The sequence below is a fragment of the Zootoca vivipara genome, chromosome 11, assembly GCF_965207765.1.
Source record: "Zootoca vivipara chromosome 11, rZooViv2.hap1.1, whole genome shotgun sequence".
Classification (NCBI taxonomy): domain Eukaryota; kingdom Metazoa; phylum Chordata; class Lepidosauria; order Squamata; family Lacertidae; genus Zootoca; species Zootoca vivipara.
In genome coordinates, this window is record NC_142594.1 from 11,290,243 (window position 1) to 11,413,200 (window position 122,958).

General features: G+C 44.2%; 3 protein-coding genes across 5 annotated transcripts; 2 read left to right on the forward strand and 1 right to left on the reverse strand.

Moving 5' to 3' along the window:
• Positions 1–36,257: 36,257 nt before the first annotated feature.
• Positions 36,258–55,317, reverse strand: KIAA1143 (KIAA1143 ortholog). Its single transcript, XM_035129703.3, has 3 exons — positions 55,086–55,317; positions 48,561–48,714; positions 36,258–37,205 (listed from the first exon to the last, which is right to left on the reverse strand). Exons 1-3 carry the CDS (start codon positions 55,191–55,193, stop codon positions 37,000–37,002), a joined length of 468 nt encoding a protein of 155 aa, XP_034985594.2. The 5' UTR covers positions 55,194–55,317; the 3' UTR covers positions 36,258–36,999.
• Positions 55,304–105,524, forward strand: KIF15 (kinesin family member 15). 2 transcript variants are annotated; one of them, XM_035130123.3, is made up of 35 exons: positions 55,304–55,487; positions 60,059–60,083; positions 60,462–60,639; positions 62,384–62,460; positions 62,880–62,917; positions 64,187–64,284; positions 65,117–65,296; positions 66,038–66,247; positions 66,909–67,034; positions 68,111–68,233; positions 69,388–69,511; positions 72,002–72,093; positions 72,404–72,613; positions 74,325–74,502; positions 75,311–75,443; positions 75,744–75,885; positions 76,440–76,634; positions 77,865–77,972; positions 78,284–78,389; positions 79,279–79,444; positions 81,662–81,812; positions 82,498–82,583; positions 84,440–84,515; positions 84,635–84,721; positions 85,799–85,903; positions 86,587–86,709; positions 88,739–88,885; positions 91,911–92,015; positions 92,385–92,540; positions 92,832–92,941; positions 94,737–94,809; positions 95,685–95,722; positions 103,478–103,643; positions 104,236–104,367; positions 104,619–105,524. In XM_035130123.3, the coding sequence occupies exons 1-35, from the start codon at positions 55,469–55,471 to the stop codon at positions 104,688–104,690; spliced, it is 4,155 nt and encodes a 1,384-aa protein (XP_034986014.2). In that variant the 5' UTR covers positions 55,304–55,468; the 3' UTR covers positions 104,691–105,524. The 2 variants fall into 2 exon arrangements, with proteins under 2 accessions (XP_034986014.2, XP_088510259.1); XM_088654133.1 differs by lacking the exons at positions 103,478–103,643; positions 104,236–104,367; positions 104,619–105,524 and adding an exon at positions 98,385–101,925.
• A 531-nt stretch (positions 105,525–106,055) lies between these two features.
• TMEM42 (transmembrane protein 42) lies at positions 106,056–120,793 on the forward strand. 2 transcript variants are annotated; one of them, XM_035129978.3, is made up of 3 exons: positions 106,056–106,284; positions 111,672–111,818; positions 119,977–120,793. In XM_035129978.3, the coding sequence occupies exons 1-3, from the start codon at positions 106,126–106,128 to the stop codon at positions 120,118–120,120; spliced, it is 450 nt and encodes a 149-aa protein (XP_034985869.1). In that variant the 5' UTR covers positions 106,056–106,125; the 3' UTR covers positions 120,121–120,793. The 2 variants fall into 2 exon arrangements, with proteins under 2 accessions (XP_034985869.1, XP_034985870.1); XM_035129979.3 differs by lacking the exon at positions 119,977–120,793 and adding an exon at positions 113,317–113,799.
• The last annotated feature ends 2,165 nt before the right edge of the window (positions 120,794–122,958 follow it).

Here is a 122,958-nt window from a genome sequence, read left to right on the forward strand (position 1 = left end):
CATGGCAGACGTCCATGTGGAAAATGTCACCTGTCGGTAGAAAGTGTGATTGAAATTCTACTCAATATTGATCCAGAGCAGATTCCAATGCAGAGTAAAAACTGAAACACGTTGCAGGGTTCCTCCCCAATAGACAGACCAGAAGCAATTGTATTTCATCCAGCAGAATTTTACTGCTACTGAAGGCAAATGAGCATCATGGTCACAAATCCAATACATTCAGGATTGGCGCTGTCCATAAGAAAATCCTGTTGCAGCAGACTTAACTTAAACTTACAACAACTTATAATAAGTCTAAACCTTGACACTAAGCATACTATGTACAGAACACCACACCAGAAGGAAGAGAGATAGAAAGAGAAATGTTGTACAACGTTATTCTGTAACATACCTTTCTTTCTTTCTTTTTCTATTCTTTATTCCTACCCCCCTTTCTTTTATCCCCTTTTTTTTTCTTTTTCATCTTACTTTTACATTCCCTCTATGGAGTAATCCTTTCCTTTTCTTTCCTTTCTTCCCTTTCTTTCTTTTTTTCTCTTCTTCACGAAAACTGATGTATGGTAATTCTGAACAATTGTCTACAACATATCTTGTTGGTATGTATTTTTTTTTAGATTATGTATGTTTTCAATTGAATATGTATATACTTTTATTTGAATTTATTAATAAAGGGTTTTTAATATATATATTTTTTAAAGAAAGAAAGAGAAAGTGAAACCCAGGCTCCTTCTGGTCTCACTTTTATAGTCAGCATGTCCTTACAGAAGAGATAAGAGAACCAGTTTAAGCCAGCCAGCTGTACTCTGCTTCTCTGAAGGAATAACCCAAACACCATGAACCTTCTGCTTGTTTCTTTCACAGAGAGAAGCTTCCAGAACCCTCTTGAATTAAGTAGAAGAGGAAAGATGTCTACACATCAGATCAATACTTTCTGCACTAAAAAATGCAAACCGACAGAAAGTTTGAAAACTGCGAGTCTTGATACCTGGGGTCTCAGGTGGAGGCTTCCCCCCTGTCCTGCTACTTTACAACTTTGAAATAGAAATCATTCCCTAATCCTTGATAGGTCATAATGATTGAGGATTTCCAACTTCCACGTCTACTTTTGTGTCAGTAGTTTTGTTTATTCAGAACATTACATCACACCCCTGTTTTTGAGGTGTTGGGAGTAGTTCCTCTAGTGGAGGACGCACCATGCTCCCTTTGGGGTAATTTGTCCACCGTTGGTCCCCATCCTGCACTCAGCTCTCACCTGTGGCTCCTAGAAGCTGTCAGCATGCGACAGTAGCCACATCCCAGGAAACGACAAACAACAGACAACACGGTAATACTACAGGAATGAATAGAAATAGCAAAGACTGTGAAAACACTAAATCATATATATGCAACCGGAAGGAATGCATAGCTGCCAAGTACCCCGTTTTCCCCGGGAAACCCCCATTTTTACTTACCTTTTCCCGGTGGTCCCCCGTATCACTTTGTCTCCCGTTTTTCTCCGTTCTTTTCTCCTGCCGGCAGCCATTTTTTTTGCTTTCTGATTTGCCCTTCTATTGGCACAAAAAAGGCTAAGGAATAAAACCTACACCAGGCACCCCCAAACTTCGGCCCTCCAGATGTTTGTGACTACAATTCCCATCATCCCTGACCACTGGTCCTGTTAGCTAGGGATCATGGGAGTTGTAGGCCAAAACATCTGGAGGGCCGCAGTTTGGGGATGCCTGCTCTACACAAATCCAGAGTGGAATCCCAAAGGCGGTTGGATGGTGCCTTGTAAGGGCAACTCCTGCACCCAAGTTGGTGCCAAATGTATTGCTCTGCTTTCCTTTGTACCACATCAGCAAAGCCAAGAAGGGGGTGTCTTGTCATCTGTCAATCTCCATACACATTGCCTAGGCTGTGCCCCAGGGAGGTGCTGCAACTGCAATGGTTTGACTTCACCCTGGAGGCACACTCCATTGTCTCTCGAGACGGACGAATGCCAACAACATTCTGATCTGTTTGCAGAGAGATTATATGGCATAGCCTCAAGGGCTGTACTGCACTTTCCCGTGCATTTTCCTGGCACATTCCGTATTATGAAAAGTCCAGGTCTCTTGTGCGAGTGGGAGAAGCAGGTTGGTTGTGCTCTAAATCAATTTCAACGGTGCAGCCCCGAATGTGCTGGCGTGTTGAATCCCACCTGAATATAGACACTATCTGGAAATGCCTTGTGGTTGCAGCTGGAGAGGGAAGCATCAATGCAGCAGAGTCATTTTGTTGTTCATCTCTATATCCGTTCTTTGACATGTATTTTTATGGGCTTCAACATATTTTATCAAGTGCGTTGCAGGTGCTATAGGTCCACATAAATTGAAGAATGCAGGAGCACAAGTCACACTATTTTGGTGAATTATTAAAAGCAAAAATAGGAATAGGAAGCAACATTTTGACTACTGGAGTACAATTGCAATATATATCAATGAAGCATTAAGCACAACTGCTATATTAAAACACTACACTAGACTGCAACGCATAACCAAATGAACAACTGCAGCTTTTTCTACCAAACGAACCATTCGAAATCCACATAATAATAATAATAATAATAATAATAATAATAATAATAATAATAATTTATTTATACCCCGCCCATCTGGCTGGGTTTCCCCAGTCACTCTGGGCGGCTTCCAACAGAAAAATGAAATAAAATACTCTATTAAACATTAAAAGCCTCCCTAAACAGGGCTGCCTTCAGATGTCTTCTAAAAATATGGTAGCTGTTTTTCTCTTTGACATCTGATGGGAGGGTGTTCCACAGGGCGGGCGCCACCACCGAGAAGGTCCTCTGTCTGGTTCCCTGCAATTTGGTTTCTCGCAACGAGGGAACCGCCAGAAGGCCCTCGATACTGGACCTCAGTGTCCGGGCAGAACAATGGTATTAAGTTATTAAGAAATGCAATCGACAGGAATTCTGATTATTCAGAGAAATCTGCATTTTATACAAGCATCCAATATAGCCTTGAATCCTAGGAGGATTAGCTAGAGCATGGGTAGGCAAACTAAGGCCCAGGGGCTGGATCTGGCCCAATTTTCTTCTAAATCTGGCCTGCAGGCGGTCTGGGAATCAGCATATTTTCACATGAGTAGAATGTGTCCTTTTATTTAAAATGCATCTCTGTGTTATTTGTGGGGCATAGGAATTTGTTCATTTCCCCCCAAAAAATATAGTCCGGCCCCCCACAAGGTCTGAAGGATAGTGGACCGGCCTCCTGCTGGAAAAGTTTGCTGACTCCTGAGCTAGAATCACAGCATTTCCCCTGTTGTACAGCTTGGAAACCCTTTCACCAAAAGAAATGGATTCAATAAAAGGTTTCCTCTTACCAATTTTGTATCTTTCCTTCGCCACTTAAAGGCCAGCAAAGCAACAGGCCTATCTTGACACAACAATGACATGCTAGTTCCTTAACAAAGGAACATATAGGAATGGACACTGAGAAATCTCATGTAGCCAGAGGCACATAAAATTGCTTCCGACTGAGTGTAAAGAGCTTAGGAACCAAACCAGAATAATGGGTCCAGTTTGATTTCAGCAGGGCACAATATGAGTTGCAATCCCAGCCCATTAAATTCAATGGGAGTTTTTGATATTAATGATTGCGTACCCATTTCTTGAGGGCCTCGGGGAAATGTTGTGAAAACCCTCTGCTAAAACATTGTGGAGGAATTCAAGGTGTTTGGTTAAGGCTATTGTATCCATCTATATGTCCTATTTCATTTGCACCCAGGCTCTTTAGAAACTGGTCACCTGAGCATTGCATAAAAGATTTTGCTTGCCTGCGACACATCATTCAACAGCAAGGGTCATGCCTTAACAGACATTCCTTGTGATCTGCAATGATGTTGTGCAGTGTCACAAATTATGCTTGTTTACAACTTCCCTTCAATGTATCCACCCCACCCCCACCAGCAAATATCCAGAAGAAGATGGTGGGGTGCTTGAGATAAGCAAAAATGTCTCACATCATCCAGATCCTATATTGCAGGGGTGGCCAACTCCCAAGAGACTGCGATCTACTCACAGAGTTAAAAACTGGCAGTGATCTACCCCCTTTTTGGGAGTTCAGGTCAAGGGTGTGGAGATTTTTTTTTTTAGGAAGAAGGAAGGCCCATGGGGGGGGGGGGTTGGGCCAAAGTTGTTGAGTTTTTCCAGGGAGGAGGTAAAATTTTGAGCTTTTTTAAGGGGAGCCACAGTTGTTCAGCTTCTTTGGGAGGAGCCAGTGATCTACCACAGACGTCCAGTGATCTACTGGTAGATCACGATCTACCTGTTGGACATGCCCGCTATATTGCCTTAGGACCTGCCAACAAATTATGCCGAATTCTGATGAGTAAAAGTGTCATCGAGCCATCACTGGTTCCATGTGTGCAATCAGACAGGAGTGCCAATTTGACCCCGCGACCATGGGGGCCAGGGCCGTGGGGGCCATGCAGTGTGCATGGCCCTGGCACCGAAATTTGTGGGTGCCTGGCCCCTTCATGGGGAATTTTGTGGGTGCTCAGGCACCTAGGTCCCAGAGAGTTAGCACCTCTGCAATCAGATAAGGCAAAGGGTTGAGGAGGAAGCCCCTCAAGGAATGGATTGGCAAAGGGAAAACAGTGGTCAGACGTGGGTGGGATCACCATTTCTCTCTCTCTTTCTTTATTATCTACTAGCTGACCCGGCCACACGTTGCTGTGGTTCTTTCCTGTGATCCCCACCCACCCTGTCCCGATCCATGACGCATCCTGTCCCTCCTCCCTCCACCCCGGCTCATCCCTGTGTTTCGGTAGGATACCCTTCCCTCTGTTGTCCCTGGGGAGTGTTGGCCCCTCCCCCCTGTATCTCCATACCTTGGCCCCCACAGTTTCACGATTTTTACATTTTTATATATATAGATAAACCCATCTGACCAGGTTCCACCAGCCACTCTGGGCGACTTCCAACATATATAAAAGCATAATAACATATTAAACATTTTAAAATTTCCCTTTACAGGGTTGCCTTCAGATGTCATCTAAAGGTTGTAGAGTTGCTTATCTCCTTGGGGGGTCGCATAACTCCATGCCCTCCAACATTTCTCCGATGAAAATAGGGACGTCCTAAGGAAAAGCGGGACATTCTGAGATCAAATCAGAAACTGGGATGGCTTCTGTAAATCTGGGACTGTCCTTGGACTGCCTGATAGCCACCTCCAATAGTTTCTATCAAAGTAGGCAGTATTCAACTAAACAGATCTACTAGCTCAAGGATTTCTGTTTGTATAATGGGAGTTCCCTTCCGTCTCCTCTTTCTGTGCATCCCCTACATTTTCCAAAACTGCAGTGGAGGAGCGAGGGAACCCCCATAACAGATTTAGAGGGCCATGAGGGAAACATGGAGGGAGGGAGGGTAAGTTCTGTCGCTCAACCCAAGGTCTTTTTGTTAGTGGGTTTATTTAGTCGGGTACCACCCAAGGCATCTTAAAATGTATAAAATAACAAGGCAACTCAGATTGTCATTGTACACTAAAGCCGCAAGCAACATTTATCATATCCATCATTTGGAAAGAAAATAATAAATTCCTCCATCTCTGAATTGTCCTGTACAGCTGTCAACTGCTAACAGGAGAAGACTCCAATTAGCTTTTTTAAAAAAATGTTGATAGGAAGTAAGTCACATACACATACCTGATTTCTTCTCCTCCCCCTCCCCCCCCCACGCACCAGCAGCATTTAATTTACTAGTAACAGCTGCGATTGTCTGAAGATACAGCGAGAAAAGCTTAAGAAAATCATTCTGTGCCTTGTACAGACACTGTGAATTCCAGGAATATTAGGGGATTATTTTTTTAAGACGTCTCCTTGTTGTAGGTGAGTCTCAAAATAAAAATAAGAAAGCAAACTTAAGAGGATTTCCATGCAGCATATTTGTTATTCATTTTGTTGTTGCCACAGCATGTGGGATTTGCGTACATTTAAGACATCGACTTAACGGTGTACCCGTCACTTTCCCCCCGCCGTTGCCTGTTGATGGTATGCCAAAGTGAAGCTGCGGAATCAAAGATGGTTTAGAGGAAAGTCTGTTTGGAATATAGGCTAGACATCCATGAGCCAAAACGAAGAGGAGAGACTGTCACATGCTGCTTTTAATGGAGGGGGTACCTTCTAACAGGAGAAATCCGCACAGAACTTGAAAATCCACCACATATAATTACAACTCTCCGAATTGCCACTGCACACTTCTGTTAGAGATGGCCCACAGCGCTGTCATTGTATGGAATGGCTGCACATCACGGGCTGGCCATCCCAAATGCCATCCCAGCTTCTGACTGGATCCCGAGATGTCCTGTTTTGGCTCCTGCTTCATAAAACAGCATATTTGGGGAGGTAATCTATGATGTATGCAGTGGTCTGTGTTCACTTGAGTTCGCGTCTGGACTAGGATTTTGAGGCCCGTGTTTTGATTCGATACATAATATCCAATCACTTAGCATTGTCAGGGTTAGGGCTACTGGCACTGGCTCTGGGTTACGATTCGCAGCTTGGGGGTTTAGGCAGCCAATCACGTTGAGAGTGGGAGTGGCCTAGGCCTTCAGAAATATATATACAGTGGTGCCTCGACTTACGAATTTAATCCGTTCCGAAGGCACCTTCGTAGGTAGAAAAATTCGTAAGTCGAAAAACGCCATTGGAAACGCGATTTCCCATAGGAATGCATAGGAAACGGAAAAATTCATAAGTCGAAGCAACCCTATCTAAAAATTCGTAAATTGAAAAATCCCTATCTAAAACCGCTGGGGTTTCCTTTCGGATGTCGAAAGTCGTAAGTAAAAAAATTCGGTTGTCGAGTTGTTTGTAAGTCGAGGTACCACTGTATATGAGTAGAAACTCACATACACTTCATAATCCCTTGCCACACAACAACTTGGCAGACTGAGCCTCTTGGGTTTGCTGATTGGAAGGCTGGCGGTTCGGATCACCATGACGGGGTGAGCTCCCGTTGCTCTGTCCCAGCTCCTGCCAACCTAGCAGTTTGAAAGCACACCAGTGCAAGTAGATAAATAGGTACTGCTGTGGTGGGAAGGTAAACGGCGTTTCCATGCAGTCTGGTTTCCGTCACAGTGTCCCGTTGTGCCAGAAGCGGTTTGGTCATGCTGGCCACATGACTCGGAAAGCTGTCTGTGGACAAATGCCAGCTCCCTCAGCCTGAAAAGCAAGGTGAGCGGCGCAACCGCATGGTTGCCTTTGACTGGACTTAATTGTCCAGGGGTCTTTTACCTTTACCTTTTACTTCTCCACAACAATGTACATGAGCAAAATTTTGAGGGCTTAATGCCTGAACCCGTTCCATATTTGCCATATAATCACTACCACATATAAAATGCTGCCTCTTCCTTCTGGCCCTGTTTCAGCCATTACAATTGGCCGAGTGCCTCCTCTTGATGTATGTTCAGGCGGCAAGGTTGTGTCAAGGAATTCTGTTTGGTTTCTTCACAGTTATTGACCTTTCCCTGGGGGAGTGTGAGCGTTTTCTGGAAACGTTGACAAATGATCTTCTTTGAGCTGACATATAATTGGCACGATTTGGTGGGTATTATGCAGTGACCTCAATATGTTTTAGTCTACTAGAATCCTTGACTAGGGATGGTGAAAAGTGTATTTCAAAATATCTGGAGGGCACCGTGTTGGGGAAGGCTGGTATATTTTGTGTGGTTTATGGGAGGTGTGAGCATTTTCACTGGACACTTTCATGCCTCATTCAAGATGTGGCTTTTTGTTTGCATCTGAATATCACACTGAAAGCAAACATCTTTACAGCATAGGCATCCTTATTCTTCTTACATGCCAAAATGACTTGTAATCGAGCAGTGTACGAGCTCCTACCCAACGGGCTTTTGATCAAATGGCAAATAAATATTTCCATTCACTTTTCATTCACAAAATGAATGTGGGATCAGCAACAAAATATTGCAGTGTCCAGAGTACTACTGTTCAAGATTCCAGCTACATTCCATTTCCTCTTCCTGCTCCATTTTTTTTCTACCGCCCACCCCAGCAGTCAGTCAGCCTTCCATAGTCACTAAGGGTTCTGTGGTTACCCAGGTGGGACATGTGTCCTTTTTTGTGTTCCTGCAAATGTTTGGGTCCCTCCAAGCTTGCTGAAAACTCCCTCTGGTCCATGGGTGGTGCCTATTGCGTGGCGAAGCCCCGGACCCCGCAGTTCCCTTAGATAATAAACACATGGACACAAATGTTTAGGTTAATGCGATAAAATAGGCCACAACTTTATTGGTTACAGGTGTGAGCGGTTTGGCTTAGGCATTGGGTGAAACCGGACTATATCCTGACTCCTGCAGGGAGTCCCATAAGGGTAAACCACCGGTAGGGGGGGCCCTATGATGTCAGGAGTATGGGCAGGAATCAGGCTCTGGGGCCTGTAGTGCTTTGCAGGACTGGGGCCTGCCTCAGCTTGTGCTGGAGAAGCAAGGAGTGGCCACTCAGGTGAAGACCTCAGCTTGTGCTGGAGAGGCAAGGAGTGGTCACTCAGGTGAGGCCACTTGATCCCTCACTGCACCTGGTGGCAGGAGCTGGGAGGGATAAAAGCTCAGCATTTCCCTTCAGCTCTTTGCCACAGCAACGCTATCCCTGCCTGGTTGCCTCTGGCCTCTTGCTCCTTGTACCTTTGCCTTGTCGACACCTTGATCCTCGACCCTTGGACCCTTGCCTTGCCGACGCCTTGCTTCTCGACTCCCAGACCTTCGCCTCTGCCTTGCTTCTCGACCCTGCGACTGCCTGCTGCTGGACCATCAGCCCTGCACCTGTTCCTGCTTCTACAACACCAACTTGCCTCTGGTCCTGACGTCCTCAGTCAGGGCTTCAACCGCCCGCCGACCGGACCGTGACATATGATATACATCAAATCGGGGGACCCCCAGGGTCCCCAATGGGGTCGTGGCATGGCCCTAGCCCACGCCCAGGCTTTGGCCAAGATACACACCCCTGTATCCCTTTAACGAGATACCATTATCAAGGAGGGGCAGGCGGAGGCTACAACCTCCCCTTCTATAAACAAGGCTTACCCTTATAAAATCAATATATATATATATATATATTTTAAAGAGGCTTACCCAATGGCTAACCTTACAAAGTTGTGACGATTGCTACAAGGCAGGCAAAAGCCCAATGGCTGCTGCCAATTTGCCAAGTGGAAAAATTCCTACCTGGCCCCAACAATATGGCAGCTGTCATAGTCCATAGCAAGGCCGCAGCCAAGCAACGCATAAAAAAGAGGGTGGGTGGGTGGGTGGGCTGGAAGATCCGGTGAGGAGGCGAAAGGATGTTGCCCCCCCCCCGGGCATGCCGCAGTTTAAATAGCAAATGGCCACACCCCTGGCTATCTCAATTGGTCGGCCGGGGAGCGTGGCGCGACCGGGAGTCCCTATGACGTGGGCGGCATCCCTCCACCCACAGCTGGGTCACTGGGAGGTCCCGGGTGCCCTCCCGCAATGCAGCCCCCCAGGGAAGGGGAAGAGGACTTATTATTAGTAGCAGTAGCAGTATTAGCAAAAACTGAGTTCCTCATCTCGACATGATTTATAGAAGCACAAAGCCCTCTTTGGATTCAACCAATTGTTATCACCATCCATGGACGTTTACATTGCGATACAGGCAGAAACAGAAGATCTCGTCTTCATTCTCCTTTCTGATACTAGGATTCCCCAAAGAGATGCAAGAGAAGGGAGAGGCAAAAGTACCAAACAGAACGTTTCAGACCTTTGAAAACCACCAAGTGATAGATTGCTAAATATTTTGCTCCTGCCATAGCTCCTCATCATCGAGTTGGCCCAAAAGACACGGGACGATGACTGAGGATGTTTATGGGTGGGCAATATAATAGATGGCCTCCGACCGCAGCTGAAGGGCATGTCGTGAAGTAAAGTAAAAGTGATCTGCATGCAGGATGTAATTACAGCAGTAATATAATAACATTCCGTGAAACGTTATTAAAGGGGTTGCTTTGCTCTGGACATGCACGCATAACCCCTATTAACGTTAATCGAAGTTTTGCAAGGGAATCAGCAACAGAATTAATTACAACCAAACGACTCTGTTGGGTCACATGGAACGATTTGTTTCTGTGAGACACTGTTGCCTTGAGAAGGAAGCAGCTGCGGGGAAAACAGCAGAGAAAGAAAGAAAGTACCGAATTAAAATCTCGCTCTGAGTAATTAGGTTGTGACAACTGGTTCTGCGTGGGAAAATGAGGTGTGCTGGCTCACATTTTCCAGAAAAGATGGGAGTTCAGCAAGAAATGAGCTAGAAAAGATTTTTTTGGCTTTCCGTAAAAACAAATAACATTTTTAATGGGCAAATTCTTCATTAAGCCATTATTTAGGCTGTATAGGATCAGCAGTTGTTCATATATAGCCAGCTGGAATTATATTATTATTATTATTATTATTATTATTATTATTATTATTATTATTATTACCCCACCCATCTGGCTGGGTTGCCACTCTGGGCAGCTTCCAACATATATAAAAACATAATAAAAAATTAAACATTAAAAAACTTCCATTATACAGAGCTGCCTTCAGATGTCTTCTAAAGGCTGTATAATACTTATCTCCTTGGCTCAGGGGTAGCATAACTTCATACCCTTCAACATTCCTCTAATGAAAATAGGGACATCCTAAGGAAAAGCAGGATATTTTGGGATCAAATCAGGAACTTCTGTAAATCTGGGACTGTCCCTGGAAAATCGGGATATTAGGAAGGTCTGCAGCTCTCACAGTATTATAAAGAAGAATTAAATTTTGGGAAATGTATCTTTCCCTGTCAATCTTAGGGAACGACATCTCTGGTTACCATTTTGTTATTCCAGCTACAACTTACACTCCACCACACACCCCATATTTAATGTGCAGCCAGCAAAGCAAAATTCGGGAGCATGCCTGCAACCCACATTATAATCTCCACCTCACCAGTCCAGAATGGTAAAAATTTTCCCTTTCTGATGTGTGTCTAGCAGGTTTTTCTGTAAGTATGAAAATCAAATATCCTTTTATCAAATGCCTGGTGGTTAGCTATTTAGCTTGGTAATTTTACAAATATTGATTAATTGATCTGAACTCCGCGGGTTTTTTTGATATATACTGTACATCACCTTTTATTAGACCTTTGCCTTTCGCAATACTAGGAGCACTCCTGCCAAGGCTCTAAACTCGTGTTGATGTTGCTTAATGTGATCTCTGGTGGGCTCTGTGGTGCTCAGTCATGATAATTAAGGATAGGTCTATACCCAAAACATAACCTACAAGGTGTGACCGGAAAGTAGGGTGAATCACCCCTGTATGCGATAATGGGAACTGCCGGATTCGCGGAGACACGTGGGAGGCGTTCATCTGTATCTCAGGTAACATATGCACCTGTGTCTCGGCATTTGTTGACAGGCCTACATTCATGCGGCAGCGTTTAGTAGCTGTTAATAATGCAGTGCATTGCGATTGAAAATGCAGCAGAGAGTCAATATGAAATTATGTTTCAAATTGGCTAAATTGGCATCGGGGAAACCCATGAAATGCCCACAATTGTGTACGGAGATGAAGCTGTAACTCGAAATACAGTGTTTTTTCCATGAAGGGCAGCGAAGCATCAAAGATGACCCTCAGTCTGGCAGACCGTTGACAAGCAGAATGGCGGCAAACGTCAACAGAGTTTGTGAATTAGTGATGCGGGATCGGCGTTTATCTGTCCGAATGATGGCGGAAGAATTGCATATTCCACGTGAAATCATTACTGAGGTTACCGAGTTGTTCCAACCTCCATATTCTTCCGATCTGGCCCTACCTGATTTCTTTCTTATTCCAAAACTGAAATCTGCACTGAAAGGGCACGGATTTCCCAACATTTCACAGGTCTAAGCTGCTGCGACAAGGGAACTGAAAGCAGTGTGAAAAGAGGACTTCTCCAGAAGTTTCCACCAGTTCTACGGATGTTGTCAATGGTGCTGTCAGAAGTATGGGCAGGAGTCAGGCTCTGGGGCCTGTAGTGCTTTGCAGGACTGGGGCCTGCCTCAGCTTGTGCTGGAGAAGCAAGGAGTGGCCACTCAGGTGAAGACCTCAGCTTATGCTGGAGAGGCAAGGAGTGGTCACTCAGGTGAGGCCACTTGATACCTCACTGCACCTGGTGGCAGGAGCTGGGAGGGATAAAAGCTCAGCACTTCCCTTCAGCTCTTTGCCACAGCAACACTATCCCTGCCTGGTTGCCTCTGGCCTCTTGCTCCTTGGACCCTTGCTGACGCCTTGATCCTTGACCCTTGGACCTTTGCCTTGCCGACGCCTTGGTCCTTGACTCCCAGACCTTCGCCTTTGCCTTGCTCCTTGACCCTGCGACTGCCTGCTGCTGGACCCTCAACCCTGTACCTGTTCCTGCTTCTACACCTCCATCTTGCCTCTGGTCCTGACGTCCCCAGCCAGGGCTTCAACCACCCGCCGACCGGACTGTGACAGGTGCATTGTATCAGAGGGGGCCTAATTTGAAGTCCTGTACGGTATGTATATTCGAATATTTCTCGCTGTCCGATTTCTGTGACCATTCACCGAACCTTCCGGTCATCCCTTGTATATAATAATCAAAGGGGTTTACTTCGGATACTTATGCATTCTAAAGAAGTTCTCCTATGTTTTGGGCTTGTACAAAGGCACCATCACTCCAACAGTGAACTCAGGAAGTGATTGCCAACACCGGACCCAAAGCAGGCTCACTGAGAAACAAAGAAGTATCAGCATCCTTGGAGGAAACATACACTTGGCAGGAGGGGGCGGAATTCTAAGCAAAACTTCTTTTGAGGTAGTGAGTCCACTCTAGACCAGGCATCCCCAAACTGCGGCCCTCCAGATGTTTTGGCCTACAACTCCCATGATCCCTAGCTAACAGGACCAGTGGTCGGGGAAGATGGGAATTGTAGTCCAAAACATCTGGAGGGCCGAAGTTTGGGGATGCCTGCTCTAGACCCAATGGAGAGTAATAACTATGGAACGGCCACCAAGACCCCTTTCTTGACAAAGATGGTGGAGCGGGTGGTTGAGGTGCAATATAAGACAGTATAAGACTGGATAAGACTGGTTATTATAGAATCATAGAATTGTAGAGTTGGAAGGGGCCCCAAGGGTTATCTAGTCCAACCCCCTGCAATGCAGGAATCTCAGCTAAAGTATCTATCCAACATCTGCTTAAAAACGTCCAAGGAAGGAGAGTCCACCACCACCTTCTAGGGGAGACATTTCCACTGTCAAACAGCTCTTGCTGTCAGAAAGTTTTTCCTGATGTCTAGTCGGAATTATGTACAGTGGTATCTTGGTTCTCAAACTTAATCCGTTCCAGAAGTCCGTTCCAAAACCAAAGCGTTCCAAAAACAAAGCGTGCTTTCCCATAGAAAGTAATACAAAACGAATTAATCCGTTCAAGACTTTTAAAAACAACCCCTAAAACAGCAGTTTAACATGAATTTTACTATCTAACGAGACCATTGAACCATAAAATGAAAGCAATAATCAATGTACTCTACTATAAAATAAATAAGATAGTATTGTAGATGATAAAAATTAAAATTATTATTTTTTCTTCCCTGCATTGTTTGGATCGGGGGCTTTTATCCATTTTCACAGACACACAATCAATCAATCAATCACTCAGTAGCTGAACTGGGTTCCACACAGTCACAAAAACAAATTAACCAAAAAGCCACAAAAACAAAAACACAAAAGCACCAAACTTAATCTGTTCTAGAAGTCCGGAAATGTTCGAAAACCAAGGTGCAGCTTCTGATTGGGGCAGGCGTCCTGGAAACAATAGCCGACAAACATCGACAAACGCATCGGACGTTTGCCTTACAAAAATCTTTTGAAAACCGGAACACTTGGAGTTTGAGAACCAAAGCGTTTGAGAACCAAGGCATTTGAGAACCAAGGTACTACTGTACACTACAATCTGGGTTCAGACACAGTTTGGGCACCAAATCAGCCCTGATCACACCAATCTTTATTGTGTGAGACAGGGGAGTGTGCCCCTTTTTGCTTGACCTCTCAGCGGCTTTTGAGATCATTGACCATGGCATCCTCACCCATGGGATGGGTGTCAGAGGTACTGTGCCATGTCGGTTCTGTGATTGCCTTCAGGGCCATGTTTAGAGAGAGACACTGGGGGAGTGCTCCTCAGCTCCCCAGCAGTTGTCATTTTGAGAAACCATTGACAAATAATGACACTTTGGGGAATTCTCTTTAAAAGTGATATAAAACGTGTTAACAATATAAGAAAGTGAAAATGGCTCTGTAGGTTGACATTTTCGTGGAATTACTCAATTCAGTTTGGAGGTATTTTGAGCAAGCCTGGCATAATTAGGTTTGGTTCCTCACGATGTCTGCGAAGCTGGCACAAAAGCTTCACTCACAGAGCAAGACATGTACTATTCAGTATGGCTTAATTTTATTCCGTATACATTGGGACCAGGGAAGTTCTGGAAAGTCCCAGTGCAATAGGCACTCTTGAGGAATTGCTAGCAGAGCTAGTTCGTTACTCCAGATCCAGGGTGCCAACTTGAATAAAATATTGGAAGGTCCCAGGTAAGCCCCGCCTTGCATAAATGATCACATGACACACTGCATTCACACCATTTGAATGGCAATGCCCATCAACTTTGGGGGACCCAGCCGCCTCAAATATTTTATTGAGGGGACTGAAGACCCCCTCGGCGCCTAGGAGTTGGCTCCTAAGCTCCAGGTGTTGTGCTGGAAGATGGGTCCTAGAAGTCAGAAAGGACGCGGGTGGCACTGTGGTCTAAAACCACTGAGCCTCTTGGGCTTGCCGATTGGAAGGTTGGTGGTTTGAATCCGCACGATGGGGTGAGCTCCCATTGTTCTGGCCCAGCTCCTGCCAACCTAGCACTTCGAAAGCACGGCAGTACAAGTAGATAAATAGGTACTGCTGTGGCGGGAAGGGAAATGGCATTTCCGTGCGGTCTGGTTTCCGTCCCGGTGTTCTGTTGTGCCAGAAGCCGTTTAGTCATGCTGTCCACATGGCCCGGAAAGCTGTCTGCAGCCAAACGCTGGCTCATTCGGCCTGAAAGCAAGTTGAGCGCCGCAACCCCATAGTCGCCTTTGACTGGACTTAACCATCCAGGGGTCCTTTACCTTTTTTGCCTTTACCTAGAAGTCAGATGTGGTAAATACGACCTTGTGGAGCTAGGTTTTGTTCCATACGTTAACCTTTTGCTTTCTCATTTCAGAGCTTCCATTTCACCCATATATATTCAACTGAAATTATTTTAAAACATAACATAAAGACTTTTGGCCCAGCCATTGCTGGCATCCTTACTCTCTGTGTTTAATCTACCACAGGCCCTCAATTATCTGAGGAGCATCAAGCTGTTGAGCTCAGGTCCAGTTATAATATTACGTTCTAATATTACAGGGTGCCTATTCCATGACAGAAGAGCAGTGGCTGAGCGACCAGAAAGCAGCGGCGTCCAGCTTTTTGGGAAGCTGCCCAATTGTTGGGGAATGACAAAGCACAACACACTTGGTTTCCTTCTCTCACATTCATCTTTGTCTCCTTACAGAGGGAGAACAGATACCTTTAACCCCTCTACACAAGCCACCCATATGGTCCGAAACTTGCTGTAACATATGTCGGCACTGAGAACAATCTGACGCGAAGCAGCCATCCTCGGAATGCCTTTATTTATTTTTTGTGACAAAACCAAACAGAGGGAAATAATAATGATATTAATATTAATAATAGTAATCTGCATTAAAAGTGACGTTTTTTATCTCGCCGTCCCCAGCGCTTTGTGCCATGCGCCTCTCAAATTTAATAAAAACCCAGACGGCAGGTGCCACAATAGATATGTGCTTGGGAGGGCGGAGAGTGGAATTAGGTAGCCTGCAACTCTTAGGCTGGAAAAGCAAATGAAAAACACACTGCGCTTCTAGAAGCCGCTTTCTTGTCAGGCCCCCTGCTAAGATGAAAGGTCAGGAAACGAAAGCGAGGGGAGGGGGAGGGAAGGTATTTGACTGGGAAGACAAGCGAAAATTTAATACAAGCCAATACCGGCGCTGATAGTCTGGAGTGATTATATTCTTTGAATGCCAAGATGTTAGACGCTTTCATAAAAGAAGTCCAGATATAATCCATTTAAAAACAAATAGAGCCCAGATAGATTTCCCTCGCTGCAGAGGAGAAGTTTGGGAAGCTTTGCAGTGGAGTGTGTTATTTGAGTGGAAACGGAGGGTGGGGGCGCAAGAGGACTCCATGCTCCGATATGACGTATCACTGCCCCCTGCAGTTTCTCAGTTTCATAGCAAGAAGGAAGAAGGAGAAGGGGGAAAGGATCGCTGGACAAAGCAGCCGGGGCTCTTAGAATCGTATTGCAAGGGACCGCGAGGGCCATCCAGTCCAACCCCCCTGCAATGCAGGAATCGATGTGGGGCTCAAAACGAAACGACCCTGAGATTTAGAGTCTCATGCTCTACCATCTTGCCGTGATAATTATATCAGGTCAAATAAATAAATGGGATGTGGTCTAAACCACTGGGCCTCTTGGGCTTGCCGATCGGAAGGTCGGCAATTCGAATCCACACGACGGGGTGAATTGGGACACGAGAGAAGTTCTGGGAAGTCCCAGTGCAATAGGCACTCTTGAGGAATTGCTAGCAGAGCCGGTTCCTTACTCCAGATCCGGGGTGCCAACTTGAATAGAATATTGGGAGGGCCCAGGTAAGCCCCACCCTGCATAATTGATCACATGACACAGTGCATGCACACCATTTGAATAGCAATGCCCATCAACTTTGGGGGACCCAGCCCCCTCATTTTTTTATTGCGGGGGCTGAAGATTCCTCAGCCCCTAGGTGTTGGCTCCTATTGCTTCAGATGTTGTGATGGGTCCTAGAAGTCAGAAGGGACGCAGGTGGCACTGTGGTCTAAACCACTGAGCCTCTTGGGCTTGCCAATCGGAAGGTCGGCGGTTTGAATCCCCGCGACGGAGTGAGCTCCTGTTGCTCTGTCCCAGCTCCTGCCAACCTACCGGTAGCAGTTCAAAAGCACCCCAGCGCAAGTAGATAAATAGGTACTGCTGCGACGGGAAGATAAATGGCTTTTCTGTGCACTCTGGCTTCCATCACTATTCCGTTGCACCATTTAGTCATGCTGTCCACATGACCCTGAAGAAGAAGAAGAAGAAGAAGAAGAAGAAGAAGAAGAAGAAGAAGAAGAAGAAGAGGAGGAGGAGGAGGAGTTTGGATTGGATATACCGCTTTATCACTACCCTAAGGAGTCTCAAAGCGGCTAACAATCTCCTTTTCCCCTCCTCCCCCACAACAAACACTGTGAGGTGAGTGGGGCTGAGAGTCTTCAGAGAAGTGTGACTAGCCCAAGGTCACCCAGCAGCTGCATGTGGAGGAGCGGAGACGCGAACCCAGTCCCCCAGATTACGAGTCTACCGCTCTTAACCACTACACCACACTGGCTCTCTGAAAGCTATCTGCGGACAAACACAGCTCCCTCAGCCTGAAAGCGAAATGAGCACCACAACCCCATAGTCGCCTTTGACTGCACTTAACCATCCAGGGGTCCTTGACCTTTACCTCCAAATACTTTATTCCAAAGTGCATTTTTAGGGCAATACTTTGGTTTGGCCAACCAAAACATCGCAAAATAGTGCACAAGATTTCTGGAGCGACTGCGGGGAGGGTGTGGGGAGCAGGACTGGTGTAGGACTGTTAAATATAATTGATGTAATTTACACAGAACTGAAAAATGTATGTGTTTGAATGAAGGTTTAAAATGGAAACCGGCTAAATGTGCATTACTAAAGTTGGGGTTTTCCCCCAGTTGCTTTCTAAAGGACTCTAAGCTCTTTAATGGGTTGATGAATAACTTGTTATGCCAAGCTATGAGCATTGCTGCCAAGTTATCCCTTTTTTTAAGGGATTTTCCCTTATGCTGAATAGGCTTCCTCGCGAGAAAAGGGAAAACTTGGCAGCTATGGCTATGAGGGGAGAGAGAGCAAATTTAAGATTGGGTTAAAGGAAGGAAGCATTCAGGTAGGTCTATGCGTCAATTATCTGATTATATTTAAAGGAGAAATAGGGCCATTAGGAGAGTAGGATCAAAATACAATCCTCTCTTTCCAACTCAATTGCACCTCATGCTAGAGTGGAACTGTGACACATTCAGGTGCTAACACCTAAGTCGTAGCCAAGGCACAAAACAAATCAAAGATGGATTTTAGGCTTAAAATCACGCAGAACCCTGATCCTTGTGCGGCAAGTGTGAAAATGTGTCTGGCAAAATTACCTTCCCTCTGAACGCATTGTGTGCGCGCGCTCGCACCATTTTGTTTTTAGGTTGTGACATCTGCTAGGCCCTTTTGCATGAAGGCAAACAAGCAATCCAGCCTCTAGTCTAAGCATCCCAGCAGGGGAGCAGGCAGGGGAATCCTAGGAGACAGTGTGGGAGGATTCCTTTCCTTTCTTACACAGCAGGATAGTTGCTAAAGCACTTTGTGCCGATTGCAGCTGTGGGGGGCCTCTGGCAAACACTCGGGGGTGCAGATTGCGCAGTGCTCGATGCTTCATTTCCTATTTTCTTGCCAATCATTGCTGCCGTGCTCCAGACACGCTTCCCGGTGTCTCCTGCTGACTTTAAGGATGATCCGGCAGAATCTGCGATTGGAAAAAACAACACCAGGCAGGTGTGTTCCTGCGCTCATTTGCAGATACATCTGTGCGATTGGCACTTACACAAGGAGCATGCTTTTAAGTATGGAAAGGTGACACACAAATAAAATGATGACGATGATGGCATGTGAATTATCACATGTGCAGAAGGAAAAAATATGCAATTCTTAGAATGTATGGTGCAAATGTCCTTTTCCCCGCTCTGGGTAAGAGCCGGAAAACTAAATCTTGTCAAGTCTTCCAGTGGCTGCTGGTCATTTACACCAGTGATTCCCAACCTTGGGTCTCCAGCTGTTTTTGGACTACGATTCCCATCATCCCTGACCTAGTCTTGCTAGCTAGGGATGATGGGAGTTGTAGTCCAAAAACAGCTGGAGACCCAAGGTTGGGAGACACTGATTTACACAAGTCTATAATGTACTTGGACATTCTTCTAGGCCACCCTGCACCTTGCTCAGAAGGAAGAAAAATTTTAAAACCACAGAACCAAAGAGACAGATCAAGGGAAGTAATGGTACCTGGAATTCTGTGTCCAATTTTGAGTGACCACAATTTAAGAAGGATGTTGACAACTTGGAATGTGTGCAAAGGAGGGCAACCAAAATGGTTAAGGGTCTGGAAACTAAACCTTATGAGGAACGGTTGAAGGAGCTGGGTATGTTTAGCCTGGAAAGGAGGAGACTGAGAGGAGATATGATAGCCGTCTTCAAATATCTCAAGAACTGTCACATGGAAGAGGGAACAAGCTTGTTTCCTCCTGCTCTGGAGGGTAGGACTCGAAGCAGTGGCTTCAAGTTACAAGAAGGAAGATTCCAGCTAAACATCAGTAAGGATTTTCTTACAGTAAGAGCTGTTTGACAATGGAACAGTCTCCCTCGGGGGGGGGGTTGTGGCCTCTCCTTCCTTGGAGGTCTTTAAGCAGATGTTGGGTGGCCATCTGCCATGGATGCTTTAGCTGAGATTCCTGCATTGCAAGGGGTTGGACTAGATGACCCTTGGAATCCCTTCTAACTCTACAATTCAATGATTTTATGAAATTCCAATGGCAGATCAGAAAGAACAGGAGCTCTTTTAAATAAAAAAAACCCTCTACCATTGCTTGGCACAATACGCTTTCATCCTGTGCTCTCATCTCAAAACTTATTCCCCTTATGTGCCGTTCACATATAAATTACTCTTAATTTACAAGGCCTTATGGTGGGATTCAAAAGGTAAAGGGACCCCTGGCAGCTAAGTCTAGTCGCAAACGACTCTGGGGTTGCGGCGCTCATCTTGTTTTATTGGCCGAGGGAGCTGACGTTTGTCCTCAGTTTTTTCGGGTCATGTGGCCAGCATGACTAAGCCGCTTCTGGCGAAACCAGAGCAGCACACAGAAACAGCCGTTTACCTTCCCGCCGGAGCGATACCTATTTATCTACTTGCACTTTGGGGCGTACTTTCGAACTGCTAGTTTGGCAGGAGTAGTGCGACTTTAATCGGTGCCCTTCATTTGTAGCTGCATATGCACAACCCCTTCTTCGTGTTCGCCCAATCTGTGGCCCTCTCTCTCTCTTTTCCCCCCAGCTGTGCCATTTTAGGCTGATCATGGCCTGGTGACCACGAGACATCTTTTTTTTCTTTTTCTTTCAGCCATTCCCTTTGATACGGGCTTCCCGCTGTGCTCCTCTGCTGCTTACTCAGAAAGCAGACACACAGTTGCTCGCTGGTCTGGGTGACTCCCGATCGCATTACCCACCCCCCCCCACCCCACCCTGTTGTCCTTTAGTACACTAGCTGCTTTCAGAGCAAGAGGCCCGAATGTAAGAGATCACTGTTTGGGTATTTAGGAACCTCAACAGGACGGCCTGCATTCAAGGCCTCCTCCCGGAATCTTGACCTGATGGCACAGACGCACTCAGACACCACCTGCTCTTTGGGAATCCGACTGTCCCGCCTGCAGCCAACAGGTGATCTTTGCTGCAGAATTCTCCCCCCCACCCACCCACAAGTGTGCAACTCGCTCCCTTCAGATCTCCATCTCACTTCCGACTTCTTCACCTTTCAATCGCAGCCCTTCCTCTCCGGATGCTTTTAGAAGGGTCGCAATCAGTGCCGGATTTACGTATAAGCTAAATAAGCTATAGTTTAGGACCCCACTCTCTCGAGGCCCCCCCCCAAAAAAAAATTAAAGGGGAAAAAACACCAGGATGTACATTTCCAAAAATAAAAATAAAATAAAACCTACATACTGCAACAGGGTTTTGTGTTGTGTGGGCTCCTATTTGTTATGTGCAAATGGCTTTAGATACCTATTAGGTCCATAAATTACCATACAGCATATATTCAACACAAAAAACAGCGACAATTTGCTGTTGACAAAGGACAGCTGGACATATAAAGGGCCCCATTACCCTGTTCCCCCTATTTTAAGACGTAGTCATAAAATAAGCCATAGCAGGATTTTTACGCAGTCAAGGAATATAAGCCATCCCCCAAAAATAAGACATAGTGATAGGAGCAGCAGAAATACCGGCCGCGGCAGGAGGAGGAGGAGGAAAAAAATAAGACATCCCCTGAAAATAAGCCATAGTGTGTGTGTGTGTGTGTGTGTGTGTGTGTGTGTGTTTTAGGAAAAATAAATATAAGACGGTGTCTTATTTTCTGAGAAATACGGTACCTTCAGTAGCTTAGGGCCTCATCAAACCTAAATTCGGCCCTGGTCGCAACCAGGGTGGATTTGATTTAAATCAAATTGATTTAAATCATGATTTAAATCACTAGTCAGTCAGACTCGATTTCATTCCCCCCCCCCCCGAAAGACTCATTCTTGCTAGTATAATCTTAATAATTTACAACCAGACAAAGGTTTCATTTTTGGCATAATAAATTTTCAGAGTTGTTTTTACAGTTATATCCAGTGGTTTTTTCTTCTTCTTAAAAAGTGTTTAAGGGTATTCTCATTTTGACTCAAGAAAACCACCATTTTATAGTGCAAATTGGGGAAAATAAATACAGCAAATGGACAAAAGTACAAAGAGTCACAAAAAGTTTCTGCTTCCCCCACCCCTGAAAAAAAGCACTGGTTATATCAAAAATTACTGATTCGGTTATACCATTAGAAATATATAGACCGATAATTATGAAATTATTGTGAGGTTTAATAAGTTAACTGTTTATATTTGGATAACTTTTCTACTGTACTTTATCGGAAGGAGAAAAAGAATCATTTCCTTAATAACAATTTATTTAACTAAAACAAGAACATTATAGCATATGTATCCACGTTTGTTAACTGATGTGGTTAAACAATTAAAAACAACAACTTAGACTGAGGTTTAGCACACATGAAGAACTTAAAACAAATCCTTCTTTCCTGATGAATAGCCTTTGGACTATAATGTACTGGTAACTTAAATAGAAAACTATCTTTAGAAAGATTTTTCTTCCAAAAGCCTTTTTATTTTAAAAAAATAAGGCTTGGGCAAGAGGCCTGGGTGGGGCTGGAAGGGAGCTAGCTCCCTTATCTCCCTCCCTGATCTCTTGCAATCAGCTGCTGAGCAGGTCCTTTCAACACTCTCTTTCCCTCTTGTTAGCCTTTAGCTCTTTCTAAAAAAAAAAAAAAGCACGATCTGCCTTTCACCCCTGGGCAATTCAGCTCCAGGGACCACACATTCGCTCTATAAGACACACAGACACATAGCTGCCAAGTTATCCCCTTTTTTAAGGGATTTCCCCTTATGCTGAATAGGCTTCCTCGCGAGAAAAGGGAAAACTTGGCAGCTATGCACAGACAATTCCTCTTACTTTTTAGGAGGAAAAAAGTGCGTCTTATGGAGCGAAAAATATGGTGTGCTGTCTCCCTCTTCTCTGGGAATTGCAGGGGGGGTCTCCACCATTCCTCCACAGTCCAGTCCCTGACACATGGTCCCTTCCAACTCTACAATTCTGTGGTTCTGTGAAATCCATAGCATGTGGTTCATATTTTCGGTCTCAACTCCATGAGAATTTGTTCCAGTTTGCTCTGCGCATAGCTTTCATAACGCATTCTCATTTACATATGACACAGCAAGATTTCATTGGGTAGATTTTGATGTTTGTTCTGGGCTGTTTTCACATTTAACTCTAATGCTAGTTTGTCCTTGCTAAGTGATAAAAGCCCCTTTGGAAGACAGTGCCGTACAGCTCCATACATATTTCCACACAGCTGTTGGCAAAGGGAAGACGATGGAGTTATGTTAGCAGTTTATAAGAAGTGAGCACTTGTGAAATTAGACTGACGGGTTTATAAGAATGAGCAAGTCATACGTAAAATGAGAGAAGTCTGCTCTCCCATCTACTGTTTCCTTGGCTTGGTTGTTTACCACAATAAATCAACCTGATATGTGTAATTGTGCCAGTTGCTGTTGTGTATCATTGATCAATTTTCAATGAGTTAGCTCCAAGCAAACATTTATTCCCGAAATCCAGAAGCTCTTGGCATACACGTGATGGAAACACAGAGAAAACAGTGCTGCCTTTTTTCTTCGCATTGTCCTGGAAGTTGACCAGTGTACGAAAAGGAGATATGCCTCCACACCTAGATATGAGCTGTAAGGTAAAGGTAAAGGGACCCCTGACCATTAGGTCCAGTCGTGACCGACTCTGGGGTTGTAGCGCTCATCTCGCATTATTGGCCGAGGGAGCCGGCGTATAGCTTCCAGGTCATGTGGCCAGCATGACAAAGCCACTTCTGGCAAACCTGAGCAGCACACGGAAACGCCATTTACCTTCCCGCTATACCTTCCCACTGTAGCGGTACCTATTTATCTACTTGCATTTTGACGTGCTTTCGAACTGCTAGGTTGGCAGGAGCTGGGACCGAGCAACGGGAGCTCACCCCGTCACAGGGATTCGAACCGCCGACCTTCTGATCAGCAAGCCCTAGGCTCAGTGGTTTTAACTACAGCGCCACCTGGGTCCCTTCAGATATGAGCTGTACAAATGAGGAAAAAGATATGAGCTGTACAAATGAGGAAAACCATCATGGCAGAAACGGGGTCAGCCTCACCTCAGCCATTGGACAAAGAAGAAGAAAGTTTGTTTCCCACAGCATTTTGCAGTTAGGCTGCAAAAAGGAAATGGAAGCATGTTCTGGGGTGTGTGTGTGTGTGTGTGTTTACCTGTGGTTTGTAAGTCACCTTGAGAATCATTTGACTGAAAGCCAAGATACAGATCTTCTAAATAAATAAATGCATCCACTGAAAGAGTGGAGGCAGCTGTGTGAGATGTTGCTTCTCCCAGCCCAGCATCCCTATTAGCCGGCATTCAGAAAATATCAGGAAGTGGCTAAAAGCTTTCTGAGTGCCAGGACCATTGCAGCTGAGCAGGCTGCCGTCAGATGTCTTCTAAAAGTTGTAGAGTTCCTTGCCTCCTTGGCTCGGGGGGGGGGGGGTTGAATAACTCCATACCCTCCAACATTTCTCCGATGAGAACAAGGATGTCCTAAGGAAAAGCGGGACGTTCCGGGATCAAATCAGAAACCGAAACGGCTTCTGTAAATCTGGGACTGTCCCTGGAAAATAGGGACACTTGGAGGGCCTTCTAGTCCATGCAGGATCAAGCTCCTAACCACAGGCCCAGGGATCCTGTATTGTGCTCAGGTTCACCCTTTTTCGCAGTAGGACAGGATATTACACAAGCAAGGCACAATTCAATCTATATGCATCAATGTATACAGTGGTACCTCGGGTTAAGAACTGAATTCATCCTGGAGGTCCGTTCTTAACCTGAAACTGTTCTTAACCTGAGGTACCACTTTAGCTAATGAGGTCTGCCGCCACACGATTTCTGTTGTCACCCTGAAGCAAAGTTCTTAACCCGAGGTACTATTTCTGGGTTAGCGGAGTCTGTAACCTGAAGCATCTGTTACCTGAAGCGTCTGTAACCCGAGGTACCACTGTACTTCTTTTTAAAGTCATGGGGTTCTCAGTTATGCACTTGTAGACTATGTTCCTGCACATATCCCCGCCTCCCATTTAACTCTCACAAAGCCTGTGTGAAGTAGGTTGAGAAAGAGTGACAGGCCCAAGGTCTTTGTGCTTGGTATTATTATTAGTATTATTATTATTAATTGAATTTATGAATTTATATGCCACCCTATACCCGGGAGTCTCAGGGCAGTTCGCAGTAGGTAGGGATTTGAACCTGAGTCTCACCAGCCATAGTCCTATTTTTCTCACCTCCAACATTTTTTCTCCCCTCAGCTATACACCATTTGTGCCCCCCATGTAATCATAGGAGCCAACACCCCCTATGTAATCATAGGGGTCCCTTCGCAGCCCGCCCCCCATTAAAAAATGAGGGATCTAGCCCCCCTCCAAGTTGATGGGCACTGTCATTCAAATGGTGTGCCTTGTGATCAATTATGTGGGGTGGGGCTTACCTGACCCCCCAGTATTTTATTCAAGTTGGCACCCCTGCATGTAATATTCATAAATAGCCGCCGCGCAGGAACTGTGGGTGTTCTGTTGTTTTTCTTGGCAGCCAACTGATAAGCAACCACTTCTCCTCCATTTTTTATAGTCACTAATGCAGTGTCAAAATGAAAACTATGCGCCGGTTCTTTATTTTCCATGGAGTTTTGCCATTATAAACTGATGTGCTACTCATTTTAGCATGCTGTTGACAATATGCGGGTTTCTAATGTCACATATCCAAATCTAAATATTGCTTTCCCTTTGGGAAGGGAAGAGGGAAGACTTTGGGAGGAGCTGGGTCATGTGAGTGTTGCCTGACAACGCCAATGGCATACCATGCTGTAGAATGGAAACTATCTATGAGATCACAATGCTGTGCGGTGGTAGCTTAGAAAGCCCCTCACTAAATAATCATATGGAGGGTTGGAAAGCTTTCCTGTGCATACCTGCCAAGTTGCTGTCAGAGAAATAAGGGACCGGTCCGGAAATAGCAGACCGGAAGTAGCGCTGTCGCCATTTTGGAACTGGGCGGAGCATGCTCAGAAGTGACTTTTGATGCTGCTTTGCCCAGTTCCAAAATGGCCGCCGTGCCAGAAGTCGCACTGCAGCCATTTTGGAACTGGGCAGAGCAGCATCAAAAGTCGCTTCTGAGCATGCTCTGCCCAATTCCAAAATGGCCGCCACGCCAGAATAAACCGGGGGGAAACAAAAAAAAATCCGTTTTTTCAGCTAGGAACAGCTGGAAAAACGGGGATTTCCCGGGGAAAACGGAAGACTTGGCAGCTATGTTCCTGTGACTTTCCACTCTAGAGAGCGTCGTGGTTTAGTGATATATTATAATCTGCTAGCAAATTGTGCTTTTGTGAGTCCAAAATCTCATGGGTAGAAATGTGGGATAATACAGCATTTTCCTAATGTGGGTGGGTAGGGGACAGCCCAGAACAAAATGTTCTGCCTATGAGCTGTGCGTTGCACATCTCAGCATTTAACGCCTCTTCTCATCCTGACTGGTACCTCCTGAGAGCTATATTTCCAATTTAGATTAGTTTAACTTGCCATAATTAAATTCGTTTAATTCAGACACATGTAATTCTCCTTGATTTTGTTTGCTCTGACTTTATGGAAATGAAATAAATCAGATTAGGGGAAACAGGGGCCCATATTGCATTCTGCTACATGGGGTACAGCAACTGTGTTCACACAAAACACTAGACCATAGTTTAGTGCACCTTAGTTTCTGCGACTCCCTCTGTCCTGGGATAGCCTATCGATGGTTGTATTGTTTTGTAATAAAAACTTGCCTTCTTGGTTAAATTAAAATGTCTCAGCTCCATTTTCCCTTCTGGGATCCTTATGAGGACGTTCTACTATCCAGGCCAAATAACTTACATTACCTGTGTTGTGCTCCCATTAATTCACCAGATGTGCTAGTTTTGAGGGCAGCTCTACCGGGATGATACCAGTCTGCCTGTGGCTGAAAGGGCCATGGGCCACAGAGGAAAAGGTCCACCTTGTACCATACTAAATTCCCCCTTCCACTATCATGCACTGATCTTGAAGGGTTTAATCCCTGGACATGGAAACAGGTTTGTGTTTAGAGCAGTGGGGTGGTAAAAGCTTTCTGGGAAATGATATATAATGAGTTGAAAAAAATGTTTAAGGTAACTTTTGTTTAAAAAAAACCAGAGGATTTTTTGTTAGGCATTGGGACCCAGGTGGCGCTGTGGGCTAAACCACTGAGCCTAGGGCTTGCTGATCAAAAGGTCGGCGGTTCGAATCCCTGTGACGGGGTGAGCTCCCGTTGCTTGGTCCCAGCTCCTGCCAACCTAGCAGTTCGAAAGCACGTCAAAATGCAAGTAGATAAATAGGAACCGCTACAGTGGGAAGGTAAACGGCGTTTCCGTGTGCTGCTCTGGTTTGCCAGAAGCGGCTTTGTCATGCTGGCCACATGACCTGGAAGCTATACGCCGGCTCCCTCGGCCAATAATGCGAGATGAGCGCGCATCCCCAGAGTCAGTCACGACTGGACCTAATGGTCAGGGGTCCCTTTACCTTTACCTTTTACCCCACCCATTTGGCTGTGTTTCCCCCGCCACTCTGGGCGGCTTCCAGAAGAATATTAAAATACAATTATTCATCAAATCTTAAAAGCTTCCCTAAACAGGGCTGCCTTCAGATGTCTTCTAAAAAACAGATAGTTGTTTATTTCTTTGACATTTGATGGGAGGGCGTTCCATAGGGTGGGTGCCACTACCGAGAAGGCCCTCTGCCTGGTTCCCTGTAACTTCGCTTCTCGCAACAAGGGAACCGCCAGAAGGCCCTCGGAGTTGGACCTCAGTGTCCTGGTTCCCTATAACTTCGCTTCTCGCAGTGAGAGAAGTCTGTTTGCGTATGCAATGACCGCAGCAAGGGTGCTTCTTGCTCAGAGATGGAAAGAGGAAGAAGTACCGACCAGAGAAGAGTGGCAGACCAAGCTGATGGAATATGCAGAAATGGCAAGACTGGCAGGAAAGATCAGAAATCAGGAAGACCAAGTATTCTTAAAAGACTGGAATAACTTTTAAACATATTTGTGAGGCCACTGCAAACAGTTGAAATCATTGGCAGGAATACAATGACACTTGTAAAGTAACATGGATTTTGGATACTATGATTATATAACAGATAAGATTACAGTAAAAGATGCAGGAATAAAATTTAGAAATGGAACCCCATGTGAGGAAGGAAGAAGGTCTCCAGGTTTGAAAGAACCTATTTTAAATGTGTGAAAATGTTATCTTTGTGGTGTATAACTTTTATGTAAAACTAATTAAAAAAATTATTAAAAATAAATAAATAGAGCGCTGTTCTTCAACATTGGGTCCCCAGATATTAAAGTTTGACTACCGCCACCATCATCCTCAAAGATTGGTTAAGCTAGCTGCTACCAAGAGTTGTAGTTCAACAACATCTAGCGACCCAACAGAAGCGGATTTAGGGGGGTGCGACCGATTTGGTCACACTGGACCATAGCTGCCAAGTACCCCGTTTTCCCCGGGAAACCCCGTTTTTACTTACCTTTTCCCGGTGGTCCCCCGTATCACTTCGTCTCCCATTTTTCTCCGTTATTTTCTCCTGCCGGCGGCCATTTTTTTCCTTCTGATTTGCCCTTCTATGGGCACAAAAAATGGCCGCCGGCGGCTTCAAAAGTCGCATCTACGCATGACCGGAACTTCCGGTGTCGGCGGCGGCCATTTTTGGTGCCCATAGATGGGCGGGGAGACACCGGAAGTTGCGTCGACGCACTTCCGATCATGCGTAGAAGCTACTTTTGAAGCCGGCGGCGGCTATTTTTTGTGCCCATAGAAGGGCAAAGCGACACCGGAAGTTACGTCGACGCAACTTCCGGTATCACATGGCTGCCGGTCCCGGATTTTGCAGTCTGGGACTTGGAAGGTAAGCACTGGACGCAGAGCCTCAGGGGCATAGCAACTATGAGTCAGAATGCAGCAAGAAAGGTTGCTAAAATTTGAAACCACAAGGTCCATTATTGGACCCACAAACGCTCCAAGTGTCCCTATTTTCCAGGGACAGCCCCGGATTTACTGACGCCATCCAGGTTTCTGATTTGATATTGGAATGTCCTGCTTTTCCTTAGGATGTCCCTATTTTCATCAGAGAAAAATTGGAGGGTATGGAGTTATGCGAGTCCCAGGTCAAGGAGGTAACTACCTTTAGAAGACATCTGAAGGCAGCCAGGTATAGGGAAGTTCTGCAATGTTTTTATATATGCTGGAAGCCAGTCAGAGTGGGTGGGGCAACCCAGTCAAATGGGCGGGTTATAAATAAAAAAAAATTCTTGTTGCTGTTGTTGAATAAGACATCCCTATTTTTTATCGGAGAAATGTTGGAGGGCATGGACTCAGTGGTGAAAAACACTGGTGTAGAGATTTGTGTCTTAAGCGAATGCGAAAGCACCACGTAAATTGAAACAAGGAAGTGGCAGCTATCTCTCTGGACACCCTGAGCCAGCTCTCATTGATTTGGCATGGCTGAGTCTCCACAGCAATTCCATCTGGACCAGGTTTTCCCAAATGTGGCTCTCCAGCTGTTTTTAAACTACAACTCCCATCACCCCTAGCTAGCAGAACCAGTGGTGAGGAATGATGGGGATTGTAGTCGAAAAAAAAGATGGAGACCCAAGTTTGGGAAACACTGACCTAGATCAGTATCTAAAGTCCTCGATCTACACAATTACAACTGGGGGGTGGGGAGGGAAGTTCCCTCTGATACTAGAGATGTTAATAACTCTGTTGCTACAGACCAGCCTTCCTCAACCTGGCACCCTTCAGATGTTTGGGACTATGAGTCCCATCGTCCCTGACGTCTGTACTAGTTTGGGCTACAGTCCAAAACCATCAGAGTGCACCAGAAAGGCTACTAGAAGCTGTCCTGGTAGTAAATAGAGCCCTCTTGTGATTGCCTACATGAGGTTTGAGAAACAGCAGGTTCGAGAGGTTCAAGAAACAGCAGGTAATTCTATACCATGAAGTGACTCTTAAGAAATATATCCCATTGCTGTAGAGTTGGGAATAGGCCAATGACACAAGGAAAACTGCTCTGCCTTTTCATTATATGTGTGTCTGGGGCCTATGTGTGGAATCAATGAAGGCTATGCATTTCTGCGAGAAGAGAGGGAGAAGCAGGTAACATGATCCGCACTGAAGTTATTAACTGGCTCCATTTCAAAATACTCAGTGAGGCTGCATTATCATCTCTCTTGCGCTGTGCCAAAGGCATGCCTAGTGTCCTTGAGAGTGAAATTGTCCCCACGTAGCTGAGTGAAGCATTACTTTGTTAATACATTGTGACACAAGGAAAATAATCAGCCGAAACAACTGCCAACGCTGGTTCACTGCAAATCATAACAGGATTATCCATTAAAAGAGACCCTGTCGGTATAGCATGTTTTTCATTAAACATTCTGTTTAAGCGTTCAAAATCGCAGCTCGGGACCGGTGTTTTCTGTTCAAGGCACTATCGGTACATACAGCGTACGGCGTTTGGGCTTAACGCCCACCATCCATTCTGTGGCTCCGAAAGCAAAGCTGTGCAGTGAACCATGTAGTAGCCAAGGGCACCAGCTTGGTAAGTCGTCAAAATAATTATAATATGAGAGCCCCTTTCACTGCTCTTGCAGACCAGGCCCCAAGAACAGCATGATCCCTTCCAAGTTGAGGTCTTCTTTCCTTCCAGTTATAGAGTAAGACAGAACAGTGCAACTCCAGGTTCTCCAAGTGTCCCTATTTTCCAGGGACAGCCCCGGATTTACAGATGCCGTCTAGGGTTACCAGACTCAATAGAGGACAGGACTTCTGTGCCTTTAATTGACCTGCTCTCTTTTGAGTCTGGAAACCTTAAAGAGAAACCAGCAGACCCTTTGCTTGGAAATTAAACAAAGTCCTGTCCTCTATTGAGTCTGGCAACCCTATTGCCGTCCCAGTTTCTGGAATGTCCTGCTTTTCCTTAGGTCAGGACATCCCTATTTTCATCAAACAAATGTTGGAGGGTATGGAGTAATGCGACCCCCGAGCTAAGGAGATAAGAAACTATACAACCTTTAGAAGCCATCTGAAGGCAGCCCTGTATGGGGAAGTTTTTTTAATGTGTGTTTCATATATGTTGGAAGCCGCCCAGAGTGCCTGGGGCAACCCAGTCAGATAGGTGGGGTATAAATAATAAAACCATCATCAACATGGAATAGGATGTCCCTATTTTCATTGGAAAAATGTTGGAAGGTACACAGCTCATGCAGAATTTATGGCAGCATTGATGATGTAATAACAAGGCATTCGTAGTTAATTTAAAATTTGCATGGGGTGGTAGATGTGGCTGAGTTCCTAGGTGCATTGTGGATGCAGTTTAATTTACTGCATTTTTACCCCCATTTCTAATTACTGTCCCCCAAAGCAGATTACACCAAGAATGGGGCGCGGGTGGCACTGTGGTCTAAACATAAGGTTGGCAATTTGAATCCCCGTGACGGGGTGAGCTCCCGTTGCTCTGTCTCAGCTCCTGCCAACCTAGCAGTTCGAAAGCATGCCAGTGCAAGTAGATAAATAGGTACCGCTGTGGCAGGAAGGTAAATGGCGATTCCGTGCACTCTGGCTTCCATCACGGTGTCCCGTTGCACCACAAGCGGCTTAGTCATGCTGGTCACATGACCCGGAAAGCTGTCTGCGGACAAACACCGGCTCCCTCGGCCTGAAGGCGAGGTGAGCACCACAACCCCAGTCACCTTTGACTGGACTTAACCTTCCAGGAATCCTTGACTTTTTAAAAACCTTTTTACACCAAGAAAAGAAAATCCTCAGGGTTACAAACAAAGGTGCTGAAACTCACCTGGGAAAGTAGTGCCAGAACAAAAGTGGTGTGCTACCAGCATTTATATCAAGTTCAGGCCTGGCTGATCTTCTCTTGCTGACAATTTGGTTCCATATAATGGCTTTTCCACTGTGTGTGTGGTAAGTGAGAAAGCTGTGAACCGATGCACAGAGGGCAGCGGCCCCTCACTATGATCATATGAATCAGGCATTAAAAGTCCCGCAATGGAAAGTGTTGCTCCCAAAGCCACACTGTGGCTTAGCTGGGGCTGTGTGAGCATGTTGACCCCTGGAGAGGTGCTTGCACCTACTTTGCTCCTTCCTGGTCAATCAATCCATCTTTATTGCCGTCCTTTTAGCAGTGTAGCGTGGTAGCTAGGCTATGGTTTGTCTTGAGAGTGTCATCCAAACTTGGGATCATGGTTCAAGGCCTCTCCTCGTCAACCACAATCTGAAAACAATGGCAAAAGGAAAAGGAGCGAAGCAAGTGCAAGCTCTTCTCTAGGAGATGGCACATTTGTGCAGTCCCAATAAGCCATAGTTTGGTAATAATAATAATAATAATAATAATAATAATAATAATAATAATAATAATAATTTATTATTTACACCCCGCTCATCTGGCTGGGTTTCCCCAGCTACTCTGGGCAGCTCCCAACAGAATATTAAAAACACAATACAGCATCAAACATTAAAAACTTCCCTAAACAGGGCTGCCTTCAGGTGTCTTTTAAAATCAGATAGTTGTTTATTTCCTTCACATCTGATGGGAGGGCGTCCACAGAGCAGGGGCCACTACCAAGAAGGCCCTCTGCCTGGTTCCCTGTAACTTGGCTTCTCGTAGCGAGGGAACCGCCAGAAGACCCTTGGAGCTGGACCCCAGTGTCTGGGCTGAACGATGGGGGTGGAGACACTCCTTCAGGTATACTGGGCCAAGGCTGTTTGGGGCTTTAAAGGTCAGCACCAACACTTTGAATTGTGCTCGGAAACGTACTGGGAGCCAATGTAGGTCTTTCAGGACCGGTGTTATATGGTCTTGGCGGCCACTCCCAGTCACCAGTCTCGCTGATTCATTCTGGATTAGATGTAGTTTCCGGGTCACCTTCAAAGGTAGCCCCACGTAGAGAGCATTTCAGAAGTCTAAGCGGGAGATAACTAGAGCATGCACCACTCTGGTGAGACAGTCCGCCGGCAGGTAGGGTCTCAGCCTGTGTACCAGATGGAGCTGGTAGACAGCTGCCCTGGACACAGAATTAACCTGCGCCTCCATGGGCAGCTGTGAGTCCAAAATGACTCCCAAGCTGCACACCTGGTCCTTCAGGGGCACAGTTACCCCATTCAGGACCAGGGAGTCCTCCACACCTGCTCGCCCCGTCCCCCCAAAACAGTACTGCGGCATATGAACCAAACCACTGTCACAGCCACTTTGGATCTAACTTCTCCATGTTGAATAGAATTTCTCTGATGATGGGGCAGTAAGGAGGGGAGGAGGCAAGTGATGATGTTCTGTGAGTAATTCTTCGTTAATTCTCAGAGCCCTGAAAAGTCTCTGACAGCTTCTTCACTTACAGCCCTTGAGCCTGTTGTCACTTTTTTTTAGCTTGGGGAGGCATGTTTGCATATGATTTCTGAACCAGGGTTTGCCAAATACACCTGTTTAAGAATCCCAGAAGCTTAGCCCTTTGAGAGCCATCATCCTTCTTCCAACAACTGTTATTTCTCCCTGCACCCTGGACCTTTCCCCCCGCTTCCCCCAGCCCAACTCACTCACAGGGCTCTAGGTAGGGCTGGGCAATATTTGGTTTTCAACATCATAATATATCACAGCTAAACATTGCAATACAGTCATACCTTGGAAGTTGAACAGCTTAGTTCCTGAACGTTTTGGCTCCCGAACGTCACAAACCCGGAAGTGACTGTTCCGGTTTGCAAACTATTTTGGGAAGCCAAACGCCCGACGGGGCTTCTGTGGCTTCCGATTGGCTGCAGGAACTTCCTGCAGCCAATTAGAAGCTGTGCTTTGTTTTTCAAACGTTTTGGAAGTCGTTTTGGAACGGACTTCCAGAACAGATTCTGTTTGACTTCCAAGGTACGACTTAATTCAATGTCTGAATTAAGGATGGAGTTATATGTAGAGGCATTGGCTGGCTTCACAGTTTTTCCTGCATCGTGATTTTTGCATAACACACACACACACACACATCATGATTCACAATATATTGCCAGGTCAAATATTATGAAACCGATGATCACAATATGGACTTCAAACCAGTTTGGGACGATATATACCGTATATTGCCCAGTCCTGGCTCTAGGCAGGTTTTGCTGAAAACTATGCCTGTGGAGGACAGGTTAGAATTCAGAACCGACTGGGAGGTTTGCCCCACTCTGAGTGCTTTTTTTGTCCCTGCTGAACTGTGTGCAGAGGAAAAGCCACCAAGCCAATGATGGACCTGTTGAAGGCAGATTGTACATGGGGCAGCACAGTGAAGAAAACAGTAGGCAAGTGGCCTGCATGCTCTCTTCACTGAACCCTAGTAGCACTCTCAAGAAGGACGGGTCTTAAATACAATTGCTTACTGTGCTCCTAACAACCGTTTCTGCCTATGCAGAATCAGCTGGATGGTTTCCCTCCCTCGCCAGCCCCCTTCCTGCTTTCAAGGTCAATTTAATTCTCTTTGATCTTTTGGGCATCATTCACCACCTTGATAAACACAGCGCTGGAATTACCTTTCAGCTAATGTGAGTTGCTTTGCCGACTGTGTGGGAAAAAATGCACAGGGAGCATTTCTGTGTAGAAAACAGAGTCCAGAGGATTTCTGGCGCACTTCCAGTTCCTTGGAGAGTACATTTATTCATTGGTTAAGCAGGCAAACAGCTATACACTACGGTGATCAGCATAAACAATATTTGATACAGTCACATCCCAGAAACACAGAATTCTCATTGCCCTTTCTCTTCCTCTGCAAGTGCACATTAGTTTTCTGTTTAGTTTAGCAACAGATGGAAGTCCACAATCTAGCATATACCCCACCCACACACTGTGCATACCTTTTTAGGCTTACTATAGCGGTATGGAGTCTATGGATGTTCTTGGAACCCAATTACCATCAGCCCCAGTCAGTATAGCCAATGGTCTGGGATGGTGGGAGTTGTAGTTCAGCAACTTCAGTGTGTGCTTTTGTGTTATGGGTGAGTTTCATCCCACTCCAAATAACCCCACCCACTTCTTCAGCCTGAATCTAAACTGTTTCCTCTCTGATAGAACTCCTCCATCCTTAAAGTTCTTCCCTCCTTTCAGCATGCCATCTTCCATCTCTCTCAAATCCAGGCCCAGTCTCTTACCACGACCTGCAGGCCAAACCTTCTTTCAGACCAAAGCTTCTGCTCCATCAACTGTCCCTTATTACTGTACCCTTATTACTTCCAACCCTGCTGAAAAGGGGAAATGGCAGTGGAACCAACCAGGAAGTGTGTGTATGGTATATGTAAGCTCCATTTTAGCCAAATCCAAGGGCAGTTCATATAAACTATTAATTAATTAATTAATTGTCTGCATTAGCTGTTTCTGTAATTGTGGTACAGTGGTACCTCGGGTTCTCAAATGTAATCCTTTCCGGAAGACCATTCAAGTTTTGAAACGTTCGAAAAACCGAAGCGCAAAGGGCTGGCTGCAAGTTCAATTGGAAAAATTGAAAAACGCATTCAACTTCCGATACGCGTTCGAAAACGGAAGCAATGACTTCCAGGTTTCCGGCGATCGAAAGCCGAAACGTTCGGCTCCCAAGACGCTCGAAAACCAAGGTACCACTGTATCTTGGGAAAGCTGCATTTCAGGGAGATGCATTCCAATGCACAAACTGATCTGCAGAAAGATGGAGCTACTCTTTGGTTCATAAACTATCCAAAAAATCAGTCCCTAATTCTGTCCAGAGGACACCTGGGCACAGAGGGTCTCCTCTTCACCATGCTCTATTCTACCAAGGGTGTGAGGATGTGTCACATGGCGATGTTATGTGTTGCTGTAGCCCTGGGATATCAGGAGGGGAAGTAAAGGCAGTTGCTACCATCAGCCATTCAGCTGTTGCAGTTGTTTGATGTATCGCCACAGTGGTCATGGCTAGACAGGCACCAATGACGATAATTCTGCCCCTCCTCTCTTATGAATCTAGGAACTTCCAGTGGTATGTGGGGCCGACTACATGCAGATATATGCACCCACAAATCCCATATGGGGAGATGCCTTTCATAGATATTTTTCTGAATATCATAGTCGCCATAAGCCTGCTGAATGTCCTTATCTCTGTAACTGGGTGGTTCTCTGGATTAGTGAAATAAATTGAGGAAGACGTTGTGTTGCCTCTCCACATGGGTCATTTGCACATGCTGAGTAGCTTCACAGTCTGCTCCAAGGGGAAAGGATGCTATGCTTAACTGCTGTCACTAAGACACATGGGGAAGGAGGAAGTGAAACTCAATGGCAGAACCATAGCTTGTACTCTTAGTTATCAGAGATGATGTGAGGTCATATAAGAAAGAAGTGGGCTGTACGTAAGCATCTGTCCTGAATGCCTTAGAAACAGGATATCCTTTCTTAAGACTCAGAGTGAGACTGGATAATCCATTCATTGGGGTCTTTTCAGTCTCCATATCTTTGGAGCCTCTGCTACATTCTAGATTAAAGGATAATCATTTATAATTTGGGGAAAATACTGCTAAGAAAGTTTATAGGCTGGGGATAAACAGTTTTATTTTCTCAAGAACAGTGGGTAAAAAAAACTGAATCACAGAAAATAATTTCACACAGCCATTTAATCGTGGCATTAAAATATCAGCTATACTAAAAACAGCTGTTGCACCCAGCAACATCGGACCAACTCCTTGATGAAGCTTTACATTGTTAATCCTGCTACATGTTTTGTAGCAACACACAATCCATTCCTGGTTACAGAACACACTGAACTTCCAAATATTTTTCCACTAAAGGACACTCTGCGGCAGGGTTTCTTCTTTTGAAATCAATATGCCCAGTGTGATCAGAATCCCAGCAATTCTTTCGGTCCTTTGAGATACGACAGACAGCTTTGGCAAAGCAACATTATACATTTTTAGTCCACAGTAAACAGACCTTACATTCCTCTGATTGGGTAATCAGGTGTAATTGAGTAAATATGCACATACAGATGCCATCTTTTGACACTAAATTCTTGTTGAAATAAAGTAAGGGGAATGGTTGGCAGATAAATCTCTCCGAATATTTATATGTGCACCAATAAAGATTCCATTATGTGGAATATCAAACTTGTACAGATTTCATTTTTTCCATAGTTTTGTTCAAAGATCTTTCATGACTATAGATGTACATTCAAATAAAATTAAAAGTCCCATTCCGTGTCTGTTTCCATGGTGTGCTCAGCTCAACTTTCTGCCTGTGAGGAAAAACTGTATGTCTATCCAAATCTGCTCCTAATCATCACTCTCGTCTTCATCAAACGAAAGCAAGCTGCTATTTTTTACTTGCTTGGTTGTATTTTGGGAGGTTGGAGAAATCCTCTTCGTCTCTTTTCTCTTCTTACTTGATGTGGCCGTCAAACCGGAGTATTTCTCTTCTGATGAACGCTTGGGAGGTTTCCTAAACATAATCTTTCCATCTCCAGATTCAGCTTCTTCATCTAGGGTAAGAATGCAAATAGTCCTTTATGTGCACACTCTCACATCTCCACTTTCCCACCTTCTGAGTTTCAAAAGAGTATGATAATCCTACCGGATATCTCAAGTAGCCTGGGAAAAGGCTGCAGTAGTACAGAAGCTTATTCTGCAGTATCTTCAGACAAAGGCTGAGACACACCATGATCTGAAACTCTAGAGAGCCACTGCAGACTATATTAAAATGAAGCAATGGTCTAAGCCAGGCACGTCCAACAGGTAGATCGTGATCTACTGGTAGATCACTGGACATCTGTGGTAGATCACTGGTAGATCACTGGCTCCCCCCAAAGAAGCTCAACAACTTTGGTTCCCCTAAAGAAAAGCTCAACACTTTTGCCCTGCACCCTCTAAAATGTGGCTTTCCTCCTCCCTAAAAAGCTCAACAACCTTGACCTGAACCCCAAAAGGGGGGGTAGGTAGATCACTGCCAGTTTTTAACTCTGTGAGTAGATCGCAGTCTCTTGGGAGTTGGCCAGCCCTGGTCTAAGCCATTATAAGGTACCCTTCCGTTTCTCTCAATATTAATTTGTCTAAATACCACCCCACCATCCCAATTCTGTCTTAGTTTCACTATATGTGGTGAAAGTCATAACAAGATCAGGTTGGCCCAGTGATGTGCTGCCACTGTAATATGTTGATCTGAGCTACTGCAATTAAATTTCTCAAAATTTCATATATGAAAGCCCAGGATCACCTGACTTCAAAATTAGCAAGAGTGGAGAAATTTGATGCAACTATTTGAAGGAAACTGGCAAATGTTACAAAGAATCTTCATAACTAATGCAGTAGGTAAGCACACAGTCAACTTAAATAGTATTCATAAATGAAAATTAAAAAAATAAAACGACCCTAAAGTTGAAAGTTTCCTTATTTTTTTCCAGGTATTATCAGTATGGACGGTATCTAACCAAGCTTAACTACTGTGAGTAAGAGCAGACCCAGTGACATTAAGGACTGCCTCTTGCCCGATTTAATGTCAGACTCTGACCTGGAAGGCTAGAGTTCAAATCCCCAATTTGGCCATGAATTTCACTGGGTGACCTTGGGCCAGTTACTGTGTCTCAGCCTAGCCTACCCCACAGGGTTGTTGTGGGGTTAAAAGTGGAGGGGGAAAACAATGTACGCCACCTTGAGCTTGTTGGAGAAAAGGGTGGGGTATACATGCAATTAATAAATAAAATAATATTGTTACCACAGAGCAGGAAGGGAATCTTGAGTATGTAAAGGAAGGACAGAATAGAGCCCATTCACAACAGAGAAATCATGGTCTGGTCAACACATTTAAACTACAGTGGTACCTCTACTTACGAATTTAATGCATTCCGAACGCACATTTGTAAGTCAAATCCCATTGGAATGCATTGGGAGAAAAAAATTGTAAGTAGAAGCAACCCTATCTAAAAATTTGTAGGTAGAAAAAATCCTATCTAAACCGCATCCAAGATGGCGGACGGAGCTCCATTCGTAAGTAGAAATATTCATAAGTAGAGTTATTCGTAAGTAGAGGTACCACTATATGTCATTGTGCATGTATAAGGAGTTATAACCTACCAAACCCCACAGCACAGCGTAGGTGAATCCCGCAATGAAATAAATGGTGGTTGCATAAGAGGCATTGACTGATGGATTGCAACCACGGTACATAAAGGGCATCATAATGCAGTATGTGAATGCTAGTAAAGGTTGCTTGAGGAAGTCAATGAAGACAAACTCTTGAGACTGGTAATATGCGAGGTGAAGATCATCGGCAAGATTGAAGCAGCTCAAAACTGTTTTGCTAGGTATGAAAGCTAGTGTCATGAATCACGAGCAAAGCCTTATGCTGAGATGGCTTGCAATTTTGATAATTTATAGGTGGCGGAGCATTGACAGAAATATCAAAGCTTCTCCTCGGCAACACATTTTTCTTAACTAAGTAACAGAATGTTTTAAAAATCAATTTTCTAATAGAAACTTGCCAGAAACACTGTGGTTGATTGATCTTCATTTAATAACTTACTCTGTGCCCTTGCAACACCATTATCTTGAGATTTATAATAAGCCTCAGCTGTGATGGTACATGGTACCTTTTCCATCAAGGCTGTCATGGAAAGCAGTGCAAAGGTGGATTCAATATGAACAAAATGGAGTACAGAATGCACTCCTGCCGTAACAATTACACTACTGTATTTAAAACCAGTTCAGGGATCCAAGCCCAACTCAGCTATGTATTCTAAGAGCAAGGGCGTACCCACCGCGGGGCAAGTTAGGGCAGCTGCCCTACTTTAGAAGCAGGGCTGGTGGGCAGAGGCGGAGCACAGCCCGGCGGAGCGCGAGTTCGCCATTCCCGCTGCGCCGCGCCGCACCCTCCCTCCAGCTCCCCGGCGCGCCCTCAGGCAAGGCCAAGCACGGCGGGGAACCAGGGAGTGCGGCGCGGTGGGCGGGAACGCCGAACTCGCGCTCCGCTGGGCTGGGCTCCGCCTCCGCCCACCAGCCCTGCTTCTAGGGAGGGGCACAGCCCGGCGGAGCGCGAGTTCGCCGTTCCCGCCCGCTGCGCTGCGCCCTCCCTCCAGCTCCCCGTCGCGCCCTCAGGCAAGGCCAAGCGCGGCGGGGAACCAGAGAGAGCAGCGCGGCGGGCGGGAACGCCAAACTCGCGCTCCGCTGGGCTGGGCTGGGCTCTGTCTCCGCCCACCAGCCCTGCTTCTAGGGAGGGGCACAGCCCAGCGGAGCGCGAGTTCGCCGTTCCCGCCCGTCGCGCCGCGCTCTCCCTCCAGCTCCCCGTCACGCCCTCAGGCAAAGCCATGCACGGCGGGGAACCAGGGAGCGCGGCAGGGGGGCCTTCCTGCCCTGGCGAACTCCTGCCTTGCTGCCCCCTTTCCTGGCGCAGCGGCAGCTGCACTATTGCAGGCGCCTCCCCAGCTTTCCTCTCTGTGACAAAGGCGCCCGCCTTTGGCCAGGGTCTTTTCGATTGGGCCATCGCGAGGCAGCGGGAGGAGCTTGGCTCCGTCATCTGCCCGCATGCAAAACCGTGCAGGGGTCGGCAGTTGCTGAGAACAGGGTCGCAAGGAGAGAGGGGCGTCTGCGCGGTTCCAGATCTCTCTTTCTCTTTCTCTCTCTCTCTCAATCTCCCAGCTGGAGGGAGGTCGTGCCACGGTGCGCTCTGTCGGGCTGTGCTCCGCCTCTGCCCATCAGCCCGGCGCCTCTGACTGCACTTTCCCCGCCCACTTTGTGGCCCCTCCCCTTCCGTGCCTTGGCCCCTCCCCTTGCCCCCCCCTAGTTTTGATCCTGGGTACGCCCATGTCTAAGAGTTTTGCATTTGGACCTCAGCAAAGACAAGAGCTGGTTCTCCATTACTGCTCGACGCCGCTGCCTTTTTGAATTAAATAAGGCAGAACAGGTAGGGCAGGAGTGAGCTGGGCTGATGTTCTTTCTTTCTCTCCGCTCTCCAGTACAAGGTCTTGGTTTATGGCTTACTATCCATAGACTGGCCAAGACTCCCACTTCACTACTTGTCTGGATTGAAAGCTGCCAAAACTTCAAACAAAATTAATGGTACAGCACAGTTACTATGGCCTCTCCCAGCACTGTCTCGCACAGGGCTGGCAGGAAGAGCAGGTGATGAGCAGAAAGTTGACTCAAAAGAAAGCTCATGATCAGGGTGGATTTGATTTGAATCAAATCGATTTAAATCATGGTTTAAATCACTAGTCAGTAAGACTTACCGGTAAATCATTTTTTAACATAATGAATCATCCTTACTGGTATAATCTTAATATTTACAACCAGATGAAGGTTTCATTTTTGGAATAATAAATTTTCAGAGCAGTTTTTACAGTTATCTCAAAAATTACTGATTTGGTTATACTATTAGAAATACACAGACAGATAATTATGAAATTATTGTGAGGTTTAATAAGTTAACTGTTTATATTTGGACAATTTTTCGGCTGTACTTTACTGGGAGAAAAATTATCACTTCCTTAATAACAATTTAAACAATTTATTTAACTGAAACAAGAACATTATAGCATATGTATCCATGTTTGTTAACTGATGTGGTTAAACAATTAAAGAAAAACTTAGACTGAGTTTTAGCACACCATGAAAAACTTAAAACAAATCCTTATTTCCTGATGAATAGCCTTTGGACTATAATGAAACTTAAATAGAAAACTACCTTTTAGAAATATTTTCCCTCCAAAAGCATTTGATTTTTAAAATCCAATTTAAATTTAAAAAATACGATTTTTTTAAAATCCTATTTTTTATTTTTTTTAAAAAAACAACATTGAATTTTATCCACCCTGCTTATGATTGTAGAAGATGCAGAGCAGACAGGCGTCAATCCCATCATTTTGGGATAGTGATTTTCCTCTAGATCAAGGATGTCCATCTGTTCGATCACGATCTACATTGGGTCTTCCTCCCCCAAAAAAGCTCAACAACTTTGGTCAATACAATGGGTAGATCACTGCCAGTTGCTGGGGTTTTTTTAGTGGGAGTAGATCGCTATCTCTTGGAAGTTGGACATCCCTGCTCTAAATCATATGGCGGTGTGCTAGATCAAGTGGCACTGAGAGAGTCTTTCTGACGATGTGGAAATCAGAGGGACTAGTATAAATATGTTGTAACAATGTTTTTAATGAAACACACACACACACACACACACACACACACACACACACACACACACACACAAAACCAGACATTGACCCATAGATTATCTACAGAAGAAAAGAAAACCTGGCAGCCGACAGAGTTGAGAGAACTAGGATAGGATACGCTGGCTCACGGATATCAAAGCCTTTCAATCAACAACACCAACCAATTTTGGGAGCCCTTGACTCCACTCCACATTGTCAGCAGTGGTGAACTGGGAAATAAATCAGCGAGGAATGACTACAGGTAAAGTCTTATGCAAGCAGTTTGCAGGAAGAATGAGAAAGAGAAGATGAAGTCCTAAATCAGCTTGGCTAACATGTTGAAGGAAAGCAACTTTGATTTGTGAGGGCCTGCAAAAAAAAAACACTAAAAAAGGATACTTTCCCTTTAGCTAGGAACAAAATACATCTCACCCATCCTGAGATACAAGAGTGATGGATTTCTACTGCATCCTATACTGGTAGTTGGGCCAATGACCTCCAAAAACTGATGAGCTATCTATCTTTGAAAAGTTCAGAGAGGGATTTGTAAAAGAAACAAATGCTGTTAGAAGCCTGACAAAAGCCAAAGACAGGAATATGAGAGGAATTGCTTTTTATCGAAAGTGAGCTGACAGTTGTAGGCCGGTGGTGAATGGTTAGGTTTTACAGAAATGAGGCAGAAGTTAATTTTGACAGAAAGTGAAATAAAACATTAATAACAACATTAAAACTTTAAGATTAACAGATCAGCACAGCTAAGATTGCCCAGGAAGAACATATCTGGCACAAACAAGGAAACAAATGTTTTAAAAATAGCTGGCAATGTTACTGGGGAGAATGACGTTGTTTAAAATCCTTTAAACAAATACTGTTTGTGTCGTTGCCGTGGTCCTGGACTAAGAACCTTCAGAGGCTGAGCTCTCCAGCAATGGCTCTAAGGAAGCATCTTACTAGTTTCCTGATCCTTCCCAAATACAGTCCTCCGCCTTGGATTTTGTACCCTGGCCACAAAAACCTGGAGAAGTTCCAGATGATGGGGAACTAACTTCATATTCCTCCAGTGATTAAGAAAGCCTTGGAGAAAGCTTACTGAGAAATGATATACAATGAAATGAAAAGGATGTTCAAAATAACTTTTTGTAAAAAAAGAAGAAGAAGCTTTTCTTTGGGGAATTATAGGGGCAGAACTACCTAAATTGTATAGAAATTTATTTATGTATGCTACTACAGCAGCAAGAATGCTACTCACCCCAAAGTGGAAAGAAGCAGAAGTCCCAGTAAAGGAAGAATGGATACAAAAACTTATGGAATATGCAGAAATGGTGAAACTTACCGGAAAAATAAGAAATCAAGATAACAAACTTTTTATAAAAGAATGGAAATGGTTTATTGAATATTTACAGATAAATTGCAAACAGATAAAAATATCAACTGGATTATTGTAACAACCTGCAGTCTCATAAGAGTATATGTTTAAAGTAGATAATTAAATGAGCAAATTAAATGAATTTGGATATGCGGAAGATATTAAAAAATAAATTTAAGGAACTGCAGAAAGAGGGGGAAGGAAGTCAAACTTTGAAATGTTAAATTGTTTGTAGAACTAATGAAATGTATAAATTTGAAAAGTATAAATACAGTAAAAACCCTGGGAGGCAGGGTTCCTGTGGGAGCACTTTGAAGGTATGTCATTCAGGATTGACCCATTAAAGTTCATGGGCAGGACCAACTGAGGTCCATTGATTTCTATACGACTTAGCTGAATAAAAGCCAGCCGTTCCAAAGATAGCTGTACTCTCCACTTGGTCCCTTACCTCTCCCACCCCAACCTGGCCACAGTGATCCATGCGACGGTCACCTCCAGGCTTGACTACTGTAATTCGCTCTACGCGGGGCTGCCCTTGAAGCTGTCCCAGAAACTCCAGCAGGTGCAGAATGCTGCAGCGAGGCTCCTCACGGGGTCCCTGCCATGGGAGCATATTCACCCAGTGCTTTTCCAGCTGCACTGGCTCCCGGTGGAGTACAGGGTCAGATTTAAGGTGCTGGTTTTGACCTTTAAAGCCCTTCATGGCCTAGGACCCTCGTACTTAGGGGACCGCCTCTTCCGGTATGCCCCGCGAAGGACCTTAAGGTCCATAAATAGAAACACCCTAGAGGTCCTGGGCCCGAAGGAAGTCAGATTAGCCTCAACTAGAACCAGGGCCTTTTCAACACTGGCTCCGACCTGGTGGAACGCTCTGTCTCATGAGACCAGGGCCCTGATTTCTTTCCGCAGGGCCTGTAAGACAGAGTTGTTCCATCTGGCCTTTGGCCTGGAACCGACTTGATCCCCATCCCCACTTTCCCTTTTCCCTTCCGTATGAGGCTGCATTTTAATTTTTAATTTTAATGTTGTATTTAATCTTGTTTTTAAGTTATATCTTAATCAATTGTTTTATTTTTGGTGTTAGCTGTCCTGAGCCTGGTCTTGGCTGGGGAGGGCGGGGTATAAATAAAAATTATTATTATTATTACTCTCCACTTATTAAGACAATTTCAAAAGGGAAAAAGAAAAACCTTGTTTTAAAACAGGTAAATCACAGTTCTATATGCATACACACACAAATTCAGTTCCCAAGGATTGTCATTTCTTTATTTGTGTGGGTTCTTCGCAGAAAGTTGATGGGTTGTTGTTTTATATTATAAAATCAAAAAATTACAGTGGTGCCTTGGAAGTCGAATGGAATCCGTTCTGAAAGTCCATTTGACTTCTAAAACATTCAGAAACCAAGGTGCAGCTTCCAATTGGCTGCAGGAAGCTCCTGCAGCCAATCGGAAGCCGTGGAAGTCATGTCGGACGTTTGGGTTCCAAAGAACGTTCGAAAACAGGAACAATCACTTCTGGTTTTCAATCATTTGGGAGCGAAAACATTCAATTCCCAAGGCAACTGAAAAACAGGGTACGACTGTACTAGGGATCAGATGTAATTATTTCATGTGTCAGGGCACCTTATATGGCAATAAATGCACACATGGTGGGATCATGGTGTGACTGAAAACATGCATCTGTTTCACACACACATTTTGCTTTTTGAGGGGGGGGGCGGGTATCCTTTAAAAACCTGTATGATGAAGCCACCCTCTTAACAGTCTATTTCAATAGGGGTACTGTGAGATTGCAAAGGCATCTATACAACCCTCAGTTTCCACAATGCTGTGCAGAACTTAAGAGACACAGCACAGAGCTCAGTTTCTTTCCCCATAATGGAGTCCCATATTAAACGGAGCTTCCTTCCAGGCTTCCTTTGCCTGCTATCAATTCAAGACGGAAGCGGGAAAGCCATGTAGTTCTGTCACCATGGCAGGGCTGAGGGGGTCATCAACATGATCTTTACTCACTAAAGGCAGAAGACTAAATAGCTTAACTGCAAACCTGTTGGCTTTCTCCAGCACCAACTGTACATGTTCCTCTAGCCACTTATTCAGAAAGACTCCGCTCTAATGTTCCCACCGGTATGGTACCTCACAATTCTCAGACCACCTGAACTAAATATGTCTCTTTTTCTCCCCTGAAAAAAGTGTTGAAATAAAGAGCGATGAAAACCAATCTATTGTCCTGGTGTTTAAAGTCAAGTGGTACACAAGGTTATAGAAATAACAGCAAGCCAGTAAGGCTGCCAATCAGCTACACGTCAGCATAAACTCAAAAAGTGCTAAAGCAGCACTTTGGGGTGTAGAAAGTGTACTTTGATGCCCTAGCAGATAATGTGTGGCATATGGCTTAAAAAAAACTAAACAAGAGAAAGAGAGAGAGAGAGAGAGAGAGAGAGAGAGAGAGAGAGAGAGAGAGAGAGAGAGAGAGAAGCCAAGCAAATTGAACAAGACTAGAATAATATTACAGTTTGAATGAGTAAGGACACTCGCTGCCAAGTTTTTGGACTTGTGCATACATTACAATGTCCCAGAGGCCAGATGTACTAGAAAAGGAGCAGGGGGGGAAATCAATTCTAGAGATTATAATGAATACATGAAAAAGGCATTATACACCAATTACCATTTTCTGCTTCTATGAAATTTTATCTCAGAAAAGATTACCTTTGACAGGACAGTAATTCTCTCTAGGATTCAAGTGGAAGGTTTACAGAAAAATATTGCACAGAAACAGACTTAAGCTCTTTTCATTTTTAGAAACTAATTTAGCTTCTACCAATAAATTAAGGTTAAGTGAAAATATTTAGATTGTGACTAAAAACAATTCTGTTAGGAGAGAGCTGCTTTTTCCTCTGAAGAAATGTAGTTGATGGAATCACTGCAAAACTGATATAAGCAGCTGGGGTGTATGGGGTGTTAGGGGAGAGGTGGTATCTCTGGTGGGGGGGGGCATGCCGTGCTCGTTCTGGGGTAGTTTGTCCACCTTTGGTCCCCCACCCTGCACTCAGCTCTCACCTGTGGCTCCTAGAAGCTGTCAGCATATGACAGCAGCCACACCCTGGGAACAGCTTCGACTGGATGGCTAAACCAGGTGAGGGTAGCCAATGGGTCCCAAACCCTTTGTGATTTTGAGACTTCCCCTGCTTGCGAATACAGGCTCTGGCGGATTGAGTGGACGAGACCAAGAGCAGGTCCAAATGGTCAAGAAAGCAGTTTCTGCGCATGCTGTAGAGGGAAGTAAGGGGCAGGTGGGGTTTGTCAATAGGGCAAGTACACCATCTGAGAGAAGGAAAACTCTGCTTGTAAACCTCTACTGCCTTGTGGCTGTACTCAATTGTGAGAAAAGCTTCAGAAGTAAACCCTGAGGGTGGTGTCTTGTACACCTCTTTCCACCAACTCATGCAGCCAAGCTGGTGCCAAATGTATTGGTCTGCTTTCCTTTGGACCACATCAGTCTTGTCATCTAGGACAGTGTTTCCCAACGGGGAGCCATATGGCCCTCTGGGCGGGGGCTCCAGGATGTTCCAAGGAGGGGCATAAATGAAAATTGCATAAATGGGGGGCCACAGCACGAGGCTAGGGGGCCACAGAGGGAAGTGAGAAGTGAAGGGGGGGAATCAATTTTGTTTTTTAAAAAATCCTGATTGGCTGGCTATCCACTTGGCCAATCACAAGCTAGTAAGGGGGTGGCTCACCAGGGCCTAGCGCTCCTTTTTGCCATGTGTGTTTTCTTGGAGCAGTCCTGGTTTGTTTCTGGCAGGAGAGGGCCCACGATCCAGAACCCCCAGATCAGGTAAGTGCGGTGGTGGGGAAACAATGGGTAGGGCTGGGCAAGCCCGAGCTGCTTGATAAGGTCAGTGAGGACCACTTGTTTTTAAATTTTCTCCCATATACAGTGGTACCTCGTGTTACGTACTTAATCGGTTCCGCAGATCCGGAAACTGCTCATAACATGAGGTGCCCTTTCGCTAATGGTGCCTCCCACTGCTGCCGCACCGCCGGAGCGCGACTTCTGCTCGCATCCCAGGGCAAAGTTCACAACAAGGGGCATCTACTTCCAGGTTAGCAGAGCGCATAACCCAAAGCATTCTTTAGGGGGACGGTACGTAAGATGAGGTTTCACTGCATACAGAATTCCCTGTGCACCTTTTGGACTGTATATGTAGGTTTCCCCCTCTGTGTCAAATAACTGTTTATAAACAAAACATTTAAACAGCTACCTTTCTACCAGTGGCGTAGCCAGGATTTTTGTTGTGGGGCAGGCTTTTGTTAGTGGGGCAGATTTGTACAATTGTGTTTTTTTTTAACTTAGTGGGGGGGCAGCTGCCCCCCTGCCCCCTTGGCCACACCCATGGGGGACACAGGAAGGAAACAAGTTTGGAAGGGGGCCATGGTCGGAAAAAGGTTGGGAACACTAATCTAGGCAGCCCATGACCTCCATACACGCTGCCCAGGATGGCACCTTAGAGAGGCCACTTCGATGCTGCTAACACAGCAAAAACAATGCAGCAGTTACAAGTTATCGGTCTCTGCAGCCACAGCGAGTGCTGTGACTTTCCAGCTGTTTGACTTCACCCTGGGAGGCGCACTCCATTGTCCCTCGAGACACATGGATGCCAACAGTAAGCAGTTGCCTTAAACACGGTTATGCCTTTCTGTCCCTTTGCTGTGGCTGTCACACTTGTGCTGTTAAGTTCCACCTTGCATCTCTAACCTTATTATCTCTAACTAAAGCTAGGAGGAGGAGGAGGAGAGAGAAAGCACACCCAAAGTAGCCCCTAGAGCAGGGGTCGGCAAGGTTTACCTCGCCTGAGCCGGTTCACTCCTGCAGAGATCGCTCCATGGGGTGGATCGCGTCTGCACAGGTGCAATTTCCGGCATCTGCATCTGCCACAGAAGCAAGTCCCCACTGCGCCAGTTTAGCGCAGCACGTGGGGACTCGCTGAGCAGGCGGCTGGGTTCAGGGGCGGCTCATGGACTGCTTAAATGACCCCCGTGGGCTGCAGGTTGCCGACCCCTGCCCTAGAGAGATGAAGCAGCCGTAATGCAGAAAGGAGAAAGGCAGCGACTTGCAATGGCAAACCAGGGAAATGGGAATTAGTGGCAGTACTGGAAGATCAACGCAGAGAGAGTGCTAGGGAGAGGGGCAATAAGGAATCAAAGTGAGCAGAGCAGGGGGTTGGATAGGCATCGTATCCAAAGTAACTGACAAATTAGAAGGCTACTTGATAGAAACTGTCCTTCTGCTTAGTAAAGTATGCTGAACTTTGTATTTACAAAATGTACCTGTGGTTTTGGGAGACTCTTTAACCTCCTTTTTAATCTTCATCACTTCTTCGGCACTCAGGTCCCCTTTTTTCAAAACAATCACCTGTGGCTGTTCATCCTCTTTGTCACTTCCATCGTCATCGTCATCAGCAGCAGCTGGGAGCTGTTCTCTCTGGAAGAAAGGAGGAAAGCTAAGCTATTCAGGTGGTCATTCCCGAAATAATTTGAAGGTAAGAGAAGCAAGATTAGTGGTCATCTACTACCATCTGACCAGTTCTTTTGGGTTAAGGAAAGGCAAAACAATAATTGGAATTGGCAGAACATGAAATTATAAAATGTCAGGAAGAAGGCTGGCTGGAACATCTTCTCCCTGTCATCTTCTATGTCGGAACTGGAGAACCTCTGGCCCTACAGACATTGTTGGACTGCAACTCCCATCACCCCCAGCCGCCATGGCCAATGATCAGGATTGAACAGACTTGTAGTTCTGCAACACTTGGAGGGTCAAAGGTTCCTGAGTCTTGTTCTTTCTGAAGGGTCCTCTTTTATATAGTAAAATAATTCTAATAACAACTACATCACCTGAATCCCACACATCATTTAGTTTTATTGTAAGAATGCCCCTTTGAGGCAAACCATGCATTTAATTATGTACTATGTCCCGCAAGTAAGAAACAATACTTTTCTAATAAAAAGTATTGGTCTGGTGTTTGTTAAACATGAAGTGGCATTTAGGTCCTACCTCTGCCATGAAGTTAGCCTGTGGACAAACTACACCTTCACTGCCTCAGTTCATTTTTCAGTTGTTGATTGGGATAAATAGTGACCTGCCGTTCTAGGTGTTGCTGAGATAAAACATAAAGGCCCAATCCTAAACAGGAGTAATTGCAATTGAGCGGGTATTGAGGATTGCTGTTTAAAGGACTTTTGAACACACCATGTCACTCTTGTGCCTAATCTTAGCCATTTTCACTAGAAAGTCTGACAAGAAACAATGCATTTTTTTCCCAGGTAAGTATGCTTGGGATTGCAGCATTAATTGCAAAGTAGCAGGCAAAAGATGTAATGTTATGGAGCTGGTTTACAGCTACAGATTCCAAAAATCTTACACAAAACTTGCTTCCAGTTATCAGCTAGAATCAACAGGTAGAATCCAACTGGTGCCCTTGCACTCGCACAAGACCTTTGGATCTAGACGCCTCCACTAACAGAATAGGACAGGTGATTTTTACCCTCTACCCCTACAACCACGAGGTTCTACTGTCATGAGAGAGGGAGAAAAGTTTTTTCTATCCACTTTCCCCTCGCCATGCATAATTTTATAAAAGTCTATGTTCACCTCTTAGTCACCCAAAATGCTGCTACTTTACTCATAGGGGAGTTGTTCCATTCTCTTGATCATTTTGGCGCCCTTTTCAGAATATTTTCCAGCTCTACAATATCTTTTTTGAAGTGAGGTGACCAGAACTGTACCCAGTGTGTTTGAAATGTGGTCACACCACAAGTTTATATAGTGGCATTAGGATATCAACAGCTTTCTTTTCCAATTCTTTCTTAGCAGTTCATAACATTGAATTTGCCTTTTTCACAGCTGCCGCACACGGGGTTGACATTTTTATGGAGCCAGCGCCAGCTCAGACCCCATGAGTGTTTATATGCCCTTCCAGGAGCCCAATGCATAGCTGTCAAGTTTTCCCTTTTCTCACGAGGAAGTCTATTCATCATAAGGGAATTTCCCTTTTAAAAAGGGAGAACTTGACAGCTATGGCCCAATGGGAACCCACCCGATCTTTCTGGAATCCAGTCTAGATTTGCAAATCTGTGGTTTTCAAAGACAGCTTATACCAAAAGCAACTCAAATGCTTTCAGATTTCTGTGAAATGCAACTAGTCAGTCAGCTTGCATCTAAACTACAAAATGTGACAGCTTTTTATCTACGCAAAGCAACCCAGCTTGAAGGTTTGTACTGTTTCTCATTTCTGCAGCCCCAGAACACTCACCAGCGCAGGCAGAATAGGAAAACAATCAAACCTACGAGACATCAAATGCAGAGCTACAAATTGGTTTCCATCACACTGCATGAAACTGTCAGAGAAGCGTTGTTACTAAGGACAAATGGAAATATTACTTTTCCTCCTCTTTATCATTCTCTGCTGCCTTTTCCCCCTTTGACAAATTGTTCATTAAGAAAGGATCTCGCCTGTTTTGTCCAAACTAAACCTGCTATCTATCTATCTATCTATCTATCTATCTATCTATCTATCTATCTATCTATTTCTCTCTCTCTCTCTTGTATACAGCCCATCATCTATCTATTTGGAAACGGCCCTTCATAATCTATCTATCTATCTATCTATCTATCTATCTATCTATCTATCTATCTATCTAGTATACAGCCCTTCACCTGTAGATTTCAAGGCAGTTCACAACATAAAAATACATTATAAAAACCACAAAATACATAATTAAAAATAAGAACAAAAACAAAAAAATAACCCCCTCTCACACAACACACTCAAAAGGGCATCAAATGTCAATCAGTCACAGGCCTGGTTGAAGAGGAATGTTTTTGCATGGTATAATGAAGGCGCCAGCTGAACCTCCCTGAGGAGAGCATTCCACAAATGGGGAGCCACTGCAGAAAAGGTCCGTTTTGCAAAAGAGCATGGCTGGAAGGCAGGCTGGAACCCTGAACTGGAGCATTCCATACTTCAACGTCTTGCTGCAAGCTCCACATGCAAAATATTATTTGTTAGATTTTTGTCCTGCCAAGGCAGCGTGTACAGGGTTCCCAGGTCTGCTCTGTGAATAGACCCAGACCTGATTAACATCTGCAAGACTGCTGCATGGCTTGAGTCTTTTGGAGTTTGCTTTTGGATAGTGAGAATAATTGTATGCTAATTCACATAGATATAGAAATTGGAAGAGACCCTAATGATCAGACCAACCCCTGGCAAGGCAGGAATATGCAGCTTTCCCTTATGGGTATCGAACCTGCAACCTTGGAATTATCAGCACCACACTCTAACCAAGTGAGTGATCCATGCTCTGTCCACACAGTGGGGGTGGGTGGGTATGTAACTATACTTTTAAAAGCCCACAAGGGAGGGGAGGCAAACCCACCCAATCTTTACTTCCCTGTTCTCTGCTGGTTAAAGCTGCCTCTCCCTGCCTGGCTCCAATACTGGCAAGGAAAAAACTACGTAAAGCAGAGGAGCATGGCAGGGTAAGGCTGAGTGGGGGGTGGGCAAGTTTCACTCTTCTCCACCAACATGCTCCTTTTAAGGGTAAAAAGTTAACTCCTACCCCTGCTTTATAGCCAAAGGGGCAGTCACATGTTTAATAAACATGCACAAGTCTGGGGTGGCTCCAGTATTCATTTATTTGGCTTTAATTTATTTATCAACTGCTTTACAACCAAACCAGACCGTTAGACTTCTACAATCGTACAATTATTAATTTCTAGAATGACTTCAGCAGAAGCCGCCTTCAACAGCCTAAATATTAAAAATATGGAATGCTTTGTGAATTTGTGTGTCACCCTCATACAGAGCAAGAGAGGCCTATAGAGATTCAATATAACAAGCTTATTTGCATGCACTCTAGGGCTGGGCACGAGCAGTGAGGCTTTTCATATCTGTTTTGGAACTGTGTCTCACTCACACGAACCACTTTCAAAGCTCAGTCTTCACCCACTTCTTTAGCAAACAGCTGGTGGCGCAATGCCGAAGGGCTGCTATGTCAAGAGAGACAAAGAGCCTGGCTATGCATGCAAATCTGACATAGACACTTCTCTGGGTTTAGGACCAATTGTTTGAAGTGGTGATGCTTCTGGATGCCAGTTGCTGGAAATCCCAAATGGGGAGAGTGCTGTTGGGCTCAAGTCATGCTTTAGGGATTCCCACAGGTATCTGGTTGGCTACTGTGGATGATGGATGAGATGCAGTGTTAGAAACTGGGACAGAAAAGGTAGGTGCCAAATGGCTTTGGGGGTCTGGGTTGTGGGCGCCAAAACAGAATGTCTAGTCGCCATGGGGGGAGGGTCGGCAACACTTTTTACTTATTATTTTGATAAGCATGAATTAATATGCAATTCACATAAGTGACACATTGATATTATCATTTTTTAGCAGAAATTGTTAATACATGTTTCATTTGGTGTTTACAGTAAAAAATATTGGTACCACACGTCAGTTTTCAAAACTGCTCTTTCTTGTTAAACACCTTAACGTATTGTCTATCCTTAATATATACTTTGAGGCTTCAAAGCACATACATTCCAGTAATTCTTGAGTGTCAGCCAGGCGCAAAAAATGACACCCAGACTTTTTGAGGTGCTCATAAATGGAGAATCTTTAGGCGCAGAATGCGCCTGGAGCCCTGCTAATTTCGAACCCTGATGAGATGGGCCATTAGTACGATCCCACAAGCTTTTCTTATGTTCCTATTTAAATCGTAGGCATTTAGGGTGTGCTTTTTGGGGGGGGGGGTCCACCTATAACTTAACAGAAGTTATAGGTTAAGGGTTTGACACCAGATCAAAAGCCAGCAATGCCATTCCATGCATGCTAGTTTGGGATCGTTGGTCAAAGTGGCCATTTATGCTGCAAAGTGTTAGGAGTAAGATTAATTCAGTTTAGCTTGCACTCCCTCTGCTGTTTGTTTCTGCAAAAATAGCACACCAGTCATTGTGATCAGATCCTTCCTTTCTCAAGAAAGCAGGTATTTACTATCCCCATCTCTTTCTTGCACACACCTTGGCTAAAGAATAAAAATGCACTTGGAGTGAAAGATTTGGGATCTCATTAGTTAGGATGTTCCCTAAGAGAAGAGAACAGAATGCAGGGGGAATGTTTAGGGAAGTTTTTAATGTTTGATCATGTTTTTAATATTCTGTTGGGAGCCACCCAGAATGGCTGGGGAGACCCAGCCATATGGGCAGGGTATAAATAATCAAGGTAAAGGTAAAGGGACCCCTGACCATTCGGTCCAGTCGTGACCGACTCTGGGGTTGCGCCCTCATGTCGCATTATTGGCCGAGGGAGCCGGCGTATAGCTTTCAGGTTATGTGGCCAGCATGACAAAGCCGCTTCTGGCAAACCAGAGCAGCACACGGAAACGCCGTTTACCTTCCCGCCGGAGCGGTCCCTATTTATCTACGTGCTTTCGAACTGCTAGGTTGGCAGGAGCTGGGACCAAGCAACGGGAGCTCACCCCGTCCCAGGGATTCGAACCGCCGACGTTCTGATCAGCAAGCCCTAGGCCAGGGGTCCCCAAACTACGGCCCCCGGGCCGGATGCGGCCCAATCGGCCTCCCAATCCGGCCCGCGACGACCCCCGCCGCCCGCTCTTACGGCGCGCGGCACGGCGACGATCAGAAAAATCGGCAAAAAATCGCCAAAAATCCATTTTGCGCATGCGTATGGGCCTCTCCCGACCCAGAAGAGGTCATTTCCGATGCACTTCCGGGTCGGGGGAGGCCCATACACATGCGCACAAGCGATTTTCGGCGATTTTCCCCCCGCCCGTGTGCGTGTGCGCATGCACACGGGCGCGCACTCCCCCGCCCTCCGGCCCGCTGCGCGCGCACTCCCCTGCCCTCCGGCCCGCCGCGCGGTCGGCGCGGCGGGCACCGGCCCACTGCGCGGTAAGTCTGGGGACCCCTGCCCTAGGCTCTGTGGTTTAACCACAGCGCCACCTGGGTCATTACTACTACTATTTATTATTATTATTATTATTATTATTATTATTATTATTATCAGTGTTTTTTCTTGGGGGGGGGGTGCATACCCCTAAACGTTTTGTGAATCTAAGTTTGGCCTCATTAAGGGGCAGTATTTCAATATGAGTAGGAAAATGAGAGTACCCCCTAAACATTTTTTTACCGGTAGAAAAAATGCACTGATTATTATTATTATTATTATTATTATTACTGTAATAAAAGCACTACATCCCGTATTGATACAGTTTTGTCCTGTATTTCAGCTCTTCGCTCTATCTTTGTATCTGAAGAAGTGTGCATGCACACAAAAGCTCATACCAATGACAAACTTAGTTGGTCTCTAAGGTGCTACTGGAAGGAATTTTTTTTATCTTTGCCAAGTTAGGGACCCCCAACTTGTTAAGGAGGTTAACCCTAACCAAGGATCCAAGTTACGGACCCTCTCCAAACGCATGTGTTTGAAACGGTGTGCGAAAGGCCAATGTATTCAAGCTTTGGGTCTCTCTAACTTGTGGCAACTCCAGAGGGGCCATCCTGTTAGGCAAAGCTTTGAAGTCACTTCAGCACCAGAGGAGGGGGAAATCGACCTTTTGCCAGAACAGAGGTGGCAACCCTAATTCGAAGCCGGGTAGAGCACGACACCCTTAAGCTCAAGGTCGTGGGTTCGAATCCCACTCTGGGCGAAAGATTCCTGCGATCACTATATAGACGACCCCCGTGGGCCCTTCCGCTTCTATGAAGCGCGGAAGCCTGGACACCAGGGCGACCCTCTCCCCGCCTGGCCAGGGAAGGGCCCCGGGGCGGGCGCTCGTCGCCGTTACCTTGGTGTCCACCGTGGGCCCCTCCCGGTAGCCGACTTGCGCCTTGAAGCGGCTCAGGAAGGCGGGCTCGGCCGGCCGCACGTACGAAACCTGGTTCTTTTTGCTCATGGTGGCGGCGTCGCTGAGGTAAACCTAGTCTTGCGTTAACGCCGAGCGACGGCGAGTCACGTCACGCCGACGCCCACCCCACCCCACTCTCCGCCATCTTTCTTTCCCTTCCCGCCCTCTCTCCCCGTGTCACGTGACGGAGGCTTTCCTTTCCCCTTCTCCATGGCTGCCCCCGCGGAAGCTTCGTTCGCGCCAAATTTAAACAGAGCGCCATTTTCAGGCTTTTAAGCCCTCAGCGGAGTCGACGTTGCGGCGGAGGGTTACCGGGGCGAAGAATGGCCCCCGGGTCGAAAGGTAAGAAAAGGCGGTGGTGGGGCGAAATGGGCTTCGAGGGAGGGAGGTTGGATGGGAGCTGTGTGGAAAAAGCTCTTTTGCCCTGTGCGTGTATTTAGTGCCTGCGGGATTTCCTCTACAGCAGCTGCTGTCGGGAGTCGGCGTTCAGGAAGGCAGAGCTGGCTGGGGCTCGAGAACTCTGCATGCGAGCAGGAGAACTCTTGCCGGCAGGCGGGCGGGATCCGCGGGACTCCCTGCGACGGGATGGGGTCGGATTCGCACACGCAGCTCAAGCCCCGGATGCGCGGGGAGGTTCCGAGGCTCTCTCTCTCACACACACACACACCCCACACACGGTTATGTGGGGTGCCTTGTAACTGAAGGAGGCTATTCGCCCGTTATAAGGTCATATACATATACTGTAAAAGATAAATGCTCGTAACTGTATATATAAACCACCTGTCTGAAATTCCACAGAAAAAAAGTCCTGAACAAATTTATCTCAAATATTTCTCTGCAAGGTCAAAGTGGGAAACCTCCCCATTGTCTCTTTCCTCACAAATTCTGTTTAAAGGGCACATTTAAGATATGAATAGGGTGAGAGCCTGTGACCTGGCTCAGGAACTAAGTATTTATCATTATAAAAGACTAGCCAGGCTCCCCAGGTAAATCCAGCCAAATGACCATTAACAGGTAACTTGCCACTTGGATTTCTGTTGTAGACCGCCTTCTCTGTGATGTAGGTGCGATGTTTCGGGGGGGGGAGGTCTTTGGGCTACACCCCCCCTGTGATGTATCTATGATGTTTCTGGGGGCGGTCTTGGACTCCAGGGCGGGCAATTTAAAATGTCTATACAGTGGGACCTCGACTTACAAATTTAATCCATTCCGAATGCACACTCGTAGGTCGAAAACTTTGTAAGTCAAGTTTCCCATAGGAAAAGTGGTTTCCCATAGGAATGCATTGGAAACGGAAAAATTCGTAAGTCGAGGAAACCGCATCTAAAAACTCGTAAGTCGAGGAAACCTCATCTAGCTGCGAACGGGTTTTCCGTTCGGATGTCGAAAAAATCGTAAGCGCACGGCCACTTTTTCCGCTCGTAAGTCGAAAATGTCGGATGTCGAGTAGCTCGTAAGTCGAGGTCCCACTGTACAGTCATACCTCAGTTTATGATCGCTGCGGTTTGTGATCGATCAGTTTGCGACCGCCACGGACCTGGAAGTGCTTACATCCATGTTCCGCAGCGCACGGATGCGCAGAAGTGCTCTATCAGCGCGATGCGGAACGCGCATAAGAGATGCTCCATTTACGACCTGCTCGGGGAGCGACCGGCTCTCCGGAACCAATTGAGGTCGTAAATGGAGGTAATACTGTATAAGAGTTTGCAAACCTTGGTTCTGGGTCTTTCCTCCACCTCCCTGTTGCAACAGCTTTTAATAAAGATCAGGCTTAACTAGCCACCTTGCTTTTCACTAGAATTCTGGTCTGGTCTCTGTCATTTTACTAGCCTGTAAGGGCTTTCAATTGTGCTCTGCCAGAAGTCTGGGCTCCCTCCTTGAGAAGGACCCCTTTTAACTCTCATAACAGCCCTGTTTTTAGAAATACTGTAGTTAAAAAAAGGAATACGCCATTTCGTAAGTTACTCAGCAGGATCTTCACTTTGGCAAGGTAGGGCTGAAGGGATGGTTCAGTTGGTAGAGGGTGAGACTCTTCATCTCGGGGTTGTGGGGTTTGAGCCCCACTTTGGTGGGGGGAAGGTTCCTGCATGGGCTAGATAACCCTCATGGTCCCTTTCCAACTCTAAGTTATTTATGGATAAGTCCCACTGAACTCGGGTCTGTTTCTGCTTAAGACAGGGGTCAGCAAACTTTTTCAGCAGGGGGCCAGTCCACTGTCCCTCAGACCTTGGGGGGGGGCGGACTATATTTTTTGGGGGGAGGGGGGAAATGAATGAATTCCTATGCCCCACAAATAACCCAGAGATGCATTTTAAATAAAAGGACACATTCCCGGACTGTACGCAGGCTGGATTTAGAAGGCAATTGGGCCAGATCTGGGGCCCCGGGCCTTACTTTGTTTTCTTGTTGTTCAGTCATTTAGTTGTGTCCGACTCTTCGTGATCCCATGGACCAGAGCATGCCAGGCACTCCTGTTTTCAACTGCCTCCCGCAGTTTGGTCAGACTCATGTTGGTAGCTTCGAGAATACTGTCCAACCATCTTGTCCTCTCTCATCCCCTTCTCCTTGTGCCCTCAATCGTTTCCAGGGAGCCTTCTCTTCTCATGAGGTGGCCAAAGTATTGGAGCCTCAACTTCAGGATCTGTTCTTCCATGAGCACTCAGGGCTGATTTCCTTCAGAATGGATAGGTTTGATCTTCTTGCAGTCCATGGGACTCTCAAGAGTCTCCTCCAGCACCATAATTCAAAAGCATCAATTCTTCGGCAATCAGCCTTCTTTATGGTCCAGATCTCACTTCCATACATCACTACTGGGAAAACCATAGCTTTAACTATACGCAGTGGCGAACGAAGCCGCTTGGCTGCCCAGGGCGGCAAACGCGGAGGCGCCCCCTGGGGACGGGTCGTATGACACCATGACGCACGCGTCAGGATGAACGGCGCATGGAGTGCACACGCACGGGATGCTGCACATGTGCAGTCAGTATGTGCTGGTGCTGGCGCACAGAGGCCCGTAATGGGCTGCCGCGCAAGAGCAGCAGCCTGTAATGGAGTGCTGCTCGCAGGGCAGCCAGCACGGACCGCATATGTCCGTACGGTGTGCGTGGGTGGCAGGGAGGGGCACCCCCGAGTGGAGCCCCCCCCCCCCCGAGTGGAGCCTGGAGCGGTCCGTCTCCACTGCCCCCCTTGCTATGCTACTGACTATACCAGGGGTCAGCAATCTTTTTCAGCAGGGGGCCGGTCCACCATCCCTCAGACCATGTGGTGGGCCGGACTGTATGGGGGGGGGAATGAACGAATTCCTATGCCCCACAAATAACCCAGAGATGCATTTTAAATAAAAGGACACATTCTACTCGTGTAGCAACATGCTGATTCCCAGACCGTCCGCGGGCCAGATTGAGAAGGTGATTGGGCCGCATCCAGCCCACGGGCCTTGGATTGCCTACCCCTGGACTATATGGACCTTTGTCTGCAAGATGATGTCTCTGCTTTTTAAGATGCTCCCTAGGTTTGTCATCACTTTTCTCCCAAGAAGCGGGCATCTTTTAATTTTGTGACTGCTGTCACAATCTGCAGTGATCATGGAATCCAAGAAAGTAAAATCTCTCACTGCCTGCATTTCTTCTATTTGCCTGGAGGTGATGGGACCAGTGGTCATGATCTTAGTTTTTTTGATGTTGAGCTTCAGACCATATTTTGTGCTCTCCTCTTTCACCCTCACTAAAAGTTTCTTTAATTCCTCCTCACTTTCTGCCATCAATGTTGTGTCATCTGCATATCTGAGGTTGTTGATATTTCTTCCGGCAATCTTAATTCCGATTTGGGATTCATCCAGTCCAGCCTTTCGCATGATGAATTCTGCATATAAGTTAAATAAGCAGGGACACAATATACATCGGATGGCGCAGATGGCAAAGAGCATTTTCATGAAAAAACGAGAAGTAAAAAAAATAAAAAAATAATTGTGGTTTCAGAGATTGGATGGACACCTGGTTGTGATTCCCGCATCCCCTTTCCAGTTCTATGGTTAGGGAACGGATACAGGGGTTCACATGCAAACACCTCAAGTAAATTTACCAATACAGTCATACCTCGGGATGAACGCTTCGGTTTGAATACTTTCAGTTTAAGTACTCCGCGGACCCAAAAGTGTTTACTTCCGGGTTCCGCTGCATGCGCAGAAGCGATATGCTTCATGCTCGTGTGCTATTGCCGCTTGGATTAAGTACTTTCCGGGGTACGAATGACACCCCGGAACCAATTAAGTACTTAACCCGAGGTACCACTGTAAATGTTAATTTTTTTCATCTACAATACTGTCATAATTATTTTATAGTACAGTGCATTGATTATTGCCTTCATTTTATAGATCAATGGTCTCATTACAGTAAAATTCGTGTTAAATTGCTGTTTTAGGGGGTGTTTTTCATCGTCTGGAATGGATTAATCCACTTTCCATTACTTTCAATGGGAAAGTTTGCTTCAGTTTAAGTACACTTCAGTTTAAGTACGGACTTCCAGAACCAATTAAGTACTTAACCTGAGATACCACTGTATGAATGTGCATGCAATAAGTAATGCGTGTCCACTTCAGACAAAAAAAGGAGGATAATTCTAAGCCCACTTTCTGGGGAGTTTACACCTCTGGGTTGTTCGCACTACACACCTTCCAGGTGTACCAGAGTATGGGTACCAGACCTTTGGCAATACGCAATACAAGGTGTTTGCATTATGTGTGACATCATAGCTAGCAGCTGGCTATCATTGCTTTTGTTTTGTTTTGTCATCCCATTTTCTGTAGCTTGTTTTTACAGACACTCCATAGAAATGTGAATGATTAGCAATACTGTAGATAGATGTCTTACATACAGTTTTTAAATTATCACAATGTTCTCACTTTCATTTTTTAGGTGACACAGCATTAGCAGCCTCCAGGTAAATATCCATTAAATATTGTGTGCAAGAATTAAACATCAGATTGGGCAACTTTGTTGTGTGATCAAGTGATTTACAATCTGATCCTAATTTACAATCTGATCCTAATTTACAATCCTGACTGTTCCAAAATAAATAATTTTTTTTAAAAGGCATGGACGACTGTCAACCTGCAACAAAATCAGATGAATTAATGGTGCAGGTTAAAACAATAACATTTCCATAGCAGTTGCATGTACGGCGTAACGTAAGATATATATATGTTTATCTAGTTGTGTCTGCATATTGTGTCATAAGAACGAGACAAAAATAAAATGACTTTACAAACATGTTACAGCTGGTTACTAGTATCCTAATGTAGCTGTTGCTTTGTTTTAGTGCTGAAGGTGATGCTATCAAGGTTTTCGTGCGGGTGCGCCCTCTAGAAGGAGGAACTGTGCCTGCTGACAATGGCTTGTGCTTATCTGTTCTGTCATCAAACACTATTCGCCTGAATTCAAAGCCTGAACCTAAGATTTTTACCTTTGATCATGTGGCAGATGTGGACACAACCCAGGTAATTCAACAGATAAGTCCGTTCCTAAAGGGTTAACTATTTTTTTAAAAAAGAAAGAAAGAAAAGAAACTTATTTGGCTATGTTCTCATTTGTAATAGAAAATAGTTTGTGTTGAGCCATCTATATTAACATTAAAAATTTCAACTGAAATTGCAGATAGGTGCTTTTATTTAAGGGACTAGTATAACACAGGTTACTAAAATTGTTATCCACCTACCTTAGGCTGCAATCCTATACACACTTATTGAGGGGTAAGTTCTGCCTCCCCACTTCTAGCTACTCTCTGGAGAAGAGACCCTTTTAAGAGTATTAGGGGGGTGGGCTGGGGAAGGACTAGACCAGGGGTTAGCAAACATTTTCATCAGGGGGCCGGTCCACTGTCCCTCAGACCTTGTGGGGGGCCGGACTATATTTTGAAAAATATAAATACCCTGCAAGCTGGTCCCACAGCTGCCTCCAGACCTGGAGGAGGAACACACTCTGCACGCGCTCAGGAGCGCGTCTGGGCGCTGCCCGCTCACCAGCATTGTTGACGAGCAGCAGCTGCTCCATCGGCCCATCCCCGCAGAGCTCCCTGGCGGCGTGCACCATGCTCCATGTGCACGGTAGACAGGCCGTGCACGCGGAGTGTCTGGCAGGCGACGCGCAGCTAACCCTCCAGCTGCTCCAGCGCAGCCGCCGAGCACGCCACCAGCAGCAGAGCTGGGCACAGGATAAGCAGGCACGCCACGCTCCGGCTGAAGCCCTGCGACGCACCCATCAACGATGCCCATGGCGCAGTCCAGACCCGCCGCCCACCTGCTGGCCTCTCTATCCATGGCTGCGCAGGGTTTACCTCAGCCACAGGTGGTAAGGCTTTGGATTGGCTGCAGGAACTTCCTGCAGCCAATCCAAAGCCACGCCAGCGTTGCGGCCTGCCCAGAGCCGTCCACGGCTTTGGATTGGCGGCAGGAGTTTCCTACAAGTAACCCAAAGCCGCACCAGCGCTGCCGCCTGCCCAAAAGCCGTGCCAGCATCGCGGAAGTCAGTCCCCACGTGGCAAGACATCCACAGTACACGGGGACTGGCTGAGCGGGTGACAGGGTCCGTGGGCCAGATTTGTGAGCCTGGGGGCCGCATTCGGCCCCTGGGCCTTAGTTTACCGACCCCTGGACTAGACCATGAGAAAAATGAACATAATATTTTGGCTGCCGTTCATTCATTTTCAGCTTTCTATTCTTGTTGCACCCATAACCTAGGGTTTAAGGTGCCATTTAGCTCCGAGCTTTCATTTTCTAACAATGCTTTAAAGTGCCTAAAATAGCTAAGAATTATACATCGATAATATGTAGCCCCTTTATGTGAGCTTGCAATCTAAGAATGCTGAGAAGAAAAGGGGAAAGGAAAGAAGATGAAAGTAAGGAAACCGAATTGCTAGCTGACTGGTGTGTGCTAAGATTTATGATACATTAACAATTTCTGTTTTAGTAATAGCCATATTCATTAGATATATTCTCATAATGGCTCCAACCTATTACTTGGAAGCGAGTCTCATTGATTTCATTATTTCGTGCATAATAATGGTTCTTTAGTATCAGTAGAATTGCTTGTGTTTAATGAAAAGTATTCCTTAATGTCAGGGTATGTGTATTGTTTAATGAATAGTGCACAGTGTGTGGTTATATGTTTGTGAATACTATGAAGTCAAGCTGCTTTTATCATTATAACATATTAAAACTATTTTTTAAAATCTTTTCTGCCTAGGAATCAGTGTTCTCAAGTGTGGCCAAAAAGATAGTAGAATCATGCATGAATGGCTACAATGGAACCATTTTTGCATAGTAAGCTTTTAACCTTTTTATTTCATGCAAATATTAAAATATCTGATTTGAATTATATGAACTACTCTGTTTGAGAAATACATTACCGGGTCAGACCATTCTAAGGACTATAAATTTTAAAGCATAAATTCATCTAGTCCATTCATCCTTGTGTGGGATTAGCTTTCCAGTGTCTGGGGCCCAGCATCTTCCACATCGCCTGCTACTCAATCCTGTTTAACTTGAGATGCCAGGAGTTGAACCTGGAAATCTCTGCATGCAGCACACGTGCTCTGCCACAGAGTCTGATCTTTCTACATTTAACCCTCTTAATGGTACAGAATTAACCCTAGCAAAAAATATACAGTATATGAATAAATGAGTAAGTTCTAATTACTGAGATATAATTATATGTGTGTGCTGCTTCTTTTTCTCTTTAGTGGCCAAACTGGTTCAGGGAAAACCTTTACGATGATGGGTAAGTACAACACATACTGATTTGTGCCTATAGTTGTTTATCTCATTTTAGATCGCAGTGTGGGATCCTCTTTCCCCACCCCTTCACATTGTGTAATATTAACTTCTAACGCATTATTTCCCAAATCTAGGGCTACAGTGGTACCTCAACTTACAAAAATGATCCGTTCCGCGGCGCTCTTCGTAAGTCGAAGTCTTCGGTTGTCGAAGCACCTGTTTTGCGTGAAGCGCGATTTTGTGCTTCTGCACAGGCGCGGACCGCACGCGGCGAAAAGACTTCCGGGTTTGCTGACTTCATAAGTCGAAACCTTCGGAAGTCGAGTCATTCAGATGTCGAGGTACCACTGTAGTTTCATATTAGGATATCATTAATTTTGCCATAGTCTATGATCTAACAACATAGACCAAGGAACTGCAGTGTTCCTGACTCTGTTAGAGACAGCCAAAGCCTTCATCAAAGGGAGAGGTGAAAAAGATACTTGGAAGGGTCTTGGAAGGCATTAGAGTTAGACTAATCAGGTATCAGCATCATGAGGGGGAGAATATTGTACAGTGGTACCTTGGTTCTCAAATGCCTTGGAACCCAAACATTGCAAACCTGGAAGTAAGTGTTGTGGCTTGTGAACTTTTTTCAGAAGCCGAACGTGCTCTGTTTTGAGCGTTACGCTTCTGATTTGAGTGTTACGCTGAGGTTTTCGCTATTTATTTGTTTTTTTGTGGCTCTTGTTTTGTGACTGGAACCCAGTTAAGCTACTGATTGATTGATTGATTGTGTGACTACAGAACATTGTTTATTGCTTTCATTTTATGGATCAATGGTCTCATTAGATAGTAAAATTCATGTTAAATTGCTGTTTGGGGGGTTGTTTTTAAAAGTCTGGAACGGATTAATCCATTTTGCATTACTTTCTATGGGAAAGCGTGCATTGGTTTTGGAACGGAGTTCCAGAACTGATTAAGTTTGAGAACCAAGGTTCCTCAAACCAAGGTTTGTCAAACCCGGCCCTCCAGATGTTTCGAGACTACAGTTCCCATCATCCCTGACCACTGATCCTGCTAGCTAGGGATCATGGGAGTTGTAGGCCAAAAACATCTGGAGGGCCGAGTTTGACAAAGCCTGCTCTTAACCATGGCCTTTATCTATTCAGTAAGGCCTCCTTCCTATTTCAGAAACATTGCATACTACGAATACTACCATAATAATGTAAACCACCTTATTTCTGCTAGATATTTTTAGATTTCTATCCAAGCAATTCTTTCTTTTTTCAAGGTCCTCCTGACTCTGATAACTTTACTCATAATCTGAGAGGAGTAATACCACGGAGTTTTGAATATCTGTTTTTTCTAATTGAACGTGAAAAAGAAAAGGTAAATCTTTTTCTTAATGAAGATTGTGGTAAAAGTCATTGAGGGTTCATTTTATTTAGTAGCAATGGCATTCAGCTCTTGGGTGCCCTTCATTCATTTGGAAGAAATAACCTGCATGTTTAGAATGATTGTATAGCTTGGGATCACACTATTTCATACAGGCAAGCAGCTATGTTAGCTTGGTGAGTAGCGATTGGCTTCCGATGTGCAAGTGAAATGGTAAACTTCATTTCTAACCTAGTTGACCCTCCCAGCCATCTGTCCAATTTCAAGCGTAAATTTATCTGTGTTTCAGAATACTGTGTTGTGCCTTATTGCCTGTGCTCACTGTTCTCTTCCAACCAGAGAGAGTTGATTGCTAGGGCTGAGCTGCCACAATATCGCCCTGATTAAGCTCTGGCCCTGAAAGGTAAAAAGGATACAGGGCTGTGTCAGTAGTAAATACTGTTATAGTACAGTGCTATTCTTTCCAAGTTGCAAACAGAAGAGCTGGACAATCCATTCAGTTTGTCCCAGCTTTTAATAGCCGAAACGGGTTCAGTGGGTAACAGCAGAAGGACAGCTGGTTATGAAGAAGACCAAAGGTGGTGTGGTGGGGCAGGGAAGTAGGTAGGTAAACTGTTTCTTGAAGGGCTTGAAGTTCATACAATAAAGTCTCCAAATATGTAAAGTGAAGGTAGGAGTTGGGTGGTAAAATGTGTCTTTTTGTAAACTGTAAGAGATCAATAAAGGCATGCCTTCATATTTGCTGTAAAAACCTTGTAATGACATTGGAGACCAGATAAAATTAAAACAGTATTTTCTGTAACACAAATGTTAATGTTTCTTATAGGCTGGTACAGAAAAGAGTTTTCTCTGCAAGTGTTCGTTTATTGAAATCTACAATGAACAGCTATTTGACTTGCTGGATTCTGCCTCAGCTGGACTCTTCCTCAGAGAGCACATCACAAAAGGAGTATTTGTTGTTGGTGCAGTGGAGCAAGTATTGACTTCAGCTGCTGAAGCATATAAAGTATGCTGTTTTGATAAGTAGTTGTATGTTGCAATAGAGGCAGGACTCATTGAAGTAGCAGTATTATGATTTGAAGAGCTTAACTACAGGAAATAACTTGGGCTTCTTATGCTTGTTTTGTACCTTTTGCCCTTTGGCTACCTTATGTTGGGCTATTTATGTTCTGCAATAAACACTCATTCCTGCAGCTCTGCTTTCAGTGCCTGGGATTCAGAAGGCATGTGCAATGCATTATGTGTGCATGAGAACTTTTCATGCTCTCCTTTCCAGCAGCAGAAACACACACTCGTGCACCAAAATCCACTCCACAACTTCGGACTATCTGGAACAGTATTTCACAAGGTGTGAAAGACTGCCCCTGGAAGGGGAAATCATCAACCTGCCTCATGTATACATCAACATACACATCGGAACATCGTCAAATGGCATATTTTCATTTTAATTTCCTTTCAAAAATGGACAAGTAAAAGATTTTTAAAAACTGGGATGGGAGACTTGGGAAGCCATGTTCTAAGTTCCTTTTGAACAGGGATGTGTAAAACATGCATCATTGCCTACAAGTAAGGTGCTAATTTAACACTTCTTGCAGATTAGGATTAGAAATCAAGGTTGGGATGTTTTGTTAACATGTTTAGGATTAGCAGTATTATCCCAGTTCTGACTGTAAAATAGCTTAGGATAAAGTTGTTGAGCCTGTCCCATAATATATTGTAAATGCTACTCATATCTTATTCTGACTAGGTGTTAACCACGGGCTGGAGAAATCGTCGCGTAGCATCTACCTCAATGAACAGAGAGTCCTCAAGGTCTCATGCTGTTTTTACTATCACGGTCGAATCAATGGAGAAAACCAATGATGTTATGAATATTCGATCATCTCTGCTGAATTTGGTAGATTTGGCTGGATCAGAGAGACAAAAGGATACTCACACAGAGGGAGTTAGGTTAAAGGTTAGTGATGAAACAGTGCATTCTTGGTCAGTGGGAATTGGAGCGTGCAGAAAAGGGTTAACTCCTCCTGGAGGCAGAGTGCATATCATAATAATTTATAATAATAATTTATTGTTTATACCATGCCCATCTGGCTGAGTTTCCCCAGCCACTCTGGGCGGCTTCCAACAAAATATTAAAATACAGTGGAACCTCGGTTTATTAACACCTCGGTTTACGAATTTTCAGTTTACGAACGCCGAATTAATTCACCCTGTGCTTTCCTCCCTCATGGCTTGGATCTATGGACTACTTAAAATCAGGCTGCATTTTAAACTTGATTTTTAAATTTTAATACTGTATTTTAATCTGTATTTTAATCAATTGCTGTTTATGTTTTATTGTAATTTTATTGGTGTGAGCCACCCTGAGCCCGGTTTTGACTGGGGAGGGCGGGGTATGAATAAAAAATTATTATATTATAATTATTATTTCCATTACTTTCAATGGGAAAGTTCGCTTCAGTTTATGAACAGACTTCCGGAACCAATTGTGTTCATAAACCGAGGTACCACTGTACAATGTCCATGCATTTGTATAATGCATGCTCCGCTACCTGCTGACCAGAAGGACACTTCACAGTAACACCAACTTGTTGATTTCTTTTCCTTGTTTGTTCTAGGAGGCAGGGAACATAAACCGTTCATTAAGTTGTCTGGGCCAAGTGATTACTGCACTTGTTGATGTGGGCAATGGAAAACAGAGGCACATCTGTTACAGGGACTCCAGGCTCACTTTTCTGCTACGGGTAATGTGTACCATTAATTTTTAGACCTGGTCTGAATAAGGACACTGGATTCTTATCTCGTTATACATGATCAAGCTTTCTTTAGCACCTCAGCCCTTGCTTTTTCCTGCAAGACCAATTGCAGTCGTTAACAGTCATCAACAGGTTTACCACTCCTATCAGCCAATCACCCATTCCAACCACCCTTCTGAGTAATACCCCTCCCCACCCTCTGACTATACATAAGGGTCTGGTGACTTCTGTTTCAGTGTATCTGAAGAAGTGTGCATGCACACGAAAGCTCATACCTATGACAAACTTAGTTGGTCTCTAAGGTGCTACTGGAAGGAATTTTTTATTTTGTATTAATTTTTAGGACATTGGTTTTCAAAAGACAAAATGCTTTTGACTTTTATATTCAGATGTCTTACGGTTTGTTGTCCTGGAAAATCAATGATTACTACAATTTATTAAGCTATTCTGTATACAAGCTGCATGTACACACAGCCGAAGACTGTTTCCTGCGCTCCTCCTTCATACAAGCCAGTAAACAAATCACAAACAGGCTACTTTAGTGTTATGTCTGTACCTGAAGTCATGGATTGTTTCATCGTAATAAATCATGTGATAATCCAACAATAAGCTTTTGTCTAAAGCGGGCTAGCAATTGTGGTTTGTTATGGGCGGAACAAGCCATGATTCCAGGTTTGGATATACTGCTAAATTAGCTCCTTCGTGGTTTCTTTACCTGCTTACCTAAGTATTCAAGCTGCTTGCACTAGCATGCAGTATGCATAATAGAGCATCATAAACCAAACATAGTGGCAATAAATATGTATGTGGTCCTTCTAATAGGTATTAATCTTGCTTTAGAGCATCCTGTCACACTGTTCTATTGAAAGTGCCCCATCAGAATGTTAAGTCCTGAAGCAACACAGTCGCCTAAAACAGTGGTCTTATGAGGAGGATGGTATCCTCCCCAAAACAAGGGTTAGTAGAAGAGGAAATAGTTTCTGTTTCTATAAATACTACAAATAGTTAAACTATGTGCTGTTAAAAGTGCTGTATCTCAAAGTAATTTTCATGTCTTCAAACAGGATTCACTTGGAGGCAATGCCAAAACTTGCATCATAGCAAACATTAATCCAGGTTCCAGATGTTTTGGTGAAACCTTGTCCACCCTAAATTTTGCTCAGAGAGCCAAACTGATAAAAAATAAGGTATTTAATTGCAACAGAATATTACATTGGCTATTCAGTCACCTTATTTTTCCTTCACAAATATGCATAGTTGTAAGCAACTTTTTTGTCTGAAAGGGTTCTTCGGCAGAAAAAAGTTTGCTAAATCAAAATAAATATTGTGAGTGTTTCTCATCTATTTCAACATTTATAATACTATGTTCTTCCTAAGTCTTAACATTCCAGTCATGAAACTGAATAGACCAACAGGAAGAGGGAGAGACTGCAGTTGCGGACATTTAACAAATACCCTGTCTCCTTCAAATTACTGAAAATTCTATCATTTGCTGTATTAGGAAATGGGTTGCATTCCTTTCTAGAATACGTGAGGTATGGTTCACATTTTTTAGCTGTGCAACATACAATTAAATGATAATTACATGAGACAAGAGTAATTTCTATTCACTTTTAAAACAGTACCAGACACTGTGGAACTTGTGTAAAAATAAAGAAACTGTCTGAAGTTCCCTTCTTGCAGTTCTCATAACCAAGAGACATAAGCTTCCTGGCCTAGAACTAGCTTCCTGTGCTAAACCTTTACAGTGTGCATCTATTAAGAACTCCCAAGCTAGAAGAATCAAAACCGATAGGCAGAGCTATGTGTATCTTATGCAAACACATGATTCACAAATTTATAAATGTGCATATGTGTACTATTGCTGCAGCCAACATCAACTTTCAAAACCTTCATCGGTTGCAAAGGGAACTAGGGCCACAAGTTAAGGGGGTAAAGGTAGAGAGAAATGGGGGGGGAGGCAGTAGTATTAGTCATGAGTAGGGGTAGCATGTAGGAAGACATAAAAAGACTCCCTAAACTCGTTTCTGCGCCTTCACAAAGCAAACCTATACATTTTCACTCCTCACATGAAGCCTTGCGTTAAGAACATGCTTTTCTAAAAGAAAAGAGAGCTGAGATCAGGGGAAGGCTAAATTCTACACCTGATTTTGTAAATGCATAGAATATATGCTGCCATGCTAGTATCATATACTGTAGTCTTCTTTTTCAATATTATTTTCTTTTTAACCTATGATGTTTGAAATTGAGAACAATGGATTCTAGCTGGCTTTGTCAATAGGATTTAAATTATCTGCTCATCAGGCGTGTGTGTTTCAATATTTTAAATTTTCTGTTTAAGGCTGTGATAAATGAAAACACCGAAGGAAATGTGAAGCAGTTGCAGTCTGAAGTGAAGAAACTGAAAGAGCAGCTTGCTCTGCTTATTTCAGGGCAGTCTGTGCAAGATGCTTCTCTACCTACAGGTAAAGCCTATCCCCTTTCCCCCCTTAAAACTGGTGTTTCAGGATGATTTGATTAAGCACTCCATTTGTTCTCTGTTTAAAAAAACAACCCTCAGTGTTTTAAGAAATAAAACATGACTTTTGTACAGGATCAAACTTAATTCATGCCTTCGAAATATCACAGAAACAGAATGTTGTAATAGAAAACTGATTCTCTGTATGCCACCTTCCACACACACAAGAGCAGAGGTATCAGCAAGCTTCAGAGAACCAAAGTTTGCAGAAGTACAAATAAATCTTTAGTGGGGGAAACCAAAACAGTCCATTGAGGACTGAGTGTATTTATATTCTTACCAAACCTTTCCTCCAAATTGCTGAGGGTGGTTTTCAAAGTCTCTCTCCCTGAGAGGTCCGTGAGGCAAGTAACTTGCCCACAATCACCCAGTGAGCATCATGAATAAGTGAGGGTTTGAACCTGGATCTGTGCTCAGTAGAGACAGAATTCTGACTGGTGTTGGAGGAAGAGGGGGAAATAAGGTGAATAGAATGGTGTACTAGAAAAGGATATGGAGAGTTGACTAGAATTCTGAAGAGGAACATTCAATACCACAACATGTTATTGCAAGTCCCATTTTCAGATCACTATTTGGTAGAACCCTTTAGGCTAACATTTTGTTTTCACTATGGTTATTAACACAGAATTAATGTGTGTAAACTGTAGATATCTATCACTACAGCTCAGACAATGCAGAAGCTTACGGTGAAATCCTCTGCATATTTGCTAGTGAGTAACAGTCTGATCTGTGCATGTCACCTTGAAAGTTAGTCTGGATCCGAATCTTTGGGACTAAATTACATCCGCAATTCCCATTCATTTCAGTAGTTACTAAGTAACGAGCATAGGCACCTGGAAGTATGGCTCGTTGAATTCAGCGGCATGTACTACAAGGTAGATATGGTTGGAATGATAACCATGGTATTGAACCAAGCGACAATGTTTGTGAAACTTAGCCTCAACTAAATGTGGGTATGATTGTTGCTTTAATGGCCAATTCTGTGCAAACGCAAGGATCTCAAATTCTGCACAGAATAAACTGAATCCTTTGGAACTGACTTCTTAGTAAACACATTTAGGATTCTGTTGTATTTCAGTTATGCTTTTGTATCCAAACATTTTTTAAAAAATATAAAAATCCCAAACCTCTTTATCCTTAATCTCTTTTAAATGCAGTTTTAGATAAGAAAGTTTAGCCATAATAATAAAATGATAATGTGTACTTCAGCTATAACAAACCTGCCTTCAAAAAGCGGAGATTACAAAACTAGCCATACTTCGATTCTTCTATACAAAGGGCAGCAAGTATGTACCAGCAGCTCTAAAAGTATTCAATGCAAAAACTGTCCCCCAAATCCTGTACGCAGCAAACGTCTGGCAGAATGGGGACCTGCCTAAGCTGGATGGCTTCCAAGCACAATTTATTCGATCTTTGCTTCAGGTGCCCAATTGTGTTCGAAACTCCACACTCCTTCTAGAAACGGGTGAATGCCCAATTTCAACAAAGGCATGGTGGGCTGCACTAAAACATTGGCTCAAGATTGCAGTATTTGAACTTGGGGAGGGACTGTACAAATACCTGAACAATGAGGAATACATCAGCCAATGGCAGAAAACCATGGCGAGAAAAGCCACTGCTTTAGGTCTGTCACCCACCCAACTCTATTGCCTGGGATATGAAGGTGCCCTAAAGACCTTAAAGCAAAGACTTTGGGATAATTCACACAGTGATCTACGACATCAATCACTTGCGATCTGCAGTCCAGTGGCAGTAGGAGTACAATATGGGCATGTCTTTAAGCCAGCAGCCTATATTCAAAACTTGACAGTGCCAAACTACCGAAGGCTGTTCACAAAAGCAAGACTGAATGTTTTCCCCTCTGCAGTGCTGGAGGGCAGGATGAGAGGAGTACCCTACCAGGAATGACTGTGCTCGTGCACCCATGATGCATAGCTGTCAAGTTCTCCCTTTTTTAAAGGGAAATTCCCTTATGATGAATAGACTTCCTCGTGAGAAAGGGGAAAACTTGACAGCTATGATGATGTAGATTCTATAAAACACATTGTGCTGCACTGTGGGAAGTTTGAGCAAGCTAGGGCTGAAGTGATTTCACCCCTGCTAGCCTTGCTCCCAGGAAAATCAGAGGATTTCTATATCAGGTTCCTATTGGAAGACCGGTCAAATGCCAGAACACTAGCAGTGGCAAAGTTTTTATCGGTGGTCACAAGAACTAATGTTTCCTATTCCGAATTTGAGTAAGATGTCTGGGTGGTGTGAGGGCGGGGTGTCCCAGCTGTGTATCGCTTGGTAACGAATTGATGGGTCTATGGACCGTAATAAAGATTGTTGTTGTTGTTGTAAAAATCAGTGCTAACTATCACAGTTGACACTCAGAAAAGACAAATGACTCTAGGGAAGTGTAACCTAATGTATTTTGTTCTATATTCTCTCTAAGCTACCCTCACACGTGATGTAGGCAATGCAGATTATCTGAACCATTTTCTTGAAGCAATGCTGTTATTGGAAAAAGCTGAAAGTGAAAGAAAGGTAAGAGTAGGAATACTATGGTATAGTGTTAGGAAAGGTCCAATTAACAAAAATATTTTTGCCCTGGAACAATAATTTGTCCCGTTCTTAAAAGCTGAACTAATTTATTTATATGGCTACACACACACACACCAAATCAGTTGAACACAAATGTTGAGAGTGTGTGAATAGCGTATTAACATATGTTTGTGCCTTCATTTAATGATTTCTGTTGATCACATCCAAGAGAGGGTTGGTCAAGGATACTTTTTATTATGTATGCGTCATGATGCTATTGCTTCCTGCTTAATCGGCTGCTTTTATTTTTAAGATGCTGTTAGAAAAAGTTGCCCAACTGGAAGATCTCTGTGTCAAAAAGGAGAAGTTCATTCAATCCAATAAAATGATAGTTAAATTCAGAGAGGATCATATAACTCGCCTGGAAAAACTACATAAAGAGGCTCACGGCAGCTTTTTGCCGAATGAACAAGAGAAGCTCTTCGGGGAACTGAAAGAGGAGCTGAAGATTCTCAGAGAACAGGTTGCTGTATTTTTGTTTAATGTATTACCCGGATCAGGCCAAACATCTATCTACTCTGGCATTCTGTGGCAAGCCAGATGCCCCCAGAAAGCACATTAATTGAGCAACAGTCCTTTTCTGTTCTTGTTTTCCTACAGCTGTTATTGAGAAGTATACTTCTCTAAACATGGAGGTTAGCTGTTGTGGTTAGTAGCCCTTAAAAGATCTACACACAAATTGTAAGTAGGTTTTTTGGCCCATGTAAACAGCTGAACCAAAAAGAGACACACTTTAACGCTATCCCTGGTATTAAACTTGGATGAAAAGCTTTTAAGCTGATTTCAGCACTCTTCCGTAACTCATGGATCTTAATTGATTTTGAAGGTTTTGCATCTATATAATTCTGAACGCATTTATTGAAAATCGGCTTCTATTTTTATTAACGTATGTATTGACTTCAGTTGGATGCAGCAAACAATTTCATCCAAGCTAAGCTGAGCTACTTAACCAAGTAGCAGTAGAATGTTCCAAAGAAGGATGTACTTGTGCATTTTATATTTGAGTTCCTTTAGTAATGTTTTCTTTTGAAATGTTTCAAGATTGTTTTGTTTTGTTAACTTTGCTGCATTCAATATGCATTCTGCAGTTGGTCTCCTTTGTGATGTTTTATTTTTAAATCCTTAAAGACAATATTTTAGTTTCCTGTTACGTATGTTGTTTTGGATATACACTTTAAATAGGGTGAATCTTTTAAAAGAGGCCCCATGGAACATGTGTACAGTACTCTGTATCCACGGGGCCTCTTTTAAAGGACTCACCCTGTATTTGACTTCCTTCTGTAATATTTTGTTGTGGATTGTTTTATTTGATGCTTTTAATGTGGGTTGTAAACCACTTTGAGATTCTTTTTCTTTTACATATAAAGTGGTATAGAAATGAAATTAATAATTATAATTATAATTTGATCAAATAGGACACAAGCCTTTCAGAAATGTCATGTGGGCCATAGTGTAAAAATGTGCAAGAACAGCATCACTTTTTAAAGCAGATAGAGGAGATATGAGGGACCCAGGTGGCACTGTGGGTTAAACCACAGATTTCTAGGGCTTGCTGATCAGAAGGTCGGCAGTTCGAATCCCTGCAATGGGGTGAGCTCCCGTTGCTCGGTCCCAGCTCCTGCCCACCTAGCAGTTCGAAAGCACGTCAAAGTGCAAGTAGATAAATAGGGACCGCTCCGGCGGGAAGGTAAACGGCGTTTCCGTGCGCTGCTCTGGTTCGCCAGAAGCAGCTTTGTCATGCTGGCCACATGACCCGGAAGCTGTCTGTGGACAAACACTGGCTCCCTCGGCCTATAGAGCGAGATAAGCGCCGCAACCCCAGAGTCGGACATGACTGGACCTGATGGTCAGGGGCCCCTTTACCTTTACCCAGAGCAGATATGTGTAAATACAGTGGAACCTCTGTTTTCAAGCGTCTCGGAAGCCTGAGTTGTCAAACGTTTCAGAAGTCGAGCGGTCTTCCGGAATGGATTACGTTCGACAACCGAGGTTCCACTGCATGTAGTTTTGACGTTCATTACCTTTTGTGTGCTAGGAAAATTTTTTAAGAGAGCCTAATAAAAGTAGTCAGGATTTTTAAAAATTAAAACTTCCTGTACTAATATAGCAACATACCTGTTTGGGTTTTGAGGTTGTTTTATAGCATGCATTAACAGAGCATGTGTTATGTACAGGTGGAACAGCATCCACGTGTTGCAAAATATGCTATGGAGAACCATGCCCTTCGAGAGGAGAACAAACGACTTCGCTCCCTGCAGTCAGTGAAAAGTGCCCAGGATATTGATGCTCAGGCAATGGCAGAGTTGGAAAAAATATTTTTAGAAGCTTCAGGTAGAGAAAGCAATAACAGAGGTATGAAAAGGCTAAAATACATTTTTCATATATGAGGTTATATTTTTTTAAAGGTTCTCTACTCTGATCTCATAGTTAAAGCAATGCTGTTTTAACATTTTTCCTCCGAAGCAGTGCCCAATAAATTCAACAGCATTTTGTTTTCAGGTTTGATGGATTTTATGTCTTTTCCTTTGGAGGACATTACTGGGCTGAATGAGTCGTATACTGATAAACATTGTGATTAGTATCTATGGCGGCAGTTCTTGTCATGACAGACTGCTTCAAATGAACATACTGCAGTCGGGCTGATCTCCCTCTGCAGTGCTTTCTGCATATTTTAGAAGGCAATTGTCTGCCTGGCATCATGTTTAAGATCTTGTGAATTAATAGGAGCTAGTTGCTGATAGAATACAATTTTATGCGTACAATGAAGGAAAGTTAGAAACGGCTGCCTGAAATATAGAATTATAGAGTAGGAAGGGACCCTGAGGATCATTTAGTCCAACCTCCTGCAATGCAGGAATATGCAGCTGTCCCATACAGGGATCGAACCTGCAACCTTGGTGTTATTAGCACCACGCTCTAACCAGCTGGGCTGTGCAGTTGCATAACCTGGTGTCTGGCATAATATGGCCTAGAACAGGCATAGGCAAACTCGGCCCTTCAGATATTTTGGGGATACAACTCCCATCATCCCTGACCACTGGTCCTGTCAGCTAGGGAGTGATGGGAGTTGTAGTCCCAAAACATCTGGAAGACCGAGTTTGCCCGTGCCTGGCCTAGAACATTGCTGCACAGAAAGCGTTAATTTTTGAATCCCAAACAGGTCAGCAGATGTGTTCTACTACCTCGTCAACAGACAGCAGCTCTAGTGAAAAGCTGAAGGAACGCCTCCTCACTACACAGCGCGAACTGGCAAGTTCCAAACAGGAACATGAAGAATTTAAAGAGCTAACAAAGTAAGATGAATCTATGTCCTAACATTCTTCTACAAAATACCCTTCCCTGAAAATATATACAGCTGTTTATCAAGGGCAAAATTCTGGTTCCAACCAGAAATATTTCTAAAAGTATGGTTTCCTCTTGAGACAGAAGTTAAAAGCATCAACAAGGCTTGTATCTAACCAATGCATGGGATGAGATTTTGGGGGTGTCTTCTTCCATCTAAGCAGAAGACACCATCTTGAATTTTTCTTAATGAGAATCATTTTAATAAGATAACCATGTTTGATTTTATGATGCATTTGTTTCTTTAACAGGAAAAAACAGATAGAGCTTGAGTCAGAACTTCTGTCTCTGCAGAAGGCAAACCAGCATCTTGAGAAAATTTTGGAGGCAACTAAGGCATGTAAACGCCAGGAAGTCTCCCATCTTAATAAAATGCACAGAGAAACTTTAAAGGTATGAGGCTATGATAAGGAAAGCTAATTTAGATGTTTAAAATATAAAGATTGTTAACGAGCTTTGTGCAAAAAAACCTTCTCATTTGGGGAGTGCATGCATTAAAATTCATGTTTTATAATAAGGATGCACTGTTTCATAAGATGAATGCTATTGAGAAAAATAAGGAAAGGAACCTGGAATTCAGAAGTCTGAACACTGCAAAAGAGCTAAGGAGAGATTCAAGCAAACCGAGAGTGCTTGCACTTGTTTTATTTACATACAATTTTGGGTGATTTCCCCCTTTCTCAGCAGCCCCATATGCTCCATCCTACACTGTTCATCCTACACTCCATCCTAACCCACCAGAGAGGCAGGGGGCAGGAATAAGTGGCTGCAAGAGGAGGGAGGACAGGGAAATTTTCATCTCATCAAGTTCCTTAAGTTTACCATATGACCCAAATCCTCTAAATTTATTACCATGTTATTCCTGTATTTCTACCTATGTAAATGTTTTGTGTGGGTGTGGGTGTGGGTGGGTTTTTTTAAATAAAATAAAATCATTTCTATTACAGAATATCTCTACGCCAACAAAGGCTTATCAGCTAAGATCTCGACTGGTGCCACGATTAACCCCTGAAATATTGAGCCCGGAGTCTATTGATATTCAAAGCTCAGGCGATAACGATTATATTTTTAATGAGCCCATGCCTCCTGAGATGAATGAACAAGCCTATGAGGCTGTTGCAGAAGAGCTGAGAGTGGCGCAGGTGAAGTTTCAGGATGCAAAATGCAGATTTCTAAAATTGTTTCATCAAGATGCTGTGAAGTAGGAGGTACAAATGGGGAGAGTTGAGTCAATAGTCTAAGGCAGATCTACAAACCTGTGGTGAGATTGCGCTTGGAATACCACGTATAGTTCTGCTTGCGTCCGCTCAAAAAGAACTGGAAAAGGTTCAGAAAAGGGCAATCAAAATGATCGAGGGTTTGAAGCAACTCCTGTGAGGAAAGTTTACAATAATTTGGTCTTTTTGGTTTAGAACAAAGGTGTGTAAGGGAAGGAAATGATAGAGGTGCATCGGATTGGGCATGGTGCAGATAGGAAACAGTTTCCCTCCCTCGTAATAGTAAAACCCAGGGCCATCTAATAAAACAATGTTGGAGGATTCAGGAGAAAAGAAGAAAGTGCTTCTCCGCACCAGACACAGTTAAACTAGAATTCGCTCCCACAAAAGGTGGCAATGTCCACCAATTTGGATAACTTCATTTTATTTATTAAATTCCTCTCGAAGAAGCTCAGGGTAGCAAACACCAACATGGTAAAATAATACCATTAAAAATAAAATTTAAAAATATTTTAAGCATCTAAGCCAGGCATCCCCAAACTTCGGCCCTCCAGATGTTTTGGACTACAATTCCCATCTTCCCCGACCACTGGTCCTGTTAGCTAGGGATCATGGGAGTTGTAGGCCAAAACATCTGGAGGGCCGCAGTTTGGGGATGCCTGATCTAAGCTAACAATTTCAAGGTTGCCAGGAACCTTTGAGCCATCTAATGCATGGGTAAACAGTAATGTTTTTAATTTCTTCCTGAAAATAATGAGGGAGACAATGGTTGGCCACTGAGAGTAGGTTGCTGGACTAGATAGACCTTTGGTCTGATCCAGCAGGGACTACTTATGCTCAGATTTTACTTGAGTGCTTTTAGAAAATGCATGCAAAGGCTGTTCAAATGAGAGAGCTATCCAAGGCTGTTTGTCTTTCTATGGAAACTTCTGTTTAGCTGTTTAGCTGCATTTGGACATTTGGGTTCTGGATGCATTTACAATACAGTAAAGCTAGGGCTTTAGAACTTTTCCTGTAGATTTACAATATATTTACATACCCCATAGGTTTGTGCAGGAATATATAAATGTATTAGAAGAAAATATTTAGTAGCGGCAAAGCAGTTGCTAGTACGATTATAAATTTGTTTAGTTTTCCCTATTTGTCTTGTTGCAGGAAGAATTAAGCACTCTTCAGATCAAACTAGATGCCGAAGAAAGTAAAACTGTAAAACTTCAGCAGCATATTAATAAATTGGAGCACCATTCTTCACAAGTGCAAGAGGTAAAAGGACTAGTGCAAGGACTCTTGTAGGAGGAAGCAGAAAGCTTAGCTTAATTATTGTTACTATTTGACGTAATACTTCATTATTTACTTCAACTGCATGCAAAGTGCAGTTCTAAGATTTTTCTTGGAAGTGTCCATGGTTGCCTGTACTGTTTTAAGACTTAACAGGATCCAAAACTTAACCATCCAATCAGAATAACAGGGCCAGGCAATGTTCCTTTGTAACTTGTACATCCTATGCATTCATACATATATGCATTCTCATACTCAAACACTCATTATTTGACTTCTTCTTTTTCCAACTGAAGCTCTTTGCCTCGGAAAGAAGCAATTGGCAGACTGAAAAGCAGGGGCTTCTTGAAAAGCTAGACCGTCTTGAGAAACAATACCAAGACACTCAGAGCAAGGCGGACAGTAAGTTTGGGTAACAATAGAATTCTGCATGATTACCAAAGATGTCTTTTTTCTAATGCAGCACAAAACAGTCCCAGTTTGTGCACTGTTTTTACTACTTTCGTGTGACCAAAATGTATGGCTGAACATTGTATTTCGCTGAGATCTTTTCAAAATTTCCCAATTTTTCTGTACATATATGGGTCACTGTTCTTTGTAGGTAACCCCATAGCGGATCATTTAGTTGTCTTTAGTCTGAAAATTGCAATGGAACGGGAGTCAGTGGGCACAGCCAATAGAATTGGAGGGAGGGAGGAAAATCTTTTCCCCTAAATGGTAGAGAGATAGATGTTGCCTCCACGTATGTGTATGTATGACATTTCCCCTAGAATATCACATAGAATAGAAACAACCACACATTGAATGGAATATTGGGCTCTTGAAGACTGGTTGCTTCTCTGAACACTGCTAATAGTGGAGGAACGAATCTCTGCTTGCATGATGAATGTGACTCAGCTAGTATGATAAAAACCATTTTTATGGCAACAAATGCTTTCTGAAGTATATGCTTAAGTATATGCACAGCTTAATCCCAAGTCAATACAACTGGACATGAAAAAGGGTTTGGCATCATTCCTTGAATTCTTTTCTTACTGAAGTGCTTTTGTGATCTTCATAGGGTTTTGCCTTTCATAGCTTCCCCAAGTTTATAATTTGACTTTACTACTTAGTATTTTTCTTCTGAAAGATGGCAAGAATGGCTTTAGTTGGAACTTTCACAGTATTTCTTTAGCTTTCAGGAAAGACTGAAATATTTGGTAAATTACATCAGGTGAATATTGGTATCTAATAATGGAATTTTTTAGAAGTGCATTTTACAAGGATTTTGCTTCCCCCTCCCCCCAAACAGTGTTAAACACTGAGGTTCGTGACTTACGAATAGTCCTGCAGTCTGCAGACAAGGATCTGTCAGCTGTAAAAATGGAATATGACAATTTCAGAAGAACTCAAGAAAAAGAAATGGGTGATCTCTCTAGCAGACATATGAATGTACAACTGCAACTTGATAACGTAAGGTATGCCATTATTTTAACAGAAGCTTCTTAAATACGTGGGAATAAGGGCTATTTCAAACTTGATACATTTCCATATGAATAGCACCTCTGAGTAAGAGAAAATGTGCACAGATGTCTCTGTGTAAGCTGCCACGTGTGGTGGCTGCTGAAACATTTACATATGCCATTATATTCACATGAATTGCAGTCTCCAACACTGAAGTACCAGTTGTGTAATATTTTCAAGAAGAAGATTTGGTTACGTGCTGTCAGGGGTTCTTGCGACTACTCTAGAGTAACGACGCTCCGCATGCTTGTCTTTAAACAGTTTTTATTAGTGCAGTCTATTTACAGTGAGACAGGTGTGTAAAAACATGTCTGCTCATTCCAATGCAGAATCCGGCACTGCCCCCCCCCCACGTGATCTTCTCCAACATAGGAGTCTCGGGACAGTGAATCTCCTCCCTTTCTTTCTCCTGCGTAATTCCGGAACCGGAGGAAAGGGTCTACGCTCCATGCTTTCCTTTTCTCCCTTCTCCCCCTCTCTTTCCTCCCTCCTGTGTAGCCGGGGCTCTCCCATGCTGCTGGAGCCCTGGCCCTCTCTCTCCACTTCCTGACTGGCATCCTCAGAGCCCTCACTTCCATCACTGCTTGGGAAGGAGCTACTTCTGATGCAAGGGGGAGGTTCTCTGTACTTTCTCCCCCTTACACGTGCTATTCCCCCTTGGTTTGTGGGGGGATTAAAATGCTAACTTCAAGTTCCACAGGCTCAAATTAGAAGAAGATTGCTAAAATAAAAAAAACCTTAGGGTGTGTCTACACAGCAATTTATTTCAACAATTGGGCTTATATTCACAAGAAACTATTCCTTTATCAGAAAATAAGCTAAGATGACAGTCTACATCTGATTTTTCAAGTTGTGTTCTAGGACACCTAGGGGTCCTTTGGCAACTTGTCAGGGGCTTGTCATTGAGAAGATCTGTAGTGGCAGAGAAACTTCCCTGAAATTTGGTTGTCTGCTACTATTGATCTTCTCCTACAATGCACAGCTACAAGAGAGTGCTGGCTGTGTTTTAGAGCATGTCCTCAATTCACTTGAGGCAACTGTGAGGGTCCTGGTGGCCTACCCATGCCTTTGTTTGACAGGGTACCTCCCACAAAACGACCCAGAATCTGAAAATCAGTATGTGTTTGAGGTACAAAGAGTTCCTGGAAAAGACATCGAAAGCCACTGATTTTAGATTGCATCATATAGAAAGGCCTCCTTCTGGTCTATAGTGTGTCAGGCTGGTAGCTCCTCTTCGCAATGATCACTCTGCTCACTCAGAGAGTTATTTACAGCTCTTTATTTTACATATGCACAAAGCACAGTTACATTCATGCTGCCTCTTCATCCGAGTCAGATTCGGGGAGTGACTGCCACTGGCTTCTCCTCCAACATAAGAACCAAGGCTGAAGGCACCTGCATTGGCTCTCCGTCTGTTCCCGAGTTCCCTGTGCGGTGCTGGGGGTCTGCTTCAGCATCCGAGAGCCGTAACACCCCCTAGCTCCCCCCTGCTCTTTCCCTGATCTGTTATTTCCTGAATGCTCCCTCCTTCTTGTTCTCGCTCGGACTCCTCTCCTCCCTCTGACTCAGAGGCGTTCCCTGGCAGACCCATGACATAGTGGTACCTTCGTTTTCAGACATTGGTTGCCGAACGTTTCGGTTTTCGAACCCCAAAAATCCGGAAGTAAATGCTACCATTTTCGAAAGCCCTTCAGAAGTTGTACGGCTTCCGCTGTGTGTGCCTGTGTTTTTCACAATTTTCTCGAAGTGGCAGGCTGCCCTTTGCGCCTCGGTTTTCAAATGTTTTGGAAGTTGAATGGTCTTCCAGAATGGATTATGTTTGAAAACTGAGGTACCACTGTATTGTGTAAAAAATGGATAGCAACAGCCAGTTTAGTCTTGTTAATTAGCTGCATTCTGGCAGTGTTGTTAGTCTTTTTCTGGCCTATAGATGTATCGAAAGGATTTCTAGTACTTGAAAGATATAAAATATATCTACGGTATATGATGTGACTTCACCAGTGTGCCTAGATCTACGTGCTTTGCCCTCTTGCTCTGTATTTCTCTCTCCTCCAGCCGCCTTTTGGCCCCACGCTAATCCTTGAGGTGATGTACTAACTTTGTTTTGAAACTCGAAAGGTGCAAGACAAAACTAGATGCCTTATGATTAACGTAAGATTCTTTCACCCAAGGCTCGAGTACGAAAATATACTTGAAAGAAAGACAAGCCTGCAAGATGACTATGACAATCTGCAGGAAATACTGAAATTTGAGACTGACCAGCTAACACAGCAGCTCACTGATAGCAAGCAAGAAACTGAAGCACTGAAAACTGAGCTTTGGGTAAGTAAAGAATGTGAAAAAGATTTCACCTTTAACTATACATTGTATAGATCAGCATAATCAAAGATTTGTGGCAGTGAGAGATTCCACCTACTGCAAGATAGGATTGGACACATATAAGTGTAAACATTTTTGCAACATGCATTGCACAGGTGAAGACGAGGAGGGGGAGCCATTTACTTGTCTATCTGCTTCTAAGGAATACCCTCTTTCTGATGTTAAAACAGCTACTACTGTCACAGGCAGTTAATTCTTAGGTGGAACTGAAGATGAGACTATGTATTTCTGCAAAAACTCACTAATTCTAAAAGTTTGGCCTTCAAAACAAATTTCCTTCACTGACCTCCTGTCTAAAGCTTTTGGAAGCTCTGTGCTCACCCTGTGTTAGATCAGACAACGGGTGCAGTGGCTGTTTCTCAGCAGCGATTTGGATCCTTATGAAATGCTCAGGGTTTTTATCAACAAATAAACCCCCTAACTGCCCTTGCAATTACTGGCAAAATGAGGGAGCACACGCCAGGACTGGATCACTTTAGCAGCCTTGTGATGTTATCTCATTAATGAGGCTTTCCTAAGGTTAATAATATTACAGTATATATTTACTGAAGTATAGTAGGAACATTGAAGAAAGAACTGAAAATACTGCAACCATTCGCCAAATGTTTGTATATCTATTATCTTTTAGAATGCGTTGGGCCTGTTGGAAAGTGAAAAAGAACACAATCAGAAATTAACAATGCAGTTACAAGAAGATAAAGAGCATAATTCCAAGTAAGTCTTACCTATATGAAATCTCTGACTTCAATTTTGGGTTGGTGGTTGCATCATTTTAACATTTTTGATTAGTATCAATGCCTTTTCCGTGCATTGAAATATATAAATCATTTTTTGTGGAGGAAGTAATTGAAATATGCCCTGTACATTAGACCTTCTACATCTACCAATTCCGAAATGCCCACTATTTTAGTCGTATCCCACCCTTCCCATTATGGGGTACAGTAGCGGACACCCTATTGTGGGTAAGCTGTTTTAAGATGCTAGACAGAAAAATGAGACAGTGTTTCAAAAGCAGCACAGTGGGCCCACCTGCTTACGCAGCAGTTCAGTTCTGGGGGGTCTACGCGCAAAGGCAAAATTACGCAATGTCAAGAACCCCCAGAACCACCCCCCTACAAGGTAAAGGGCTGCTTATTGGGCTCTGGGGAGATCATGGCAGAGAGCTTTAAAAGCTCTTTCCTCAGCAGAAAAACCTTCTGGGTGCTTAGGTGATGGGAAATAAATAAATGGAGAGCAGGGAACAGTGGGTTTGCCCCACTCTCCATATATTTCTTTACCCCTCACCTGCACACAGTTGCGATCTTTAAGTAAACTGAGCATAAATTGCAGGCTCGCTGTATTTCTAAAAATACCTTCAGATAAAGCGGGACAAAGTGGCATAAAAACCCTTCTAAATCAAGAGGTAACAGTGTCACATGTGCATATCAATCTGACCTGCTGGTCAGCTGAATGCATTTCTCCGCTTTGGACAGCACATCTCCTGAATTTGAATAGGTTCCTTCCACAGAACAGACCTGTGACATAATTCTAATGGTAGGTTTTCTTTGGGGAATAGACAGGATTTGGGATGTGCAGAGAAGTTTTCAGTTTGCTAAATGCCAGGGGTTTCTTCTTGTGTGAAGCAGAAATTGATACAATAAATTATATCTCAGTTCAAAGATTTCCTTTCTTAAAATGTTAAAACAAACACAGGCGTGGGACTTTTAATATATCCTGAATGGTATTACGGTCGTACCTTGGAAGTCGAACAGAATCCGTTCCAGAAGTCCATTTGACTTCCAAAACGTTCGAAACCAAAATGCAGCTTCTGATTGGCTGCAGGAAGCTCCTGCAGCCAATCGGAAGCCACAGAAGCCCTGTCAGATGTTCAGCTTCCAAAAAATAGTTCGCAAACCGGAACACTCACTTCCAGGTTTGCGGTGTTTGGGAGCCAAAACATTCTGTTCTAAGCTGAACTAAACTGTTCAAAAACCAAGGTGCGGCTGTACTCTAGTTATAATCAGTGACATTGGACTGCTTGATATTTTATTTTATTAGTGAATTATAAAAATGATAGAAGTGAAAGGTTTGATTGTTTAAAAAGCTAACTACTTGATCAAATTTCAAACATTGTCTATGCGTGCTGTCTTGAGATATTAAAGGAGTTTACGCTTTTAAAAGCAATTAAAGCTACTGTATATAGTTAGAAGGAATGAGTTATCTTTAATTTTTTTTTAGTTCCCTAAAAATGAACTTGAATCAAAATAGTTGAAAATTAAATCAACCAAAGTTTTGTTTGTTTGCACTTGCTATTAAACATTGCACCTATACTAGAAATATAACTTTAATTGCTTTCATTATTAAATGGCATTTCTTTGTGGAAGATTTGCCACAAGAAGCAGTAAGTGATAGCTAACAGAAATTCCAGTAAGTTTGGGGAAGAGCTTTCTTCTGACAACAATTGTAGTGCCATTTTCATACTATAGAGCATAACTAAATTAAAATTAGCCCAAGACAAACTTGCAAAGTTTACTTTGATTAGTGCCTTTTCTTCTGTCTCTTAATAAGTGATTGTATTTGTTCTCTACTAGGGAAAACCTGAAAATTAGTGAAATCGTGGAGCTAGAGAAGCAGTATTCCGAAATGGTGTCCAGATGTGAGCAGCAGGTACAGCAGCCTGTTCTTACAAATGGAAGGTTTTAAAATTAGATTTTCAGTAAATGTAGTTGACTGCTATATTTGCAAATCCAAGAAGAGTTAATTTGAAGCCATTTTTTCCTCTCTAGGAAATAAAGTTGCAGAAGTTGGAGCAAAATGTAACTGCTTCTGAAGAAGTTATTGTTTCTCTGCAGAAAACAAATGCTGCTGATAAGGTATGGAGACAACTCGTGTACAAAATATCCTAAATGTGTGAGCATGAGAGAGAGTTGGTCTTGCTGCTTGGGTAATAAACTATCTGTTCTTTAGGAAAGAAAAGGTTTCCCTACTGTAGCAGGCATTTTGTATAAATCAAAGGTTTTGCGATCCCACTTTCATTCACTTAAATTATTTAGATGGGTGGAACATAACAAGAGAGAAAAATGTTTCCTCATAAATTTGACACTTTTAAAAGGAAAAGTTTTGGTTAAAGTGTTGATACATTTGTGTGTGTGTGTGAGGGGTAGGGGGGGCATTTACAAACACCACCCTGATGCTGGCCAAAGGAGATTAAAAACAAATTAATAATAATAATAATAATTTATTATACCCCACCCATCTGGCCGGGTCTCCCCAGCCACTCTGGGCAGCTTCCAACAGATTATTAAAAACACGATACAGTGGACCCTCTGGATACAAACTTAATTCGTTCCGGGGTTCATTCACACCCTGAAAATTATGTAAATAGAGGCGCGCTTCTGCAGACATGCGTGGCCAATTGAGCACTTCTGTGCTGCGTGAAACCCGGAAGTGTGGCTGTAACCCGAAGATTCCGTATCTAGCGGGATACGTAAGTAGAGGTACGACTAATACCTTGTGACATAGTTGCTATATGGAATTATATTAAGGTTACCAGATTTATTTATATTTCAATGAATCTGGGGACACTTTTCATCTTCAGTAGGAACGATAGGATTTTGTCATGGGACTGATTTGTAAATCTGGGGGCTGACCCCGGGAAATGGGGACGTCTGGTAACCTTAAATTATACAGTCGTACCTCTTGTTACGTCAGTCTCCGGTTGTGTTTTTTCAGGATATGAACGCAGCAACCCCGGAAGTGTAAACTTCCGGGTTTCGTCACATGCGCAGAAGCGCTTTATCGTGCCATGCGCGTGCACAGAAGCAGCGCTCTAGTTGTGGACTTTTCGGGGTGTGAACGGCACCCTGGAACGGATCGAGTCCATAACTAGAGGTACCACTGTATGCCTTAACAAAATCAAAATTAATGCAACATTGTTGTTTTTGTTGTAGGAAGTTGTGTCAGACCTGATGAATCAGATCCAGGACATGAGGATATCCATTAGCCAGAAGACAGAGTGCATAGAAGAGCTTACAAGTGAGCTGGAGGACATAAAAGTATGTTCCATTCTTTCCCATAGGGGACCCAGAGTGATGTATCAAAGTGGAGTAACAGATCAACAGCAGCTTGTGCTGAGTGCTTCTGGTTTCTTTGGCTGGGCTGAAAACTGAATTGTGTGTATCGCCTCCATGGACCAGAAAAACAGCTTTGAAATGTACATGCTAGAGCAGTAACCTAGATGTTCCAAAAGTTAGGAAAAAGAAATCTAGATGGAGAAACTGGTAACAGTTAATAGGAGATTCTAGCTGATGGTCTTTAACTGAGTATATAACTAATATTATTAGATGGTCATCATTTTGGGTGAATTATTTTGTGGTTTGTTTTTTTTTTTTTAATTCCTCCTTAGTTTTGGGTTTCTCCAGTTTTTCAAATTTTATTTATACTTTTGAAGTTTATACATTTCACTAATTTTACAATCATTTTAACATTTCAAAACTTGACTTCCTTCCCCTTCTTTCTGCGGTTCCTTAAATTTATTTTCAATATCCTCTGCATATCCAAATTAACTTAATTTGCTCATTTATTCACCTACTTTAAATAGATACTAATTATGAAGAATTGGTGGACTTTGTGATGTGTATCAGAATGGATGTAGTCAGCAATTATCTTTACTGACCTGTAGAAATATAGATCTAATATATTTTGTTTCCCTGGCATATCTACACTCCTGCTTTCTTAGTGTAAATATAATTCTGCTTTGGCTGCAAAAGAGGAAAGCAGAGCAATTATAGAAGATCAGGAGAAGCAAATTGAGGAATTGAGAGAGGCCTTGGAGAGAGCACAAGCTGCTGACAAAATTGAGGTAAAGTCTTTGTTTGTGGTGCTATTTCATATTGTATCCCTGTTTAAAGCTGCCTATAGCACGTATAGTATAGTTGTATAATCGTTTAGCAAGAATCGGGAATGAATATACTATTTCCTGATGTGAGTGCTGTTGATTGAATCTCAGCTGCCACCCTTTAAACCAGGGATTGTCAACCTGGTCCCTACCGCCCACTAGTGGGCATTTCAGGATTCTAGGTGGGCAGTAGCGGGTTCTACGGCACCAGCTGAATCCTCCTTCCATCGAGCACTGGTCGGCGGTAAGGAAATTTTACCACCAAGAAAGATGCATTAGTGGGCGGTAGGTATAAAAAAAAGTTGACCACCCCTGCTTTAAACAATCAAATTTTGAATCCTTGCCATGTGGAATAATGGTTTCGTCAGTGATGGTGGTTGGAAACCAGTGAAGAGACATAATACCAAGCTCTTCTACAGTCCTTATGCTGAGAACTTGGTTATGGTATTTCTGCTCTGCCCTTCAATCAAAAAAACTGCTTTATCTACCTTAACGTTCCCTCCAGAGAAAGCAGTGTATTCCTCTTTATATACTGTGGCCGTTCCTGCTTCAAGGGTAGAAGCTGGGCCTAAGCATAGAATGTGGTTTTTCTTCCAGTGTTGAAAGTTCTTCACCCATTTGCTTCAGATGCCAGCCTTTGTGAAATAACTTCATGCTTGGTGCCCTTCAAGGGGAGAAGCCTCCCACAGTTCTGGTCCTGCCTGCTATGAAGCAACAGGGCTTTCAAAGAGCTCTAGCTCTCTGTACCTTCAAATATTTTAAATTTTTTATCTGACAATGTAACTGCAAGAAAGGTTCTGTTGCATGTATTCACTGTGCCCCGTGGAGGAGAGCATGTGCTTTTCACATTCAGCATGGAAATAGAACTATTTAAACCATGCAGGAGGCTTTTTTCTAATTAAGTTATACTCAGAGCTGCCACATTGAAAGTGATGATGTATAGATTTATGTTCCTGCAGTGGATCCTTGGATGAATTGCCCCTCCCTCCATTAGTTATGAATACGCAAATCACACACCCGTACCTCACCATGTGGGCAGATAACCCCTTCCTTTCCCCCCTGCCTAGCTTTCTGTGCAGACTGTGGGTGACTTTGTCGCCCTCTCACAAGGAGTAGCTTTTTTAAAATAACTGTGTCTGTGCATCCTTTTCTTCTTTCCCAAACTGACTCAGAAGTATCAATGCTTTCACCACCACATAAATAAATCTGTAGTTTAGATTCATTAACTCCATGGTAGGTTAAGGCTTTCATTTTGCACACTTTTTCTGGCTTCTGCCTCAATTTAAACTATATTGGAGTTGTGTGGTTAAAAATAGTCCCGGGATGGGGAAGATATAAGATAGTGATGTACTGCACACATCTACTTTAGAATAAGATCACTTTTCCTAGATATGCTATAAAATATACAGTCAAGCCTTGGTTCCCAAACAACTTAGTTGCCAAACAAATCGTCTCCCAAACGCCGCAAACCCAGAAGTGTTCAGTTTGCGAACTTTTTCGGAAGCCGAACGTCCAATGCGGCTTCCGCTTGAGTGCAGGAAGTTCCTGCAGCCAATCAGAAGTCTCGCCTTGGTTTTCAAACAGTTCCTGGAGTCAACCAGACTCCCGTATTTTTCGGTCTATAAGACGCCCCCATGTATAGGACACCCCCTGTTTTGGGGGACTCTGATTTAAGAAAATGGGGGGAGATGGCCTCTGTGTATAAGATGCCCCCACATTTTTGACATTATTTTGAAGGGGGAAAACCTAGTCTTATACATGGAAAAATATGGTATGTTCAAGAACCAAGGTACCACTTATCAACCTTGTTTTGTGTTTATAATTCTGGATAACGGACTGCAGTTATGGAAACTACTGTATTGCATTTATTTTTAAAGGGCAGCTGAGGAAAAAGAGGGGCAGTGAAAGCTATTTATATTAACATGTTAATTATACCATGGGCCATATAATCACTAGGCTATTTGTTGCTGCTGCTGTTCTTTGCTTTACATAGAAAGAGATTATTTGTGAAGAACTACAACATACTTCTGAGCAGCTGAGCAGTTTAACAGAAGCTTCTAAAAAGCATGCGGTGCTTCTTCAGTCTGCACAAGAAGACCTAATTAGGAAAGAAGCATTGATCCAAGAACTTCAGGAACAGGTAAATATGAACATTACCACCTCTGAGAAATGGTGGAAGAGGAAAAAGAAGCTTATTGACCTGGCCTGACCTATCCTAGCCCAGACTGGTTGCTTTTGTGTTGTTATAAGAATGTCTATGTTTAGACATACACTCATACCTCGGTTTAAGTCCGCTGCGGTTTGAGTACGTTCGGTTTGAGTACTCCGCGGACCCAGAAGTGTTTACTTCCGGGTTCTGCTGCATGTGCAGAAGCGATCTATTCGGTCCGCGCATGCGCAGAAGTGATCTACCGTGTTTCCCACATTATAAGACACCGTCTTATGTTTATTTCACTCAAGAAAATAAGCCTATGGCTTATTTTCGGGGGGTGTCTTTTTTATTGTTACTATAAGTACGGTACCTCCTTACTGGGTCCTGCTGGCTCAGGGCTCGGGACGCGCAGCAAGCCGCCTCCTGCTGCTGCCAGATCCCGGAGGCGGCCTACTGGGTCTGGTTGGCCTGCATGGCCCGAAGCTGAGCGGCGGCAGGAGGTCCGCGGGTCCTTCCCTGCCACCAGGGCGCCGGCGGAAGCGCTGCTGGTCCCTTCCACGCCGCCGGAGCGTCGTGGGCTGCATGGCCCGAAGCTAAGTGGCGGCGGGAGGTCCGCGGGTCCTTCCGCGCTGCCGGGATGACGGATGGCAGCGGGAGCACTGCTGGCCCCTTCAGCCGGATGAAGGAAGCGGCCTGCCGGGTCGGTGCCCAGCAGCGCTGCGCGGAGCACCAGATCGAGTCAGTGCCCAGCAGCCCCGAGCTGGATTGAGGAGGCGGTGCTCCGTGCGGCGCTGCTGGGCGCTGTCTCTGCAGGCCGCTTACTCGATCTGGTGCTCCGCGCGGCGCTGCTGGGCACCGACCCGGCAGGCCGCTTCCTTCATCCGGCGGAAGGGGCCAGCAGTGCTCTCGCCGCCCGTCACCCCGGTGGCGCGAAAGGACCTGCGGACCTCCCACCACTGCTCAGCTTTGGGCCATGCAGCCCATGACACTCCATCGGCACGGAAGGAGCCAGCAGCGCTCTCGCCGGTGTCCGTCGCCCCGGCGGCGCGGAAGGACCTGCGGGCCTCCCGCCGCCGCTCAGCCTCAGGCCATGGAAACTGGCAGGGATGGGGGAGGGGGGAGCGCTTTCCCTCCTCCGCATCCCTCCGTGTAACTCTACCCTGCCCGGCGAGCGCTTGCACAATGCAGCCGCCGCTTCACCTGGGCCAAGTGCTGCTCGGCTCACACACAATAGAGCTCTCCTTTTCCCGCTGTGCCGGCCTGTGCAGTTGCAAAGCGGCACAAGTTGCTCCCAGCGCAGCTCGCCTGGTGACACGCTCAATTCATGCACCCCCTCCGACCTGGTCTCAAGCCTCTCCGAGGCTCTAAAGGAACGCAACAAGGTATGGCTTATTTTCAGGGGGTGTCTTAGATTTCACAACTGCTTAAAAATCCTGCCCTGGCTTACTTTATGACTACGTATTAAAAAGGGGGAAACACGGTATCTGTGCTTTGCGCACGCGCGTTATTGCCCCTCGGTTTAAGTACTTTTCAGGGAGCGAATGGCACCCTGGAACCAATTAAGTACTTAAAGGGCTTGCCGATCAGAAGGTCGGCGGTTCGAATCCCCGCAACGGGGTGAGCTCCCATTGCTTGGTCCCAGCTCCTGCCAACCAAGCAGTTTGAAAGCACGTCAAAGTGCAAGTAGATAAATAGGGACCGCTACAGCAGGAAGGTAAACTGCGTTTCCATGTGCTGCTCTGGTTTGCCAGAAGCGGCTTAGTCATGCTGGCCACATGACATGGAAGCTGTACGCCGGCTCCCTCAGCCAATAATGCGAGATGAGCGCCGCAACCCCAGAGTCGGTCACCCCTGGACCTAATGTTCAGGGGTACCTTTACCTTTACCACTGTAATGCTCAGCTATGATTTAGGACTGGGGTCACTAATGTGGGCACAGTGGCACTTTCGAGGGCTTCTTCTAGTTCCTGCCAAGACTGAGCTCCCACTTCAGGACCTTTAGATTGCCATTATTTTTACAATTGTGTGGTGTCCTCAAAACAGCCACCAAATCATAGGCCACCTCTGTTGGTAGTTTTGAAATGGTGGCTTCCTGCCTAGGGTCCTTTTTTTTTGGTAGCTCATGGCAAGCACCAGATTGACTATTTTTTTCTGTGCCAATCCACCAGGGGTGGGTGGAATCGCCAAAGTCATTTTCCCCGGAACTCCACCTATGGTGCTTCTTGCACCATGAGGTCCAGTAACTGCAGTAGCAACTTTGCAATACAGTGGTCCCTCGACTTATGAATTACCCGACATCCGAAGTTTTCGACTTACGAACGGGACAAATGGCCGCATACTTACGAATTTTTCTACATCCGAATGGAAACCGTTGGCGGTTTTAAATGCGGTTTCCTCGACTTACGAATTTTTAAATGCGGTTTCCTCAACTTACGAATTTTTCTGAATATTTTTTTCCTATGGGAATCTGCTTTTCGACTCACGAAATTTTTGACCTACGAATGCGCATTCAGAACGGATTAAGTTCGTAAGTCAAGGGACCACTGTATGGGGTTTCTCCTCTCTCACACACACCCTTTAATTTCTTCTGCCATTGCAGCCATAGCCCATCATTGCAGCTTGCACCGGCTATGGCTAGAAACCCAAAAGCAGTCCCTTTTGATATCGGTTCCTTACTAGTGTAAGTAGGCTATGAATATGCATCAGTTCAAATGTCACAACAGACTCCAAGGATACAAAGGAAACCCATTAGCAGCTGGAGATGTGTTATCCAGATTGAAATGCTTTCATACTACCTCAGTATAAAAGTCTAACTTGTGTTCCCAGAGACCCTTGCTGGGGTGTATTGTTTTATAATACATGGTAAACTTAGGAACTAGCAGGATGAAACATTTGGAAATATTCCAGATTCTCAGGAGAAATATCTAGAACCATGTTTGCCTATGTCAGTCAAGATAGGCAACAATTTGTGACCTTTGAATACCAGTATTTTGATCTCTTGCCGTTTTCTACAGCTGGACAAAATGACAGGAGAATTGGAAAACAGGAGAAGTGAATATAAAGCTAAAGTGCGCCAAATAGACCAGTTTATGGACTCTGCAGTGACAACCCTTCCACAGGTATGATTGTTCTTAAGAAATCATTTGTTTTTTATTACCTACAGTTACTTCCATGAAATGTATACCTGCAAGTTTGTCAAAAGAGAGGTCCTGATCTATAATTAGGCAAAGAGCTATACTAGAGGTAAAAGGTTGTTCATTATTCCTTCTGTTGTGAATGCCCCTTGTCATTGCCAATCAATTAAAATTGTAATTTGAGCCTTTTGACTAAGTGGCTGCAAAAAAATGGGAAGAATTTGTGTTTTTTTAACTGAGCATTGCCTGTATAAAGGTTTCATAATTTTTTTTTCCATAAGCAACTTGTAGTACACAATATTCTAAAAGAGTTTCCTGCTTAACTGTTCAAATGGTTTTGTGTTTCCTTGATAGAGCCCTCAAACTCCTCCCAACAGTCTGGCAAGATTGTTAGAAACACATGAGCAGGAGATAGCAGATAGGACAGCCTCTGCAATTACCCTGGAATGTCTTGTATCCGAATTAAATGAAGAAAGAGATGCTAAAAATAGTGAAATTCTAAGACTAAAGGTAAATGCTTCAATCACTTTGTATATTGAATCAGATCATTTGTGAACTATTGTAGTGTACATGCTTAAAGTGCTGCCATTTTGAAAATATGATCTTAATAATCTTGATGGAGCATATTTTTAAGAGGAGCGGAGAGCAAACATGCCATTGGGCAAACAGAGATTGGAGAGAGATTTGGGCCTTTTTTTGTTGATGTGAAGCATGCAAATTTGGTACGGACTTCAAGAATACCTGTCACTGTTATGAAGTGCTAATTTCAAATCAACGGAATCATATTGTCCTCTTGTTTAGGCTCAGTTGTGTGAATTGGAAAACCTCCGTCTGGAAATGCAGGAATTAATGGAAAGCAACAGAAATCTGCAGAGCCAGCTTGAAGAAGTGAAGAGAGGAAGAAAGATCAGGTACAAATCAGTGCCAAATAATAGGATGGCTTGTGTTCAATTCTTAAGTAACAACTAAAGGGAACGTGTTTTTTGTTTTGTTTTGCAGAATTTGAACCAATAGTTTGAAATACTACTAGACTTTGCACATTATTACAATTGACTTTTAAAACTTTCCTGTTGTGCTTTCCAAGGATACTTGCCTCCCAACATACCTATTTTCCCCTGTTCAGGGAGCAAGTCTTTCTGCAGCACAGATGAGAGGTGGGGTGTGTGTATATCGCTCAAGCACTGTTGAGTGGGGGGCTTTCCCCATTGTGGCACTGGTTCTGTTCTGCCAGAGGACAGGCAACTATCAGTCTGGTAGAGCCAGTCAGAAACCAGCACATGTTTCAAAATATGCAGCAGCACAGCATGCATAATTATAGGAATGTGGCCTAGGTATCAGTGCCCTTTTAAGGTGCCCCGGAGGGAACAAAAGAGACAAGATGAGAGCTTTTCCAGAATTTGAGCTTTTCTTCAGAAAATAAAACACAGGCAATTTGCAGGTTAACCATCGAAGACTGTCCCAGAAAAAGAAGGACTGGTGGGGGCAATAATGAGGAGAGGAGGAGGTGTCAGTGCTTGCAGGGCAGGGGGTGAGATTGAACTGGTAGAAGCTGGAAAGTTGACACCTTTCCTTATGCCCTGTCCAAAACACAGAAGTGTGTGGACCATAGAGAGGGCAAAAGGAGGTGGGAAAAGACTATTCTCAACCACAGCTAGAACCTACTGGACGCGGGAGTGCAGAACAAGCCACCTAGAACTAGGAGTTCAGAGTCAGTCAAGTTGCAGTAAGACATCTTCAGGAATCACCTTGAGTTAAGGGGCTCAAAGGTGTGAGTATGGGCACCAAGCTCAAGAGCCAGCTGTTCCCAGCAAGGCCACTCCTGGATCTCGGAGTCTTGCTTGAATCTCACACCAAGTTTCAAGGTCTAAGACCAGTTACAGTCTTTGAAAACAATACTAAATACTGGGTCCTGGAATTTCCTGGGGAACAATGGGGGTATGATTATCTTTGTCTTTCTCCCCTGAACTTGCAGAGAAGGAGGTGTGGGTTCTAGATGGGCTTACTTCTTGTAAGGACACTTTAAACACCCAGAGTTCTCCATATCCAACGGAGAAGCAATGCACGTTGCCTTGATTGAATAAGAAAATTGAGGAGACTAAGCATAAGTGACTCCAAGAGGTCCCAAGCCAATGTATAGCCACTCCTATGCCCATCTTGATATAGAATGCTGGCAGGAAACTGCAAAAGCATTTTGTCCTAGCTTGCTAGATTTTGCCAGTTTACAAATGTAGACTAAATGGAAACTTGAACCAACATGATCCTGTAGGGATCCAAAATGGAGGTGAGCTGGTGCACACTGGCAACACTCCTCTGTTTCCACAGATGCTTTGGAGCTGCAGTTGAGACAGGATGTCGTGGAATCACGACCTATTTCCTGGCCTTTTTACATTCCTTTGTCTTTGTGGTGTAGCATACCCAATCCGTAAACTCAATAGGTAGTCTTGCCCTGCTACCATCTGCAATATGGGGAATAGTGATACTGGAAGATCTTGTATTTCACATGCTCCAAATACTTAAAATCCAATGTTTAAATGGTAATTAATATTTACTTGATATAATTGTATAAAGTGTTTTGCATGTTTTAAGTTGTCATTGATTGTAATGTTGCTATCTGCCCTGGGACCTTGCGAACGGTGGGCAATAAGTCTTATTTATAAATAAATAAAACAAAATAAAACTATTTCTCATCCTTGGGTTTCTTAACAGTGGCACAAAGTATCCAGATATTAAAGACCTAAGAGAAAGAGATAAGGAAATTGCAGAAGGAAAAGTAGCCAAGGTACTGCATCTTTTGATTTAATTATGGCTGTCATGTTTTGAATTTAGTTATTGCTCATGTCCTTGACTTGAACTATTGGTTTAACTTTGACTGTTATTTCAGTCAAGTTTATTATACAGAAAAAGTAAAAAAGAAATTAGTTCATTCAGATAAATTGCTTTGGATTCAACTCCCTGCTTGCTCCCCCACGACTTTCCAAAGTGGGGGGGGGGAGTTGCCCTAACCACAATCCCTGGTAGGTGCATACAGTATATCACGGTCATATGCTGAAAAAAGCAATGTTGTTACTATGGAAACTTATCTTTACAATGTACTTTCCATCAGCACCAAGTCTTTTAACAGTTGCAGAGCTAACAGAAATGGACATAAATTGCATTTTTCTTCAAGAATATAACAAGGTTCTATAGGTGGCTATAGTTACAGATACAGGCAACTCCCCATTTACATCAGAGTTACGTTCCAAGACACAGTGCTTTTAAGTGAAATCACTTACATTTGAAACACCATTGGGAAAAGCCTGCAAATGCCATCTAAACCTCTGGAAACCCTTGGAAACCCCTTTAAAAAACCAGCAGCACTTATCAGATGCCAAACTCCACCACAATTGCTCCCTCTAAATCACCTTGCTCTCCACAGGCCGCAACGGTTGGTGCAAGGGCTCCTGGGGCTGCATTTGCAAAGGCTCATGGGATTGCTAGGCACTGGGCTCATTGAGGGCCAACTTGAAAATCACTTAAGGATTTTGTGCATGGACATGCATAAATTCGTCATTGCCAATTTCTGATTACTTGACTGTTGCTGACTGTTGTTTCATTGCTGCTATAACTTCTAAATACTGCAGTTAAGTACAGTTTTGTTTTCATATTTTTTTTCAGAGTAAAGCACTGGAAGAAACACTGAAAGTTACATCAGAGTAAGTTGAGAATTTCTGAATTGATTAAAAACATTAACCATTTGCACAGATATTAACCATTCACTTACACAGCTAAGCTAAGTCTGCATAGCACAAAATACTCACTTTTAAGATTAAGAAAGCAAGGGTTCCAAATGGAGTGACTTAGCTTTCTGAAACATCAATTTGTTCTTTGCTTTTAGCCAGCAGATGGCAGCAGAAAACTTGCATATTTGCCAGAAGACTGCTTTCTAATTAAATACTTTTTACAAATTTAAATCATATGAAGCTGGTTTGGAACCAAAGATTATGTGCAGGTTGAACCTGAGTACAGTAGAACCAGATTACAAGGAAGGAAATGTGTTTTTAATTGATTGATTTATAATGTTTATATCCTGCTTTATAGCCCTCAAAGCAGCTTTCAAAAGGTTCTCAAAATAAATGATGGAGGCAAGTCTTTCTGGCAGTTAGCAGACATTGTTATACAGTGGTACCTCGGGTTACAGGCGCTTCAGGTTGCAGACTCTGCTAACCCAGAAATAGTACCTTGGCTTAAGAACTTTGCTTCAGGATGAGAACAGAAATCGTGCGGCAGCGGGAGACCCATTAGCTAAAGTGGTACCACTGTAATTCATACCTTAATGCTTATGTTGAAAATTCCCTGGATTGCAACACCATAAATGATAGTCTATGTGGCAAAAACAGTAATCGGTCAGTTGTAATTATTAGGGTTTTATTCACAAGAAGTCTCAAATCAGTTTCATAACTGGTGTGAGAAACTGACAAAAATGCAGGAGCTGTTAGCTACTTTCAGAAATTATTTCTGACAAACAAAGGAATTCATGGCATCCGTTTTGAGATGGAGGGGCAGGTAGAATAATACTGTTGTTAAGAAAAGTTGAAGTGAAAATAATATAACTGTTAAAGAAAGAAGTGATGCAATAGTAGATTATAGTGTCAGGCAATTATCAAGATGCCTGCATTATTTTCTGTCGGTGCAGTCTTCTCTATTTGAGGGCCCGATTCTGCTTTCAGACATTTTTCTTGGACATGGAACATGTTCCATTGGAACATGCTGTTCTACCCCTTTCCTCTTTACCAGCATTGTCAACATCAACAGCAAAGGAAGCTTCTAATTAAAATCAATGTGTGTTGCAATGTTTTTTAGTCTAGTCAATCAATGTTTAATGAAAGCCATACAAATGATGTGCTTCTACAAATCTAAGCACTTCGGTGTTTAAATATTTTAAGTTTAAATATTGTTATACTTGCATTAGTTTATAAAACCTATGTGGTTTCTTCTCCCAGCAGAATATGTGGGACATGCAATCCTATTATACACATTCAGAAATAAGTCTCCCTGAGCTCAGTGGGACTTGCTTGAAACTAGGATAGGACAGGATTACAATCTCAGTGAGTGAAAGTTGCTACTGCATGGAATAAGCAATATGCTGTATCTAGGTGAAACCTTGGTTCATTGCAATGCATACTGGGAAGGTCTGCAAAGGAGCCTGGGAATAGGCTAAGAGAAAACCTGAGTTTCTGAGAAGCTGTCCTTTTGCCCTAAGGGAGGAATTTCTCTCCTGTCAGCCCCCTCCCTTTTGATTTACATGCTAATTGGAGATTTGCTTTAGCTGGGAAAGGATGTCTGTTTTGAGAAGTGTTAGAATCACGAAGGGCTGGGCCTTAATTGGTTTATTGTCTCCGGCTGTCCTGAGAATCGAAAGGGAGTAACTTATCCAGGGCCGTTTGATATGTAAACTTAAGACATCTGGCTTAACTCCTAATGAGATGAAAAGAAGAGTATCCTGTTGATCGCCTATAGGCTCATTCAAGAATCAAAGTAAAATGTGATTGGCTTAACACTGAAAATACACACGTGGGCTAAATCCTTAAGACCTGTGGGTTTTGAAATGTTAATTGCTAGAGTCTGAGCTGGAGCTGAAGTTTTGCTATGCTCTAACCTGGGGCAGATGTAACAACATGTGCTCTCGCTGTGCCCTGCCAAGCTGGAGAAGGCACAGCGCTGATTTTCCTGTTAGTTTCCATACGTATGTATAAGTTAATTAGTTTATATCTTTGTTATTTTTAATTGTAACCTTTTGCTGAGAACTGCATAACCACCCTTGTTAACCTTACTTTTGAATAAATAGTTAAGAGAAGTTCGTCTGGGTTTTGTTCCTTTGGGCTGCTTAGCTGAATCCAGTCCTAGACTGCTCGCACCCTACCAAGCCAACTTTTTGTCTGAATTACCCTAGAGGTGTTCAGTGGTGGCAGCAATACCGATACTTCTGTGTATTTTAAAATAGAAGTGTGGGAGAGTGCGCTTCGTCCTGCCTGCAGAGTCCAGCAGCACCTTGGTTGAGGGGCTGGAGCAGGGAGAGACAATAGAGGTGACTCCCCCAACTTTGTGACATGTTGGCATTGCGGTGGGATCTCGACTTTGTCAGCCAAGGGTGAACAAAACTATTGTTTTATAGACGCAGTTCTCAAGAGGTTACAGGTGTTTTTATTTTGATTAGAGAGCTAGGAAAATGGCATCAGGTTTTGGGCATAGTGAACTGTTTTAAGCCTCAGAGGATTGGAATCAGGGACGGAGCGTTAACCCCTCCTTCCACTTTGCGGAACCACTAGATTGGTCCCTTGCATGAATGCCGATAAGGGACGCATATTCCCCTTTTAGACCTTCCGAGGAGTTGGAAGCCGAGACGGAACACGTCCAGGAAGTGGAGACTTCAAGAAGCCCTCGGGCAGCCCACGAGCATTGGACGCAACAACTGGCCGAAGCTGGAGTGCGGGGCCAGGAAGCGCCTGCTTCACCTAGTCCATCGGCCGTCAGGAGAGGAGCTTCACCTTTGCGAAGCCATTGTGAGGCGGGTGAGGCGGAAATAGCCACTGTACCAGCGTACCCGAGGGGCGTCGGTGTAACAACGGCGGAGCCAGTAGCTCGTCCCAGAGAGATGGCGTCGCCACCTCCACAGGGGGTCAAGTGGGTTCACGACGACGCCCGGGGGGGCTATTATGCCCGGAAACATTCGGACTGGGTGGGTCGTCGGCCGGGCAGAGCTTTGACGACCAGCCCAGAGAGAGGTGGATATCAGGAGTTAATGGTGCAACTCTGGGAAAGCCGGCCTCACGTCGGACAGGATTGTCCAGAACCTGAATTACGACCCGTTGCTGTGGGTCGGAGGGCTCCTACAGGAGAACGTGAGTACCAAGAGTTGCCAAGGCGACTGAGGGAGGATGTTGGTCTGCGGGGGCGGCATTATGCTGAACAGGAATCCAGACCTTGCCCGTTGGACAGCCCTCGAGGAGTTAAATCTTCGGAGGATTCCTGGGAGCTGAGAAGGCAGCCATATGTATATGTAGGGGGAGGAGAACATTTATCCCGAGCTAAGGCTTTAGCAGCATATGTGGAGCAAGAGGCCCGCCGTTTGGATGGACAGGGCCCAAGGTATCTTGCTGCCCCTGAATACTGCCCAGACCCAGAGAGTCGAGAGGGGGCTGGCCAACGCCCTCGCGAACTTACAGTAAATGACTTTAATCTCGAGTATTTTCCTGCATATGATCCACCCATGGATGTACTGAGTTACCTGACTTTGTTCGAACAAACATGCAAGGAGATGGGTGTCCCTTTAAGGCTGTACATGTGCTTGTTGCGGGTTTTAGTAAAAGGAGAATTAGCTGAACTGATGGGCCTATTGCCTAAGCAACATATGTTTCATTATGAAACTTATCGCCAACTTGTGGTTCAGAGGTTCACTCTGCATTCGGAATATTATCGGCAAGCGTTCCGGAAGGCTGGGAAGGTGGGACCCACAGAGAAGTGTCAGTTGTTTGCTTCGAAGCTGGAGCAGAATTTTAGGCTGTGGCTGTCCACCAAAAATGTGCAAACGTTTGAGGATTTGAAACAACTTCTGCTCCTAGAACAGTTTCAGAGCAGACTGCCTACTGAAATTGCTAGCCTAGTTGCGGAACAATGTCCAAAGACGCTTCGAGAGGCAGCGCGCCTGGCAGAGAATTTCCATCTTAATGGGGCCCACCTGGCACAAAAGCAGCAACTGGTGGGGAGCCGGATGGTGACCCCCGGGCCAACGACCTCTGGGCCCCCTAGTAAACCTGCTCCCCAACTTAAAGACTTTGAGTCCAAATCTCCATTTGGGAAGAGAGGTCCATCACCCAGCGGCAGGAAAGGAAAGATTGCTCCCTCGTCAGGGCTGTGCTATTTCTGCAAGAGGCCTGGACACATTAAAGCTTCATGCCCCCTGCTGATGGCTAAGTGTCCGCCTGTCGCCACATCCACACCGGCTTTGAGACATAATGTCCAGCCTGCCGAGGACTGGGATGCTGAAATCCAAAGAGCGACTGTTGGAAGTGGTGCAGGACCGGGAAGAGGAAGAGGGGTGGGAATGCCTAGTGGGGGGACTCCTACGCCCACCCCAACGATAGCAAATCCCCCTGAGATGAGACCAGCCGAGGTCCCCGTGAGGATGGCGCCAGGGTCCCAAGCAGATTGGACCAAGATGCATTTTACAGCGCCCATCATAATTAATAATATCAGAGTCGATTCGTTCAGAGTCACGGGTTCAGATGTGACAAGCGTGTCCAAAGAGCTAGTGTTGCCAGAGCAGATGCAGCATCATCCCTTGAAGATCACGCCCTACGGAGCAGAACCAATCTACCGGCCTACAGCTGTGGTGGCGGTGAGTTATAAAGGCTACTCTGGAGACCACTTTGTCATCGTGCATGACCCCAAGGATTGCGACGTTCCGGCTCTGGTTGGAAATGATTTGGGCTTTAAAGTCCACTTACAACAACTGGCGGCTAATCTTCCTGCCGTTGACCAGCCAGCCGAGGCTCCTCGTGAGGAGGAGGGAGGAGAACCACCCTGCCAGCCGCAGGCTCATGAGCACTCGGGGGGAGGGGGTTTGACTATTGCGGGAGAGTTGGGGATTCCAAGCAACAATGGAGGAGAAGGGGGGAGGGTTGTTTTGCCCCTTTCATCTGTTGCAGTGGGACCTGTGCCTCCAGGCTTGGAGGAGGGGTCCTCCCCCCCTAACCTCTCTACTGAGGGGGAATTCGAAACTGCTGAACTGGGGGATGCGGCTTCTCTGGCGATTGAGCAGCAAGAAAATCCAACGTTGCAGTTGAGAAGTGGCTGGAGTTGTTCCCAGAGGGGAAAGGAGAGCTCGCTTCCTCTATAAAGAAGGACTTTTGTTTAGACAATACTGGCCTAAGAAGGTTAAAGACCGGGACTCTATTTTACAGCTAGTGGTTCCCGAGGCCAGACGCTCTAAAGTCTTGAGCTTGGCACATTCGGGGGGGGGGGGGCTGTCGGGACACCTAGCTTTGCAGAAATCGCTGGAACACATCACACGCTATTTTTACTGGCCTGATGTACACCAAAGCGTAAAACAGTATGTATGTTGTTGTGATGTATGCCTTTGGGCTGCTTAGCTGAATCCGGTCCTAGACTGCTCGCACCCTACCAAGCCAACATTTTGTCTGAATTACCCTAGAGGTATTCAGTGGTGGCAGCAATACCGATACTTCTGTGTATTTTAAAATAGAAGTGTGGGAGAGTATGCTTCGTCTTGCCTGCAGAGTCCAGCGGCACATTGGATGAGGGGCTGGAGCAGGGAGAGACAATAGAGGTGACTCCCCCAACTTCATGCCAGCTACTAAGAATGCACTAAGCATCATTGTCTCATTTAGGACACAGCGCTAAACCCTATCAAAGGTACTGACTTTTTTTCTGTCTCCAGTGTAAATTCCAATCAAAGTAAAAGTTTCTAATGCGCCTGGGGTGACCAGTGAAATAATGACACTGGGATTTTTGCTGGCCTAATTTTAAGGACACAATCACTCACAGGGCTCAGCGGTGTGTAAAAAATAATAATCATAGTTTTGGCTGGATTATGTCCTTATTCCGCGATTGATAATGATAATTCTGCTACACCTTTTGTCATATGAATTGAGGTTTTATCTTGCATAGCTTGCCAATCTTTTTCATTTTCTTAGAACACCTTCGCATAGCACTGCTCTTGCTTCTGTGAGCAGGAAGGGAAAATGTTAAAACTGTAACGCCAGTTTGGCCTTAATAAATCATAAGCTGTATTCCCACCAAGTACCGGTACTTGGTTTTTTTAATCATTTGTTTCCTAAAAATGTTTGGGACAGCAATAAAATGACTGTAAAAAAGCAGTGCATTATTTATACATACATTAAGGGTGATTGTTGTTGTTGTTTAGTCGTGTCCGACTCTTCGTGACCGCATGGACCATAGCACGCCAGGCACTCCTGTCTTGCACTGCCTCCCGCAGTTTGGTCAAACTCATGTTCGTAGCTTCGAGAACACTGTCCAACCATCTCGTCCTCTGTCGTCCCCTTCTCCTAGTGCCCTCAATCTTTCCCAACATCAGGGTCTTTTCCAAGGATTCTTCTCTTCTCATGAGGTGGCCAAAGTATTGGAGCCTCAGCTTCACGATCTGTCCTTCCAGGGAGCACTCAGGGCTGATTTCTTTAAGAATGGATAGGTTTGATCTTCTTGCAGTCCATGGGACTCTCAAGAGTCTCCTCCAGCACCATAATTCAAAAGCATCAATTCTTCGGCGATCAGCCTTCTTTATGGTCCAGCTCTCACTTCCATACATCACTACTGGGAAAACCATAGCTTTAACTCTACGGACCTTTGTAGGCAAGGTGATGTCCCTGCTTTTTAAGATGGTGATAACCCCGCATTAATCTTGGAACAGACCCAGTGAAATTGAGTATCGTCCAAAGCACTCACAACACTTTTTTTCGAAGCAACATCTTAACCCTGGGGTGGGAAACATTTTTTTTCCCAATCAGGGCCCTATGACTCTCACACAAAAAATAATAATCAGTTTGGGTCCACACACAAACAGCATCTGTGGAAAGCTTTGAAAGTGCTGGTGGCTTTTCAGAGGCATTCCTCCTCACCTTACATCAGGTCAGCTGATGTAAAACCTGATCCACACTTTCAAGGGTATCTGAGGCTGGATGAAATGAAGCAATGGTCCAATTTGACCCCCTTGGCCATTGATTCTCCAGCCCTGTTGGAAATGTTCCAGTGATCACACAGGGTTTCTTTCCCCTAAAGAGCAGAGAAGTGGTTCAGAATAATTGAGAATCCACATGCTTCTGTGATATTACTTTGCAAGAGGAAAAATCCATCCTTTTACTTTCATCTATTGTATGAACAAATGTGTGGTAAAACTCATCCTTGGTTTGTGAAGCTACAGTGTGATGTGGTAGAATTACATTAGTGATCATGAGGGCAGATGAAGGGATTAGAATAATAGAATTGTAGAGTGGGAAGGGACCCTGAAGATCATCTAGTCCAACCCTGTTGCAATTCAGGAAAATGCAGATGTCCCATACAGGGATCAAACCTGCAGCCATACAGGGATCAGCACCACACTCTAACCAACTGAGCTAATAATGTGTCAGCTCACCAAATTATTCTCAAATAAAAGAGGCGTGCTTTCATCCCCACACTCACATGACTCAAACGAGGGTGAGAGTTCAGCGTATGAAGTATCATCTAGGGTTTACTTCTAAGTAGCAAACACTGGAAGATCAGGCAATTAAGTTCTAGCTGGTGGTAAATTTCCAACTATATTTTAAAAGTGTAAAATTCTGCATTTGGAAAAAGAAAAGTTGGAAACTTGCTGCAGACTAAATAATGGTGAATAAACTTCTTAGAGTGGCAGTCAGATTCACAATGTTTCTGTGCACAATCACGTTTGACAGGTTAGAAGAAGCCAGGAGGGAGCTTAGAAGCAAGGAGGCTGCTTTTCAGGGAATGCTTCAAGAGGTGGAACGAACAAGAGCTTTGGAGTTTAAGGCCTTCACTGAGAAAGAAGAAATGAGATCAAAACTGGAGGAAACCTACGAAGAGAGGGCAAAAATTGAAAAGGTTTGTATGCTGTGAGTTGGGTTGTGAGTTTGAACAAAAATAGAGCAATTCCGTACCCAATGTGAGAGATTTTCAAGTAGGCTTAAATGCAGGGGTTGTCTAAGTCCATGACCCCCGGAAGCGTGGTCAAACAAATGGTTAGGGGATGATGAGATTTGCAGTCCAGCAAAATCTGGAGAAGGACCACAGGATAGCTATCCTTGCTTTAAAGAAAGCATTAAAGATATAGTTCATGGGTAGGCAAACTAAGACCTTCTAAATCCAGCCCGCGAACGGTCTGGGAATCAGCGTGTTTTTACATGAATAGAATGTGTCCTTTATTTAAAATGCATCTCTGGGTTATTTGTGGGCTCTGCCTGGTGTTTTTACATGAGTGGAATATGTGCTTTTATTTAAAATGCATCTCTGGGTTATTTGTGGGGCATAGGAATTCGTTCATTTTTTCCCCCCTTCAAAATATAGTCCGGCCTCCCAGAAGGTCTGAGGGACAGTGGACAGGCCCCCTGCTGAAAAAGTTTGCTGACCCCCGGGTTGTATTCTCTGCCATTTAAACTACATTCACTATTGCTCTGGTGCTTCCCTTGAAACACAGGAGATGTCCTCGCTAAGGAAGCAGATTGAGTATCTTGCAGAAGAGAACGGGAAGTTGGTTGGTCACCAGAATTTAAATCAGAAAATCCAGTACCTTGTGAAGTTGAAGAAAGATCATACTAAGCTGATGGAGGTAAAATGAGATGAGAATCAGTTTAGCTTCTGATGGGAGCTGGAACAAATACTTTATGAAGAAAATACTTTTGTTCACTTAAGAAGAGATCTAACTTTCGGCCTTCCCATTCATTCTCTGGGGTTCTAGTTTCTTGAGCCCAGACTCAAGTAGCTTGGTTCACAGAGCCAAGTTTCTAAATATGTAAGCATGCCTAGGTGTCTGCATTTAACACTTGCAATTCTCTTTGAGTATTGTTCTCTCTCTTGTAGGAAGTTCAAGCGCTTCGTGTTGAAAACTCTTTTTTGAAAAGAAAGAGTGGACTTTGTCAAGAACCATCCTGAAACGGCATCAAGAGTTTTAATTCTATTCACAAAGACATGCAACTGGGTGGGCTTCATCCTTCCTAGCGAAACATCTCAATCAGGGTTGTTACAAATTATGTTGTGAATTCTGAGTAAAGCATTCTTGCTGCAGGCAGATCTTCTGCCTCCGTGAAATTCTCCTTTCTTATTGAGCCATGGTGTAATTCAGTCACATGTTGTAGGTGCTGGGATTATAACCATGACTCCTTATTGTTGTACTGTATTAGTATGACTTTTTAAAGTTTCTTACCTTTCCTAGATGAATTCCTGTAGCACTTCTTTCAGAATGTATATACTGAATGTGAGGAAAATTAGATGAATTGTTTGTTAAGTAATGTTTTTACTAGTAGGTTTTTATTTCCTCAGTAAAACAAAACTAAGCTTATATTTGATACTATGGGCAGTGTGAACTGCTTTTATATTTGTAATTAATGGTCATTTTTAGCCAAACACCCTATAATATGAAACATCCCTGTAAACGGTCCAAGACCAATATTAAACATACTTGCCAGCGTTGCCATCTAACTAGCAGTGATTGTGTGTCAACTGTACCCAGCTCATCTTGGAAGATCACAACACAACATTATTAATCAGGCCGAATAAAATTCATGGACGCCTATTACAGAAGACTGGGAACGTTAGAATTTAAATCTGGTGCACGGGCACCGGAGGCAATAAATGAAAATACTTGTGAAATTTAAGTTGGCTCTGCAGAAATTGACCTGAATAATAACTCTTTTCTTTGTGTTTAATTTTTATTATTTTCCCAATTTTAACAAATAAATCCAAATTAATTAAACATTTTTTAAAAAAACAATTAGGTTTTCTGCTCCTCTTGCATACATATGTCCAAATCCTCCTGATGTAGCTGCTTCATTGTTTTTTTTCAATCCTCTTCTCATCCCTCTGTTCTTTGTAATCCATTTGCATAGCTATCTGCTCTTATAACTAGCAGGTACCTTTTTCAGATCCAACTAATCACAGGTTTCCTTCTATTTTATTCACATCCCCCTCCTTTCAACTTCCTCACTACTACGGTAGTTGATAGCTAGCACTGTTCCTGCTTAGGGGGTGTAGTTTTTTACCTGGGCTCCTTTTCCATTATTATTTTTGTGCGTGTGTTCTCTGCCCTCCCCCTTGTTTCTCCTCAGTATATACGGTATATCTTTCACCTTCTCCCTCCCTCTGCGCACGGAGGGTAAAGAGCATCCTTTGGGATTCCCCCCCCCCTTAAAAATAAAGTGGTGCAGAAATAAAATACAGTAATACTAAATACACTGTCTACGATCCCAGCCAGTTTTTAAAAGAGGGCGGAGCAGGACGGTCACGTGAGCGGGCTACCCGGAAGAGCGTGTCTGGGAGCCACGTGGTGGGCGTCCCCTTGCGCACGTGTGTTTGGAGCGTCTGAGTCGCCATGCCCGCCGGCTGGGGGGCTGTTTTCGCCGCCGGGGCCGGTCTGTTGGGGGCGCTGGCCGCCTGCTCCGCTAAACTGGCCCTGGGGGCGGATTACCTCCGAGGAGCCTGCGCCGCGGTCGTCGGAGGCGAGGAGGCGGCCTCTGGTGTTTGCTCCTGGGTAATTACGAAGCGGGCTCTACTCCCTCCCGAGGGCAGGATCGGGACGCAGCAGCGCTACATTTGGGCAGCTGGGGAGGGGGTTGTGGCCCGTTTATCCCGGAAGAGACGGGGGGGATTAATGGATGGATGCAACGACACGCGCAAAAACAGCTGGGAAGCCTCTCCAAGCGACCCTCCGAAAGCGCATGAGTTTTCATTCGTGCGTCTCATCCTACGCTGTGCTTTTAGTGTCTCTGGGCCTGAGCGGTACCCTGGTTGCGGAGCGCGCGGGCACACACAGACACACGGTTTTACATAGGGGAAAGCAGAGATTTAAAAGAAACGCGGCAAGCGTTTTGGAGACATCTTTATAAACACATTGCTTTGCGCGCGCCAGAATTGCCAGTCGGTTTGGGGTTTGGGGTGTCTTAGACTTAGGAATTAAATTTCCGGGCGGAAGGCAATTTTCTAAGGCAGAGGGGAGTCGTGGCTTTTCAGTGAAACGAAAGCATCACATTGGGGCATCAGAGACTGAGCTGTGCGTTGGGAAATCTCATGTGCGAATCTCACCTTTGCCATGAGGTGGCTCTCGAGTTCTCGCTCTCCAACTGCAATATGGTGAATAATCGTAATGCTGAGGTTCTTGTAGGATTGCAACTTGATCAGAGATGGGGAACCTTGCTGTAAAGTCAGCCCCGAATTTAGGGAGCTGTGGGTGGTTCCCCCGCATAGGGCACCTTTCAGACAGGGCACATAATAATAATAATAATAATAATAATAATAATAATAATAATAATAATAATAATCGAGAAGATCCATTTAAAAAGGAACTGTTACCAAAAGGAACTATTGTGAAAATAAGAAATATCTAGGGGGAGTGGCAAAGGTCCTTGCTCAAGGCACCAGAGTCTGCCACTGGTAAAGTCAACTCCAGCTTTCAGAAATAAGAACCGTAGTGTCTTCTGCTAAGGGCATCCAAAGACAGAGTACACAGTGCTGCAGCTTGTGGGAAATGGTATCCCTGCTTTGCAGATGCCATAATAAACCTCAGGATTGTGAGGCCCCCATTCTGTGGCTTCTCCCCAGCCAGCCAGCTTCCTGATGGTTGGTGCTGGAAGGAGCCACAGTTTGGGCTGCATTGCCCTGAGTTTTTCACGGGACTCCAGCTCCCACAGTGCAGCTTACCTGCAAAGGTAAATCTAAGGATCAAAGTAAAGCTGGGTGGATCTCCTGATCTTTTCTTTAAAAAATAAATCGATGAAATGCAGCCACCGTGGTGGGCCGCCAGCTTCTTCAGTTTTTCCTTCCAGCACAGAATTGCCCTCCTCCTCAATATGTTTGCCCTGTATTTGGAGGAATAGGATCAACGCTCTGTCTTCAGCTTCTCAGAGGGTACAAATGCTGTTTTTTTTTAAAAAAAAATCATAACTAAAACCATGGGGCAAAGAGTAAGTGTGGAGGAGGGCAAATCAGAAAATCAATACGTGGGAGAGGGTGAAATACCCCAGGACTACAATTTTGGGAGATCCTGTGTAACATGTAGTTTGTCCTTAGATCCTCCTGGAAGATGCTTTTTTTTCTCCTCTCTTGGCACACAGTGGAAAATGGATTGCTTCCCCATTCATCTTTAAGGTCCAACACAAAAGCCTGCCTGGGTGGCCCCAGGGTAACTGAAGGCACCCAAAGGTGTGGCAGAGGCCAGTTAATCCCCACGGTGAATCAACACCTTTCTCTTCTCTGTTTGTTCAAAGGACCATTTATTTGTGCCCATTCCGTGCTTGATTCTCCCACCCGCACCCATTTCTTTTCCTTCTGGTATTCTGTCAGGTCCACCTTATGTAAGCTGCCTGCTGTGTAGGGCATACCCACAAAGGCAGGATTTGCATTAACAACAGAAACCACATGACCCTGTTCATATTCACAGAGATTTTCAGGGTCATTTGCCCAGGGAGTTTCATCCTTGACAGACACACTTGGGACCCAAAGATGCAGTGGGAAATGCCTGCACTGGGTCACACTGCAAGTCCATAATAATCATAATACGATACTTTATTGACTTTTAGAAGACATCTGGAGGCAGCCCTGTTTAGGGAAGTTTTTAATGTTTGAAGTTTTATTCTGTTTAATATTTTGTTGGGAGCCTCCCAGAGTGGCTGGGGAAACCCAGCCAGATGGGCAGACTATAAATAAATATATTATTATTATTATTATTATTATTATTAATTTTATTTATATCCCAGCCATCTGACTGGGTTTTCCCAGCCACTCTGGGTGGCTCACAACAGAATAATAATAATAAAGTGATATGATAAAGCATCCAACATTAAAAACTTCCCTAAACAGGGCTGCCTTCACATTACCATTCAAGAAGGGGAAATGAAGCTATCTTTTAGACCATACATGAAGGTGCATATACAATTGTATTCCCCTGTGTGTTTGCATTTATATTATAGTGGCACCTTAAAATAGCAGTGTGCAAGAGGGAATTGCATGACGCCTATTAAAGGTGCAGAACCCTGTCCACCTTTGCCTCGGGCCAGCCAAAGATGCTGTGTAGTCATGAACTGGCAGGATGCTGACAGTGAGCACACCTGGGAGAGGGGGGCTGTGGTCTGTGGGGAGCTGTACCAGCCAGGAGGCAAGAGTCAGAGGTAGGAGAAGCTTCAGAGCTGGAGGGAGAGGCAGGCCGGACAAAGGGAAGTGTTTCCCCACCCTGCACCACTCTTTCCTAGAACTGGTTCCTAGAACCAGAAAGGGGCTGAAAAGGGATGAGCAGAGGAAGTTGCCACACAGGCACAGTCTCTGGCTGCATGCATGCAGCCCATCAGGGGAAGGTACATAAATTGGTGGAGGGAGAGTAGTCCCCTGTTGCTGCAACTGGAGATTGGTGTGTGTAGGAATCCAGAGCTGTAGAAGCGACTGTGTTATCTTTGTCAAGTGCCCTTGACATGTGTCCAGTACTTCCTCGGGCTTGCGTGAGGGTGTGTGGATCTGTTTAAAATAAATCAATTTGCTCTGTGTCCGTATGGCATGGGTATGGGATATCCTTGTCCCCCGCAACAGGGCAATAAGCATGCAAATCTAACCTGAAGTTGCAAAAGCTGTTTGCTAATAAGAAAGATTATTTGCCAAGCGCAATCGGACTTCGCTCAGAGTAAATACTTAGGAACTTGCCAGTCAGAGTTTGTTTGAAGAAGGGTTCCTTGGAATGCTAAATTTAGTTGAGAAATGCTTAGTCAGTTGGTGAGGGAGGGTTTGTATTTTTCTCATTTGACTAAGCTGTTTCCCGAACTGTGGAAGAAAGATCCTGCTAAAGAATGCTTGAATTGGGTGATGTCCTCTCACATTTAAAACTCTTGACAGGCTCATCTGTAATCTTTTAGTATTCCACTCTGAGTTGTTTATATCACCGGCTTCTGAACCAGAGTGAATCTAGACCAGAACTTGGCTTTAGCTAACTCTGAGGAAATATGGGACACATAGGTAATTATATATAATACACCAACGAAGGTCTAAACTGGTGCCAGAGTGGTCTTGTTTCAACTGGCCCATTTTGCTTTCTTTATACTTATGCGTAAAAAGCAGCTGATTATCCCCCTGCCCAAGCAAGCCCAATCTGTTTCTGTAGCTGCTGCAGAAGAAGTGAAGCCATTTCTTCCACAGGACAGAAGCCGATGGAGCTAGCAAGGCAGAGCGTTTTGTCCCTGCTTGGCCAGCTCAGTCACTTAGCTGGAGGGAATTCTTGGTCGCCAGCGGTGACCAAATGAGGGGTTAGAAACAAGGCTCCGTCAGATGCATCGTAACCATCTGAATAAAGTTGACCAGTGTCTGTTTGTACCTTCTGAAATTTATGCCATCACACACGGCTGGGAGTTTGTTCTTCCAGAAGGATAGACTATAGAAGTTGACTTTGTAGCTCTGGCTCCTAGAGACCATAAGGGCATGCCGTCTTTCTCCCCAAACTCCAGCCATCGCTTCTGTGATCCTAAATTGTAAGGAGGAAGGCATACTACAGTATTACTATTTTGTTGGCCTCTTCTGCAGTTCTCTTTTGTTCGTTCGTTCCTTTCTCTCGTTCTCTGTATAAAGACTCGGGGGGATGAGGTTATCACCCCTTTTATTGTCCATTCCGGGTCACCCTACCACTCTCACAGTGTCTTTTCCCCTGGCAGATCAAGAGGAGCAAGTGACAGCAAAGGTTTTTAGCTGGGGCAATCAGAATAAGATCCACTATTTGACTATTGATTCAAAACCCTAAAATGTATTTTATGTAATTGACTTTTTATTTCTATTCTTTGTATATCCTATTATTTTATAGCCTATGGCTGACACAAATAAAGATTCATTCATTCATTCATTCTTCCCCTGAAGAACTTCATACAAAACAAAGAATTGACCTGTGCCGCAAACTAGATTTAATTGCACACTCATATCAGAGTGCGCTGTAAATTGATACCTATAGTCTTTTATATATTAAACTTTTATGCTCTTCCACGTCCATTTAATGCTCCTAACCCTTCTTTTAGATTCTTACAGTGTTGTTGGTTTTTTACAGTGTTTACCTTCTGTTTTAATCATTTTTAGCTTTCCAAAATGATTGTACCCCACCCTACTCATGCTGGTCTATGACCATAATAAAGATTTGATTGGTTGAAAATGAAGAATGGAAATTGCTCTGTCACCATTGGTACAGCAGATCCATAACATGTTTTCTGCTTCCGCAGAACTCCCTATTTTAACAATGCAATTCTCTCATATCTCCATCTCGCGAAATGGGTGGAAAATGCGGCCTAGGACCCTCGTGCTTATGGGACCCACCTCTCCTGGTATGTCCCGCAGAGGACCCTAAGGTCCGCAAATAATAACAGCCTAAGGGTCCCGGGCCCTAAAGAAGCCAGATTATCCTCCACTAGGGCCAGGGCCTTTTCAGTGATGGCACCGATCTGGTGGAATGCTCTGTCCCATGAGACTAGGGCCCTGCCGGACTTGATCTCCTTCCACAGGGCCTGTAAGACAGAGCTATTCCACCTGGCCTTCAATTTAGCCTGATCCTCCATCCCTTTTTCCTTTCCCTTTTTCTATGAAGAAACCTTTCTGGGTCCCCACACTTAAATACTTCCCTGGTCTCCTTGCTGGCCTTAGCAGGACTAACTTGGCTAGTTAGCCCTGGCGATGCGATATTTATGTTGTACTTTATGTTGTTTTTAAGCTGTTTTTAAGTCGTTTTAATAAATGTTTTATATTTTTTGTTAGCCGCCCTGAGCCCGGTCTCTGGACCGGGGAGGGCGGCGTATAAAAAAATTGTTGTTGTTGTTATATTATTATTATTATTATTATTATCATCATCATCATCATCATCATTAAAATGCAGTGCAGTTAAAATGTCCCTCCCCAATTGTCCCGCAGTTGCCTGTGATGCTTCGCATTGGGTGCGGTGGCCTCGTGCTTGCATGCAACGCAATCATGTGGACTTTCTTTGCCAAAGCCTTGAGATACTCCTCCTCCTCGGCTACAGCAACTTTGACCTCAACAGCGTCTAACTTCATCTCTTCCGTAAGTACAAGTGACATCTTAGGGGCAACCAGAAGCATGATCGGTCAAAGCATGTCCTGACTGCATTTTTTAAAAAAACAAATTACTGTTTTTATTAAAGATTTTCTTGAATTACAAAAGTACATTTGTGGTATACTTTTGGAAGACCAGTTTTTGAGTGCATTGAGGAATTGGCAGGAAATTCCTATACACCTTTTCTGTTCTCAGGTACTCACTTCCCTACTTTTGTAACATAAATCGGGCTAGGAGAAGGAGCTGTGCAATGAAATTTAAGAATTGAACCCCAATGCTGCTAATAATATAATACGTTAAACCAGCACAAAATAGAGAGGCGTTGATGCTGGAGGAGGAAATGGTATTTTTAGTAGTGTTCCTTACTTTTATAAAATGCCTCTGAGCACTTACATGGGTCCAGGTTGGCAACCACGTTTCAGAGTTGCTTTTAACCAAACTTCTCATACAGTGGTACCTCGACTTACGAGTAACTCAACTTCCGAAGGTTTCGAGTTACGAAGAGAGTTCCGTCCGCCATTTTGGATAGGATTTAGATAGGATTTTTTCAACTACCAAATTTTTAGACAGGATTTTTTCGACTTACGAAGGTACGTTCGAAACGGATTAACTTCATAAGTCGAGGGACCACTGTAATTCAGTCCTAATTTAATAGTGTCTTCTTGTAAAGTCCTTAGTTCAAGAACTCGCTTTCTGGAACCCAGTTAATAGGTGCTTGCAAAGTGTGTGAGATGAGCAAGGCACTCTAGCAGAGGGATTCTTTAAGAAGAAGCTATTTGTTCCCAAGAAGGAAAACGAAACGTCCAAATGTAAATGCAACGTACATTTTTGGGATTAAAGCACCTATTTTACTCCGATTTCAACATACAGTGGTACCTTGTTTTCAAACGCCTTGGTACTCAAACAACTTGGAAACCAAACACTACAAACCCAGAAGTAAGTGTTCCAGTTTGCGAACTTTTTCCAGAAGCCGAACGTGCTCCATTTTGAGTGCCACACTTCCGTTTTGAGTGTTACGCTGACGTCTGTCTGTTTTTGCTATTTATTTGGCGTTTTTGTTTTTGCGGCTCTTTTTGTTTTGTTTTTGTGACTGTGTGGAACCCAGCTCAGCTACTGATCAATTGTAAATTGTGTGACCTGCAGTACATTGTTTATTGCTTTCATTTTATGGATCCATGGTCTCACTAGATAGTAAAATTCATGTTAAATTGCTGTTTTTAAAAGTCTGGAACGGATTCATCCATTTTGCATTGCTTTATACGGGAAAGCGTGCCTTGGTTTTAGAACGCTTTGGTTTTGGAACGGACTTCCAGAACGGATTAAGTTTGAGAACCAAGGTACCACTGTATTCAGCTGCCCAGACCCCAGGGGTGGGGAACATCCAGCCACTGGGCCAAATTTGTGGTTATTATTACTGTGTCTATCTGCTGTTCTTCTTTCCGAAGGCATCCAGGGCGGCAGTCTCCTTCTTGTCTTCTCTTTTCAGGCTTTTCTTGGCAAGTTGCTCTTTGGGGAGACTCATGCTCTGTTGTGGTGGATAGGGATATCCTTAACCCTCCTCGGGCTTTTGGTGCTCCACACGGCACCACCTTTAGCAGAAGAAAAGAAGGAAAAGAAGAGATGAAAACCCGCAACTACCACCCGGGCCTTCTGGCTTGCTTTACCTAGCCTAGCGGTGTCACCTCTCACTTTTCTTCACGGGGACAGATTTTTAGCTGATGGCGACATACTGCAAAGACTACGGTGACAAGGTGACAGTGCAGCCAGCGAAGGAGGAGGGTCTTTGAGGAGAGAGATTGGGCATTTGGTAAATGAGGACAGTTGCCACAAAGATAGATGGCGGATGTGTCCCAGAGCCAGGGTGGATCAAAATCAATGGGTTTTTTTAATTTAAAAAATGGTGTGTGTTTTTTTAATTTAAATCGTTTTTTATCAGATTTTTAAAATAAAGTGCTTTTGGAAGAAAAAACTTTCTAAATATAGTTTTCTGTTTAAGTTACATTGTAGTCCAAAGGCTATTCATGAGGAAATAAGGATTTGTTTTAAGTTTTTCACATGCGCCAAAACTCAGTTTTGTTTTTTGTTTGTGTGTTTTTTTTTAAAAAAAAGTTTTACCACGTCAATTAACAAACATGGATACATATGCTATGATGTTATTGAAACAAAATAAAAAATTCCTTCCAGTAGCACCTTAGAGACCAACTAAGTTTGTCATTGGTATGAGCTTTCGTGTGCATGCACACTTCTTCAGATACACAAAAGCTCATACCTATGACAAACTTAGTTGGTCTCTAAGGTGCAACTGGAAGGAATTTTTTTATTTTGTTTCAACTACATCAGACCAACACAGCTCCTGTAACTAGAACTATGATGTCATTGTTTTAGTCGAATAAATTGTTTGAGTTGTTATTAAGGAAAGGATTATTTTTCTAAGTACATTATTTAAATGTACTTTCAGATAAAGTACAGCAGAAAAGTAGTCCAAATATAAACAGTTAACTTATTAAACCTCACAATAGTTTCATAATTATCTATGTATTTTTATTTTTAATAGTTTAACCAAATCAGTAGTTTTTGATATAACTGTAAAAACTACAGTGGTACCACTACTTACGAATTTAATGCGTTCCGAACACACATTCGTAAGTCGAAAAAAAATGTACGTCGAATCCCATAGGAATGCATTGGGAGAAAAAATTCATAAGTCAAAGCAACCCTATCTAAAAAGTCATAGGTAGAAAAAAATCCTATCTAAACCACATCCAAGATGGCGGACGGAGCTCCTTGAGGAAGTAGAAACATTCGTAAGTACAGCGGTACCTCGGTTTATGAACACAATTGGTTCCGGAAGTCTGTTCATAAACCGAAGTGTTCATAAACCGAAGCAAACTTTCCCATTGAAAGTAATGGGAAGTGGATTAATCCGTTCCAGACGAGGAAAAACGATGCCTTAGGGGGCTAAGGCAACACAAATTTTACTGTCTTTTACGCTCCTGGCAGAGGGGAGGCACTCTGCACGTGCTCAGGGCCCCTCACCGTCGCTCGGCGGAGGGCAGGGCTGGAAGAAGCGAGCGGCTGCCCAGCCCGCCTCGAGCCACTTAAAGGGCCGCCCCGCCGGCCGCGGCGCGCCCGATCAGCCTGCGTCCTGGCCGGGCTGCTGCTGCCACTGCCGAGCTGGGCGCCAGGATGCGGCTCCTGCCAGCCCCAATCCCCTTGCTCTTCCTCATGCTGCTGCTGGTGGGAGAGCCCTGGCCCGCCGGGCGTCAAACCACGCCACCACCTCCTGTACACAGCAGCAGCAGCCGCCCCAGCAGCAACGCCTCAGCGGGTGAGAGCGGTGCGAGATCCTGGCCCTGCCGGGAAGACCTCAGCCCCAGACATTACCTGCCCTGACCGGCAGCAGCAGCCGCCGCAGCAGCAACGCCGCAGCGGACGAGAGCGGCACGAGATCCTGGCCCTGCTCGCAGGGGCTGCCGGGAAGACCTCAGCCCCGGACATGACCCGCCCTGACCGGCAGCAGGCTGCCTCTTGCCTGCAGCAGCAGCCACCCCAGCAGCGACGCCTCAGTGGGTGACAGCGTCGCGAGATCCTGGCCCTGCTGGACATGCAGTAGCCCGGCAATGGCAGCTCATCCTCAGCTTTCTTCCTCAGGGCGCTGCGGTTCATTTAAAAGGGCTGCCGGTAACTGCACCTCCGCGAGGGGATAAAGCACATGGAAGTTTCCCTGAGGGGATCGAAATGAGCCGGATTCCTACAGCCTCTGCCGTTTCGTTTCTTCCTTCGAAAGAATCCCAGGCTCTGCGCTTTATCCCCTCGCGGAGGTGCAGTTCCCAGCAGCACTTTTAAATGAACCGCAGCGCCCTGAAGAAGAAAGCGCTTCCTTCGAAGGCCACAGCCTCTGCCGGCGGGAGCTGCTTTGGGTCAGGGGTTGGCGAAAGCTTCACGGACGCCACTTTAAGCTTCTGCGCGGCCCCGAGGTATGAATGCCCCCCCCCAATAAATAAGCCCGGCAGTTAAAAGGAGCAAGGCGGGCATGTAGGAGGCGAGCGCCAGGGTCGGGGAAGGAGGCGGCAGCCAGGCACACCGGATCAACTCCAAGCAGGGCGGGCGGGCGGCCTGGCTCGGTGGTGGCGGAGGTGAGTCGGGGAGCGGGGAGCGGCGTCGGGAGCAGGAGGGGAAAGCAGACGGCACCCTCTGTGCGCGCTTGCATCGCTCTGTGCTCGCGAAGACATCGGAGCACCTCCGCAGCTGCGGCCCAGGCCTTGGAAACCTCAGTTTACACTTCCAGTTTATGATGGTTCGTAAACCGAAAATTCGTAAACCGAGGTGTTCGTAAACCGAGGTTCCACTGTAGAGTAAGTAGAGGTACCACTGTGCTCTGAAAATGTATTATTCCAAAAATGAAACCTTCCTCTGGTTTTAAATATTAAGGATATACCGGCAAGAATTAGTCTTTCTGTTAAAAAAAATAATAATGATTCAAATCAAGTCTTCCTGACTAGTGATTTAAATTGTGATTTACTGTAAATCGATTTGATTTAAATCAAATCCACCCTGCCCCAGAGCTACCAAGACTTATTGAAGCAAATGTTCTTTCGCAGTTTCTAAAGGTGATGCCATTGGTCCCTTTGGCTAGGCTGCCAAGTCAATCCATGTATCTGGACCAACATGCGTGTCGAGCACTCACACGTATTCATACATGCAGTACCCACAGGCTTGGGCTCTTTGGCTAGCAGTGCTATTTTTCTAGAAATATGGGTGCCAGAGCTCACTATGAACATCTCCTTTGTTCTCCTTTAGTTCCGGCACATCTCAGGTGGGCACCATTGCCATTCTAAGAGAACAAAAGAGATGTTCAGGATGAGTTCTGGCACCTATTTCTCTTGAGTCACTTAGCCAGCACCTCGTCAAGGTTTACTTTATTTAGAGGTTATTTTGAGATCTTCATGTCTTTTCTATATCCTAGTTTCTTTGGGGAAATTTAAACTTACTATGTTTCTTTGAGTAATCATTAGTTGAGTTTTAGTATCATTCACCTTATCAATATCTCGTTTCAGGGATTTATCACGGCATTGTTTTGTTTTTGCGCTGATTATACATTTCCGTGATTGTCTTTTTTGCAACTTGAGTTCCGGCTGAAGAAAAGCCCTCTCTGCTGGCATTATGATGTGTGTTTGTTACGAATGTGTGTTTACCCGTAACCTTAAGCCCACGAGAAGTTCTCACACAGGAGAAATAAAGAAAGACTGGTTTATTACATTAAATGGAAGTGACAATATATGAACGCTGCTTCAGACAGAAAAATCGAATTTTAAGCAAACAGCAAATGCTGCTCACCTTGATCTAAAGGGGGAGGGGATCCCTCACTATTCGCAGAAGCCGACAGAAAGTGAGTGCGGCGATTTTGCCACAGAAGCCACACTAGCGGGGAGCGGAAGGGAAGGGCTTTTTTTTGCAGCCGGAACGTGTCAGAACTCAATTCCGGCCCAAGAGTTCCAGCACCTCTTTTTCTAGAAAAATAGCACTGAGGAAGGGTATATGTCAGGCATCCCCAAACTGCGGCCCTCCAGATGTTTTGGCCTACAACTCCCATGATCCCTAGCTAACAGGACCAGTGTTTGGGGAAGATGGGAATTGTAGTCCAAAACATCTGGAGGGCCGAAGTTTGGGGATGCCTGGTATATGTGGTCTGTAGTGAAGCACACAGTCTGGCTGGTCCTTGTGAAGAATGTTCCGTGTTGGAGCTTTGAGAGCTAACCAGCCATTGAAAATCCAGGGTTGAAATACTGTTCTGAGCCAGTGCATTCCAATGGCGAAGGGAGTGGGGCTTTGAGATGAGCAATTCTTATAATTTCAATATTTCTATCATTCTGTTGCCTCCTCCTAGAGTTTCCTGCCTATTTCCCATTTTGTTTATTCTGCTTACGTAATTAAAAGTTGAAAGAATATAATCCTAGTGAGCTAAATGACTAAACTGGTTATCCTTGTTTGTTTACTGTCTTAAACTTATCTTGCTATTTATCTAGGTGGGAACCATTCTTTTACAGGAGGTGTGGATTAAATTTGGCTGGTGACTAGATTGCATGTGCTGATCTTTACACAAAGGTATTGGGAGCTCAATATGTCTCCTTGACAGGTTTGAGATAAGACTGGCACCAGGTTCAAGAAAAGTTCATAACGGGGATCTTTACTCATATTAAGCTATGCCAGCCTTTACTCATGTCATGATCTACAGCAGGCATGTCAAACAGATAGATCGTGATCTACTGGTAGATCACTGGACATCTGCGGTAGATCACTGGTAGATCACTGGCTCCCCCAAAAGAAGCTCAACAACTTTGGATTCCCTAAAAAAATGCTCAACATTTTAGCCCTTCACACACACACACCCCAAAAGAGGGCTTTCCTCCCGCCTCAGAAAAGCTCAACAACTCTGATCTGAACCCCTAAAAAATGGGCCTTCCTCCTTCCAAAAAAAAATCTCAACAACTTTGACCTGAACCCCCCAAAAGGCGGTAGATCACTGCCAGTTTTTAACTGTGAGTAGATCACAATCTCTTCGGAGTTGACCACTCCTGATCTACAGTAATAAACAATAGAAAAAGTTCAGATGGACACACACCTATTCACACTAATTCTACATTTGCTTGCCTCTCCCACTTCACAGACTGTGTATGTATTTTATACCTCGTCTTTCTTTTATCTGTTCCAGTTTAACTGTACATAATAGACTTTAAATGACAGAGCCACACTTGAAAACACATGGATGGATGCTTCTGGGAACATTGCTTGGTATAATCCCGTAGCAACTGTTAGCCCACCTTTTTTGTCTTCTCAGCCCCAAACCTTCATTTGTTCAAATGTAATCAGAGCCTGAAAAGGCTGAATTTGAACCCAAATTCAGCCAGAGTCACTGAGATAACCATCAACCGTAATGCCCATTTGCCCATATGTGACCTCCCTAGGGTTTGTGGTAGGCCGGGTATGGGGAACATGGCTTTCATCTAATGCAAGTGGTGAAGAATAAATGCAACAAGGAAGTGTGGTTTAGGCCGGAATCTTAAGGAATCTAAAAGGAAAGCACAGGTCAAAGCAAAAAGGTCACAGCTCAAAGCAAAAAGATCTCAAAGCACAGGGATCTCAAAAGCACCTAATTTTCTGTGACACCACTGTTTGCCTGTTCACAAGACTTTCTTGTTTCTGTTCTGTTCTTCCATAGAACATACTAAATCAGAGGTTCCCAAACTTATTTGGTCTGTCGCACCTTTCTCAGGAAAAAATAATAATTACCCAGCACACCCCTGGAAATCTACGGTACCTTCTTTAAGTGAACAAAGATGCGGTGACAAATTGGTGTTCTTTTTATGTATCTCTATTTCTACCTACATCCTACAACATAGGAAATAAAGATGCTGTCACCGGACTTGACCACAGATTGGTTATAACTTGCATTTTGTGTGTTTGTTTGGAAAATCGAGTAATCACTATGACTTCAACTCTGTGTTACGTCGGTAAGCGTCATTACACAACAGGTGAAACGTGAATTTTCAAAAAATTCTTTATGCTTCCAACACCCCTTATTTTTATTCAACGCCCCCCCCCAATTGCACCCAAGGCTACTACTGCCCCCCAAGATCATTGCAGAGTTCCCCAGGGAGCGGTATCACCCACTTTGGGAAACACTGGTTTACAGAAAAGGAAAATAAAAAATTAATTGTGGCTCACTAGAGGAAAGAGCAGCTAGTGGTCTAGTCTCTGATGTGCTTTAAGTCCCATCACTATAGATCACCAACAGGTTGGTATCACAAGTACCAATTCATCAGGGGTCTGGTAGCACAAGAGGCCAATAACTGACTCTGCTGCTTGGCCCCTCAGGTTGACCAAACTGTCGGTAAAAAAGGGTAAAGGACCCCTGGACAGTTAAGTCCAGTCAAAGGTTACTCTGGGGTTGCAGCGCTCATCTCACTTTCAGGCAGAGGGAGCCGATGTTTCTCCGCAGACAGCTTTCCGGGTCATGTGGCCAGCGTGACTAAACCGCTTCTGGAACAACGGACCACCATGACGGAAACCAGAGCACATGGAATCTATCTTCCGCCATAGCAGTACCTATTTATCTACTTGCACTGACGTGCTTTTTAACCGCCAGGTTGGCAGGAGCTGGGACAGAGCAATGGGAGCTCACTCCGTTGCGGGGATTCGAACCATCAACCTTCTGATCGGCAACCCAAAGACCACAGACCATCTGCCTTTCCTGCTAACTAGGTTGACAGCCGTGCAACTGGCACCCTGACTTGTTCCCAATTAAGCTATGGCCTGTTTTGTACTTGTCTTTTTCCTCTCTGCCTATCCTGCTTGCAAACATATCAAAAAGTAAATTCCGCTGAAATTGATGGAGCTTCCTTTCAAATAAATGTGTTTAGAATGTAAGAATATAAGAAAGGTTAAGTTACACAGATGCTTTGGTGATTTTGGAGAAGAGACACTGCTGCTGTATCACCCCAACCTGGGCATTTGCACCTTGGCAGCCCATCCATCATTTGACATTTTAAATACGTTTGGGCAATCTCAGCAAATTGGAAAATCATTTTCCGACCAAGCTCCTTTCCCTCACCAGTCCCACAGCTAGAAGCCTGAGCAGTAAGAGCTCCCGGCCTTGTCGCAGTTGGCAAGACTCCTCCATCTCTGACAAAAGCTTAAATGTGACCTACAAAAAGCAAAGTAGGGAGTTGGACTTGAGTCATTTGTCACCTTCCTCGGGTGACAAAGAGCACCTCCTTTTCAGTTCCTGATTCTCTCACAAAGCTATTCAGGCTTTTGCTTGTCTTGGAAAAATATAGATGATGAAAGAATTGTTGGCAAGATTTTGACAGCATGGAGAGAGAGAAATGAAGAGACACATATTTTTATTTGGCCTGCTAACTCTCTGTGGGAAGAAAAACACAATATATTGTTTGAAAATACAACACTGCTTCTGGTTCTTTGTTTTTTAAAACATCGGGGGGGGGTTGGGGGGGGTAATTAATGTATTCATTTGAAGACTTTTCCATTACAGAAGAGAGCAGAATACATTAACAAACATCACATTGTACCCATTACAAGTGTAACCATCAAATAGTCTCTCTTCAGAGTTACCAGAAATCAAATTTGTAGAAAGTGTAACATCTTGTGCCTGAAAAATAACACAGGAGAGAGTTTTAACAGGACATCGTTGTTTTAGAGTCAGCATATATTGGCCATTAGAACCATTTTATCCTGAAATATTTCCATAGATATTTTGGCCTTTATAAGCAATTCTCATACATTTCCAAACCACTGATACTTCTATTGTTAAAAACCTTGGGAATCTATTTGATGGGAATGTGAAACAGAGATTTGCTGAGATAAAATAAATGAATAAAATTTGCTGTTTAGGAACACCAGCATTTTATTGGAAAAGGAGAATATCCTATAAGGTTGCATTTAGCTTGTAAACTGCCCGAAAATCCATTTTGATAAAGGATAGCATTGACCATTTATTTGAATCAGTGTTGGTGATCTGTTCAGGATTTTGTGACTCTCTGCTGTTTTCACCGTCCACCATGATACTGTTTTATGTGTTGCTGGTTTATAAATTGTCTTAGAAATTAAAAAATTTTTTAATTATTGCTCTGAATGCATGCTTAGCCTGCCAGCCCAAGGGAGCCAAAAGGCAGGAGTAGAATAATAGAATAGTAGAGTTGGAAGGGACTCTACCCAACTCTCTGCAATGCAAGAATCTTTTGCCCAACGTGGGGCTCGAACTCACAACCCTGAGATTTAAGAGCCTCGTGCTCTACCAATTGAGATATGCTTCCCATACAAGGCCTCTCTTGGCATATGTACTTTGCAGGCATTCCTGGGGGCTGCTATGCCAAGCATATAATGGAGAACCGGTCTGTTTAAAAAATGGCATTTGCATTGACAAAAGCCTTAATCCTTAGGCTGCCACAAGCACCCAGCACTGCCTTTTGACTTGCATTCATGCAGTCGATGGAGAGACTGGCATCTTTTTCTCCGCTGAGACCCAAAATCACCCCCCCCTCTCTTTTTTTCTGGCAGTGTATTCTTGCGTGAAAGATAAACCAGAAAGTCCAGTTCATGATGCTTTCTTCCAGGCATGCCAGACCACAGTCTCAGCAGGTCCCCAAATGTGGGTTCCATCCAAGTGAGGTCACCATTGCTACCCAGTGAAGTTCCCATTGTTTTAGGACAGGCATCCCCAAGCTGCGGCCCTCCAGATGTTTTGGCCTACAACCCCCATGATCCCTAGCTAACAGGACCATTGGTCAGGGATGATGGGAATTGTAGTCCAAAACATCTGGAGGGCTGAAGTTTGGGGGTGCCTGTTTTAGGATGACCTGGAATTCACAGCCTGTTGTACTTGGAAAGAGAATGACATGAAAATGATGTACCCAGTGGTATTTGACTCCTACCAAGCTGGCAAAAATGTATACGACAAGTACAAATACCTGCTGGAAATGTAAAGAAAAAGAAGGTACCTTTTTTCATAGGTGGTGGCCCTGTAAGGTGGTAAAAGCTTTCTGGGAGATGATATATAATGAATGGGGGAAAATGTTTAAATTAACTTTGGTTTAAAAAAAAAACCAGAAGCTTTTTTTATTAGGAATTACAGGTACTGACATCCCAAAGGAGCAGAAAAGATTTTTTTTTACGTATGGAACAACAACCGCCCGGATGTTACTAGCCCAGAGATGGAAAGAAGATAAAGTCCATACCAGAGAAGAATGGCAAACCAAGCTGATGGACTATGCTGAAATGGCAATGCTGACTGGAAAACTCAGGAACCAAGAGGACAAAAACTTTACAAAAGAATGGGGCAAATGTATAAGTTAGAAGAAATGTATAAGACCACTGTAAGCAGTTGGAAACATTGGCAGGATTTTGATTTCACTCATCATGTAACAATTAACCATGGAAAATATGGATTGATATAATAGCTAGAGTTTGGAAGAAGATGCACTTTTAAATGTTTAAAATGGGGCTCCAGGGATCGGGGGGGGGGTCGTGAAATTCAGAGGAATCTCTGTGCAGTATATGGATATGCATTTGAATTTGTTTTATAATTTTGTATAGGAAAATCAAATAAAAA

What these genes read in the sequence shown, in the direction of transcription:
- KIAA1143 (XM_035129703.3), bottom strand. Translation starts at nt 55,193, where the DNA reads ATGAGCAAAAAGAACCAGGTTTCGTACGTGCGGCCGGCCGAGCCCGCC. An exon ending in GGCCCACGGTGGACACCAAG is followed by an intron (nt 48,715 to 55,085) that starts GTAACGGCGACG and finishes CCTTTCTTCCAG; the next exon opens with AGAGAACAGCTCCCAGCTGC. An exon ending in AGAGTCTCCCAAAACCACAG is followed by an intron (nt 37,206 to 48,560) that starts GTACATTTTGTA and finishes TTCTTACCCTAG; the next exon opens with ATGAAGAAGCTGAATCTGGA.
- KIF15 (XM_088654133.1), top strand. An exon ending in AGATGCTTCTCTACCTACAG is followed by an intron (nt 69,512 to 72,001) that starts GTAAAGCCTATC and finishes ATTCTCTCTAAG; the next exon opens with CTACCCTCACACGTGATGTA. An exon ending in AAGAGAGGAAGAAAGATCAG is followed by an intron (nt 92,942 to 94,736) that starts GTACAAATCAGT and finishes GTTTCTTAACAG; the next exon opens with TGGCACAAAGTATCCAGATA.
- TMEM42 (XM_035129978.3), top strand. Translation starts at nt 106,126, where the DNA reads ATGCCCGCCGGCTGGGGGGCTGTTTTCGCCGCCGGGGCCGGTCTGTTG. An exon ending in CCTCTGGTGTTTGCTCCTGG is followed by an intron (nt 106,285 to 111,671) that starts GTAATTACGAAG and finishes ATTGTCCCGCAG; the next exon opens with TTGCCTGTGATGCTTCGCAT. An exon ending in CGTCTAACTTCATCTCTTCC is followed by an intron (nt 111,819 to 119,976) that starts GTAAGTACAAGT and finishes TTTAACCGCCAG; the next exon opens with GTTGGCAGGAGCTGGGACAG.